The sequence below is a fragment of the Capra hircus genome, chromosome 25, assembly GCF_001704415.2.
Source record: "Capra hircus breed San Clemente chromosome 25, ASM170441v1, whole genome shotgun sequence".
NCBI classification, from domain to species: Eukaryota; Metazoa; Chordata; class Mammalia; order Artiodactyla; family Bovidae; genus Capra; species Capra hircus.
The window spans coordinates 22,318,011-22,452,010 of record NC_030832.1 but is presented as its reverse complement, the minus strand read 5'-3'; the positions used below and the strand labels follow the sequence as shown (position 1 = coordinate 22,452,010).

Genomic DNA, 134,000 nt, shown 5'->3' with positions numbered 1-134,000 from the left:
CACAAGACCAGGACAGGCAGTAGGGGACCGCGGAAAGCTTGCACTGGATGCTCAGAGCATTCAAAAAAAATTTTTTTTCAAAGAAAAAAGATAGTTACTAGCCTTTGCAAAACAAGAGATTGAATGACTCTGGATTTCCCAGTTTACTATAACAATCTGAAGATCTGGCCATTCCACACAGCCGCAGGACAGCCACTGGCTAGAGCAGGGTGCTGGCCGCCCACCCCCCTCCTCCACCACAGAGGCCACCTCCAGCCTCCTTCTCTTGACCTTGGCCCTGGGTGGGGGCAGCCTCTGGCTCAGAGCAGTTCAGAAAGCATGGTGAGAATCAACATGCTCCAGGCTCCATTCTAAATTCTTCCACATCTCTGCTCACTTGGTCTTTCCAACAAGCCTCCTGGACTGATAGTATTATATCCATTTTACTGATGAGAAGACAGAGGTAGAGATGGGTGACTGGCTTGCCCAGGTCACCAGCTGTGAGTGGCAGAACCGGGGTTTGAACCCAGAGTGTTTCCTTCCAGAGCCTGTGGAGGTGGCTTAGAAACAACCTCAGTGGACAGAGGCGGCCTGGATGCACAGACACTCAGCAACTGGACTGACATCAGCATGAACAGGGGGCCTGCCTAGAGGGAAAGATGGACAGAGGAACAGCTGGAATCGGAGAAGGGGGACTGGAGGATAGACAGCCGGGAAATGGACAGCCTGAGCCTGTCACCACAGACTCAACACCAGAAAGGCAGAACAGGCTCCATCAACCCGAGGTCCAGTCCTGACTTCGTAGGGGCATGTCTGGGGGGTCACGGGCACGTTCTCCGGTTACAGTGCTACAAAGCACACAGATGAGCAAGAGAGCCAGACGGCACTGTGGTGGGTCAGAGAGCTATGGCCCAGCCACAGCTCAGCTCCAACTGGGGGAACACAGGCCAAATGGGGCCAGACCTTCTAATCGTTCTGGAAAAATAAGGTGTCCAGAATTGTAGCCTCATGGTTACTTATCTGTGAGGGCTGATTGCCGCCCACTGGTCCCTGGAACCTCGCTTCCTACATTTTCTCTCATTGTCCAGCTTCTTTGGCTCTCGTTTGATACTGTAAAGAATAGAAGATGGGGTTTCCCTGGTGGTTCAGTGGCTGAGACTCTGCGCTCTCAAAGATAGGGACAGTGTAAAGGGACAAAGTAGGTGATTCAATAGTTAATTCTACGAGGGGAGTGTAAGTAGAAAAAATATGAGAGACCCCTATAAGTTAATGATCGCTCAAGAGGGCAGGTTTGTTCAACCACAAAACCAAGCTGACTTGCTTAGCAACAAAACCACGCAGCAGGATCATGAGACATGTCCCCCCCGCCGCCCCCCGAAAAAAAATGGTGGCATGAAACCCACATACTGCCCAGTAAGCTCAGTAAGTCTATGACCCCTGGATCTAACCTCTCTGCACACTTGAAAAACAACATTTTGACCACGTGTACGCTTGCTTAGTCACTCATTTGTGTCTGACTCTTTGTGACCCTATGGACTATATAACCCACCAGGCTCCTCTGTCCATGGGATTCTCCATGCAAGAATACTGGAATGGGTTGCTATTTCCTTCTCCAGGGGATCGTCTTGACCCAGGGATTGAACCAGCATCTCCTGAGTCTTCTGCACTGGTAGGAGGACTCTTTACCACTGAACTACCCACAATAATTTGTAGAACTAGCTTGACCAGCTCGGGCTGACCAACTCAAACCTGAAGGAGGAGTTGATGATGGAAGCAAGACAAACAAGCTCTTCTGCCACCTCCCACTTTCCGTTTGATTATGAAACTCTAGCCTCAATTCTCAGGGAGCAGCATTTCTCAGTCGCCCACTTGTAACCTTCACAAGCATCCTATTCTAATAAATCACTGCTTATCTATCACTTTGCCTCTCTGTCAATTCTTTTCAACACTGAGACATAAAGAACTATGGTACCGGAGTTCTTAGGAGCCCCTCCTCTGAAACGACACCAAACTATTTCACCAACGCAGGGGGCCCTGGTTTGATCGCTGGTCTGGGAACTGGATTCCACATGCCGCCACTAAAGATCCCACATGCCCCGACTAAGACCTTGCACAGCCAAATAAATATTTTTTAAAAAAGAATAGGAGAGAAGGTGGTGCAACCACTTTGGGGAAACTTTTGGAAGTTTCTTATGAAGTTAGCATATTCCTACCCTCTTACCTAGTTGCTTTGTCGTGTCCAACTCTATGCGACCCCATGGACTGCAGCCCGCCAGGCTCCTCTGTCCATGGGATTCTTCAGGCAAGAATACTGGAGTGGATTGCCATTTCCTTCTCCAATCTCTACCCTTCTCTAGTTCGTTCCACCACTTTTATCACTGAGTAATTTGCTTGAGGGAAGCCATGATATATTTTTAAATTGCCCTGGCACTGAGCCATACTGAGCCCAGTATCCCCAAACTGACACCTTAATTGGTCCCAGGTGGAAAGGGGAAACTAGTGCTCTTACATCGGTCTTTCCTTCCTGCAGGCCTAATGCAGGTCCCATGTGAAGTGGTTTTCCATCTCTGAGGACTAATCTCTGCTAACAGTGGCCTGCACGTCACACTGAGTCTCCTGAGCTGGACAGTCTCTCTCCAGAGAACTGACGGGTGGGGTGGGATGGGGATGGCTGACTGAAAGTAGTGAAAGTGTCGGTTGCTCAGGCTTGTCTGATTCTTTGTGACCCCATGGACTGTAGCCCACCAGGCTCCTCTGTCCTCGGAATTCTCCAGGCCAGAATACTGGAGTAGGTTGTCATTCTCTTCTCCAGGGGATCCTCCCAAAACCAGGTCTCCTGCATTGCAGGCAGATTTTTTTCTTTTAAAAACCATCTGAGCCACCAGGGAAGCCTATGACCCAGCAATTCCACTCTTAGTTGTTTATCAGGAGAAATGAAAGCATAAGTTCCACAAAGACTTTACACAAATGTTCAGAGCAGCCTTGCTCACAATAGCCTCAAAGGGGAAAAACAGCTCGGTGTCGATCAACAGAAAAATGGACAAATTGTGATGCTTTCTTACTGTAAGCAGAGAGGGTAGGTAGGGATTCACTGGAGAGAGAGAACCGGGCATGGCTTTCCTGACAGAAAAGAACCCTTTTTGGTCTAAGCCATTTTGTGATCTAAGCTTGGCCATAATGCTCACCCTTGAATAGGTCTCAGTAATTGATGATTTTATGGGAACAAAGGGAGATGGTGAAGGACAGGGAAGCCTGGCATCCACAGGACCCCAGAGTTGGACAAGACTTAGGGACCAAAAACAACAACAAAGGAACAAAGAAATGAACAGGGAAATGGCAACCAAACAATGGTGCAGTGATAAGGCAGGGTCCTGTTCCTCCTCCAGGGATACACGTAATAAGATAACTTTGAATTCTGCAGACACTAAGGCCCCCACCCAGGGAGGGTGGAAGGATGTTGTTGACCCTCCTGACTTCATCAATTAACAAAGCTTGGACCCTGTCACCCTTTGCCCCAATTCTATGCTGAATTCTCCTCTGCTTAAGCCCCTTCATGAATATACATGTGGCCATAGCTTAAAATTTTCCCCAATTTTGCTGTTCTGGGAAACACTGCTTTGGGAAAGATCCTTATGTTCTCCCCACTTGCTGCAAGTAATAATAAATCCTTCCTTCTCCCTATCTTTGGTTTGGTTGCTGGCTCGACACCCACCAAGAGGCAAGCTCAGTTTTCAGGTAACAATACTCTGTGGAGAAACACATTTGTTTTTAGTAGGACAAACTAATGACATAAAGCCATGTATGAATCGCAGAAATATGCCAGGCACAAACGCACCTTATGATTCCATTTATGTGAAGTTCAAGAACAGGAAAGATGAATCTATGGTGATAAAGTCAAGAGATTCAAGCACTTTCTGGGGAGAAGAAAATTTCTGTATCTTAAGAGGTAACTATATGAGTATATACCACTGTTCAAATCCATTGAACCGAATAAGATTTGTGCATTTCATTGTATGCAAATTACACCTTAAAAAAAAAAACAGGGTAGAAGGTGCAAATGGTGCATTTGGCAAATCAGCTCTTGCTTCTCTGATGGTGGAGGCTGTGGTCTTTACTCAGATCTTACCTCCCAGGGTTTAGCTCCAGTCCTCTGTCTCCATGTAAGACGATGGATCCCATGTCATCAAAGTGCCTGACTTTGCAAGAGAAATCCCAAAGTCTCCATTTTTATATGGACTCTCCTGTTTTATAAGGTTGAGTGAGTAGTTTGGAATTAACAGAAACAGATACAACTGCTGTTCAGTCATCCTCTGTATCTGTAGTTTCTGTATCCTAGGATTCAACTGCATGCAGACCAAAAATATTCAGGGGCAAAAAATCTGAAAAGTTCCCAAAACCAAAATTTGAACTTGTCACATGTTGGCAACTATTTATAAACCATTTACATCATATTAAGCAGTAGAAGAGATATCAATAACCTCAGATATGCAGATGACACCGTCCTTATGACAGAAAGCGAAGAAGAAATAAAGAGCCTCTTGATGAAAGTGACAGAGGAGAGTGAAAAAGTTGGCTTAAAGCTCAACATTCAGAAAACGAAGATCATGGCATCTGGTCCCATCACTTCATGGCAAATAGATGGGGAAACAGTGGAAACAGTGTCAGACTTTATTTTGAGGGGCTCCAAAATCACTGCAGATGGTGACTGCAACCATGAAATTAAAAGACGCTTACTCCTTGGAAGGAAAGTTATGACCAACTTAGACAGAATATTGGAAAGCAGAGACATTACTTTGCCAACAAAGGTCCGTCTAGTCAAGGCTATGGTTTTTCCTGTGGTCATGTATGGATGTGAGAGTTGGACTGTGAAGAAAGCTGAGCTCTGAAGAATCGATGCTTTTGAACTGTGGTGTTGGAGAAGACTCTGTGAGTCCCTTGGACTGCAAGGAGATCCAACCAGTCCATCCTAAAGGAGATCAGTCCTGGGTGTTCATTGGAAGGACTGATGCTGAGCCTGAAACTCCAATACTTTGGCCACCTCATACGAAGAGTTGACTCATTAGAAAAGGCCCTGATGCTGGGAGGGACCTGGGGCAGGAGGAGAAGGGGACGACAGAGGGTGAGACAGTTGGATGGCATCACCGACTCAATGGACATGGATTTGGGTGGACTCCGGGAGTTGGTGATGGACAGGGAGGCCTGGTATGCTGCGATTCATGGGGTCGCAGAGTCGGACACGACTGAGCAACTGAACTGAACTGAACTGAAGCAGTAGAAGTAATGTAAAGATCATTTAAAGTGTGCAGGAGGAAGTGGTACATGTCATTTATACAAAAGCACTATGCCTTTTTTATAAGGAGCATGAGTGTCCTCCAGTTTTGGTGGCCATGGGTCCTGGAACAAACCGCCTGTAGACACAGAGGGGCCACTGTGGGTATCTGGTGATGCATGTATGATGTTCAGCTGGTAACCCTGTGTGATACTGTGGTTCATACTAAGAAACATATATTTGGTCTTCACCTCTGTTTCTGGCTTCCCTGGCGGCTCAGATGGTAAGGAATCTGCCTGCAATGCAGGAGAGGAAGATCCCCTGGAGAAGGGAATAGCTGCCCACTCCAATATTCCTACCTGGAGAACCCCGTGGACAGAGGAGCCTGGCGAGCTACAGTCCATGGGCTCACGAAGAGTCAGACATGACTGAAGCAACTTAGCATGCTCTGAGGTGTTTTTTGCTTTGTTAATGAGATGATTTGGGGGCCTCAGATTGGTTGCCAGGGGAACTGACCAGGTGTTCAGAAGGTTGGACTGAAAGTTCCTTTCAGTCCAACCCTCTGACCACCCCCTGGGAGTCGGGGGTAGGAAGGGAAGGGCTGAGGCTTGATTCAGTTGCCAACAGCCAATGTCTTAGTCAGTAGCTCAGTCGTGTCCGACTCTTTGTGACCCCGTGCACTGCAGCAGGCCAGGCTTCCCTGTCCTTCACCATCTCCCGGAGCTTGCTCAAACTCCTGTCCGTTGAGTCAATGATGCCATCCGACCATCTCACCCTCTGTCATCCCCTGATGCTACTTCCAGGTAGACAGAGTCTGGTGCAGGTGTCAGGGCATTGCGTGGTGGCCAGGAGAGGGGTCTGGGGAGAGGGACCCACAGGTTGATATTGGCTCCACAATCTTACCCAGTTTCCCCAAGTCACATCCCCTGCTAGTCTGGAGTCCAGGCTGAGCTCCGCGTGAGGTCATAATTCCTTCCCGTATTTTTTACAGTCTTTTAGAAACATACCTCACCTACTCACACACTATACTCCAGTATTGCTGTTTATACTAACAACTGAAAAGATCAAACCTTCAAAACACTGAAATAGGTAAGCTTGACCAATAGGCAAGGGTAGCGCAGTGAGCCAGCCCAGTGGGGGATAAAACGAGATACATTTTTGAACTTAGAAACTGTGAGACCAGGCTGCAAACGATATTCACAACACCCTCTTGGCAGAAGATGAAATGAGATGCCACGGAGAAACACTGGCCAATAGAAGGTGCTCAGTCCATGCTGCCTCCTTCCCTCTTCCCAGACATAAACCCCAGTCACCTGTCTTGCGTCTAGTCGCCACTGAGAATCTCAAACCTTCTATATATAAAGAGAAATCTTTATGATGGCTTCAACCAGTAAACACTGCATTCTCTCTCTCTCTGGTTTTGTTTGTTCATTTCTCCCAGAATCACGTTTCCTATAAATCTGGGACGTGGGTGGCCTTTCACCCACAGTGGCTTCAGGACAGTGTGCAGGTTAAGAGCCCAGAGATGGGGTCAAGCAGACCCCAACCTCCTTCTGGTTCCTCTGCTGCCAGCTGTGTGTTCTCATGTAAATGACTCAAGCACTCTGAACCCAGATTTTCTCATCTGAAAAAGGGGATGTCATAATAGAAATACAGAGCCATTTTACCAGGAAGACTCAAACAACTAAACCATATCACATTCTTTATAATTGTTGTTCAGTTGCTAAGTTGTGTCCAGCTTTTGGTGACCCCATGGACTACACATGCCAGGCTTCCCTGTCCTTGACTGTCTCCCTGAGTTTGCTCAAACTCATGTCCATTGGGTTGATTCTTCAGAGTACTAAGATGTTGTTTTTCTTTTCTCTCTCATTATTTCATGAATGTCTAGTGGAGTTTCTGGAAAACTACAAGACCTGAGATGTTACAACAGACCAAATGCAGAAGCAGATGTCAGCATCCAGCTGTCTTCTATTCAACCAGACTTCAAGAGATTTGCAAATGTGTAAAAGAATTCCAGTCTTTCATAAAAGTCTTTCATAAAAGTATTACTTATTTAACATATAATGGATTTCTTACTGTTCTTTAAAATTAATGTATTTCATTGTTTCTTCATTTAAGCATCCAATTCAGTAAAATATCTCTATCTATTAATAGAACCCACATAAATGAAGTGAAAGAATCCTGAGGCCAAAAAGTTTGAGAATCGCTGTGCTGTGACAAACTTAATAGGAACCTGTGGCTCTGGGAAGAGTCTTGGAAATGGTCTAAACCCAAATCCATACAGTTCATTAAAAGGTATGTTCTGATCAAAGTGAACCCTACCTGGGAAGGCTGTTCTTGGCCATAGAGTCTTTGAGAGAAAGTTGTTTGTAAGTCAGGAGACCTTGCAGGTCAGCATATAGCGTGGATCGTTAATGAATCAACAAGGATTCTCCTTAATCACTAAACACTTTAACAGCAGGTCATCTGTGACAGCGAGGTTGAAGTTTGGAGTGTGACTTCGACACACTTGGAGATTATTGGAGTGGAACAGGATCCCGTGAAAGCCAGCTTGACCAACACTGCCCCCAGCATGAGTCTGGGTTGCAAGAGTTGGTTGTAGTGACAGCCCAAGGTCATTGGCATCCTTCCAGCCTGGGGCCAGTCATAAGGCTTGTACTCAGCCCCTGGGCTCTGCTTCCCGTGTTTGGTTAAGTCCTGGTTCTGCTAAATTAGTGGATCACTGTCACCTCTCTACTTCACCGCACTGGTCCTGGGTGTTCTCCATTAGTCAAATATTTAGTTAGGGTTGTCGTAAGGGTTAAGGGTAGATAGCATCCTCAACTCAATGAACATGACTCTGAGCAAACTTCAGGAGATAGTGGAGGACAGAGGAGCCTGGAGTGCTGTAGTCCACCGGGTCGTGAAGAGTCAGACATGACTTAGCAACTGAAGAACAACAAGGACTGAGTGAAAGAATTATCTGAGGTGGACACTAGCCAGTGAATTTGCCCTTCCCACTTCCTGCAAGACATGTGCGTCAGGGTGTGGCCACTGGCTTGAGAGGGCATGTCATCTAGGCGATCTCTCACTCTCTCTTGCTTAAGACAGATCTCTGCCCGGAGCTGTGACTCCTTCCTGCCTTTCCTCCAGTCAGGACGGTGACAATCGGATAGTCTTGGAGGCCCCTGTGGAGGCCAGGAGCTGGGATCCCTGGCGGAGCACAGAAGTTGCCAAAGTGGAGACTCTCTGTGGCCTGAGAAATGCGACTGAAAGGGCTTCATTTCTTAAACCATGTCATCACGGGGACTCTGCTTATAAACAGCACAGGCTTCTGTCCTAAAACATAAAAGCAAAGCATTTGGATGAATGGCATCATCAACTCAACGGACATGAGTCTGAGCAAACTCCAAGAGATAGTGAAGGACAGGGAAGCCTGGCGTGATTGATCAGCAACAAAGCGTTTGGAAGATTTTGTGCCTGTGATAATCACTAGGAGTTGCAATCAGGATCCTGGGGGCCTGCTCTGGAAGGACATGCCTTTTCTCGTCCCTCATCGCTGGAAACACGCACAGAACACATTCTTAATCTCTGACGGTGCAGCAGAGACATTTCAATTTGCTTTTATTTTTAGTTGTTAAACTTATTTTATTGACATATAGTTGATTTATAATGTTAATTTCTGCTGTACAGCAAAGTTATTCAGTTATACACGTATATATATTCTTTTTAATCTCCTTTTCCACAATAGATTATCCTAGAATATCGAAGAGTTCCCTGTGCTATACAGTAGGACCTTGCTGCTTATCCATTCTATATAAGAGTAAACAGAGATCATGGCATCTGATCCCATCATTTCATGGCAAATAGATGGGGGAAAAGTGGAGATAGTGGCAGATTTTATTTTCTTGGGCTCCAAAATCACTGCAGACAGTGACTGCAGCCAGGAAATCAAAAGATGTCTGCTCCTTGGAAAAGCTATGACAATAGTAGACAGTGTATTAAAAGGCAGAGACATCACTTTGCTGACACAGGTCTGTCTAGTCAAAGCTGTGGTTTTTCCAGTAGTCATGTATGGCTGTGAAAGTTGGACCATAAAGAAGGTTGTACTCTGCTTAGCAACTGGACAACAACGAATAATGATTTGCGTCTGTTCATCCCAAATTCCCAGTCCTCCCCTCCCTCCCCTCCCTCCCCTTCCTCCCCTCCCTCCCCTCCCTCCCCTTCCTCCCCTCCCTCCCTCCTTTCCCTCCCCTCCCTCCCCTCCCTCCCTCCTTTCCCTCCCCTCCCTCCCCTCCCTCCCCTCCCTTGGCAATCACAGTTCTCTTCTCTATCTGACTTTGCTTTCAAACTTGACTCAGTGTATGATCTGAGCAAGTCCCTCTCCAAAGCTTCTTCATCATCTGCTAAACAAGAAGAAATAGTACTGCCTCCCACCCAGGGGAGTTGGTGAGGCTTCAACAATATAATCCATGTGAACTGCTGACGCTTCTTCTGCAAGGGCTGAATAAATGTGCGGTCTCATTTTAGTGACTCTGCTTTCAGTTTTTCTGGCAGAGGTGTCTCACAAATTTCCACCTGTTGCGATTGTTCTGAACCTTGATCTGGCTGCTGCATCTAGCAGGCGTTTTGTCAGCCAGTGAAAGCCTTCCTTAGCGATCAATGCAAAGAAACAGGAAGACAATAGACTGGGAAAGACTAGAGATCTCTCCAAGAAAATAAGAGACACCAAGGGACTATTTCACACAAGAATGGGCACAATAAAAGACAGAAATGGTATGGACCTAACAGAAGCAGAAGGTATTAAGATGAGGTGGCAAGAATACACAGAAGAACTATACAAAAAAGATCTTCATGACCCAGATAACCACAGTGGTGTGATCACTCACCTAGAGCCAGGCATCCTGGACTGTGAAGTCAAGGGGGCCTTAGGGAGCATCACTACGAACAAAGCTAGTGGAGGTGATGGGATTCCAGTTGAGCTATTTCAAATCCTAAAAGATGATGCTGTGAAAGTGCTGCACTCAATATGCCAGCAAATTTGGAAAACTTAGCCATGGCCACAGGACTGGAAAAGGTCAGTTTTCATTCCAATCTCAAAAAGGCAATGCCAAAGAATGCTCAAACTACCGCACAATTACACTCATCTCACACACTAGCAAAGTAACGCTCAAAATCATTCAAGCCAGGCTTCAGCAGTATGTGAACTGAGAACTTCCAGATGTTCATGTTGGATTTAGAAAAGGCAGAGGAACCAGAGATCAAATTGCCAACATTCATTGGATCATAGGAAAAGCAAGAGAATTTCAGAAAAACTTCTACTTGCCAAAGCTTTTGACTGTGTGGATCACAACAAACTGTGATAAATTCTTAGTGAAGTGAAAGTCATTCAGTCATGTCTGACTCTTTTCGACACCATGGAGTCCATGGAATTCTCTAAGCCAGAATATTGGAGTGGGTAGCCTTTCCCTTCTCCAGGGCATCTTCCCAACCCAGGAATCAAACCCAGGTCTCCCACATTACAGGCAGATTCTTTACCAGTTGAATCACAAGGGAAGCCCAAGAATACTAGAGTAGACTATCCCTTCTCTAGGGGATTTTCCCAACCCAGGAATCGAACCGGGATCTTCTGCATTGCAGGTGGATTCTTTACCAACTGAGCTATCGGGGGAAATTCTTAAAGAGATAGGAATACCAGACCACCTTACCTGCCTCCTGAGAAACAGGTGTGCAGGTCAAGAAGCAACTGTTAGAACCGGACATGGAACGACAGACTGTTTCAAAATTAGGAAAGGAGTGTGTCAAGCCTGTATTTTGTCACTCTGCTTATTTAATTTATATGCAGAGTACATCATGTAAAATGCTGGGCTGGATGAAGCACAAGCCAGAATCAAGACTGCCAGTAGAAATATAAATAGCCTCAGATATGCAGATGACACCACCCCTATGGCAGAAAGCAAAGAGGAATTGAAGAGCCTCTTGATGAAAATTAAAGAGGAGAGTGAAAAAAGGTGGCTTAAAATTCAACGTTCAAAAAACTAAGATCATGGCATCCAGTCCCATTACTTCATGGCAAATAGAAGGGGAAACAATGGAAACAGTGACAGACTTTATTTTCTTGGGCTCCAAAATCACTGCAGATGGTGACTGCAGCCATGAAATTAAAAGATACTTGCTCCTTAGAAGAAAAGCTATGACAGACCTAGACAGCATATTAAAAAGCAGAGACATGCTTTTCTGACAAAGGTCCGGCTAGTCAAAGCTATGGTTTTTCCAGCACTCTCCGACATAAATCACAGCAGGATCCTCTATGATCCACCTCCCAGAATTCTGGAAATAGAAGCAAAAATAAACAAATGGGATCTAATTAAAATTAAAAGCTTCTGCACAACAAAGGAAAATATAAGCAAGGTGAAAAGACAGCCTTCTGAATGGGAGAAAATAATAGCAAATGAAGCAACTGACAAACAACTAATCTCAAAAATATACAAGCAACTTATGCAGCTCAATTCCAGAAAAATAAAGGACCCAATCAAAAAATGGGCCAAAGAACTAAATAGACATTTCTCCAAAGAAGACATACGGATAGCTAACAAACACATGAAAAGATGCTCAACATCACTCATTATTAGAGAAATGCAAATCAAAACCACAATGAGGTACCACTTCACACCAGTCAGAATGGCTGCGATCCAAAAATCTGCAAGCAATAAATGCTGGAGAGGGTGTGGAGAAAAGGGAACCCTCCTACACTGTTGGTGGGAATGCAAACTAGTACAGCCACTTTGGAGAACAGTGTGGAGATTCCTTAAAAAATTGCAAATAGAACTACCTTATGACCCAGCAATCCCACTGCTGGGCATACACACCGAGGAAACCAGAATTGAAAGAGACACATGTAGTCCAATGTTCATCGCAGCACTGTTTATAATAGCCAGGACATGGAAACAACCTAGATGTCCATCAGCAGGTGAATGGATAAGAAAGCTGTGGTACAGATACACAATGGAGTATTACTCAGCCGTTAAAAAGAATTCATTTGAATCAGTTCTGATGAGACGGATGAAACTGGAGCTGATTATACAGAGTGAAGTAAGCCAGAAAGAAAAACACCAATACAGTATACTAACACATATATATGGAATTTAGAAAGATGGCAATGATGACCTTGTATGCAAGACAGCAAAAAAGACACAGAGGTGTATAACGGACTTTTGGACTCAGAGGGAGAGGGAGAGGGTGGGATGATTTGGGAGAATGGCATTAAAACATGTATACTATCATGTAAGAATCGAATCGCCAGTCTATGTCCAATGCAGGATACAGCATGCTTGGGGCTGGTGCACGGGGATGGGTGACCCAGAGGGATGTTATGGGGAGAGAGGTGGGAGGGGGGTTCATGTTTGGGAATGCATGTACACCCGTGGTGGATTCATATCAATGTATGGCAAAACCAATACAGTACTGTAAAGTAAAATAAAGTAAAAATAAAAAAAATAAAAAGCTACGGTTTTTCCAGTAGTCATGTATGGATGTGAGAGCTGGACAGTAAAAAAGGCTGAGCACCAAAGAAATGATGCCTTCAACTGTGGCATCACAGGAGAAGACTGTTGAGAGGCCTCTGGACAGCAGGAGATCAAACCAGTCAATCCTAAAGAAAATTAACCCTGAATATTCATTGGAACCATTCAACTTCAGCTTCTTCAGCACCACTGGTTGGGGCATAGGCTTGGATTACTGTGATATTGAATGGTTTGCCTTGGAAACGAATAGAGATCATTCTGTGGTTTTTGAGATTGCATCCAAGCACTGCATTTCGGACTCTTTTGTTGACTGTGATGGCTACTCCATTTCTTCTAAGGGATTCCTGTCTGCAGTAGTAGATATAATGGTCATCTGAGTTAAATTCACCCATTCCAGTCCATTTTAGTTCGCTGATTCCTAGAATGTCGACATTCACTCTTGCCATCTCCTGTTTGACCACTTCCAATTTGCCTTGATTCATGGACCTGACATTCCAGGTTCCTATGCAGTATTGCTCTTTACAGCATCAGACCTTGCTTCTATCACCAGTCATATCCGCAACTGGGTGTTGTTTTTGCTTTGGCTCCATCCCTTCCATTCTTTCTGGAGTTATTTCTCCACTGATCTCCAGTAGCATATTGGGCACCTACCGACCTGGGGAGTTCCTCTTTCAGTATCCTATCATTTTGCCTTTTCATACTGTTCATGGGGTTCTCAAGGCAAGAATACTGAAGTGGTTTGCCATTCCCTTCTCCAGTGGACCACATTCTGTCAGACCTCTCCACCATGACCCACCCGTCTTGGGTGGCCCCACAGGGCATGGCTTAGTTTCATTGAGTTAGACAAGGCTGTGGTCTGTGTGATCAGATTGACTAGTTTTCTGTTGATATCACAGCAATAGTTATTACAGGAGCAAAAGTTTATGAACTCAACACATGGATCAAGCAAACCAAAAGGCTAGAGTTTGGAGCAGAGAAACTTTATTGCAGGGTCAACCAAGAACAAGTGGCTCAAGTTTCAAAAAATCTGAACTCCTCAGTCATTTGGGCAAAAAGTTTTCATAGACAAAATTTGGGCGAGGGTTGGAGGTGTGTGACTTTGTTCTGATTGGTCAGTGGTGAGGTAACAGGGTGGTGCTCCAGGGATCTTGTGTTCAGTGGAAATTTACCATCCTCCACCTGGGTGGGAGCCTTAGTTCAAAGACATGGTTTTGTATGTTCCTCAAGGAGGAACCAAGATCCTGCTTTAACACTGGGCTATTGTCTCATGACAGCTCCTCCTTTGTTTCTGCATTCCCTCCCTTTCCTGATTAGCAACTGTTTGAACCTGCCCTCAGGAACTTAGGGATGGTCAAGGAGGCTGAATAAAGCCTATTTCCTATAAACAAGAAAGGGGGACATAAAAAGGATTTCTATCCAGGAACTTTACAGGGGCCTACTCAGTTTCACCCGCCAAATATGGCCCCCTCCTTGTTGTTATAAATAAAGTTTTATTGGAACACAGTCATGCCATTTATTTGCATTTTCTTTCTGACTGCTTTTGTGCTACAGTGGTAGATTTGAGTACTTGTGACAGAGACCATATGGGCTGCGAAGCCTTAAATATTTACCATCTGGCTCTTACAGGAAACTTTTGCTGTCCCTTAACCTACAGCACCACTCAGTGAGTTAGCATCCCATCCCCAGAGTTTGGGGCACCAAGAGGAAAGATTTTCATCCCTACTTTTCCCTTTCAGAAGACAATACAGCCAACTGGTTAGGGAAATGTCAGTGGAAAGAATGCAGTCTGGTAACTCTCTGGTAACAAAGGTATGTCATTCTCAGAAACCTTCCAAGGGAATTCCCTGACAGGCCAGTGGTTAGGACTCTACCTTTCCACCATTCTGGGGCTTCCCAGGTGGTGCTAGTGGTAAAGAATCACCTGCTAAAGCAGGAGACATAAGCAGGTTCAATCCCAGGGTAAGGAAGATCCCCTGAAGGAGGGCATGGCAACCCACTCCAGTATTCTTGCCTGGAGAATTCCATGGACAGAGGAGTCTGATGGGCTACAGTCCATGGGGTTGCAAAGAGCAGGACACGACGGAGGCGACTTAGCATGCAGACACATTTCCATTGCAGAGGACACTGGTTCTATCCCTGGTTGGGGAATGATCCTTTAATCCCTCAAGCTACGTGGTGCGGCAAAAACAAAACAAAAAAGCCCTCCAGTCTGACCATCGATATGGTTACTTTGGAGACTCCCCTGGTCGCCCAGTGGTTAAAACTCTGAGCTCCCAATGCAGGGGTCTTGGGTTCAACCCCTGGTCAGGGAAATAAGATCCTGAATGCCAAATGGTGTGTCCTCTTTCCCCAGAAAAGTTATTTTGAGACTTTTAATAAAATATATAATCTTTCTATATCTTTGTCAAAGCCATTGAGAGAAGAAACGAACAGGATAGGATTGTGAACAAAGCAATCTCTCAATTCTTCTCTCTAGTACATGTTTTCATGCTTAAAATCTCAAAATAGTATGCTGCGGAGAAGCAGCTAGATGAAAGAGAGTACGTATGGGATGATTCCATTTACATAAGATTCTAGAAAATGTAACTGGACCTGCTGTGGCAGCAGGTGGACATTTGACTGGGTGAGGGGATGGCAGGACAGATGGATATTACAAAGGGGCACAAGCTAACTTTCGGAGGTGATGCGTCTGTTTATTAGCTGGATTATAGGTCCTTATACAGGAAGGTCCTACTGTATAGCACAGGAAACTGTATTCAATACCCTGTGATAAACCATAATGGAAAAGAATATGAAAAAGTGTATGTATATATATGTAACTGAATCACTTTGCTGTAGATCTGAAAGTAACACAGCATTTTGTGTGTGTGTGTGTGTGCACGCACGCGCACGCACTCGCTCAGTCGCTAGTCGTGTATGACTCTCTGGGACCCCCTGGACTGTAGCCCACCAGGTTCCTCTGTCCATGGGATTCTGCAGGCAAGAATACTGGAGTGGGGTGCCATTTCCTTTTCCAGGGGATCCCAGGGATCGAACCCAAGTCTCCTGCGTTGGCAGGCGGATTCTTTACTGCTGAGCCACTTGGGGAAGCCCAAATCACCTATAGTGTTGTTTAGCCTCTCAGTCGTGTCCAACTCTTTGCGACCCCATGGACTGCAGAACACCAGGCTTCCCTGCCCTTCACCATCTCCTGGAGCTTGCTCATACTCAACTATACTTCAATTAAAAAAAAACAACATCAATACAGTATGCTAATGCATATATATGGACTTCAGAAAGATGGTAACGATAACCCTGTATGCGAGACAGCAAAACAGACACAGATGTATAGAACAGTCTTTGGACTCTGTGGGAGAGGGAGAGGGTGGGATGATTTGGGAGAATGGCATTGAAACATGTATAATATCACATAAGAAATGAATCGCCAGTCTATGTTCGATGCAGGATACAGAATGCTTGGGGCTGGTGCACTGGGATGACCTAGAGGGATGGTATGGGGAGGAAGGTGGGAGGGGGTTTCAGGATTGGGAACACATGTACACCCGTGGCAGATTCATGCTGATGTATGGCAAAATGAACACAACATTGTAAAGTAATTAGCCTCCAATTAAAATAAATACATTTAAATTAAAAAAAATAAAAATAAAATAAAATAAAAAACCAACAAACTCATATGGGGAAAAAAAAGTCTTAAAACAAAGAGTCTTTTTATAAATGGGTTCTTATGGGGAACCACAGACCATCTCAACATGAAAGGGAAGCAGAGAGACTCTCCTTTCAGTTCTCCTCCCCCACCAGCCCAGCTCTCCTGCCACCTCCCTGTGGTCCTGGCAGTGTCTTCTTTCCTCCACGGCCGCTGTTCTGCAGAAGCTCTGTAACATTATTCCCCCCTTTCCAGCCTAGGAATCACAGTTCCCCACAGGGACTCTATGACAGGTGTTTTACTAACCCTTGTTGGTGCCACTGATCATACTTACATCTCAATAAACTGTCCCTTTATGAAACTATCTTTGGTTAAATTCTTTGGACTGTGATATCTAATTCATGCTGGAACCCTGACTCACAAAGCTTTCAACTGTCTGTAGGGCAAATTCCCTATGACACTCTCTACTGGGACTTCGGGGTTTCCCTGGTGGCTCAGTGGTAAAGAATCAGCCTGCCAGGGCAGGAGATGTGGGTTTGATCCCTGAATAAGGAAGATCCCTGGGAAAAGAAAATGGCAACCCACTCCAGTATTCTGGCATGGAAAATTCTATGGACAGAGAAGCCTGGAGGGCTACACTCCATGGAGTTGCAGAGAGTAGGACATAACTGAGCACAAACAAACAAACAAGGCCCCACTTTAAATCCAGGGTGATCTCATTTCAAAATATATGTGCAAAGATCATTTTCCAAATAAGGACACCTTTGCAGGTTCTGGGGGTTTCCACTCGGGCATACCTTGGGCCAGTATTAAACCTGCTGCAATCTGATAAAATAAATAAATAAAAACAGTTTTTTGCATTTCTTTTCTTTCTGCAGGCAATGGGGAGTGGTATCGTTAAACGCTCTCTTGGGTGTGAGCAACAGAAACTCAACTCAAACTAGCTGAAGAAAAAACATTGGCTCACACAATGAAATGTACCAAGCTTCCGGTCTGGCAGGACCCAATGTCTCAGATCATGCCATCAGGCCTTTATTTCACTGGCTGTGATTTCTGGTTTTGTCTTTGCTCTCGAGCAGCGTTCTTCTTCACCATGGTCCTAAAAGGCTCCAGGTGCCATCCATTCAGGTTCAAGTCCAGTAGGAGACGGGGACTCCCGAGCAAATCTGACAACAGTACCAACAGTCTCTGGCCTGAATCTTATTGGTTCATATGCCAATATCTGAACAAATCCCCTGGGCCACGGAGCGCGAGGGTTTTGTCCCTGTTGTCCTTGGCGTTCACTTGCTAAGTCACTAAGTCGTGTCCAACTCTTTGCTACCCCATGAACTGCGGCACATCAGGCTTCCCTGTCCTTCACTGTCTCCCAGGGTGTGCTCAAACTCATGTCCATCGAGTCAGTGACGCCATTCAACCATCTCATCCTCTGTCCCCTTCTCCTCTTGCCCTCAATCTTTCCCAGCATCAGGGTCTTTTCAAATGAGTCAGCTCTTTGCATTAGGTGGCAAAAGTATTGGAGCTTCAGCTTCCACATCAGTCCTTCCAAGGAATATTCAGGGTTAATTTCCTTTAGGATTGACTGGTTTGATCCCCTTGCTCTCAAGAGTCTTCTCAAGCATCACAGTTGAATGCATCAATTCTTCAGAGTTCAGCCTTCGTTACGGTCCAACTCTCACATCCAAACGTGACTACAGGAAAAATCACAACTTTGATTATATTGACATAGTCACTTTGTTGGCAAAGTGATGTCTCTGTTGTCCTTGAGTGGTTCCCAAAGAAAATAAACATTGGTATTTCCAGACGGCGGAGGGTGTGCTGGACAGAAAGTCAGTGCAAATCCACTCCCCTTGCTCATTGATTCATTATGAAAATTGAGTGAAAAGTGCTTGGCTGGGGCATAGTTTACGATGGGGTTCTCTCATAAACACGTGGCTATACCCTTCCCATCTCAGAAACCAAATGCCCCAGATCCCTTCCATGAGAGGGCAGGTGGCCCGAGAATCGCGACAGTCCTTTGTCCTCTTTCTGTAACTCCTTTCCATCACATAATCTCCTGAGGAAACATATCCTCCTGTGAACCATTCCAGACTCTTTCTAAAGTTAACCAGTGTAGAGACAGAATGCATGCATGACCCATTGAATTTATTTTCTCTCAAATAAAAATGAGATTATACTAATAGGATCTTCTGCAACTGTACTTTTTTTTCCCCTCTTAGCCATGTTCGAGATGCCTTTCTGTAGTGGTTTATCCATATCTTTTGCATTATCTTAGTAGCTGAATATTCCAGCTTCTGGATAAATTACAGTTTATTTAACCAGTCACTTCTTGGAGCAAACACTGCTGATTCTGCCCAATACCCAGTTTCCTCTTTTTCACTAATCACAGAATGCTCATGCTGCAGATGAGGACATGACATTCCAAATAAAGAGTACAAGTCACAGCCTCCAGATTGGTGTGCTCAAGCTCTGACTCGTGGGAAGTGAGCGTGGTTGAGGCACTGATGTGAGGGTCCTGCCTTTAAAGAAAAGGGGTGTGTCCTCTGCACACCGCTGTACCTGTTCTCACTGTGGGAAGGAGCTGTCTCAGGCCATGCAGATGAGAGAAACACTGAGCAGATGGAGAAACTCGGGCAAGCAGCCCCGACACCTGACAGCCAGCGACGGAGCAGCCAGCCACTCGGTTCTGTGGTTGAAGCCGCTGCTCTTTGGGTTCTCTCTAGTCCAGCCAGTGAGCCGATACTCCTAACATGAGGTCCTCTAACCAAAAGCAGGGGTATCACCTGGCCACACCCCAGACCTAGGGACCTTGATGTCTTTTAACAAAATCTCCGGGGGAGTCTGCACACATTATTGTTTTAGAAGGACTGATCTGATACCCTTAATGAAGGGTGGTCCCACCGTCTGCAGTTTTTATTACAAGCAAGGCTGCTGTGATGATTGTGGTCAACGTCTTCTCTTAGCCTGGAATCCCTCTAGGTCAGATCCTAGGCATGGGATTGCTGGTCCATGGAAGACTGATCTTTACAAGAGTTTCTGAGGGTTTTTCGTTTGGCTGGTTTTGATTCCTTTTTTTTTTTTTTTTTTTTAAGATTTTAAGAGTGTTCTGGTGGGAAGGCCTGCTAATCCCAGAAAACCTTAATGTCGCAAAGCTTCTTCTAGAAAAAAGGGAAATCACCATACGCCCCCTGGTGGCTATTTTCTTTATTTACAGACGAGTGGCTAAAAGACCTTGCAACCTCAAACAAACAAAGGGTTAGGAAACCCACAGCAAACGAGGATTGTGCTCTCGAGAGGTCTGGCTGTGTGGCTTCAAGGCTACTCTTCACTAGAACTGCTGTAATGGTCATGCAAGCAAAGGGCTGTTTGCAAGAGTATTGACATTCTAATGCAGGACTTAGCAAAAGGAGTCCTAAAAAATGGCTAGATAATTGAGGCACAACAAACCACGCTTATAAAAAATATCCAATGGATGAAGTTTTTCTTTTTTTGGCCATGCGACATGTGGGATCTTAGTTGCCCAACCAGGGATTGGACCCACACCCCCTTACACTGGAACCACAGAGTCATAACCACTGGACCACCAGGAAAGTCTCAGGACCAGGTGCTTTTTTTCTTTTTTTAAAATTGAGGTACAGTTGATGTACAATGTTATATAAATTTCAGTTGTACAACATAGTGATTCACAATTTTAAAGGTTACACTTCATTTGTAGTTAGAGAATTTAGCTCTGTTTCCTGAGCTGTGTAATACATCCTTGTAGCTTATTTATTTTGCACATCAGTAGTCTGTATCTCTTAATCCTCTACCCTTGTCTTGCCCCTTCCTTCTCCCCACTGGTAACCACTGGTTTTTTCTCTAGATCTGTGAGTCTGTTTCTTTTTTATTGTGTTCACTAGCTTTATTTCTTATATTCCACTCATAAGAGATATCATACAGTATTTACCTTTTCCTATCTGACTGACTTCACTAAGCACAGTAGCCCTCAAGTTCATCCATGTTGTTACAAATGGCAACACTCTATTCTTTTTATGGCTGAGTAGTAATCTACTGCAGGCTTCCCTGGTGGCTCAGCTGGTAAAGAAGCCATCTGCAAGTGGGAGACCTGGGTTTGATCCCCGGGTTGGGAAAATTCCCTGGAGGAGGGCATGGCCACCCACTCCAGTTTTCTTGCCTGGAAAATCCCGTTGGCAGAGAAGCCTGGTCGGACACAGCTGAGAGCCTCAGCACAGCACAGGATACCGTATTCTGTTGCGTATACACCACATCTTTATCCGTTCTCTCAGTTTTTTGGTGGACACTTAGATTGCTTTCATATCTTAGCTAGCATAAGGGATGAAATAAAATTTGCATTTTAAGGCAAGGCAAGAAAAAAATAAACAAATTTTTCTCTCTGTGATTGTGATTATTTGCATTTCTCTCATTACTGGCGACCTTGTGAGCACATCTTTTCATGTGCTTGCTGGCCATCTGCATGTCTTCTTTGCAAAAATGTCTATTCATGTCTTCTGCCCATGTTTAAGACTAGGTTGCTTTCTCATGCTGAGTGGCATGAGATGTTTATATATTTCGGGTGTTAACCCCTTGTCAGTCATATCGTTTGCAGATATTTTCTCCCATTTACTAGGCTGTCTTTTCATTTTGTTGATTATTTCTTTTGCTGTGCAAAAGCCAAGTCCTATTTGTTTATTTTTGCTTTATTTCCTTTGTCTTAGGAGAGACAGATCCAAACAATATGTTGCTATCGTTTATGTTAAAGACAGTGGATGAGTTCTGACATGTGCGCATGCACGTATGAAACCAGTGACACAGGGTGAAATCCACCACCGCCAGTGGTTGCTGGCACCCACCCCATCTCCAGACAATGCTGATACGGTTTTTGTCACTACTGCCTAATTTACATGTTCTAGAATTTTATATACACAGAATTAGGTTGCGTGCACTCTTTTGCATGTTTTCACTCAGCATCATATTTTGAGATTCATCCATGTTATTGGATTTAACTATGATTATGATAGCTTCATTGCTTTGATTTTTAATTTAAACATTTTAAATGGAAGTATAGTTGATTTACAATGTTTTGTTAATTTCTGCTATACAGCAAAATGACTCAGTTATGCATATATATATACATATACATATTCTTTTCATGATAATTTCATTGTATGGATGTATCACAATTTGTTTATCTGTTCATCTGTTGGTGGATATTTAGCTTATTTCCAGTTTGGGGTAACTGTGAATAAAGTGGTATGAGCAACAGCATAAGTCTTTGAATTGATACACTTCTTCCCTTCTCTTGAGTAAAAGCTTAGGTGGGAAATGTCTGGGTCACACTGTCAGTATATTATTCCATTTTAAAAAGGAAGGAGGGGATTTCATAGTGGTCCAGTGGTTAGGACTCTGAGCTTCCTCTGCAGGGGACACAGTTTCAATCCTCAATCAGGGAATCCTGCATGCCATGTAGCATGATTAAATATGAATAGATAAATAAATAAAAGGAAGGAAATTTTGACACATGGAGCAACATGGATGAATGTTGAAAATATTATGCTACTTGAGATTTACATTAAGCTAGACATGGAGGGCCACATATTGGATGATAAAGATCATTTATATGAAATGGCCAAAACAGGCAAATTTATAGTGGCAGAAAGGTTAGTGGTTTTGATTTCCCAGGCCTGGCAGATGGAGAGGAGATGGAGGGTGACTGCCAATGATGAAATGTTTTAAACCTGACTGTACAATTGTGACTATACTAGAAACCATTGGATTTTATGGCATGTGAATTATCTCTCAATAAAGTTGTTATAAAAAAAAAAAGAAGCAAATGCTCTTAGAGTGAAAGTAGATCAATTAAGACAAAAATACAACCGATTTTTTCTAGAAGTTGCAACCCACTGGAGGCATACACTTAAACCAGTTTTAGCTTGTCTGGCGGCTGCTCCTAACTGTTCTACGTCTAATAGCTCAACTGCTTTCTGTCATGAGAACACAGTCTCACTCTGGAATTTAAGATTCTATGTTAGGGCTCTCTAGAAAAACAGAAACAATAGGACATTTAAGCAATTGGCTTATGGAATTATAGAGGTCAGCAAATCCAAAATCTATAGCATAGTCTAGCTGGCCGGACACTCGGGAAGAATCAACAATGAATTTCAAGTCCAAAGGCCTACTGCTGTCAGAATGCATTCTTATTTATTTATTTAATTATTTTTTGGCTGTGCCACAGGGCATGTGGGATCTTAGTTCCCTGATCAGGGATCAAACCTGTGCCTTCTGCAGTGGAAGGGCAATGTCTTAACCACTGGACCACCAAGGAAGTCCCTTTAATTTTCTTTCTATTTTTTAAAAGTCTATATATTTAAAAATACTCTCACAGAAATATCCAGAATAATATTTGACCATGGCCCAGCTGAGCTGGCACATAGAATTAACCATCCCAGATTCCACCCCGTCTAGTCTGAAACTCCAATCTCAGTCTGCAGTTGAAAGTTTCTGCTCCCCTCCCTCCCTTCTGATTTTCAGAACCCTGTTCCTTGGCTCTTCCAAGAAGGTGCTCTCTCCCCTGTGCACCACCCTGGTATGGGTGGGTCTTTCTTGGAGCCTGCAGGGCACCTCGTCCCCTGTACAGCCCCCTCAAGCTCTCTCCCCACTGCCAGGCACACCCACGGCCCAGCCAACTGCCCACCTGGGGAAAGCTAGGTGGCCCAGCTCCTGTATTTGGACTCCCTCAACTCCTCTGAAATGCCATCCTTTGGAGGTCATGAGCAGAAGCCCAGCTGCCCTGGCACCATCTGGCTCAGCCTCCAGTCTCTTGAAATTCTCTTTTCCTGCTTGCTGCAGGGGCAGGGTCAGATGGCTGAGGGCCAGGTCACTGAAGAATGAGTCACCCTTCTTTTCTTTAAAAAAATTTTTGAAAATGTGTATTTATTGCACCAGATAATAGTTGCAGCCTGTGAGATCTTTAGTTGCAACGTGTGAACTCTTAGTTATGGCTTGCAGGATCTAGTTCCCTGACTGGGGATTGAACCTGGGCCTCTTGCATTTAAAGCTTGGAGTCTTAGCCACTGGACCACCAGGGAAGTTCCCACCACCCCACCACCCTCCACCTCCCCCATCCCCCGCGGGTTTAATGGTTTAAAGCTCCCTTCCTTAGCCTGTCTGCCCCAGGATGGATCTCCCATTGCTTAGCCTGTCCTTCCCAGGCTGGAGCCCCTCTTCCTTAGCCTGTCCCCTCCCCCAGGATGGAGCCCCCCTTCCTTAGCCTGTCCCCTCCCCCAGGATCTCAGCCTGTCAGGGTTGTGCAAGTGCCCTCAGAAGTGAGTGCCTCCTTCCATCTCACACCCCAGGTACCTGAGTCTCCTCTCCATCACCCTGGTCCCACCTCTCCAGGGACACTGCATCCCCACTCCCCAAAGGGTGACTCTATCTCCCCATCCCTGAACATGGACTCATTCAGTTTCCTCAGGATGTCTTGCAGGGAAGGGCTGCTCCCAATGCTGTGACTGGAGGAGAAGGGTGTCCCCAGTTCCATGTGAGGTGCCTGAGGAGCTGGCAGGGCTGGGGGGTGGAGAGCATCCAGTCATCACCCACAGGGACCCAAAGGCTGGCAAGAAGCCAGCTGGTGGACAGTGAGCTTGTGAAGGAGGTAACAGGTGAGGTCAATGCCAACAGGTAAGGTCAAGGCCAACAGGGCAGGTCCAGCAGGGCCTCAAAGACCACGGGAAGGAGCTTGTACTTTTGCCAAGCACAGCGGGAACTACGAAGGGTTGGAGGCTGGGGAGTGACTGGCTCTGATCTCACCCTGCAGTCGGATGGGAGATGACAATGCATGCGTTCTGGAAGGAGGTAACGCGCAGGGACTCCTTGGAGATATTGAGAGATGCTATGAAGGGAATAAAACAGGGCACGTGCTAGACCTGGGCTTCTCATCCTCTGCTGCTGGCTAATCCATTCCTGTGGCGGGGGGGTGGGGTGGGGGGGTGAAGGGGGTGGTGCAGGCTGGGGGCATCTTGTATGTTTCAAGGACAAGGAGCAGCGTCTCTGGTCTCTAACTGTTGGATGCCAGGAGCAGGCTCTCCCCTCGCTCCCTTGTTGTAAGAGCCATAAAGGTCTCCAGACATCCTGATCATCCCCTGGGTTGGGGCCAACATCAGCTCCAGTTGAGAACCACTGTTCTGGACAGGAGAACGGCCGGGAGCGGGAGGGGACTATTCAAGAGACGGATGGGACGGCGTTCCGTGCACAGGCATCTTTGCTTGGAGTGGGATCAGGAGTAGCCAGCTGAACACCTGGGGCAAGACTGATTCAGAGGAAGAGGTGATTCCCCAGGGTGGGAGAGAGCAAGGGGGTCTGCGGAGGGCTGAGGAGAGCAGGTGAGGACAGGGGCTGACCGTGTTAGGCGCGCCAGCTTGCAGGCCATGGTAAGCGGTCTGGGTTTTCTCCTAAGCGCTGCAGAAAGTCACCAGAGGATCATAAACATGCTGGTAATGTGACGGAGCTGAAGCCCCAGAGTTCAGGGGCACAGAGGGACTTTCTGGGGTGATGGACATGGCTTCTCTCTTGGCGGGATGAGGGCTACATGAGGGCATGCACTCATGAAACCACTGAGTGGTACGCTTTAGAACTGGGCTCCTGTATTGTATGAAAATTATGTCAGTTTAAAATATATATATATATTTGGCTGCACCAGGACTTCCTTGTGGCACTCGGGATCGCCAGTCTTTGCTGCAGCATGCACAGTACCTTTCACTTTTGGCATGCGGGGTCTAGTTCCCTGGCCAGGAATCTCGAACTCAGGCCCCCTGCACTGGGAGCACGGAGTCCTTGCCACTGGACCACCAGGGCAAAGCTCACCCTAGCTATTGTGAGGCGGGTGGACAGAGCGGGTGGAAAGCGGGAGACGTCCTGGCTGAGGTCACGGCGCTGAGGGTGGAGAGATGGTCTGATTAAAGATCTCTTTTGAAGGCCAAGCAGGATTTTGGATATTGGGGGTCAGGGACTGAACTAGCAGATGGTCTGATGAGGACTTCAGTCTGGAGTGGTGTAATTTCAAAGGCCATAAAAGACCAATAAACAGTTATTTATCTACTCTCTCTCTCTTTTTTTTTTTGCCTCACCTCCAGGCATGTAGGATCTTAAGTTTCCCACCAGGGATGGAATCCGCGCCCCCTGCAGTGGAGTTCAGAGTATTAACCACTCAACAGCCAAGGATGTCCAAGTTGTTACTCCCAAGGGCACAGGTGTGCCAGTGGGAAGAGCTTTCCCTTGGCCATGTTGCCTCGTCCTTAGGCACTCAGGATGTCCCATTTTCGCCCATGACCTGAACTGCTATGTATATACCTAAGATTGTCTTTATTTTTTTAATAAGGGGGGGTGCCATCATATTTCTGGGACTTCCGTGGTGGCTCAAATGGTAAAGAATCTGCCTGCAATGCGGGAGACCTGGGTTTGATCCCTGGGTCAGGAAGATTCCCTGGAGAAGGGACTGGCTACTCACTCCAGTATTCTGGCCTGGAGAATTCCGTAGACAGAGGAGCTACTGTTTGTGGGGTCGCAAAGGGTCAGACAGGACTGAGAGACTAACGTTTTCACTTTAATCATATTTATTATTTTTTAAATTATTAAATTTTTTAGAAACTTGGCTGCATTGTGTCTTCGCCGTTGCGGAGCACAGGCTCCAGCGTGGGCAAGCTCAGCGGTTCTGTCACTCAGGCTTAGTTGCCCCACGGCATGTGGGATCTTTATTCCCTGACTAGGGATTGAATAACTTGTCTCCTGCATTAGAAGGCAGATTCGTAACCACCAGACCACCAGGGAAGTCCCTAAGGTTGTCTTTAAATGTGAGTCATTTAAAAAGTAAATCTTGCTTTTCAGGGACTGCAAATCTGGAGAGATCCTGGCTGGAAGAAGGACTTGAATCTCACTGTGCTCCCGGCCTTTTGACCCTCCCTGAAAGCCCCTCAGTAAAAATGGACTGATCCAAAAAAAAAAAAAAAGTAAAACCCGAATGTGTTTATTTACAAGGCAACCTTAGCAAACCAGGGTTACTTGTTATAGGGGGATGATAATAACTGCCCAATAAAACCAGACAATGTTATTGAACGAAAAATTCAAAATAATGAAATACTTGGAAACTAAATTCCTGAAGAATGGGACATTTTTCTAATTTATTTTTAATTGAAGGATAATTGCTTTACAGTATTGTGTTGGTCTCTACCAAATAGCAACATGAATCAGCCACAGGGTTAGCCCTGCCCCCTCCAAGAATGGAACTTCTGATGCTTATGTAATAAGGGCCTATAGTCATTGCTAGGCCTTAACTGTATTCCTTAAAAATCTCTTTGTAATCACGTATCTGTGTTTCTATAGGAAAAATATTAAAACAGAAACAAAACTAAAATAGTGACTCTAGGAAGTGCAAACCAGGGCTTTAAGTCTCTGGTGCACATTTGGGAGGGGCCCCTTAGATCCCTTGGAGAGCAACCCACTCCAGTATTCTTGCCTGGAGAATCCCATGGACAGGGGAGCCTGGCGGGTTATGGTCAAAAAGAGTCGGACATTACTGAAATGACTGAGCGCGTGGTATGCATCTTAGCCCTGGGGGCACCCTGGGGCCTTTGCTGGGCGCTGGGACCCGCCTGGGATCCTGACCCAGCACACCCAGCACAGCCAGGAAATCCCAGGAAGTCCCAGGATGGCTATAGAGTTAACATTATTATTTTTTAACTTTTTGTTGTCAATTTATTATTTACCCCTTTGCCAAAATCCAACGAGGCAGGCATCCATAAAGATTTTGGGGAGCTCTCCGGAGGCCTAGTGGTTAGGAGTCCAGGCTGTCACTACGGTGGCCCAGGTTCAGACCCTGACTGGGGAACAGAGATCCTGCAAGCTGCACAGTGAGGCCAGAAAAGAAAAGGTACAGTTTTTAAAAAGATCCTTTACAGCCGAAGGATCAGCTTTACCTCTATCACTTTTCTGAAGGACAGAAATCAGGAACTCTGGGGCATTCGTCCAAAGCAGTGTTAAAAAATATCTGCTCCGTCGAGAGAATGATTTGACGATCACTCCTTTAGTAAGAGCTTAATTTACATTTCAGATGGAAATTTTTCTTGGGATAGTTGTAGATTCACATACAGTTATAAAATAAATACCACAGAAGGGAATTCCCTGGTGGTCCAGGTCCAGTGGTTAGGACTCTGCACTTCTACTGCCGAGGGCCAGGGTTCCATCAAGGGTTCAAAACATGTCTGTAGTGGGGCTGGAGCGTGGGGACTTCCTTCTAGCTCCCAGGTGATACTAGCAGGCAGCCACCGTGGAGCAAGCGCTGTCCCCATCTTCCTTCCTGCTGGTCTCCTGTGTTGTCCCCTGGCTCACACTGAGGCCCTCCCGGCCTGCAGATCTGATCTTGCCCCAGGTCTGGCTGTTGCTTTACTGCCCTCAGGGCTCTCCTCAAATTCCACCTCAAGGACATGGGTTTTATTCCAGCTGCCTAGGCTGTCTGTGGTCATGGCAGCACTTTTCAGTGGAGAATGGGAACGCTGGGTCAAGGGCTCAGGGCGGGACCCAGTGGATGAGGCTGGGAGTTATCCGTGACCGCCTGTACACACCGCAGACGTCCCCGAGGAGCAATTTCTAAAGTGTGGGTATTCCAAGAAATAAAAAAGCAAAAACATTTTTTAAAAAAGGGATTTCCCTGGCTGTCCAGTGGTTATGAGGCTGCTTCCACTTAAGGGGAGCGTGTGTTCAATTCCGGCTACTAAGATCCTGCCTGCTGTGTGGCACAGCCAAAAATAAAATAAAATAAAATAAACAGGACTTTCCCTGGTGGTCCACTGGATAAGAATCAGCCTGCCAATGCAGGGGCCTGGGAGATTCCACATGCTGCAGGCAACTAAGCCTACACGTTGACCGCATGCTCTAGAGTCCACGCCCTCAACAAAAGGTGCAGCAGTAAGTCCCCCTCGGTGCAGCTACAGAAAGCCCCTGCACAGCCACAAAGACCCAGTGCAGCCAAAAATAAGTAACATAAAATTTAAAGAGAAATAGGGACTTCCCTGATGGTCAAGTGGCTAATACTCCGAGCTCCCAAAGCAGGGGGCCCCAGTTCAAACCCTGGTCAGAGAACTAGATCCCACATGCCTCAACTGAAAGTTCATATGTGGCATCTAAAGATCCTGTGAGCGGCAACTAAGGCCCAGTGCAGCCAAATAAATTTAATAATATAAACAAACATTTATAAAGTGTGGGTCCTCCGTGATGCTGCCTTTAACTCCTCTGCAAAGACTTCACACCTCCCCCTGAACTTTGACAGGTTGTCTCACCCAGAACTCAATCTATTTTTTGGTTTTTGGATAGCTTATTTACGGCCAGTGGCACTGATTTTTCATAGTCATGACATCACCATCTTTTGTCAAAAAACTGACATAAGGAGTTGATTTTTTTAACTATGAAATCTATGAAAATTCAGGCGGTTCGTGATATGGTGAAATTGAGAAGGAAGACCTGGTGGGGCTCCTGGGTACAAAAGTCTTTCTGTATCCCCTATTTCTTGTTTGCAGGAAATAGGCTTCATTCAGCCTCCACAACCTTCCCTGGGTTCCACACGGTTGATAATCAGGGAAGGTACAGGATGCAGAGGTAATGGAGTAGTCAAGAGACAATACTGCAGCCTTAGGGACAGGGTCCTGGTTCCCTCTCAAAGGATACATAGATGACTTTTGAGCTGTTTGGCAGCTCAGGTGGGAAAAGTTAACAGTATGCTTCCCCCAAACAGGTAGACAGACCCCAGATTGGCTGGAATCAGAAAGCTGATGGTGCTGACTCCCAACTGTCCCATCACCAACCTCAGAAGAATGTTCACGAGCTGATCACACCCTCTCTGAATCTTCTATAATAAACTCCTTACTACCTGCTCTGGGTTGGGACACACAGTCTTGAGGGTTTTCAGCCCTCTCTGTCCCCCTTTGCCTGGCAAAGCAATCAAGTTATCCTTTTCTGTTGCACCCAAAATAAATACAGTTTGGTACAGGACAGAGTCTGGATTTTGGCTGCCAGTCCAGGCAAGCTGACCCCAGCGGATTACTGTCTTTGAGGGGAAGGCAGCGTTGGGCAGGCCCTCAGGGAGCAGCTCAGGATGTCTAGAGCCCAGGACATGTCCTGGGGAGGAGGAGCTGTGTAGCTCCTGGGATCTATATTTGGAAACACATGGGTAGATGTGTTAAAATATTTAGATCAACTCTAAGAGGCTGTTCGTGACTCAAGGTCACTGAGTCAGGGCAATGTCACGGTCAGACTAACCATCTAGACTAAGGCACGGGCAGTTGAGAGAGATTAAGGAAGGTTTAGGAGGAACACAGTCGTTCAGGGACTAGAATTGTTTAAGGACCAGGCAAACACCAAACCACTTCTTAATTTTTTAAATCAAACACTTTATTTCCACATAACAAGCGCAAAAAACTCCCAAACACTTTAACAATACAATTAACGCAGTTATGAAGTCAATTATATACTACTCAAAGCCCCAAAAGGTCAATCAGCTTAACGTTCCAAACATTTCCAGACGTGGTTTTTCAAAGCTACCTTTGGTTTTTGGAAAAACCAGTATGGAAGTCAATATACATTGAATGCATTGAACAACATTTGCTTATATTAAGGTGTCCAACAACATTAGCTTACACCTGGCAAGTTGGAGCATGATCTGAAGTCATACGCTGAAATACATACACAGGTTCTGCCCCCGCAGCTCCTGCGGTGAGGAGCGAGGGCCGTGAAGGGGGAAGAAAAAGGCCAGTCCAGGCTGTGGCATTTCTCATTTTGTAACAGAGGTATGAGAGTTAACACTAAGAACAATGTCAAGTCATTAAGCTTCATGTTCCAAATGGTCTCTTGCTGAGGCTTGAGATGGGCACAAATGGTGGGGAAGATGAAGTCACAGGAGAGTTTGAGCAACAAGATCCCAAAGATGCTCAGAGAGGGTAGGAAGGAGCAAGCAACAGTTTCCCATTGTTCTCACATTATTTCAGGGTGAAAGTGTGAATAAGTTCGGATAAAATGTTCAAATATTTGCTTAGATTTTTTTTTTAACTCGGTTGCTCTATGAGAACCCTCATACATAGCAACTTTGAAACTTTCGTTATAAAAAAGAGCGTACAAATAAATTCACAAAAAAGAGACAGTTAATGCTGAGCAGCCAAAAAGTCATGGTTTATTATATCTGAAGAAAGTTCATAATTCAAACACAACCAGACTGTACATTTTACAATCACATTCTATTTGTAAACAGTTAAAAGCCACTGACTTCTTTTGCATCTTAGGACACAAACAGTTAGAATCAAGGCAATGAAATGATGGCAAATTCTGTACTGTTAAAATTTTTACCCTTGTTTAGTCTCTCTTCTTTGACTAAGCAAGCATTATAATACCATTTGTGGGCAAAAAAAGGGGGGGTGGGGAGAAAGAAATTTTAAAAATGGTGTATAACTCGTTAGTTTGCAACAACATTTAAAATTTTCTTTATACAACGAACAATTCTGTAAGCCCAATATCTTGGTTACAGTATGCATAGTTACTGATTTCGGCTTTAAGGTACAACAGTTAAACATTAACACAGTCACGAGAGAGCGGAAACAGAGAGCCACTTGATGGGATTACAAAAAATTATTACCTATTGATTATTAGCAAACCATCATCACTCACTAATAAAAAGACAGCATCTGAAAGCAGAATCTCAAACTCCAGCTTTAAGCATTTTTTTGTTTTTTTTTTTTTTTTCTTTTTTTTTTGGCAGAGAAAATTCTTAAACAGAGCAATATGTAGTATCAGTGCTAAAAGTTGGGGTTTTTCTTTTTTCCTATAAGAAACTACAAGGAGTTTTTTTTTTTTTATTTTTTTGTTTTTTTAAACTGGGGAACTGGTTTTCCTGAGAACCATGCTCTTTGATTTAGGACAGAATAGAAAAACAAAAGAACATGGCCAAATGCTGCTCCTTTTTCCCAGAGATAGAAAGCATCTTTTAAATCATCCTCCATTTTTTTTTTTGTCTTTTAATTTTTTTTTAAATGATGGAAGAGTAAACATTTTTTTTTTTCTCAAAAAACAAACAAAAAAATCTGTAAACAAGAAGGCTCAACGTGGGAACCTTCAAAACAAAATGGAAAGCCTATTCAAAGTGCAGGGCCCGTCCTGGGTGGCAGGTGGGCTGCAAGTCACAGCTGTGGCCACAGTTTTTCAAACTGCAGAGTGAAATTCTTTAGTTTTATAACATGAAAAAACTGGTGCAATACTTTCATTTATAGTCCTAAGTCAGTATCATAACTTGATCTTTTAAACTCCACGATACCACAATAAGGTAGGCAAACATCAAGGCATAGTAGAGAGCGCACACCTTAAGAACATCCTTGAGTAAACATTTACACTGGAACAGCTGCCCTCCCCATATTGCCGAGTAGACGGAGAGAACACCCTTCAGTGCAAAGTTAAAAGCTCATACATTATCAGCCCAAAAAACTTGTTTGCAAAAAGAAGAGAAAAAGAATGAATGGGGGGAGGGGTAGGAACGGGGGGAAAAAAGAGAACTCAAAGGCTAAACATGATGAGTATACACAAGTGAGCTCATTCTATACGGTTTAGCATGTATGGCGCTATTTGGGAGTGTAAATAGATAGATACCTTTTCACATTATAATATTGGCCTGCATGATTCAAGTATTCAAACTGATATGTTTCAGGGAAAACAAAGTGGAGAATGTGCAGAGAATAGCTGTTCCCACAGGTGGCCCCTGGCTGCAGGCGGCGAGCCCAGCTTGGTGCTCCTTTCGCTCGCGGCTTGAGGTCGCAGTTCGCGAGTCTAGTCTACACTGCTACAGGGACTCTCCACCCCCACCCAGGTGGTCAGCAGAAAGAAAAGCACTAATGGGGGATGGGCTGCTAATTCCCCGGGGGTCGCTGCTGCCGGGAGGACCCCACAGGCTTGTGGAATAATGTGGGGGCCCCCAGAGGGAAGTGCCATGAAGGTCTCCACAGTTAGTTCCCGACAGCCCAGCACCATTCCAGTGATTGAGATCGGTCCGGCTGGAGAATGAGTGGGAACAGTCGAGGGAGCCCAGCCGGCTCTGGCTGGACCCGAGAGACTGCCAGCTGGGAGAAGGGGTCAGAGACTGACTTTGTGCAAAGAAACGACTGATCTCCTCTTCACTGGCAAACTCAGCAAGAATAGTAGTGTTCCCCAGTACACACCTGGAGGAGAGAGACACAAGCAGGCCTGGTGAAGACGGGGGCCAGCTGAGGGGTCTGAGCCAAAGTCAGGGGGGCATATTGTTGCCGCGGAGGGGGAAAAGAAGAGGGCAGGGCATGCAAGGACGCCCAGGGCCCTCCCGCCAGCCCGCGCGCGCCCCGGAGGCCACACGTGGTGGGGCACAGCGCCTAGGGCTCTCCAGACCCAGACGTGCTGCCCAGCTCTGCTGAGGCGTCAGATCACGTCCTGTCTCCTAACGGGAAATTTAAGGGACTTTCTAGGGCCACTTTGATCTGGGGTGATGTGCTCCCTTCTGAACGTTGCCCTTGGAGCCAAAACACAGGAGGCTGCAGTTGTTCTGAGATGCTCACTGCGGGGCCGCATGTGCCGGTCCAGGGGTGGTGCGCGGGGTCACCGGAGGTGCTTCCAGCCACCCGAGGGGACCCTAACAAGAGGATTCCGAACCTGCACCCCCAGGGGTGTTTTCCAGGCGCCTGCAAAGAATGGGCAACTTACATGTGCAGAGACTTTTGTGCCTTCACTACCTCTTCTTTTGAACTGTAACGGACCAAAGCGTTTCCATGTGGGAGGTTCAGGTGGAATGTTATCAGTGGGCCATGCTGCATGCACAGAGTACGCAGAGTTGAGCCATCAATCTAGGAAACAAGCCGGGGAGCTGCCAGTTAGACGCGCTGCTGCGAGGCCCGTCCAGGGAGGTGGTCCCGGGCTGGGACTCTGGTTCTCTCTCTTGCCCAAGGTCCTTCGCTCCTGGTGCCACTCTGCACTGGGACTCACTGCTGTCATGGGGCACAGCGCCTCCCTCCCCACCTCCACTGGTCCCAGAGCCATACCTCTGTGGCCTCTAGACTCCTGGATATTCCCCAGATCCCCAATTCCTTAGTTAGCCATTGCCCCTGCTGTGGCTTCAGGTCTTCTCTCTTCCCTGCCCTGAGGACAGGATTCATCAAGGCACTGCTCCCTGGGGAGGAGGGGGGTGGGCTCTTAACACCCAGCCTCCAGAGGAGGGGGTCGTCCAGGGACTAAGAAAATGTTCTCATCTAAACAGGCAGACATGGTTTCTCAAAATGCGGTATAAGGACCACCTGCATTAAACTCATCTGAACGCCCTTACAGAAATGGAGACCCCTGGTCCTAGCCCAGGTCTGCTACCTGAGGGTCTGCGGGGTGAGATCTAGGACTCTGGTTTTGATCGGCTCCCGTGCATTTCATAGCATAAGAACCACAGGATCAGACCACCAGCCTGCTTGAGGTATCCGAAGACCATTCTCTGTCAGGCCTTAACTTCTATTTAGTCCACTGAGCAGGCCTGGGCAGTCCTCATCTCAGACTTACACCAGCATGAAAGCCTTTGCTTCCATGTGACCTGGAACCAGGACACCACCAACCAGGATACCTGATGTTCTTACCTGAGGTGTAAGGTTTTTTAGAACAAGCCAATTTGTTATTCTCCCTGAGCTGCTCTCACCCCAGCTGGAACCTAAACAAGGAAGAAAAAGGACAAGTCAGCCTTCCAAGACTGTGGCCTGAATGACTGTGCAGGACAACACAGCCCAGTTACACTGGAGGGATTCAGAAGGATCACTTGAGCTCAGGGGATCCGTTTCCTTCTTTCTTACTCACCTGTGGTTCTACCTGGGGTATCTTCCCCACAGGCCAGGATGCCACCTCACTCCAGCTCTGACCAGCAGCTAATTCCTGGGGCACATGGCTTGGCCTCTGGGGGTGAGGGGCTCAGAGGGCTGCCAGCTCATTACAGTGGGCGAGTGAACCACAGGCCAGATGCCTTTGGGCTCTTCCCATTTATAAAGCTAAACCCATTCCCTATTTGGGGAACAGCCTAACTTCATGATATCTCAGGTACTGGATGACTTTGCATGCACGTCCCACAGGGTGCTAAGTTAGAGGGGATTTAAGAGCCTGCAATTGTCCAGACATTCCTTGTTTAGCCTGGGCTACCACAGGGGCTCTGCATCTGGCTTTCCTGTCCGGCCCCAAGGCATCGTCTCCCTCTCCCAGCAGCCGAGCTTCAAGACATGATCCAGTCACTCCTGTCTAAAACTGTTCAACAGAGCCTCAGAAACCCTTTAGAAAATGGCTAAATGTCACAGCTCAAGGCACTCAGCACTCCCTGAACACCGCCCCCCAACCCTTGCCAAGCTCCGACTTCACAGGAAACCCTGTGTTTTCCCAGCTCTCTGTGCCTTGGCCTATCCCGCCCCCTCTGCTGACGTGGCTGACTCACACAGGCTTCCTGATCCCACCCGACTCCCATCGACCCTCCTGAGGGTCAAGGGTCCTCAGCCACGTTTATGATGCCCCCTCATCATGCACTGCCAGGCGGTGAGCTGGCACCCAGAAGATGCCTGTGGCCTGAAAGAATCGCTCACACATCACACCAAGCTAACTTGGATTTAGTAACTTGGAACAGACTCAAGTGTTCTTTTCATATAATTAAAACCTTCCCTCTAAGGAAACATTTTAAGTTTTATTTCAACCAATCACTGCTCTAAAGATCAGAAATTGTTATTAATGAGGTTTCACTACAATTTTCAGTCTGGAGTTGAGAAAACTTTGTGCACTTGGGGACAAGAGAGCAGATGAGCCCTGAGTTGTGTTTGTGGCTGTGTGTGCAGTGTATGCTGGGGGAGGAGGCGGGGACGGGATCCAGTACAAGTCCCACGTTAGTCGTTTACAGAAGGAGCAGGAGGGTGGGACCCATTTGTCCCAGGTTTCCTGGGACAGTCCGGTTTAGGCCTGCATGGTTAATTAACGGCACCCCCTTTCACTCTGAAATGTCCCTGTTTAATCAACGAATTTTCTGATGATCCTAAGTACAGGCCAAGCTTTCACCCCAAAACAGGGCCCAGTCTTAAAGGCCCAGATGGGCTGTCCTCACTGACCCCAGGTTTATCAGACGATACTTCATGTGATACGGTGTCACCACAAGTCTGCCACGTGTAGGAAGCTACTACACCGAATGAGATAAGCTCTTGAGCAGCTTCTGAAAGGAGGGGTCCCATTCTATTAACTTCATTGCTGACTGGTGTGTGTTTTTGGGGAAACCTAAATAACGTGGGCAAAATTTAAAGTAAAATGTAACACTCTCAAAAGCACGGCAGAAGACAGTAATGAACTAGGAATCTTATGCTGTGTTACATTCTAATCCTACTTTATAGAGGATAATGCAATAGTCTTCTTCTCAGGTCTCTAGACTGGTGGTACTGGCTGGTGTTCAGTGAATGAACCACAAGAAACCACCTTCTTGCATGTCGTCTTACCTGGGGTATACCTGGCGTCAGAATTTCCCCATCCTCCACCTACTCGAAGGGGAGAATTATCCCACGAAGACAAGGGTGGCTTCTGACCAGTCAGTCCCGGAGGTGGGCGGGACGGAGCAGTGATGTTTTTAGGTGGCAGAGGGACCTTCCACAGCTCATGAGCCAGAGAGGTGTTTGTAACTGAACCAGGGGACCATGTCAATTTGGAATCACTATTTCTGGCTACTCGAAGGAGAAAAACAAAGAGGGGGAGAAGGGAGATAAATGCTTTCAGAAAAGAGAAAATTTAAGCAATGGCAGTACCTACTCCCCCACCAAAAGCAGATCAGACAAAAATAAACTTTAAAAAGGAACTCGCTCCCTTGCCTCAAAATAGACTGTCTCATTAATAGTTTTAAGATCTGTGAGACCCTTAGTCCAGCTAACACAACAACACACCGAACATTGCTTTAACTGCTCCAAAGAGCGAGGGGGAACTCCACACCTTAACAATCCTAAGGAGTCCCTCAGGACCGATACTCAGACCACTGGATTTTAGCGTTTTGTTGCTCACTCATGAAAAAAGTAGACCTGACTTAGGGAGTCCTCACAGCAGACATTCGTGGGGGCCATGCTGTGCGGAGTGCTGGTCTGCCGGGCGTACTTCTCCTTCCGATCCTCACATACTCTCTACTGAGGTTCAGAGAGGGTAAGCAATTTGCCTATGGGTCCAGCGCACAGCCAGGGATACAGGAAACTCAGTAAAATGAATGCTAAAAAAGCAGAGGAGCAGAAGCCAACAGAGAAATTTTTTAACTTCTGTCACCGTCAACTATGATCTTTTTCTACTTTTACCATCAACTTTTTCTACCTGATCATAAGGAGCTTGTCTTTAAGCCAACAGATCTCAAAGTATGATGGGAAGACTGCTCACAACCCAGTTTACTAATGGCTTGTGACAGTATGAGAAATTCAGAGCGAGCGTTTGTAAACTTCGAGAGCACTCTGACACTACCCCCAAGGCTGTAATCATTTTTCTAGCAATTTCAAGTTCAGGTTTACTGTATTTTACAAAAGTGATCAGTCTGCAAAGAAGTGGGCATTAGAAAAAATAAAAGGTCCTTCACTACAGACAGTTGAGAACTACTGCTTTGAACTAAATTACATTTAATCTCAGACGAGAGTGGCTATTCAGTGAAACCTGATTGTTTTAATAAATGATGACTAGGTACGACAAATTTTAAAAGGGGGCAAGTAGTGTTAAAAGTATCATCCCAAGCTTAGAAATACACTCTCCTAGCTCCCTGAAAAGATGACTCTGGATTAAAATAAGAGGTGAACACAAGAGCCCGGCCCCGGGCTCCAACGGGGAGAGCCCAGGCGCGGGGACAAGGCCCACCTGAAGTGCTTTGTGCTGTACTGCTGAGGGGAACGTTGTAGTTGGAGGCACGAATGGATGACCAGGCACTAGTTGAAGGCAGCGTGGTGTTCAAGGATGAGGATGACCCTACAAGAGGGAAGAGCCCACGAGTCATTCATTCGAGCAGAAGACCAGGCGTTCTGAGACGCAAAAGCCTTCAGAGAACCTGCAACTTAAGAGCATGCCACAGGACAGACACAGGCGTGCTCAGGGCCCGGGCGCGGTGCCCACGATGGCAGTTTCCTTCTTGCCTCCACCTTGGCTCAGAAGAGGTCCCTCTCCCACCCATCTCCTCGTACGTGTCTGTGAGACTACACCCCAACAATGCGACTGGCAAGAGGCAACACCAGCCTTGCTTCTCAGTACCAGGCTCCATCTGAGTCCCTGGCCTGTCTTTGAGCTCGTGCCTGCTTGCTGGGCAGCTCAGGCGCCCTGGCACCGGCTCCACCAGTGGGCCAGGCCTTTGTTCCTCCCCACTGTGCCCCACGCTCTCCAGAACCTAGCCTCTCTTCCTGCAAATCCCCTTGATGGCTACTCTGGTTTAGCTCCAGACCCGACCATTCTGTGAATCTCTGCGACAGTTCCTGCTGCTGGATCCTTGCATTAACTACAGGCCACGAGCGCTCACTGCCCACGTTCTCCTGTGAAACCACAGTCCAGGTGGTTCCACACACCACTGTCGGCTAATTCAGCCATTTTAGACTGACGAGGATTCTTATCTCACCACCGTGACGTGGCAAACATCTGTCAACAAACTATGTATTTAATAGAAAGCGCTGACTGTTTGACATTTTCTTTATTACAAACTGTGTAACGGGACAGTGGTGAGGATGTATGTTACAGACAAAGACCTAGCCTCCTTCACTGTGCTCACCTTTCCTCCATTGCGTGTATGCGTGGCATTCCTGTACATGGTGAGAAACCCCGTAGTAACGAGGAGGAGGGTTTTATGTGATAATCCATTGCAAAGCGCATCTGGATGCATGGACCCTTAAACTGCTCTTATTTTCACTCTGAGAGACCAAGAAAGCCAAATGCTTCTCCAGAGGAAAGTTCTTTAATATAACATCTTTCACAACAAAGAACCATTTCTTAATAGCCACAATATGGCCACTTGTTATAAAATAGTTATATATTAATATAGTTATTAGAAAGCAAATGTCTGTTGGTTCTTTAAGTTAATATAGATGTTCACCCTGTCAAGTGATAATAAATCCTCATCAGTTAAAAAGTGGTTAAGAGTTACCTATCGTCAAGAATTCTGTTATCACTGTCAGAAGCCCCCTGGATGTCAGGGGCTGTGTTGTGCTGGAGTGACTCTTGCTCCTCAGAGTTTCACGTCTACCTTGAGCCCTGAACCATTCAGAAACCCTAAGTTGTGCCCGTCTACATACCACTGTTCCTGTCCCTGAGGTGGTCAACTTCCCGCACAGTATTAATTGAAAGATTGTTTATGACACTGCCAGGAGTGACGTAAGGGTCAGTTTCAGGGTCAATGTTTGGATAACCTTTCCATGGTTCACCAGGGCGAAATTCTGGAAATAAAAACTTAAAATTAGTTCAGGCTTAATCGTCATCTAAAAATCCACTATAACTATCCCAAGGTTTTATTCCTAAAGTCCATGCAATTCTCAAATATTTCCCAATATTCTCAAATTATTTCCCAACACCCTAACAGGCTGATTTAATATCACAACTAATATAAGCTGTTATTAATGAGTAACTTGCAAATTTTTGCATGAAGTAATTTCTCAGGGTTTATATATTTTTTAAAGTGTATTTTAAAGTGCTTTATTACAATCACAAGGCCATAGCAACTTGGATTGGACAAAGCAGGCTGTAAGTGCATTTCTGGTGATTCCTCAATAGATGGAAATGCTGTCGTGCCAGTCCCCAGGCAGCTGGAGAAGAACAGTGAGCACAGGTTCCCATCATGCTTCGTGCGGGACTGATTAACCCCACCTTCGCAGTGGGCAGGCACCGGTAGCAGGCCAGGCCACCAGCAGCCCAAACCCGACGCTCAGCTTCTCACTCGCCATTTCTCTGCTCGCCCCCACCCTCTGTGCAGGTCAGTCTGATCAAACAGAACTGGGGCCAAATCATTTTCATGTCCAGAGGTACTGAAATCTTAATGGAAACAAACTCTCACAAAAGAAGATGCCAGCATTTTACCTGGTGGCCAATTAACACTGCTAGAGCCGTTAGGCGATTTGGCACGTGGCCAGCCATCTCCTATTGAACCTGGAGGACTGGCTGGTGAAGTACTGCTGTTCATAAAGTCATAGGGAACAAATGGAGACTCTTCCAGCCTGAAACCACTTGAAATAGCACCTAAAAAGAGAAAATGGAAGGGAAGTGTGAGCAAAATATACCATCACACCTATTTCTTGTAGTTTGTCAAATACAGTAAGAAAACTTTTTATTAGATCTGTGGGTTCCAAACTGTGTTCTGTAGATTAGGTGAAGATGTCAGGAGGGAAAAAGCCTCGCGCCTTCTTCAAGACTTCAGTCACCTCTCTCCGATGGGGTCCTGGCCCTAGTGACGGTATACGCATTGACAGAAGAGCTGAAGGACAGAGGATGGAAGGAGAGAATGCATGGTGAGGAGGGCCAAGGCCAGCATGGCAAGAGTTCCAGGGAAAAAATTCTAGCCAGTGGGGCGAGGCCTGCACAAAGACTAGAGGAGAGAAACTGTTTGCCACTTCTCAGAAATTGAAAGATCATTTGGTCCGAAAAATAGTAAACGGGAGAGTAAACAACATGAAGGAGTTGGGCCCTGATCTCGAAGGGCAGGGACGACCAGGGACATTTTGTCGTAAATGCTTGGAATTCAAAGATCCTGAGGGGGGGTGTTGCGTATTCTAGCTGCCCGGCCCCACCGCTGCAGACTGACCGATGTCGTCTGTTCCCTCAAGCCTTCAGAATCGGCAACACCCTCAGACAGGGCTTTCTAGGACTTGGCAATGAGTTCATTTTATCGAAGGGTTTTAGGAAGGGAAGTCATACGAATACAGTTCCATTTATTTTGAAGTCACATTTGCTGTAGTGTGGAAAAGAGAAGGCAGGCTAGCTCAGAAGCAGGGAGACCATTAGGAGACACAACAGATGCATAAGCTGAAAAGCAGAAATGGGCACTATTCAGAGATGGACTGGATGGGGAGACTGGAGGAAGGAAGAGATCGAGAATAGCTCTTAGGCTCAAACACCCACCAACTGATGAGTACGTAAACAAAACGTGGTACATGTGATCCAATTCAACTATAAAAAGGGATGAACTACAGCACGCTGCAACATGGATGAACCTTGAAAACGTTACGCTAAGCCAGAAGTGCCGGCCTCAAGAGACCAGATATTACATGCTTCCACTTACACGGAATGTCCGATACAGACAAAGCTACAGCAAACACTTATGGCTAATGGAGGTGGGAGGAATGACACCAAAGGGGTTCCTCTGGGGAAATGTTCAACAACTGATTGTGTGATGGGTACACAACTCTGAGAACGTACTAAAAGCCACATAAGTGTACACTTCAAAAGGAGACTTGTCCATGGAAATTATCTCAATCAACTTTTTTAAAAAGAGACTGCCTCTTAAGTTTCTAGATTCAGTTTCTGGAAAGGGGAGGAGCAAGGGTGAAGAAAGTGAAACCTATCAGATCCCTCTGGGGTTCTCCTGCGTACAAAAGCTTTTCCACGTCTCCCATTTCTTGTTTGTAGAAAAAAGATTTTGGCCTCCTAGACCTTCCCTGAGTTCCAAACAGCTGAATCAATTAGGGCAGGGAAGGAACGCAGAAACAAAGGAAAGGCAGTCAAGAAACAACAGCATGGCTCTGGGCCAGGTCCTGCATCCTCCTCCCAGGATATGCGTTAACAACCCTCAGCCGGGTGGAGGACGTTGACTGCAGGCTGAGCACCAGCTCGGGACCCAAGAGGATGGGACCAGAAGGCTAGTGGCTGAGATTCCTGAACCACCACCCACCAGAGGAAGGTAACACCCCCGCCCTTCAATTTTGCCTATAAAAAGCCTCTTCCCCTGAAAACCATGGCGAATTGGGCTTTCTGAGAACCAGCTAACATTCTCCTCACTTGGCCTTGCAGTGCACTATTCCAAACTCTGACATTTCCATTTGTTTGGCCTCACTGTGCGTCAGACACACAAAACTGGATTAGCAACAAAACCAAAGTGTCTTGTCCACTGTAGATTTTGAAACAGATGTGAGGAAAGTTTTGGTTCATGGACTTAAGGCTGCTCCAGCTATGAGCTTCTGGTAAAATACAGGACCTCATGCCACTCACTGGTGGGCACTAACCCATCCCTGACTTGAATCAGTTATCCCACCAATTTCACTGCCCTCTCTTCTCTGGCTTCCTCATCTAGCTATTACTTTTATCTGAGTGAACTATGTATCTTAGCTGAATTAAAGCCACTTGGAAATAAAGTAGGATATACAAAGTAGTAGTTCTAAGTAACACAGTAAGTAAGCATGATTATCAAATTTCAAGTGACTAATTCTTATGCAAGAACCAGCAATGATAAAAGCACTCCCTGTCCTCTGCTTTTTAAAAAGAAACAATTTCTACTTATTAAAACTTCATTTTGTTAAAAAGTAAAATAGATGTGAGTTAAGTGTTAGCCATGGTCCAATTACATTCTATCAGTCACTACATGGGAGAACATCAGAAAAATGAAACATAAAAGTTATGTGGGAGATTTTAGTTTAAGCAAATAGAGCTGGATTTACGCTGAGAAACGGCCCTGTCTTAGAGGGAGGGCACTCATCACATAACAATGATGGCCACGGGAATAACGAGGAAGGGTGAGACCCACTGGTCACTTATGTGTCTCACCCTAGTTAGTGCTTACGTGCTTCAGAGATACTGCCTTACTCATCCTCAAAACACCACAAGGGGTTCTGTTATTACTCCCATTGGGCAGATGAGGGATTGAAGTTCAGAAAGGTTAAGTTACTTGCCACTAGCTAATACGCAGCAGTTACGTATTGATTCTAGGACCAGCATTTCTTCTGACATTTTTACCGTTGTCTCAGCTGCCACTTTTAAGGGAAATTCCAGACGTAGTACACCACTGAGAGGCAAGTCAGCTTAGAATTCGGGGCTGCTTGATTCATGTTCCAATGTTCCTTCCATTACATGGCAATTTCACCTTCAATTTCGGGTAATCATCAGTCCAGTGTGTACAAAGCTGCAAACTGACCTTTAAGCCAAGGTTAGTCCAAGTTTTAAGAGAAAATCCAATGAACAGGAAAGGAATCGATGTCACAAAATATCCTTTTAATACTAAGCAGGGGAACATAGATCTGATGTTACTTAAGTTAGAAAACAAGTCTCTCCTAGCTCTTCCTTATCTAAAATCACTAAACCCTGTCAGTTTTGCTTCCTACATAACTCTTTTTTTCTGTGATCGCAAAGACTTCGGAATCATTTTGTTTTGGGTTCCCTGTATATAGCATACAGTCAGGTTTTACTTTAGGATTCAATATGAATTTAATAAATTAGTTTGACCCACTTACATTAATCAAATCGATATATATTTGGTTTTAGTTCTTTCGTATAACTTTATATGATGCCTTTTACTTCTTTATAAGCAACAGCCCTCAACTCTAAAATAAACGTATTCCTGCTCCTGAACATGGTACTTTTCCCTGGGTGACAAGGGGCAAGGGGTTATATAAACTGGTGAAGAAAACAGAATCATAGGACCATAAAGTATTACAAATACCCCAGAGCCCAGTCCAACCCTCACTGCTCCACAACTCCGGGGTTAAATGTCCTTGTCTCCACTCTACTCGCCTGGTGTTTTGACTGTGGAAAGTGCACACAAAAGGCTTAGCACAGCAGGGCTAGGCTGCACATGGCAAAGAGCTCCAAGACGAGCCCTTGATGGTTGCTGGGCTCTTGTAGCTCAGAGGAGCCTGCCAGATAAGAGATCCTTTGCATAACCATGGCCATGCCAGCGTTTATGATAACAACGGGACTTGTGGTGAACATCTGTTCTGTGCATGGGGCCTGGGTCATGCTCCTTTTGTCTCAACACACAGGGAACCCAAAACAAAATGATTCGGAAATCTTGGCAATCACAGAAAAAAAGAGTTATGTATGCAGGGTCTGCAGAGTCCTGGAGACTGACACGCAGGTGTGTTCACGACTATACAACTGACTCCCGATAAAAACTGAGGACACTAAGGCTTGAGTGAGCTCTGCTTGGCAATACTTTGTACACGTTCTCACACACTGTTGCTGGGAGAATCAAGTCCAAGAGACTGCCCCGAGAGGGGACGACAACAGAAAGCTTCTCTTAGTTTCTCCTGGACTCTCTTCTATGCACCTTTTCCCTTTGCTGATTTTAGGCTGTGTTCTTTTGCTGTAACAAACCATAACCATGAGTATTACAGCTTTTCTGAGTTCTGTGAGTTCTTTAGGGAAACTAGTGTACCTGGGGATCTCTGACACAGACAGTTCTCTTGACTTTGCCCTTTCTTCTCAGCTCCACAACTATCTTACCAGCCCGCTAAGCTTCACTAGATGGAGATAAAAATAGAACCCGTGTAAGACTTGTGATGCAAGTTATCACAGCCAGCCAAACCTTTCCCACAGGCCTCTCCTGTCTCCAGCCCATCTCTGACGTGAGCCTGAATACTGCGATCAGATCACTCCTCCTTAAAAAGTGATCTCTACACTCCTCTGCTACTATTAGAAAAACAGCCCCCATTTTCTAGGCATAGAACTACAAATGCAGTAGGGCCAACCAGGTTTTATAAACAAGTGAAGCAAGCTGCCTTTTGAAAAAAAAAAAAAAAAATCCCATGGTCCTTCCTCAAGTAAAAACACAATTTCAGGGAAATATTCCTCTGGTTAGGGAGTATAGAAAAATATTTCTCCACCAGTGGGAGGGAAGATCCAAGTGGGAGGGGAGTGGGAGGAACGAGCGAGTGAGCACAGCACAGCAGCCACGCAGCTCGGGACGGAGACGGCGCTGGAGCTCGGTGCTGGCAGAGCTTTCCATTCCGCGGAGATGCCAGAAATCTGAACACGAAGCTCTGGGAATGTTTAAACGGATGCTGGTCCCAAGAAAATTATTTTCAAAATAGTGAGGGTCTAACAGCACGTAACACACAGACCCGCCATTTGGGGATCACTCCCAAAATACATGAAGTTAGATCCCGATTTTATTTTTATAAGGGGAAAAAAACCAAACTGCACCAAAATATTAACAACAGAAATAAAATGATTAACATTTCCCTTTGTAAAGAAAACAGAAAACAAAGCAAACAAAAAGAATGTGCCTGAGAAGAAGACTCCAAATCTCCACCAGGATGAAGAGATATAGCAAGAGAAGGAAAAGAACCACGGAGCAAACAGGAGTTCAGGGAGAAAATGACAGTATCATCATCAACCAGAGTGACTACGACACGGAAAAGCGCCTTCACTCGACAGACTCAAGAGCTTAAAAGACAAAAGCACAACCTTTTGAAACCTGAAATTTAGAGGGAATTTAGCCAGCACTTTTAATAACTATAAATGGAGTATAACCTTCAAAAACTGTGAATCACTATACTCGACACTTGTAACTTACGTAATACTGTATAATCCACTCTATATTAAGAAAGAATAGGAACTTACACCGAAGCAAAGGAAAAGCATCAACTTCCTCTTTATTCTGAAGAGAATGTTGCTAGAACATGTTCATCGGACTGCTGTGTATACAGGTATAAAAGTATTTACTGTCTACGCTATTTACTAAAAAACTTAAAAATTCACTGCTCACATTCCAGGTTTATGCAGAATTAAACAATAAAATGCATGGTAAAAAAAATGATAAAAAGCAGGTAAAAGTTTAAAGAAACAGAAGAGAAGACAGGAGCTTTATGCTATCTCCTTGCATCCTCAATAGTTTACGCTGTTTCCTTTCCACTTCACAGATGCAAACACTATGCAAGAACTACGATCAAATCCCAAGTCTGACTTCAAAACCTACGCTTCGTGACGACACGCCATTTACACAACGCACGTTATATCCCGGTATGCCCTGGGTAAGCATAACGAGCACTTGAGAATATGATACATATTATAACAGCAGTGCAAGGAAGGAAATATTTCATTTTTACAAAGAAACTGAGGCTCAGACATGGAAAAATTTATTTTAACGAGAAGACAGACAATCGTAAGGTAGAAACACTTCTCTGGGTCTCTGCATCCTGTCTCTCCACCCATTCTCCTCCAGGTTTCTTTATTCCTGGTGGCTCCAAGATTCTGTCTGTATTCCCTTCTATGCTCCATCAGTCTGGGCAACCTCGTCCATGTCCATGACATCAACATTCTGATGAATACCAAATCTTACCCCAGCCCAGATTTTTCTTCTGAATACTAGGCCTCTAGTAGGCTTGTCCATGTTGAGCTATTTCCAAAATATTAACATCACACTCTAAATTCAAGCCACTATCTGTCCCAGCAGGCCTGTTTCACTTCCTTCATTTCCTCTACCAATAAACGCATTATCGTCCACTCGTCCTTTCACCTAGGAAAGGTTCCCTGAGCGCTGCAGTGCGCTCAGTGGGACTAAGTAAGCAAAGCACAGACTCACTCCTCCCTGTGACGGAGACAGGCCTAGATGGATACTAACATAAGACAGATATGCATAGGAGGTGCTATTCCAGCACAAAGCCTGGAGGAGGCTTCTTGAGAATGACCTTTGAGCCCAGGGTGAGGTATAAGATTGGACTGAGGAAGAAGATGAACACAGGAGGCGCATTACAGATACTCGTGTATTTGCAGAATGAGCAAAGTTAGTTACCCAGTCCCTCTGTCCTTAATTCTAATGCTCCCCTCAAGGCACTCCCTCTTCTCATGTCTGTTTCCCTCCGTCTCACTCTGGCTCCTTTAAGCCCTGGCACCTTCAGGCGGCCACGCGTTTCAGCTTTAGAGCGATTTTCAGGCACAGCAGCGTTCCCTGACTGCCCCATGCCTACTACTGCGGCCGTACCCTGCTCCCCCTCTCGCTTGGGCTGTCAGCCCCCACACATGCCCGCGTGGCAGAACTCACCAGGCTATCCTGTCTCTGAACTTTTCTCACGCTACCCTCTCCGTGTTTCTCCAGTCCTTTGGCAAATGCTCGAAGACTCGGTTCAGAGGAGCCCCTGCTTAAGGCCTTTGTAGACCTGCCACACCCATGGTTTGTTACTCCTTCCTCACTTTTCCAATGGAGTTACAATCTTATACTGTTTATCCTTTTATATGTATTAATTCTCAGAGCACCTGTCACAGCGAACTCAAGTTGTTTATACGTTTATTTTTGCTACCAAACAATGAGCTCCTTCAGGGCAAGTACTTTTCACCTGCACACTCAACTCTATGCACCATATGTACACCCGTATCTATTTATTCCAAGTGGCTGAGCACAGCTCTTGGAAAGCAGAAAATATTTCATTAACATTTACTAAATAAATGGATAAGAAACTATCAGAAATCAAGTTTTGTTTTCTTTTAATGATGCAAGTCTTTAATCCCTTACATCAGACTGAACTGAATAAATGGTAAGTAGAACATTAAAACAGTAAAAAAGCAAAAAATTAAATGACCATCTAAAGAGGGAATAAGTAAAAAAATAAATGTGTACTCTGACCTCTATTTTTCACAATAGCACAATAAAGGTCTTTTATTTTAACTAAGATTCAATAAATAAAGCACTTTTTAATAATGAGGAAAGGTTCTTAAGAGAATTTAGTTATGAAAATATATATTTAAAAATAAGGCCTAAGTTTAGTATTTGACAGGTTTTAGAAAGTCAGAATATAAGAATGTATCTTATACCATGTTTGCTGGAGTTTTGATCCAAAGATGTGTTCACAGAAATGCTGTCCACTGTAGTCCACTTCCTCAGTCTTGACTGTGGCTCTTTAATACTGTTCATATCCATATTTACATTCAAGTTTGAGTTCAAGCCTAAAAATAGATGACAATTTTTAAAAACCACTTTATAAAAATATAGCGCATTCTCCTTCTGGTACCACAACTTTCATTTTCTAGAAAAACATACGCAGTTAATCTAATGTTTTCAATCCTGTCTAACGTTCCTTAATAAATATCCTGCAAACGTGGCACCGCCAAATGATTATAGACAAAGGCAAGGCAGGCAGGACAGATACTCTGGGCTCCTGGCCAAGGTCACGCAGAAACGTCGTCAGAAGAAAGAGCCTGGCTAGGGTACCAGAGAAGTAATATACAGAAATTCTAAAGAGCTAGCTAACACTCAATAATATAAAATTTTAAACCTAAAGAAATTCTGAAGAGCTAGGTAATACTCCATAATATACATTTTTAAACCACAAAACTGTCAGTACTATACTTGCAGTAACTGTGGAAAACTAAATTCTAAGGCAGCCAAGTATTTGTTTAGCTACTGAAATATATCTCTTTAGAAATTTCCCAACAGTACCACGCATGAAGAATTACAAATGATCATGTTCATTTGCTAACTTTTGCTTATAAACAACAATTTTCAACTGCCTTACCCACCAAAGGATACTGTTATTTAAAAGTAAAACTGTCCTGCTGTAAGGGCAGAACTGTACCTAAGGGCAAGACGCTTATATCGCAAGGCGCAACTTGATTTGCTTGTGACACATATCGGCCTTAGATATTCTCTTGGAACAAAGATGGAAATTTCTATCTTAGTCACTGACCATTAAGCCAGTGTTTTTTAAAGTGTGATCCTGGGGACCATTATCTACAGAATATTTGAGATGCTTGTTAAAATGAAAACTTTCCAATTCCCTGCTTCTACTGCAGAGGGCATAGGTTTGATCCCTAGTTTGGGAACTAAGTCATGCAGTGAGTCAAAAAAAAAAAAAAAAAGAATTGATGACAGATGTTTTCTTTAGCTGAAATATGCACAGGGTAAGAAATTAAAAGCATATAAACGGGCACACAATGAAAAGTAAGTCAAGATGAGTTCTAAAAAGTATGTGAGGTTCTATTACTTCTCTGCTTAAATCTTTCCAGTGCTGAAATCCACACTAACATTCCATATGCCATCAAAAAAAAAAAAAAGGAAATAAATTTAAAAAAAGAAAGAAAACTTTTCAGCAAGAGCCAGAATCTTTGTTTAATACATCCAAATGGTTCTTTGTTTAAAGTTTCAAAATAAATGGTTTTTAGATACTGGGTATGGTGGAGAGTCCATGTGATACTAGGTCAAACTTAAAACTTTAATAATATAAATTCGCTAATATCACCCCTATTTGGAAAAAGTAATTAAATTTACTGCCCTCTGGACTCACCATTTAGACTCAGTAGGCGGAAAGCTTTTCAGGTGAAGGTTTAGACAGTAAATCTCTTAGACTCAGTGGGTCACATAGTCTGAGTGTCTTTATGCAACTCTGTTGTAGCACAAAAGCAGCTAAGAAATACATTAACAAAAGGGCATGGCTGTGTTCCAATAAAATTTTATTTACAAAATCAGGCAGCTAGACAAATTTGACCGATGGACTGTAGTTTGCCAGTGCCTGAGTTAGACAACCACACCGGCGCTTGCCCGGGTTAAAGCAGGCTTCCTAATCAGGGGAAAGTCTCTTGCTCTGAGGCCGGCCAGGATAGAAAGTGCCAGAAACTTATCTCCTCAGTGGCCCAATCTATATGCTCAGTATGTAATCACACAGTGAGAGTCACTTCCTTTCACTAGTGAGACCAAAACCTCTCAATGTACACCTGAGTATTCTTTTATCACCATACTGCTGTCTCTGGGAGGACATGGCCTCTATGGTATTCGCCAAACAGACAAAGGAATGTAAAAAGATTGCTGCTGCTGCTGCTGCTAAGTCACTTCAGTGGTGTCCGACTCTGTGCAACGCCATAGATGGCAGCCCACCAGGGATTGCCACGTAAGAACACTGGAGTGGGTTGCCATTTCCTTCTCCAATGCATGAAAGTGAAAAGTGAAAGTGAAGTCGGTCAGTCATGTCTGACTCAGCGACCCCATGGACGGCAGCCTACCAGGCTCCTCCGTCCACGGGATTTTCCAGGCAAGAGTACTGGAGTGGGGTGCCATTAGTTCCATCGATGTCCTAGCTGAGTCCATAATGACACCAGGGAGAGCTGAGTTATGTATCAGGGCCAGCCAACATGAAATGGGAGCAGGGATAACAGCAGGCCCAACCTCTGCCCACAGCCCAGAACATGCTAGTTAACTGAACATCTTCAACAAAGTTGGGCTAGTAACCAAAGAAGCTGGTTTACAAAAGAGAAAGAAAAAGGAAAACAAACAGGGTGCGAACGATCAAAGGTCAAAAGATATTCAAAGGCACAAGAAGAAAAGGGACCTAAGGAAGAAGACAAACAAACCTGCAATTCCCAGAGGGAACAAAAAACCTGGAGACATAAGAAGAAGAGAGGGGTTGGGGGAAGCAAATGTAAATGCAATGAAAGCAATTTCTTCTCTCATCCCTATTTTTTACATTTATGCCAGTAATTTACTGTAAACGTTTACCCAATAGTTAAAATTTCAGATGTGACTGTTCCAAGTTATTTCTACAAAGCAGCAAAGCTCAAAATTTCTCTGGTGTGCTGTAATAATTTCAGTCCTCTCCTCCCCTTCATACCCTATAATGAAGATATCTGAGTCTTAAAAAAAGAAATATATGTAATGTTAACTCATTTCAAACGAGCATCTGACTCTCTCTGACCCCATGGACCGCAGCCCACCAGGCTCCTCTGTCCGTGGGATTTCCCAGGCAAGAGTACCGAAGTGGGCTGCCATTTCCTTCTCCAGGGGATCTTCCTGACCCAGGGATCGAACCACGTCTCTTGCATCTCCTGCGCTGGCAGGTGGATTCTTACCACTGCACCACCGGGGCATGGGCTTCGTGGAATGTGTAATTTTCTTGAACAGAGAGAGACGTTCCTGAAGTAAGGAGAGAGGCTAATGCTAGAAGAAGTGTGGCCACTCAGAGATGGAGCAGCTAAAGAACCACGTGGCGCTCACGAGAGAAAAACTGGACAGGTCAGAAAGCAAGAGCTCAACTTGTGATCACCAAGCACCAGCCCAATGCTTTGGCCAAGGAGAAACCCACCTATAGGGAAGTTGCTGAAAGCATTTATTGGTGACGGCCCTTTTTGCAGCTCAGGTGTAGGGTGGGGCATGACATTTTCAAGGAAAGACTTCATGGCTGGCTGATGGAGTGACTGCTGCTGAGACGGCGGAGTTTGCTGCTTCACCAACAGGTTTGGATCAAGCTGACGAGATTGTTGCATCATCTGCTGCTGCACACTAAGAGGTCGACCCTTAAAAAGACACAATGATTGGGGAAAATTGGGGAGAGAAGTCTTTACGGATACCTTAGAGCCCCCCTTCATTTTTGAATTCAGTTCCTTCTCATCAGGAAGGTGAAGAATCACTGTCCACCAGTTAATAAGACTTCCAGGCAGACAGACGACTTAATAGCATTTTCCATTATATTTTAATAAAGGCATTTCAACTGCCTTGTCACAATGGGAATTGATCTAAGTTGAGTGTGAGCAAAGCAAGGGGAAGGACCACATCTACCTGCTGGTCTTGCTGCTGCCGGTTCCCAGAAGGCACGCTTCTCTGACTCTGCGCCCTTTGCTGCTGCGCTAACAATCGCTGGAAGGAAAAGTGCAAACAGGTCGTCAGCATCACATCATCACAGACAAGCGTGCCGCAGAGTGACTGTGGCAGAGGGACCTACAAAGGCACGGCTCCATCGAGTTGATGCCAACACGCCCTGCCTCATCCAGTATCATCTCTTGTTTGGACTCTCTGGCCTCCAGCCATTCTGGTGAATTCAGTCCTTTGCTCAATCCAAACTTCCACTTCATCAGGTAAGCGTTTCCCAATCATCCTACTCTCACGGCCACTCCAGACTTGGCTGGGCTTGCTCACACCACATCCTGCCCTTCCAGTTTACCATCTGCCTTCACTTAAGAGACTAGAAGCTCCCTGAGGGCCACGACTATGCCCACTCTGTCTACTGAAAAACACTTTCTGCGCAGACTCTAGTGTGGAGTTCACAGTAGACAATGAACGTTCGCTGAGTAAGGCTGTGATTCTATCCCACTTACCTGTAACTGGGAGATCTGAGAAAGCTGGTTTAGTTGGGATAGCTGGTTCAGCATGGCTACCTGCTGAGGGCCAAAGAGCGGATTCAGGCCACCGTTGTTTGGTGCATACTTCAGCAATGAAACTGGAACCTGAGGATCACAATGGTGAGTTAACTATGTTGATAAAAGAGACTCAAGCTCACAATACACAAAACACAGTAGAGAGTCTAGTGGAGAAGCTTATTCACCTGAGGGGAGAGTAATGGAGGAGGCACTTGAGCACGGAGACTAGGCTGAGATGAACTGAGAGGTTGTGCTGGAGGCTGCTGCATGCCCCGGGGTTGTGCTGCTGTGTTTCCAACACCGAACATACTGGGATTGCCATTCTACGAAAACAAACCGCCACCACCAAATAACACTGGGATCCTTTAGGGACTAACATCCCATTACCACACACTGTAATTCTGATTTAAACACAGCAACTACACGTAAGAGAGCTCTTATTACTTATACAAATCAACAGAGAGCCTGAAATACACGTGTGGACTTACCTGTCTAACAGAATTCAAGTTTTGCATACCCAGCCCTGCTATGGAGCCCAGGGCCTGGTTAGGTAGTGCACTATTTGAAGGGGGAAGCTTCATGCTTTGACTGGACATAAACTGCATGTTTTGGGATTCATCTGCTACAATGCCATCCTGATTGGACAGACAGAAAGACGTGCAACACCAGCCAAGCAAACAAGTGGAAGGGAGAAATCATTGCAGCAACAGGAGAGAAGTCACATGACATTCCAGCATCAACAGGAAACAGGTAGAGAACAGAAGAGATCAGATTAGTGTTAATTCTAGAGCACACAAAAAGAACCAAACATATTTTACAGGGTTAAGAGGAAAATATGAGTACGATCCCTGTAATCAACTGCGACATAAAAGGACAGCGAACTACAAGCCCAGTAATATTTGGAACTGGGTCAGAGCACTTCATATTATATTAAATGTTCTAAACTATTAATGAGAAATTATGCTATGAAGTGTATTGCTTTCTTGGCCACAGGGGTAAAACAAGACAGAAAACAGACAGACAACTTACCTTATCAAAATAAGGACTGCGCTCCATGGAAGACTCTTTGGAAATCTGAGGCCGAGAACCAGGGCCTTTCCCGACCGTTCGATTGTAATCACCAATATTTAGGCTATGTTTCTCTATCTCCATTCGTTTGTCTTGTAACATTCCTAACAAATGCAGGAAATTATGTCATCAAGTAGGCAGAGAATTAACCTATTTAGTTTCAGATAAATTTACAATAGAAAGAGAAATACTTCCAAACCAAAATGACTTCCGCCTTGACATGTGAAAAATGCGTAGCATTTAATAAACCTTACATTCCTCACAAGTTAGGTTTAGCAGACACTATTATTTTATTGAACCAAATAACTTGACAACAGACTAGTAAAGAGAAAGGTAAGATATCGCTGGTCATCTCAAATCTGCTTCGTTTTATAACAACAACACAGTTTCCAGTAACAAACAACAGGAACAGCACCGTGACTAACCATCACCCAGCAGATGCTTACAATGTGCCAGGCACTGCTGTGAACATGCATTCTCATTTAATGCTGATAACTCTACTATCATCACCCCATTCAGCAGATGGGAAAGATCTTCCTCTCCCTAAGGGCTTGCTCTGCTCTCCTCACTGACTTTTCTGCAATAAATATGACCTCCTCTCATGGTATCCCTGTGTCTAGCAACAATCTGTGCTTGAAACAGCCAGCTCCCAGGCTACCACCCTAAACAAAGCTCTAACTTCACATCCTTACCATATTATGCCTGTCCGGAGTCCTCTCTCCAAGCTGAGCCCACTTCTTTGTTTCTTTGATGTTGGGATATACTCAGTGTGTTCAAGGTCTCAGTCTTTCAACTCTCTTCAAGCTGGCCTCCCTTAGGCTTATTCACCATCAAGGTGACCCTCAAATACCAATGTCTACTCTGACCTGACGCCTGTGCTCAGTGGCACATCTTCAACTGCCTGCTGGGCACCGTCACTTGAATGCCCCTTCGTCACTTCTAACCGGAAAAACCAAGCACGATATTGCCCTTCGATCTCATGGGGCTCAGAGGCAGTGTCTTTGCTCTCTAGTCACACAAACTTGAGACCCTGGTTTTCAACTTGTTAAAACTGCAGTCCATTCATTCCCTTGTTCCTTAGGCTCCATCCTCAGATCTCACCCACAATTTCTTTGCAACTGCTGTCCTCCTTTGAGAGAGCTGCTGCTGTTGCCACCATGACACACTCACCTTTACCACCCTCATTTTAGGCGACTGGAAAGGAATAATTTTTAACAAAAGGAAGTAGAGTTGCTCAGTCATGTCTGACTCTTGTGACTCCATGAATTATAGCCCACCAGGTTCCTCTGTCCATGGGATTCTCGAGGCAAAAGAATACTGGAGTGGGTTGCCATTCCCTTCTCCAGGCGATCTTCTCGACCCAGGGACTGAACCCGGGGCTGCTGCATTGCAAGCAAATTCTTTACTGTCTGAGCCACCAAAAGGAAAGTATTCTTCAATAAGCATTTGCAACAAATTCTTTCCTGTTCCCTTTCCCTCTGTTAATTCACTGAAACATCCAAGATAGCCATTTTCAACTCTTTTCCTCACTTCTGACATCTAACCTAGGCAACTTTTCTCTCAAATCTCTAAGTTGTTCTTTCCTAAAAATCCACATTATTTTTGCCTACCTAATAAAATCTTTTTTTAAAAAGGTAGTGTGATACATCCTCTCCCCAAACCATTCCTCCATTCGGCATCACTTCAGAAACCATCTGAGCTCCAAATGTGGCAGCTTTCCCTTGACCAATCGTATAAGGCGGCCCTTAGCTCTTGGCTAAGTTACCAGCGACACTCCTCCTAACCTCCAGGGTCAAATCCATACCAGGACAATCACTTGTTCCATTTCTCCTGGTATCTTTCCTTAAATGCCATTTTTTTGCCCCTGGACTTTGTCTTTGGTCTATCACTCTAAGCCTCTAGTCAACCCCTCCTTTTTTTTAACTTTTTAAATTTTTTGGCCACACCACGCAGCTTGCAGGACCTTAGTTCCCCAACCAGAGAACCTAGGCCCATGGCCGTGAAAGCACAGAGTCCTAACCGCTGGACCGGCAGGGAATTCCCTCCACAACCTATTTTTGAAGCTGTACTACCATTAATGTCTAATTAATTATACTTATTATCTCCAGCCCTACCTTTTATAAGCTCCACACCCAGATTTTTTTTTTACTAGTTACTGGATATCACCACATGATTTTCATAGCAACTTTGAACTCAGCAATTTTGTCTATCCAACCTATTATGTATTTCCTATGTCAAATAATGGCAGTTACTGGTTTCTTGTCTCTCAGCTCCAAATTCACCCTTGTTGACTGCTCTCTGAAACTGTATCTGGGCTCTACATTTTCTTCCTTTGCCAACTGGCACTGAGGTTTTATCAGCAAGGGGCACTGGAGAGACGCTGCAGGCAGAAGTTTTGCCTACTTGCTCTTGGAGGCTTTGGCAGTGCTTCCAGCTTCTCCTGTGCCCTACCCTCGCAGTTCAGGGTGGTGAGCCTCACCTGAGGCCAGCTTCTCCCACCATTCCCAAATACCTCCAAGCAGCTCTGTAGTAGTGTCTATGGTGACACAGCCCTCCATGAGAAGCTTGTCCCAGTGCCCTAGAAGGGTAACTGCCAGCAAGTCCCAACAACACAGCATCCCAGCAACTTCTCTTGCCATTCAGTGAGTCATGCGGGAGGCAGGGCCTTGTCCTCATAGGAACAGACACGTATTCTGGATATGGATTTTTTCCCCCCCCTTACCATCCATGGTCTCACAGAGGCCTTATCCATCACTCCTCATAGCACTGTCTGGTCAAGAACTCATTTCATAGCAAAGAAAAGAGTAATAATGAGCTTAACTGGTCTTACCACAGATATCCAAAAGTAGCTAGCCAAACTGAAAGGTAGAAGTGGTTACTGAAGACTCAGGTACAAAGCAAACTGAGAGACAACACCCTAAAAGGACGCAGCAAGAACCCAAAGGTGAAAGCAGAAGTGGCTTCTCTCACCATTCACCTAATCAGCAACAATTCTGCGTGTTACCTACTGCTCATCTATCTGTTAGCTGTACAGGCCATTTTCTTCTTTCTCTTCGCTTTTTGCATTTTTAAGCTGCTGAAAGTTGACTTTTACAATTTAGTCTCTAGGTTACTTCTTGTATCAGCTATTCATATATTCTTAGGAGGTCCTGTTATCTCTTCCTAGCCAATCTCTCATCAATCTAACAGTAATTCTTTACATCTGTATTAAACTTCGCCTGTTCAAATTACTATATGGTCCCTCTCCTCCATCTGAACTTAGACTAAACCAGTAACACTACCACCTACAAAACTGTCCAGACAAGAAGGCTGGGAATTATCTTTTACCATACCCTTGTGCTCATCCTCTCTAACAAACTGGTTCAAACAAATTATCAACTTTTACTGATTCTGATCCCTATATCTCCACTGAATTAAGATTCTCCCCACCAACTGTCTTAGCTTAGAGCTATGAAAATTCTCACCAGCTACAGCAACAAAATCTCTAACTGGTTTGCTATGCTTAGTAACTTTTAGTCTTCCTTCGCTGCCAATGTTTTCTGTCCCAAGATTTTCAATCTACAGCCATGATTATTTTTCTAAAACATAAATCCAAATCATTCCATTCTCCTGCTTACAATTCTTTAATCTCTTATTTTCAGAATAAAGCTCACACACCCAAGTGCCATATGATTTAGCCCTCACCTCGTTTTCTAGCAAATCCACCTAGGAACAGCTTTTACTAACAGCACATTCCCACCACCACAGTCAGTTTCTATCTATTCTTCAGCTACAGGGAACTACTTGCCATTTCTCCAATATGGCTTCAGATGCTTCTGTCACTGTATCTGGGCCTTTGTAAAAAGTGTTCCCTAAATTAAGAAAGACTGTCTCACCCAACCTGGATAACTTATTCTTGACAGGACTAAATCTGCAGTAACCAAAGACCAGCAGTACCATTAGCTTAGATTTGCACAGTGATTTACACTTGAAAAGGCACACCAAATCGCATAATCCCCACATTCTAATGTACACCAAAGTGAACAGAACACTGAAGCAGAAACCCAGAGCTCCCTCTCCTGGTTGAGGTCAATGCTCTTTCAGTTGGATTATGTCACAGGTGAGTCTCCCTATCAATGATGAATACGAAACTCAAGCTGATTTAATTTTTCTCACCTCCAGAAAGGTCCATCTTATTGCTCTGTACATTTTCTTCTGGCGAGTCTCTCTGAAAAAAAAAAAAGCAGCTTGTCAGCTGACCTTAACTTGCAAACGAAAATAAAAGTGAAGCATTTTACTTTATTTATTTGTGAAATTTAAGTGGATCATAAAACCTCATTTTTCACTGCCTCACATGATAGAAAATAATATAAGAAAATATGTGATCAGTGTTTTTAGCTGGAACTATAAAAATAAATAATTCATGGAAAATTTTATTCTAACCTCAGCATATTCATAGCGACTCAGAGAACAATTAAAGAAAACCAAAAAATGAAATTAGGGTAAGTTTATGAACCACCATTAAAAGGGGAGGAGGTTGCTAAGAAAACATACTTACCGAAAAACTGATATTTGAAAACTGTTTAACAAATGGATTTATCCATGCTTCTTCTTGTTTGTTTCCACCTTTCATCATTCCCTTTGTAAAATAAAAGAGCAGAAAGATGCCATGGCCATCTCTATTTATCTGGGTATAGTGATGGATTAATTAAACTTCAAGACAACTCCCAACTCTCATTTTTAGCCAATAATTTCTCCTCCAACCAACTCTTCTCACAGAGTTGTTAATAATTAAAAATCAACTTATTTGATTTTCAACTTCCTTTGCTCCAGTCCTCTGGTATAGCTGTAATGCACAGAGAAATCTCTAAGGGCAAGCAGTCAGAAGGAAAAGACAGAAGCAAAGGGCCTTGATGACCCACAGAAAGTAAACAGGTCCTCTGGATAATGGAGAACTGTTCATCAGACAGTTTCCAATACACAAGTGGACTGTGTTCTAAAAAATTAATTATAATTTGGATTTGTAGAATTCTCATACCAAAGCAAAGTAAAAATAGTCACTAGGCTCTCAGGTTAGTCCAAAGAAACCAATTAAAACCATAATTTAATTATGCTATGTGCACTGTACTGAAAAAACACCATATGTTTCTATACGAAAGAGTATTTTAAAATTCCAATTTCTGTTGCCAAGAACACAATATCCCCAGCAGCAACTAAAGCTGGGATTCTTCCTACTTGGTGTTGGCTTTCCGTGGCTGGTTGGGGTATAAGGTACGGAAACCACTTGGAAACATGAGCTGAGAGAACAAATGGCCCACGATTAGCAGCCTGGTAGACAGGGAGGCTGGAAGCCACAGAGACCAAGGCCGCCCATAAATGATCACAGAACCATTCTCAGTTTGCTGCCATAATTTCCCTAGCCCGTTGCTACTACCTGTTCCTTCTGACTGTGGAACAGAACACAGCTTTGTAATTTCCCCTTGAAAGCAGGTCTCTGAAGCAAGCATCTAACCCTTTCCAAGGTTTCTGAAGTTGACTTTGATTCCTTTTCCTCTTTTACCCCCACCCCATACTTAACTGGTTGCTAAAATCTGTCTCTTTAATCCCAAATGTCTCTCAAATCAGTCCCTTCTACTAAATATTTATTTCTGCTTCCCAATTCAGGCCGTCCTTTCTAACCTGAATGAATGCAGAAGTTTCCTAAATGAGATCATTAACTTTGGTCTTTCTTCCAATTTTAAAAACCAAACTGATGCTGCCTTTTATTCAGTTTGATTGGCTCCATACATTATGCTAAATAAAGTTCAAATTATCTGGCATGCTACTGAAAACACTTTAGTATCTGCCCCTAATCTAACTGTGGAGTAGACTGTCACCTCTTCCCCCCAACAGTCTGTATTTCAGGCTACCACTTTTCCTAACACATCCCACTCCCAGGCATCTTCGAAACTCAAGCTAACACTCCTTAGAGCGCTCCTCACACCCCCATACGAAACCCTGAGCTCCCTGAAGTATGCGCTTATCCTAGTGTCTTTGAACCCCCAGCACTAAGCACAGTACCTGGCACACAGCAGAGGCTAAATAAATATTTGCAGTTGCTTTCTAAAAGATTTTTACTAGTAGAAACAAAGGAGAAAGAGTAAAAAGGCTACACACCCTTTCCCTTCTCCTTTTTTTGCCACTCAGACCCTGTAAGGAAAGACAAAGTCACAAAACAGCATGGTCCAGTGGGAAGAACACAGGGTTTGGAACTGGAAGACCTAAACTTAAACCCTTGCTCTGTCACTAGTTATGCAACTTGGGGCAGGCCACCACCTTTTCCAGTTTCAAACTCCTTATCAGTATTCTATCTCAGAAGGTTATGAGGATCAAATGATTTATGTAAAATATGGGAAAATGATTCATACACTATATGGTGAGGCAACAGGCAATTGCAGCCCAATGAAGAAAAGTCTTCAAAATGAAAATGACAGGTCCTAGACTTAGAGCCCCAGGCTCAAAAGGGAGGGACCCTGGCCATGGGCTACTGGTATCTGACTTCTGAGGTCCCTCAAAAAGAATTCATTCTCAAACAGGTTGGAAAGGATGTATCAGAATCACCTGGGGGGACTAAGCACATATTTTGAAAATGAGCCCCAGGAAAATCTGACACTAGTCTTCTCAAACTTGGCTCTGCATGAGAAACACTTGGCGAGCTTGTTGAGAACAAGAAACTTGGCTCAATTTCCAAAACAACAGTAGGCCTAGGGTATAGGAAATTACACTTTTAACAAAGGCCTTACAATTCTGATGCAGAGCCAGGTCTGGAATAAGGTTTGTCTACATATAAAAGCAAAACCAAGCGCTCTACTCATTCCTAGATATTTCAGTCCCAGGACCTTACTGAGTAGAGAAGGGACGAAGATGGGGGATGATTAAGGAGCACGGAAACTCTGGGTAACGCGGAGGCTCGGGGCTCCAGGCGAGGCGGTGGAATGGGAGATGGACTGGCAGTGGGACAGGAGGCGTCAGCATGTAGGTCTGCCCTTCTCTTCATCCTCCCCACTGCAGGCACCATCCTGGGGTGAGGGGTTGTCCCAGGCAGCACTGGTGGAGGGGGAGGAGGCGAGAGACGCCAAGCTGCAGCCGTGGGGAGAAAGGACCTTCCTGTGGTCCTAGGTCTCTCTAGGTGGCCGCCCACACAGGAAGCTCTATCTAAGCTGGGGACTGCCTGGACTATACTGACTGCCATAAGTGGGCAGGCAAGCACGTAATCTTCTGTGGGGAAACTACCTTTGGAATTTAAAGTTTCAAGGGCTTTGCCCTTGAAATGTTTACCTTCGAAGACATTTTCTTTGTATATGGTGGCCAATTTAAAGATGAATTAAGCTCTTGAGATGAATTACTATTCCACATTCCAATCTCTACATCTTCTTCCTCTTCCCAGCCAGTGGGGCGATTTCCAGGCAAGGGCATATCATCACCACACCAGCCGTCTTGCATAGATTTTGGCCCTGATTGTGGATTTGTGACAAAAAGAAACATGCTACAGTCAAACAATTCTTTCCGGAGGATGAGCACTCATTAACGGGGCAGAGCGGGGAACAACCTAGAGACCCTCTTTCATTTCCCTTCCCAGGTTTGCATGGCAAAAATGTATGTTAAATACTGAGCTAAAAGCTAAACAAGAATTTATTTTTAGTAACATTTTCAATAAAACACTTCTCATGCTTTTACAAATCAGAGGGTTCCTAAACATGGGACGTTGGTGGCATTCATGTTCGTATTTGCTTAGGGACACGAGGATGAATGGAATTTTTAAAAATTCATCTTAATACATATTTTTAAAGAGAATGGCCCAAAAGTACAGCATGCAGGTCAGAAGCAAAAAGTATCTCATCTCTATACTTGGTCTTTGGAATCCCTACAAGAATAGTAACAATGTCTGTCTGAATATTAAGGGTCCTTCCTGAACTCTGCTCATTATCTGTACAGTATTTAGGGACCTGTCTGGTACCTGAGCCAGACCACTTGGATATGTGTCCCCAAGACTATTATACTCAGTCTCTTGTGTTGGATAGCAGGAAAGTTGCTTGACAATTACAATAATATGTGGATACATTATCAATGTCATAAACGTTATCCAATTACTTAATTACAGTCAATGAGATCACCACTGCTATCCAACGGAAACCAGGAATTATCAGTAACTTACCAGATTTGCTTAATGTTTGTGGACCAACAGAGCTGGAGCCCCACGTGGATGTGCTGGATGCCGCAGCAATGGGTTCGCCCCAGCTAGGCCCACTGTCTACGGGTTTACCCCAGGCTGAAGTACCATTATCCACAGTTGTGGCTGGAGTTGAAGTCTCCCCCCAGGGCTCACCCCAGCCTTTAGAAAGTGCGGGAAAAGAAGTCATCAGCAGGTTGAAGGGGTAATAAGGAATACTTAGGGAACAAAAGAAGACCTTCACATTAGTGTATTAAATAATGATGCTGTGATGGGCAAAAAGGATGGCCTCTGTTTTAGGTAAAGAAGACAAATAATTTTCCATTATTATAATCTAACTATAATTTTTTTTCACCTCTTCTTTCAGAATTGCCCTCAAGGTGCACAGCAGATTCTTTCGAATAATCTTAATTATGGTAAGTCATCCTCCTTTGAGGATGAATTTAATTCCTAGAAAAGCCAAGTCATTCTGAGTCAAACCTAGTCAAGCAGGTGATCAAGCTGGTTAACAGAATGTGTATAAAACTTTTATTATAACTACCACCTTTCAACATCACTGTTCTGGAAAATGTAGTTTAATATAAGACTAATGATAGGTAGGCATCCTACTTGTATACGCTGGACAACGCTTCTTAAAATTTATTAGGCTGTCCAAAGCCAACCATAATCAACTATGGCTAAGCTAAGCCATAAATACATTGTTTTAAAAGAACCACAACAGCCTTCCCCTTAGATACATACACACTTCTTCTTAGAATTAAATCTAAATTAATAATACTCAGAAAAAAGAATTAGGCGCTGAAATGTTAGTTCATGAAAACACTTCTGTCTCTACATCCAACAGGATTATTATTCAACGAAACCTCCATTAAAAAGACAGCACATCTCAATGACAACTAGTGAAAAATGTCACTGTCACACACATGCACGCTGTATTCAACATGCCTACTTAAATAAATCCCTTCTGTGGCCAATTATAGTATCTAGATTTTTAGAGGACTGTACTTTTAGGTACTTGTTTTACTTCTGGGGATAGTCAAATAATAAAACCAAAATGTTAACGGCTCAAGTCAGAAAAAGTGAGATGAGGAAAGTGTACAGTATTCCCACTTGACGTCCCTTTTCCAATCCTGCCGTCTGTAACTTTCTGGATAGAGAATGGAGTACGTGGGATTCACAGCCAATACTACCAAAGGCAGAGCCGTTTCCTGACAGTAACACCTTCCCCATGATCTTCTTCCCTACAAACTTCTCCTGGATTAGAGTTAAAAAAAAAAAATTGGTTTGTGTGCACATCCAAAATCGGTACATTGAAACAAGGCTCCTGCGACTGTGAAGCACTATGAGAAACAATCAAGACTGCAGAAAACGGGAACTTACCGGAGCCACCGCTTGCCTCTTTGTTTGAGATGGTACCTGCAGACGGTAGCAACTGGTGTACCTGTGCTTGCTGGTCTGAGCGGCTGCTGCCATTTGGGACGTTTTTGTTCCACATGTTCACATTTTTGTAGTTATATTTGCTGGGATCTCCCCAAGCTGAAGTCCCATCGTCAATCTCCATTTTGCGACGTATGGATTCTGGGGATGGCTCCTCCCAGCCCGTGGGTTCTTCCTCTTTCGCTGGGGCTGGCATAGGTCCTCCCAGCCAGCCTGTACCAGGAGGTTTGCCTGTCGCCGGCGGGATGCCCCAAGATCCGACAATGTCTTGTTGCTTGTTCCAGTCTGGAGAACTGACCGGCTTTGATGAATCTCCCCAACCTAGAGACTGATTAGACTTTGGAGGGTCTCCCCATCCCTGGGAAGGATTCGGTTTAGAAGATTCGTCCCAGCCTGATGAATTATTTGGATTAATGTTATTTCCCCATGTAAAAGAACTGGTTTTACCGAGTTCATTCCAACCAGAAACAGACCTATCACTGTCACTACCTCCTGAGCTAGACTTCTTGTTAGCCTCTCCCCAATGGTTACTCCTTGAAGTTTCTCCCCAGTTATCACTGGCAGAGACGGACCACCCTTGGTTTGACTTTTGTCCATCACCCCATCCCTGTTTGTTCTTTTGCGAATCATTCCATGCGGACTTCTCTTCTTTGCAGTTCCCCCACTGATTGCTCTTGACCATTCCTGTAGCAGCAGAGTCATCTTCCCATCCCCCCTGGCAGCTTGAGCCTTTGGAATCTCCCCACCTCAGAGCAGGTTTGGGATCTCCCCACCCCGATACAGATGAGGTATCATTACTACTAGGGCTAGTCTTATCTACACATGCCCCTGAGTTAAAAGTCTGTGTTGCAGAGCTTCCCCAGGCCTCTGTCCCATTGTCAGTCTTTCTCTCCCCTCTAGGTGATGTTTCAGTATCCCAGGCAGTATTCTGCTTAATAGGAGTCTGTCCCCAGCCAGAGTTGGACAGGACACGGGGGTCTAAGTCAGTTCTGTTCACAATGCTTTGGAGTAACGTGTGCTGGTCCACTTTTCTTCTCTCTCTGCTCTGATTTTCCCCAGTCACCTTCTCCTCGAGGCGTCCAGTGCTTTCTGTACTACCTTCACTCTCCACTGTACCTCCCGTTTTGGCCCACACGCTGTTTTGCTCATTCGTCTGAGATGCGGCAGAACCCTGATCCTCTTCCTCAGTAGACTTCCATCCGTTTGTAAACTTCTTACCGTTGCCATCCGCACTGTCACTGGAATGCTGATTGCTAGGCAGTTTGTTCCATTCCACGCTGGGTATATTAGTGCCAGTGTTCTGTGCAGGAGCTCCCCATCCTCTTCGACTTCCTCCAGAATTTGCACCATTTCCCCAGGATGCACTCTGGGAATTCACTGCTCCGGACTCCCACACGCCGCCTCCTTTATTTGTGTTAACTTGAAAGTTAGTGCCCACAGGCCCGTTTATGCCAGGCTGCATTAGAGTTGCATTCACAGTGTCACCATTAGCTTGGCCATTAGGGCTTGAACATTTGTCTCCAGAGTAATTAGAACCATAGGCACCCCATGTAGTACCGTAAGAGCCTCCACTTTTTGACTCTCCATTGCTAAGGTGAGAAAGGGAAGTGCCGTTTACAACCGAGGGAGCCTGTATCTGAGGATGATTCATTGTGCTCACACGCCAGGCCCCTGTATTACTAGGCAGTTCATTATTCTGTACTGAACCGGAGTTTGGTAAACTAGAGGTCATAAAGTTAGTAGTGTTATTTGGTCCAGTCATTTCAGTGGTAATATTTTGAGGTTGACCACTGAATGAAACCTTCTGTGTACCACTTACTTCAGATTCACAAGTTTCCTGAAGGCTTCCCCAGGTACCATGGGTGGAAGCACCACCCACTTTAGAGTTAATACTCTGATTGTTAGGCATCTGGCCTAAGGGACTGCACTGAATATTGATGCCAGAACTGCCACTCCCTACAGGCCCTTTTAGGGCAAGTCCGTTGTTCTCCAATACTGGCCAGGCACCATGGTTGCTAGCTGAATTCAAAGTGCTTGGATTTAACCCTCCATTTGATGGAGAACTTACAGTGCCCCAAGCATTCATTCTGCTGTTGCTACTTTCCGATTTGCTTTCAGGAGCATCCACAGAGGCCGGACATGTGCTTATTATGGCTCCATGGGAAAAGCCCCACGGCCCAGTGCTATTTCCGTGGCCCACATTATTGCTGCTGCTACCAACCACAAACTTGTTCTGGGATCCAAGTCCAGCGCTATTCCGAAGGCCATCATTTTCACCACCTGTGCTCCCTGAAGCCATGATAGTGATGGGTCGCTCTGATTCAGAACTGGAGGCAGAATCAGCATCCATACATTCTGAAACCAACTCCGGATCACTGCCAGGGGCTGAGGGCCATGCTTCTTTTTCAGGGGAGTCGTTCACAACAGCATTCTTACAGTTTGTACTAGAGTCACTTGTAGACGACACAGGTCCCCGCTCTGAATTTTCATAATGGGATCCTGAAGTATTGTGGTTTATATCTAGAATAAAGAAGAAACACAAAAAAATATCAAGTGTTTGGAAAAATGATGAATATATTATAAATGTGTATGGCTCCTCAACAAAATATAACGCTTGGCAATATAATTACAAGGGCACTGGTTATATCCCAGCCACCAACTTTCCATATTCAATAATTAATTCCACATAGGCAGGAAATTTGTTGCTTGGTTCATTATGTTATTCCAAGAGCATAGAATAGTACCTGGAACATAATAGCTCCTCAATATATATGTGAATGAATGAATGAACATATCAGCAAATAAAGAATTTGGAGTCAGGAAGAACAAGGTAGAAATGATTTATTAGGACGATGGAGCAACCTAGGCTTGGAGGCCCAACCTCAGAAAGAAAGGGGCTGGGATGCAAATGGGAAATGACAAGTGGACAGGCCAAACTTGGTGAAATGTACTAGAAATATATTAGGAATCCTTTTTCATCCACATGTTTTTAGAATAGCTATTTCACACAACTGTTTTGGGTATTATAACAAGTTTGTAAGAATTATAAAGCCTTTTCCATTATATTTACATTTCATTAGTGTTCAAATTCAATCTGAAAAATACAGCACACAAGTAGAAATATTGCCTTCATAAAAATGTGCTTAGAGTCATGTTTATTAGAAGACAACAAAAAACAGTTGATATACTAAAGATCAAAGTTATGATTAAAAATTCAACTGCTGACATTGAAGACATTAATGACTAGTCATATAATCCTATAAACTTAAGACTTATTGGTATGTATTATCATCTAGTTATTTTATTGCTTATAATATTTTCCCAAATGCATCACTCTCATTCAGTTTAAAAATCTGGTTAAGTTAGGAATCTTCAGAGATAAGATGTGGGCATTTAGACTGTCCTCAGGGGGTTGTTCATATTGTAGTTCTTTACTACAGTAGTTATCAGCATCATATTTAGTGTTTATAAGTAATACATATGCTTAAGTCATGTCCCAGATATAATGAACCAAACACTAGGTGCTATAAGCCCAGAAAGTAAAATATCACTCATTGTGAGGGTATAGTGAAATGAAAGTCACTCAGTTGTGTCCGACTCTTTGCAACCCCATGGACTGTAACCTTGCCAGGTTCCTTTGTCCATGGACTTCTCCAGGCCAAAATACTGGAGTGGGTAGTCGTTCCCTTCTCCAGGGGATCTTTCCAACCCACGGGACGAATTCAGGCCTTTTGCATTGCCAGAAAAGCCCATGAGGGTATTGCTGATATGGAAAATCAGATTCAACATGCATCATTATTTCTCAAAGCATAATTGCTAAGCAGCAAAAGGTGAAGAGCTAGAACAAGTAGCAGAAAACGGGGGGGGGGGGGGGCACTAAACAGAGACCAAAAACGTATACATAACTCATTAAATATATATATCTTCTTAGAAATTCTCTAAGTGCTTCTGACTTCCACTCTCTAACTAAAAATTACTTGGCAGTTCGAAGCTTCCAAGGAAAGCCTTTCATCTTTCAGTGCCCACGAGGAGGATTTTTCTCAGGAAATAAAGGACACAAAAACATCAGTCTCACTAACAAACAGTGCTTGCACTGCTGGCAATATCATTCAGCATGCTGGAGCACAAGCTTTATGTGGAATACTGTCACTGAATCCTTGAAACAGCCCTAGAGTAGGCATTACCTTCCCTTTACAGATGAAGAAATGGAGGCTCAAGGGCTGTAGAAAATAAGGTGAGAAAATCAGAATTCATCCTAAAGTAAAAAAGCAGGGTGGCTCAGAACATAGCTGGGACTCTAGAGATACCCAGACTGAAGTCTGTGTAGCAGCTGTATGACCAAACTAGCAAGATGGGAATATACACAGTACATACGGACTTCTTTACCTGGTTGTTAGTTAACCTAGTTTCATACGTAAAGTATGCAGCTCACTGCTGGCTTCAAATAAGTGCTCTATGAAGGGCAGTTTGGTGCAGTGATGCAGAGTAAAACTCTCGAAGCCAGCCTGCTTGGGTTTAAAAGTCGCTCTGTTATCTACCAGCTGTGTGACTACAGGTAAGACCCTCAAATCTTCCTGTGCCTTGGACTCTTCATCTATAAAGTGGGAATAGTAATAGTAGTTACCTCACAGAGTTGCAAGGATTAAATGATTGCTAACTAAAATTGCTTCGAACTGTATCTGATTCAGATACAAATGAGGGCCATTAGTTTTTCACTAATTAATGTGTATCAATGATTATCATCATTTTCAGTCCTATCTGCAAAGTTATTCATTCTACCATACCTCTCTCATAAACAGCAAAGTTAGAAACCATACACCAACGTGCTTACTTTAAATCTCTACTTAGATATCTCAAAAAGGTTGTTAACTCCTAGATTATACCTCCACAGGCGCCTCCTCTCCAAGGAAAAAGCAAGCCTGCTTCTTTTCCAGTTTTCTTCATCTTGGTAAGTTTTCTAAAACCTAAGATTTACCCTTGATTCTTTCCTGTGAATAGCAAATCCAGAACATCAGCAAGTCCCAAACCTTCCACTTTTCTCCAAATCTAAAACAGTCAAGCCATGGTCTGTAGCAAAAGTACTTCTGATCTATTACTTGCGTGCGTGTGTCTTGCCACTTCCCAACAGGAATAAGAAAACAAGACTGAGAAAGACAGACAAAACTACCCAAGTTGAAAACAAAGGAGTGGACCTGGGATTTAACAGTGAAACATAATCAGCATTCCCCTAACAACAGGGAAAAGACAGGAATCTGTTATCAGCACAACTACTCAACTTTGTGCTAGAAGCACAAACTGATGAAATATGACCCCCCAAACGAGGTCAAGATAGTAGAAAAGGAACAAAAAGGGTTAACATGTAAAAAGCCAGTTTTCCTATGCACCAAGAATAACCAACAAGAAAATGGGACAGAAAAGGATCCAAATTATAGGAACCACAAAAAGTATTAAGGAAGCTTTGAAATAAAGTTAACAAAAATATTCGATTAAATTTTATTCTAGGTCATAGCAGATAACCTGATTAAATATAAACTTGCTCCTCAACAGGAAGATATAACAACATTCCTTCTGAGTTTAATTATAAAAATTTACTAACAAGTCAGTAATTTGATTAAAGAGATATAAAAATTCACATAAGACATATAAATAAAATCCATAAAAGTGGATTAATCCACTTTTATCATGCACTAGTTAAACAGCACTGTCCTATCAGAGTATGTAAGAACAGAAAAATTAATCCAGAAATGGACCCTCTAAGGTTATATGCCAAATGTTAGCATTTTAAATCACCCAAAGAAAAGGAATATTCAATACTTTTAAAGATTTCCTAAATGAGATGATCTATCAAAAGTAAATCCAAATGATTCAAGTGTTAAAGATGAAACCATGAATTTGTGATGAGAATTTCGTATACATAAAAGCAAAGAAACCATTAAAAAAAAAAAAAACTTGGCTATTTACAAGAAAGGTAAGGTTTTTTTTCTTTTTTTCTTTAATGTCTGAATACATCAAAAGCAAAATGCCCCAGAAAACAGCAGAATACACTTTGCAAACCAATCTTTAATGGTAGTGAAACTTTCTCACAATCTGGCTGGCCATGACCTAGTTTTGGAGATTATGGTCCATACCTGCCTTTTGCTGTGTATGCCCATGTATTTTAGGAAAATAAGAGATGCCATCAGTAATTATTAGCTAAAACTCTATTTTTAATCTGGAACATACTTGATACTTTCCTAAAAACATAAATTAAGAGGCTACCTCAAAAAACTGCCTTTACCAACGATAGGTCACAAAGACCACTTTTTGTTATGAAAAACACTTCAGCTTAGACAGAAAAATCTGTGTGTGGGGGGCGGGGGAGGGCGGGGCGGGGCAGGGGGAGTGGGGTGAGAAGTGCAGGACTCCTCAGCGATCACAACTAAAACATTTCACAGTTGGAGACTACTTCAGAATTGAAAGAAGTCAAATAATGCACTTCCCTTAACACACAAGGAAGCCAGAATCCACCATTACAAATGATCTGGAAGATAAACATACAGCAACATTAGTAAGTAGAAGATGACAGTCATGCTTTCCCAGGAAACTGAGGAACAGGGAGACTGTAAACCCCTGCGCTGGTGGGAAGAAAGTGGACAGTTCAGTTTCACAGTGTAACGCAAAACACAAAATTTAAACCAAGATTTGGAAGGCTGCATTTAACTGAGAAAAAAACATGTGAAATCTAAAATCAGCACCCCACTCTCAAACAAAATTACGATAGGAAGACTGAGGGCAGCTGTGGTACTATACCCCGAAAAGAGTATTAAAAAATAAAAGGATGTGCAGAACCTAGAAAATGGTATAGACGCTTACTTGCACAACAGAAACAGAGACACAGATGGAGGGAACAAACGTATGGACACAATGGGGTGGGGGGTGGTGGGGAGGTCTGGGATTGGCATATGTATATTACTATGTATAAAATAGACACCCAATGAGAACTGACTGTTTAGTGCAGGGAACTCTACTCAGTGCTCTGTGGTGACCTAAACGGGAAGGAAATCCAAGGAAGAGGGCATATGTATACTCGTGGCTGACTCACTCTGCTGTACGGCAGAAACGAACACAACGTTGCAAACCAACTATATTCCAATTTTTTTAAAAGGAGGTGGGCTGGGAGGGAATTCCAGGCAGTCCAGTGGTTAGGACTCTGCTTTCTCATTACCAAGGGTCCGAGTTCAATCCCTGGATGGGGAACTGAGATTCCGTAAGCCAGGAGGCATGGCCAAAAGGAAAAAAAATAAAAGAAGAATATAGCAGTGTATCACACAGCACCTATTCACAAAGAAGATACATGGGGTAGAGCAAAGACTGGTGAAAATTCAGGGGACTGCATAATTCATTCATGAAGAATTTAGATCCAGGAAAATTCATACATTTTTCTAAGTTAAATATGTATCATGTAACAAACGAAATAGCCAAATATATGCTTTCTGCCTTAAAGACTTCCAATCTCACCAGAAAGCAAGGCCTTACAGCATTTCCAGGAAGTATGAGATGTTATCATTTGGAATATGAGAGAACTTCAGAGGCACAATTTCAAATAGCACTTGAGCGAGAAAGTGAAAAATGTTTTCCTTAGTTATTCTAATGTCTAGTCCAGGGGCTGGCAAAGGTTTTCTATGAAGGTCCAATTAACAAATATTTTAGGTTCTGCCAGCCAAATAGTCTCTGTGGTGACTACTCTACCACAGTAGCTGGAAAGCAGCCACAGATAACATGTAAACGAATAGGTGTAGCAGCCATCCAGAAAAACAGGCTGAGAGCCTAGGTTAAAGATGGTTGTAGACAGAAGCAGTACCACAACCAGAAGCAATACATGGATTCTGACTGGCTTCTGGTCTGAGAGATGGAGTCTGACAGAGCTACAGAAGAGATGCTGCGTGTCTGAACTGAGTCAGTGGCGGCGGCAGCACAGAGGAGGGAGCAGAGCCAAGAGCTGTTCTGGACTTCAAGCCAGCTGGGCATGGCAAACCAGCAGCCTGTGAGACGCGAAGAAGAGGGAGCATGAAGCATGAGCTTAAGATTTCTAGACGGGTGAGTGGATGAATGGGGGTGCCAACCTTTCAAGCAATGGGATCCAGAATGAAAAACCAGTATGCGGCAAGGTAATTGAGTTCAATTTCGGACATGTTGAGTTTGAAGGGCCCAACAGTAGCTGAAGACACCCAGAAGACATGAAACCTAAAACTGGGGAGAGAGATGAAACAAAGCCATAGGAGGGAATAAAGTCTGAAAACTGGTCAAAGAAAAATCAAAGAATGAAAGGGCTTTAAAAAGGAGAGCGTGGTCAATGGTCAAAAAAAAAAAATGTAGATATCTGTTAAGATAAAAATGGGTAAGTCTGTTTTTTTTAGAAGTTTTTTGGTAAGTCTGCTTTTTAAACCACAATTAAAAATAAAAAAGTCTGGATTTGGCATTCAGATCAGTGACCTTAGCAAGAACTATTTTAATCAAGTGAGCAGAAGCCAGATGACAGAGGACTGAAGCAATGTATTAGAGAGTCTAAGTATAGATTATTTTTTTAAGAACTCTAAAAGAAAGTAAAGAGAAAGTCTACAATAATCCCAAGAGAATGGGAGACTAAAGGAATTTCTTTTAAAGATTATAAAGACTTAAATATGTTTACAGACCATGGGACACGCTTAGAGCAAGAAGTCACAGGACAGCAAGGATGTACATTTACTGCACTAAAAAGACAGTTGAGCACAGGTCGGTGGACAGTATTCTAACCTTTAAACATTTCTGGTAACTAACAGTTTTTTCATTAGAACAGCCCCAATTTTTAGTAATTTATACTTTATATTTATACTTCACACTTAAGTTTCTTTAAAAAAAAAAAGAAAGAAACAGGAAAATCTATAGCATTAATACAAAAACATTCACACACCGCTCACCTTAGGAAATATACTACTAACAGAAAACTCCTGTGTACTTTCTCTTGATTATATCTCATTTCTCCCACAGTAGGTAACTGAGTAATAACCACACAAAATGCTATATTTGAATTCATTCATATGCAAGGCATAATGCTATTTTGCAAGCTTTTTATTTTATATAAATGGTGTGTATGTGTGCTAAGCTGCATCTCACTATAAACCAAAACACATTCTTGGTACCATCTGCAAAATCCTGAATACAAACTACATATCACAGGATACTGCTGAAAATATCCCTCTTTTGCTTAAGGGTGATTGTGGTGTCCTCGTTGTATAGAAGACTACTCTATTCTTTAAAAAATTATCTGGAGGAGTAATAAAGGTGAAGCGCAGTGAACAGTAAGGCACATGGGTGCATGTGTATGTACATATAATCTACTATCAACAGCTGGATTTGAGGCGAGGGTATATGGGTGTTTGCCCATCTACTTAAGTTTTCTCAATGTGTCATGTCAGCTGATGGTAAAATGTGACCTGGAACACTCTGGCTCACAAGAACAACACTGCCGCCAGCCCTGGTAAAGCACATTAGTCCCCCCAAACTCAAGGGTTATTTGGGGAGTAGGAGGGTCTTACACCTTAAGGCTTTAAGAAATCAACTGCGAGAGAGTGGCTACTGCAACCGTCACTACGTGCGTGCGGCACAGCCACAAGCTAGCAACTCCACCTGCAGAGCTGTGCGGTTCAAAGAAACTTAAATGCATACATTTACCACAGTTCCCATGACTGCTTTTCATCCTTCACTCTACTTACCTGCTAGCCTATGAAGGATTTAGTTGTGTGACCTCTAATTTAGACTAGGCAGTAGCCCTCCTCTTCAGTGCAGTGAATAAGTGAGAAATGCATTCTGTGAAGCCAAGGCAAGTGAAACCAGCACTCCTCATCTTTACTATGAAAACTTTTAAGAAAATTTCTGTGTGCTACTGTATGTATCAATTTAAATATCAAATCTACTCCATCACCTCTCTCTGGTCAGAAAACTAAAAAAGTCAAATACAGACAGACAAAGACAGTCAAGGATGTGTTCCCACATTTCTGAACTACATATAGTTTCACAACACGCCAATTATCAGATTTCTGGGCTATCGTTCATGTTATTTATACTGTCCCGTACACTGCTCTTCATTGATCACTAGGCTATTTTCTAATCTGTAAAATGAAAATTAAACATGTTAAAACAAGTGTGTGGGTCATAAGCACCCCATGAGGGTTAGTCAGTCACTATATTATTACTGTCACTATTATTTATTATTAGCCCTTCAGGAGCCAGGACTGATCTAAGAAGTCCTCTCTAATAAACAGATACCCAAGGCTCCATTATGTTTCTATTATCATTCCTAGCAGCACCTACAAAAATATTTTAACATAAACATGAAACTACGCTGGTAAAAGGGGACTCACAAATGTTTAAAAAAAGACAAAAGCACAAGTCTGGTTCTCTTGAAGAATGCTTTGCTTGCATCTTCTGCATTCTCTGTTTTGGGATTTAATTCTAAATTTTAGTCAGACTGCTGTACCCGTCTTGTTTCCATCTTAGCCTCCACATTAACACTGTCCACCTTTGTGAACCTGTTTTAGAAACAGGCGGGATATCTTTCCTCCTCAGCCCTTTGTTTTTTGAAGACTTCTTCCTATGTCCACATCTTAGGCTTCTTTTCACCTGAATGTATACACGTGACACTTTTGGGTTTCTTGACCCATACTGATCTTTGAGAAAATTCTTGTATTCCCATTGTTTCCATTTCAAAAACAGCTTCGCTCTTTCATGTCCCCAATTGAAAAAGCATATTCAACATGTATTTCCTAAAGTTACTATCCCACTTTCCTGTTAAATATGCCACCATTGCTTAGCTTGCAGTAGGTACTCAAGAATTTGCTGCATATATAACCTCTCCGAAGTCTTAACTACAATGATGTTGATGACTCAATACAACTGCTTCCAAGCTGACTTCCTAGAGGAACTTCAAACTGAATTATTAATTGCTTGGCATTAGATGTAACATGTCTCAACCAGACTCTTCCTCCTGAAAAGCACAGGTCCTTCTAGAAAAGTCTCAGGGAAAATAATTCATTCAGTGCCCAAATATCTGACCCTAAACTAGCTGCTTTAACATGTCACATAGCATAATCGTCAAGGCAACCTTACGGACTGGGCATTACACTTCACAGATTAGCAAAGATGGTCTGATAAGTCATTTGGCCAAGCTTACTCAGTGATAAGTGTGTAGGGGTAAGTATTAACTCAGGCTGATGATTTAAGTTTGCACCCTTTCCAATAACTTGCTTCTCTAATTACCTATGCCAGAAAATCACATGTGTGCCCTCTGCTTCCTCACCTATTATACCCAGTAGGCTGCCAAAGCACGGCATGGTTGCTACGTGCACAGCTTTGGAGTCAGACAGATCTCAGTGTGAGTGCAGGCTCTGCTACTTATTAGCTGTGAAATACTGGATGATAAAGTACAGAGCAGTTCCTGGTATGGAAGAGAGCACAGAGGCAGAAAGTGAGTAACTCTGCCTGGGACAGTTAGGAAAGGCTTCTCAGATGAGACTTGGACACACGGAGCAATTTAGTGACCTGCCAAGGTCACACGCTGGTATACTGTGGAGCCAGGACTTTAAAAACCAGGTCCATTTGGCTCCAGAGACTCGGGCTGGTTACTGGTCTGCTACTGCTTTCATGTGTGGGAATCTTGACTATCCTCAATTCTCTACATGGCTTGGGATAAAAGCATCAAAATAGTTCAATAAATGAATGGACAAACCAATCATCAGAATACAGGGAAATAATCTGGACTCTGAGAAAACTAATCACATGCTAAACTTATTTTCTGCCTCACAATCATTAATGAGCTAAGAAAAGCCACTCTGGGATAATAACCAAATGCACGTGCTCTGAACAGAACTCTCATGGGTGGTGGTCTTTTTTTACAGCACGTGGTAACCAATCTCAAGTCATTTTTGTCTTGGTGCCTCAGTTTCCTCTACTGAAAAGCAGAGATAAGAACAGCTGATACCTCACAGGGTTGTTGAGGATTAAATGCAGTTAATATGCACAACTGGTTAGCATATAACTTCAGCTCTATAAGCTGTTTACTAAAATGAGTTAAGATCTGAAGGGAGAGTGATAGTTAACTTACAGGAAACATTTTAAGATTCCCCATTCACAAGTTCCTGCATAGAATTCTTACTTTACAACCCAGATACTGATGAATACAAATACATCACCAAATAGGCATGAATTTATAAACCTGCTACACTGCTAACGATGATAGTTGGAGTCTCGTAAGAAATGCCTTCTCTCACCTGACTGGTTTTTGCTGATCTGCACCTCTCCGTTATTTTGTGGCTGTTGATTTGTTAAAGCACTGCTTTCTGACTGGCTGCTTAACACTTTAACAGCAGATCCCAGGTTTGCTGCTATGACGGGAAAATGCTGACCCCTCTTTAGAAGCTGCTTATGTTCCTGGTGGCGAAATCGAGGTGGTACTTCCCGGGGATACCGAGGCAAGGCCTGTGGTGGCGGCTGCGGCTGCTGTGGCTGCTGCGGTTGCTGCTGCTGCGGTTGCGGCTGCTGCTGCTGCTGCTGCTGATTGCTGGCTGTGGCTCGCTTGGCATTATTATTAGTGCTGGTTGCTGTGGAAGTGCCGTTATTAGAGTTGGCAGGCTGAGGCTGGCTTACACTGGGCTTTATCTGTTCTGGCACTAATCCCAACAAAAGAAAAGGGGTGGAAAAGATTAGCCAGTAAAGTGTACCTCCATTGCAAGCCATCCAAGCAAAAAGGCCCCAAGGAAAACAATCCTAAAGGAATAGACTCTTTATGTGTGCAGGGGTATCCTCATTCCCAGGCTCAGATTTCTTGGGAAGGATCACTGCCAAGAATCAGATTTTTACTTCAGCTACCTACCTATCTGATAAAGGAATGGACAGCTATCAGCATTCCCTGTCCTGGATGACAGCTCAGCTCACCACCTCTTTCCCTTGTTATCTCTGATTAGAGAACAAGCACTGATCATACAACTCTGCAACTCACAGTAACTAAAAGAACAAAGTTGACAAAGTTTTGGTAATCCCTAAAGAATCTTCAAGTCCCAGGTGACTGTTCTGAATCTGCCTCATTCTTAATGCATTTGACCCCTAGTTTTCATCTTTGAAAGACAACACAAGAGTAAGGGCAGAAAATACTCCTGCTAGACAAGGTTAACATTGTTTTTTGTTATTAAAATGTAAAATCTGAATCAAATAAGAAAAATTCAAAAGAGGGACAAAATACAAAGATCATACAATGAGATCTGTGAGACTAACCTAAACTAGAGTAATAATTTGAATATGCTGGCTTAAGCAAATCGGAGAAACACAATCTGCCTATGGTACAAACAGTTGGAAACTACAGTGAATTTCTGGACTCCTAAAAGAGATTAAATAAGTTAACTGGTGGAAACACTCTAAACCAGGGAAACCATACCCAATCTCTAAAACTACAGAGAGGCAGCATGGTCTATGAACTTTTGGTGCCAGACAGACCCAGGTTTCAATCCCAGTGATGCCTTTAAAAAGCTCTATGTCCCCAGACAAGCTGTATAAACCTGAGCCTGTGGTCTCCTCTGTGAAACAGGGTAACACCTATTCCTCACAGAGTTATCCTACGGTTGAGTATGTTAATAATGTTTACAGAGCACCAAGCATAAGGCTAGGCAGCATACTCTGGTTTACTGTGCTTTGCTTTATCACACTTCGAAGATACTGCATGTTTGTATGAAAAGCGTGTGGCAACCCTGCATCGAGCAAGTCTATTGGCGGCATTTTTTTCCCAACAGCATCTGCTCACTTTGTCAGTCTGTTTCACCTTTTGGTCATTCTCACAGTATTTCCAACTTTTTCATTATATTTATTATGGTGAACTACGATCAGTGATCTTTGATGTTACTGCTGCAAAAAGCTTGGGACCCGCAATGGCTCAGCTAATGATTAGCATTTTTAAAGCAATAAATTATTTTAAAATTAAGGTATGTACACTTTTTAAAGACATAATACTATTAAATATCTTAGACTACAGGACAGAGTAAGCATAGCTTTTATATGCACTGGGAAACCAAAAAATTCGTGACTTGCTTTATGGCAATATTTACTTTATCGCAGTGGCCTGGAACCAAATCTTCAACAAAATGCTTATACATAGTGTCTACTTTTAAATGATTGGCACAATATCACTTTATTCTTTTGTAGCAATTTAATCAGCTTTGCAGATGCCACTGTCAAATAAACAGTGATTCATCTCCACGTGATTGGTGAGGACACTGAGAAAACTCTTCAAGAGTTAAGAGCACCAGGCCTGAGACTAAAACAGCCCTGCCACTCATGAGCTAGGTTATTTCTGCATCTTCTTCCTTGTCTATATGATACAGACAGTGTTGGTCTAATACCCAGCATAATGTAAACACTCAGTATAACAGAAGCCATTACTGCAGCCCCCAAAAAGAAATATTCACCAAATACCTACAATGTATATGATTCTGTGATAAAGTACTGGTTACCTAGATTGTTTCCAAGTCACTCAACTTCCTCTTACAAGCGCTCAGATCTACAGCTGCCTCTCATTCAATGGTCTAGCCTTATTATTGTCTTCTTTCTCTGAACAGCTGGAGGATTTCGTTTATATTACTGATACTAATATATGATCTTGACCTCTTATTTTTTAAAAATCTGACTTTGACTTTTCTAAAGTAATACAAAAAAATTGTAGTTCAGGAAGAATTCCTTAGATTACAAATATTCCAACTGTTGCTTCAAAGTCCTTCTATTCTTGACGACTGGAAAGCCTCTTATTAACAATTTGGGCCCAGTGTATTATAGGTCTAATTACTTTATGTATGAAAATTTTGCCTCCTAGACAAGTTAATACTCTTAGAATGTAACAATAATGTATATTCCTTTGTCGTGAGGAAAATAAGAAAGTGCTACTGCTACTGCTGCTGCTAAGTTGCCTCAGTCGTGTCTGACTCCTAGCGACCCCATGGACTGCAGCCTACCAGGCTCCTCTGTCCATGGGATTTCCCAGGCAAGAGTACTGGAGTGGGGTGCTGTTGCCTTCTCCAAACTAGACTATTCTAAAATATATCTGAAACCAAAAGGATCAAATATATGTTAACTATGATATTATAAGGCAGATAAAAACTCTTAACTCCAGTTTTACATGCCTAATATTGAGCTCAGTATGGTATCTGGCAATTGAATGTAACCTTAAAGTTCTATAGTTACCTACTGCTAAAAAGTAAGTTTGTCCACCACTTTATTCCTAAAGGGAAAAGACTGTGACAACAATTTAATACCCAAACAAGATGTTATATATGTCAGATAGCAACAGGAAAGTGTTCTTTAATACATTCAAGAAAGGAGGAAGATAACTTACATAAAGACACGTACAAGAACCCTAATGCTACTGTAGGAGCGAGTAGGAATTCAGAAGCAGTATTACACTGGTCACCCAGCAACCCCACACTTACCTCAACACTTCAAAGAACTCCTGTATTTTTCATCAATAAAGTGCCATAGAGAAAAAGAGGCTGAAATATTGATAGATACTAGTCTCTCGGGCCAGAAAACTTCAGTGACGCCAGCAAAAAACACTGAGACGTAACTACTGATTATAAAACTAAATAATCTGAAGTCAAGTCTCAGATGGAAACATGGGATGTCGTAGTAAGGAATAAAGGGGCTAACTAACAGTGCATGCGGGTGTGCCAGGGTGCGGGTGGGGCTGCGGGGCAACAGAAATAAACATGCGCAATTTTGGCTACTGTCTACCTGTAAAGCTTAGATTAATTATGTCAGTAAATATCTAAACCACTAGAAGAGGGGAAAATGACAAAACCATTCAATAGACACAGAAAATGCAATAAAGAGAATTATTTTAAAATTGTGCTTAACATGAAATACAAAATGAAATGCCAAGCATAAGCTTCAGAATATCTGCAATCACAATAAAAATATGAATGGTTAGATTAACTAGTTACTAAAGACCATAAAAAGGGTTACAAAAAGAAAAAACAAACTTAAGGAATACACTTTGCAAAAATCACTCCTGAAACAAAACAATTCAGGAGAACTGGTGGGAAAAAGTACAGAGACAGATACACTAACAAGAGATGCTAACAAAATTTAGATGAAAGCACACGTTTAAAATTCAAAGAGAAAGCATTATAAAGATTTTGCATACTGATAAAGAAACCAACTAAAAAGAAACAACCAGCTAAGAACCTTTATATACCAAATCTTAATATCAAAACACGAAAACCAAGTAGAGACAGAAAAGAAAAACTGAAAAAAAAAAAAAAAAAAAAAGGCAAAACCTTTTTGACAATTACTCATGAAATAGTCAGGAAATGCATACACAAACCATTCAGCACTGAAGAAAATACCAACGAATTACAAAAAGCAGGAGTAATACAGAGGATATTCCTGGACTACAATGTAATCACACTAGAAAAACTAGCAACTAAAATTGCCTTATTCAAATAAATCTTGAGTTGAAGAGGAAATAAATACCAGGACTCTAGAGCTATAAAAAAAAAAAATTATGAAAATACACACAATAAATTTTAAGACATGACTAAACCAGGGAATGAGAATGTGAAGAAACCAACTCAAGTTAAAAATCCAACAAAAAGAAGAGGTAAGACATCAGTAAAGATAAAAACAGAAACCAATGGCTTTAAACATGAATCGATTAGCAAATAAAGATTTAAATATATGAGACAAATATTTTTAAAAGACTATAAACAATATATGCTATAATTTTATATTTTGATCTGAAATATTTTACACTGTTGATTCAATAATTTTTTTGAAATGCAAAACAGTGAACCAATAAATCCAAGGCATGATTCTAAGAGAGAAGTAAACAACCAGTTAACCTAATTTTTTAAAAATGTAAAAAATGAGATGATTTCTAAAATTAAGATATTTCTTTAGGCTCAACTTGTAGATAATTAGAAAAACTGGAGGAGGTAATTATTTACCACAAGATTCCAGAAGAGGCAGAAAAGATAGTCTAATTAGCACAAAAGAAATGAAGAAATTATTAAATCATCCATCAGGATCAGCTAGTTTGATCAAAACTACCATGCACACTTCACTTTCTAAAAAGCTAGCACACTGTTACAGAACATATCTCTAAATCAAATGCTATTCAAATTGTTGTAGGGCACAGCATAAGACCGAATACCAACATTAACACTACTACTAATACATCAGACAAAAGTTTAGTAATCCCAAACAATGGGGGAAATAAAAGAAGAAATATAAATAGTACTGGGGGAAAAACACATAACTTCATATATAGAGAGTCTGTAAAGACAAGATACTATGTGTAATATATACCAATAAAATAGAAAACCCAGCTAATGGCTTGGCAAACCTTTTCTGTAGAGGGCCAGACAGTAAACATTTTAGGCTTTCCAGGCCATACAGTCTCTGTTACAACTACTCAACTCGCTGCTGTAGCACAAAAAACAGCTACAGACAGCACGTAAATGAATGGATATGATTGCGTGCCAACAAAACTTCACATAAAGAAGCAGGCAGTGGGCCAGATTTGGCCTGCAGGATATAGTTTTCCAGTCTCTGCTCTACAAAATATAGTTTCCCAAAATGAGCTCACAGAGGAGTAGAAGATCCTATGGTATAGTAAGGGTAGAGGACATTAAAAGATCCTGCAAGATTTACCTCTCTAAAAAGCACTTGGTCCAGATGACTTCACAGGGAGTGTGTGTGTGTGTAAATAAAGTCCTCAAGAAACATGTATCTATCCTGCATAAACTGTTACAGAACAAAGAAGTACAGGTTCAAAAGATTGGCTGGGTTGGCTCTGAAACTTGGTAGCTACATGACCATGGGCAAGGTATCTATTCCCTCTGCACCTTTTCTTCATCTGTAAAATAAAGTTAAATATTAATACCAATACCTATAGGGTTTTGTGAGGCTTTAACACAATAATGGATGTAAAGAATTATTAATAAAAACTGTATCTGGCACATGATTAGTATTCAATAAATAGTAGTGATTACTATTACCATTTAGGTTAAAAAGGTAGATGAACCCCAAGTTTCTGGCTTGAAATTTGAGTAGAGAGTGATACCATTTACAAAGATATGAAATAGAGAAAAAATTAAATCTGGGAAGTATGTGTGAGAGAACGCGTTCAATTAGTTTTTGTTGTTGTTGTTAGGTTTATTACTATAGGACAGCCATTCTTAAACTTTTTGGTTCAAGACCCCTTTACAATTTTAAAAATATGGAACACCAAAAATCTTTCATTTATGTGGGTTACACCTACAGATATATACCATGCTAGAAAATTAAAGAAAATTTTAAAATATTTATTAAATCGTTAGGAAAATCCTTTATATATTAAAAGTTCTTTTTTTAAAAAAATAACTATTTCCCAAGAAAAGAAAAAAAAAAAAAGCATGCATTGTTTTATATTTTTGCAAATCTCTTTAACATCTGGCTTAACAGAAGGCAGGTGGATTCTCACAACCACTTCTGCATCCAATTGGTTCTGATTTGCACATTGTGTACCCTCTAGAAAACTTCACTATACACTCATGAGAGAATAAGTGAACTAGACAAATAAAGTCTTGCTATTATAATGGAAACAGTTTTAATCTTGTGGGTCTCAAGAGAGCTTCAGGGAGCCTCTCATGTGGCCTCAGGTAAACTATGAAAACCATTGCTATAGGAATGCTAAGTGATTGGGAGCAAGATGGTTCTAGAATTCAGTAAAAGTTTGAACTTTTTAAAAATATGGGTTTAGCATTCAACATACAGGTAGAAAAGGAAGCTATGAAGCTGCAAAATAAGAAATGGCAAGACTTAGAAAGAATAGGTTAGACTCATCAATTCAATCATGCAAAAACCCAACTAGTCTCCTTGACTTAAGTGTTGATCCCACCCTACCCTCTTTTCCCAAACCTCTGCCCTATATTATCCATATTTTTAAAGTGCTCTCAGAATTAATGCAAAGTCTTTAACACAGCCCCTGTTTACCACTTGTCCAGATTCATAACCCTGCTATATCCACATACATCTCCTCTTCTGCATCAAATGTCTACGGTTTTCCAAAAGGTATCATGCGCTTTTACGGCATTCCTTTCTTCAAAGTATTTCTGTCCACCACCTTTCCAAGGAAACAACCAATCACCCCCCGACTTCTCCCTCTCCCAGACTCAACTAACATTAGAAGTCTATTATGACAACGCCCCTCCCCCACTCCCACAAAACTCTGGGGCATCTCTTACACTGCAGTGTGCTCTTTAAGTGCAGGTTTCTTATCTTTTCTTCCTTTCTCCACTGGTGTTCCCAGAACCAAACATAGCGAATGGTCAAGAACTACTGGTTGAACAACAACTTATGAACCGTCAGCATATACAAGATGACTGAATCCAGAAAAACAATGCAGAATGATACTAAGGATGAAACACCGCAACACCAACGTTCAAGAGGTGGGATAATCGGGAACCAATGAAGAAGGACAAAGAATGATCAAGAGAAGCAGAAAGAGTAAGGACCGTGACAGTCACTGCCTAAGTACGCTGCTGAGTAACTCACTGGTCACAAACGAGCATCCAGAAAACCGGACAAGTTTAGTCAATATGCTTGTGAATGTGGAAAGGACACTCTAATTAGCCCTAACATTATATTATCCATAATATCAGAAAAGTATTCTGAAGAAATTTCATTCAGCTAGCATACAACATGTTCACTGCCATTTTCCACTTTTACTTCTTTTTGGGCCATACCATGACCCAATTTGTCTTTTGTAGTTTAAAGGAGATGAGCAAAATTTGAATTGGCCCAGAAATAAGCAAGCATTTTAATTTTTGAAAATGGAAAAATTACTCAAGAAAGAATTTAAATCCACATCTTCCTACACTGTATTCCAAATTAAGACTCTGTGAAACAATATCACAATTAAATTATTAACTTTTGCTTTTTTCTGCTTTTTTCCTAATTTTCTGGCATTTCTTAATGTAAAAACATTGTTTCATTCTGTAAACCTTAAACTGTTGCTAAAAAAAAAAAATCTATTAATTGGAAAAAAAGAAAAACCCACAGCATTAGTCTTACATTCAAATAAAAAACCAATAAATAAACAATTAAATATCCAAAGTTCTAAATATACCAAGCTCTAAATTTGTAAAAACAAGTTGTTATGTTCTCTTATTCCTTAATGATTGAAATGATCTTATATGAATATTTGCTTCTTTAAAATAACATTTAAAAAATTTGCTAACATTTTAATACATTTCAGAAAAAAATTAAAATGAACTTTTCTTCAGCTATCTACAAATTTAAAGAACAGTTTAAATATAAACCAGCCATCAATCATCTTGTATTACTACTGAACTCCCCAAAACATCAATTAATACATCTTAATGCCTCAAGATCTTCCTTTATTATCCTTTTGAAGTTTACAAATCAGCTTTGCATAATAGTTTTCCTATTGGCTACACTCCAAATTTTCTAAAAGTACAAGCATAAATAATAACCATGGTATACAAACTGCCATTTTAAGACATGGTTTCACTTTAACAGAAAAAAGTATTAAATGGATGTCTGGAAAATAAAAAACCACATACAGATTTGCACTTGAATTATTTAAAGGACTAAAATAGTTAAAATTACTAAGCATCTATAAAATATAGAGTGCTTGGGCAAACTTACATTAACCTAGAATTACTATTTCCAATCTCAGTATGTATCATTATATGGGAAAAATGAATGTCAACCTCTTTGAAGGCAAGATGGCATTTACCAATGAAAGCTGGTCAGTTAGAAAGCAAAATTGTTCAAGTATTTTAAAAAAGTTTGTGTCATCTATAGATTAATTAACACTCCTTAAAACCTTTATTACAGGGAATTATTTTATGCTCTTAAGAGTCACAAAATAAAATAACTTTGGGAAGAAAAGTTAACGTGTAACAAACTAGTGTATTTAAACTTTACTGTTTATCAGGCAATACCATGTACAGTATTTATCTTTCTCCCTTATTATTAATGTTTCTAATATGTAACTATAATCTCTTTAAGCCTAAATTCTCAAATTAATTATTCTAGTTGTTGTACTAAAATAATAAAGTAGCTTCCAATAACATTCACTTTAAAGAATCTGCCTCACATTCAAAGGAAGTGAAAACAAGTATGGGCAATAAAATAAAAAATCAATTATTTCAGCTTTCCTGATGAAAACAGCAACATTATCCATTTGCAGTCAAGAGTTTCACAAAGCACAAACCTGATAAAAACTTCACAGCGGATTAGAAAATTCTGTATATCAAGAAATTCCAAAGATAGGTGTTTCCAACTTTTGTTGCTTCCCCACTCTGCAGCGTTCAGAAGAAAATGGAGGAAAGGCATAATGTCACTTTACTGCCACAGAAATAATGCTTGCCAACTCTCCCTACATATGTGGCCCAATAACTTGAATTCCATCTTCTTATATTTTAAGTGTGAGGGGGGAAGGGAAAGCAGCAGCTAGCTGAAAATGTGAAGAGCAATTCTATTCAAGTATAATGAGCTTATAAATCAAATTTATTAAAAACACAGCCAAACACTGTACTACTATAAAAATCATTTCTGCTATCATTAATAAGCATACTGGATGATTTAACAATACTGATTATACTCCCCCTGTATAATATATGTTCTTTGTCCTTTACTAACCTGTCAGTTTTAGAACGCTGAAAGGCACAGAGGGGGAACTCTGGCTTTTCAGTTGATACACAAAGATGCACTGCTAAAATCTTCATTGTGGATAAATGGCTGCAGTTTTAAGTGCCAGGTGGCTCAGACGGTAAAGCATCTGTCTACAATGCGGGAGACCCGGGTTCGATCCCTGGGTTGGAAGATCCCTTGGAGAAGGAAATGGCAACCCACTCCAGTAATATTGCCTGGAAAACCCCATGGACAGAGGAGCCTGGCAGGCTACAATCCATGCGGTCACAGAGTCGGACACGACTGAGCGACTTCACGTTCACGTTCAGCCAATCTGCAAAACAGCTAAATGCCTGTCAATCCATTAACTTCTGCTAATCCTTAACAAGTTGAACTGGATGGCCATTTGAGAACTTGAAAAATAAGACTTAAAAACTAACATTAAACATAATAAACTGTATTTATGTTTTATACAGGTACAAGCAAATCTTAATTTATTGTTCTTTTTTTGCCACGTGGGATCTTAGTTCCCCGACCAGGGGTCGAACCCTTGTTCCCTACATCGGGAGTGTGGAGCCTTAACTGCTGGACCACAAGAGAGGTCCCAAATCTCAGCATTTGTTTAAAGGTTCCTCAGAAAAAATACCAAACAGCAAGATATAAACAATCACTTCAAAATTAGATCCCAAATTTAAAACAAACATGAAATTGAACTCACTGAGGTGTTTTTTTCTTTTTTTGGCCATGCCAAGGGGCGTGTGGTGTCTTAGCTCCTCAAACAGGGCTCAAACCCATGCCCCCAAAGTGCAAATTGAGTCCTAACCACCGGATCACCAGGGAATGCCTGAATTCCCTTAGTCTTCATTCATTTCAACATCCCAGAGAAATCAGAAATTTTCCTGGTCTTAGCTCTGCTGCTTCAAAGAGCTCTTATCTTCCTACCCCAAATCTCCCATCTTAAATTACCAACACAAAGAGAAACAGAACTGATTTGTCCTTCTGCAATCCTCTAGGTTTTGATGACTGAATAAATTATTCTGCCAAGCGTCATTAATGAATTTCTGGATGAAATCACCCTATTAACAAATTCTGTTCTTCAGCAAAACACCAAAGGAAGGTACAGCTGTTCTAAACCACAGATCTTTAAGAGCTAGAGAATACCCACACAACATTCACAATATGGTAGTCCCAAGATCTGTGATTAATCTCTCCATCAAATCTTGCCCGAATGTGTGAGATGCAGAGAAGTGGGAAGATAAAAGATTTATTTTTCAGGCAGAGGCTCATGCTTAAAAAAAGAAAAAAAATTGCCTACAGCATTTTTTACAAAGGGAACTCTACTCAATATTCAATAATAACCTAAATGAGAGAAGAATATGAAAGAACGGATATAAATATACATGCAACTGATTCACTTTGCTGTACACCTAAAACTAACACAACATTGTAAATCAACCATACTCCAATACAAAATAAAAATTTAAAAAAGATTTACTGCCCTCGAGTCTCTTCTTCATAACTAACAATTCTAGAAGTGACCCCCAAATTTAATTAAAAGTGCTATGGGGAATGGGGAAATGTGTTTAAAGACAAAAACCACACAAACCAAACCAAACCAAACCAAAACCAGGTTCTTCAAGCCTCAGAGATTCACTAAATCAGAACCTGCATTAAAAAAAATGTACCACCTGGTTCTCATATCTGAGTAAACTTGGAAAACCGTTCTACTAGACACTGTAGCAACATTTACAGAACTTTTGACTTCCGTTTGTGCCTCCAAAGGGGAAAAAAAAGGGTAATACCTAAAAACTCAATTAGAAGTCAGTAACAGGAACAACAGAAGTCCCAAACATACTGAAAAAAAAAAAAAAAAGTTCACAAAATTTGTATAGCAGTGGAACTGTCATAATCACTGAAGATACAAACTATTTAAGAAATACAGGATGAAGAAACGATTTTTTAATTAGAAAAAACACTCGCACATATATAAAAATGAAGTTCAGAAAAATTAAGCAGTTAATACTATACAATGTTGTTGTTTTTAAACATACATAAGCCCCTGAGGGCTTATGATGTTTAGATATTTCTCCCTGGAATCTCATCCTCAGAACAACCTAAAACATATGATACAGTCCATAATTTTAGAATTTTTTTCATCAAATACATCAAATGGAATGTTAATGAGCTTATACAGAGAGCTCACGTAAATAGAAAACAGAAGCTCTTAGCTCAAAAAGTAAATGGGTAGAGAAGAATGAATAATTTTTTAGAGCAAAAAAGTACAAATAATAACATATAACACTCCATTTTACCAATAAACAAATTGATTTATATTTAAATCAAAGCAATAAAATGTCAATTTTAGCCTGACAAACTTATAAAGATCATAGTATCCCACCCTCATATTCCTTGCACTATTGCAGAAACACTACTGTGATTCACCCATGTTGGGCTGGGTTCTCCTTTAATGAGAGGAAAAAGCAAGTCATCGTCTGGGTGAGGAGGAACTCTGAAACGACTGGGGAAACTACTAGTATGATGTTTCAAGGGACTCAAAGGTTGCTAAGATACTGCAAAACCATAGCTGTGAAGTTAAAACTTACCAAGTATCAGCTGGAACCATGCAATTTAATATCCCTTCATCCTCACATGATTCTACGCATTTGAATTATTACCTCAATTTTACCAGTAAGGCAACTAAGGCTCAGAAGAAGGCTGCCCATGATTAAACATCTAGTAAACGGTGGAGCTAAAATTTAAAACCAAATCTGACCTCCAAACAAGTGTTCCTTGCGGTATCCATTTTCATCTTAAAAGCTACAGATCAAAAATTTCTAACCAGTGTTTATATTAATAATAAGTTATCTATTACATACTCAGCATAAACTACCCTCCAGGTCCTGTGATTTATGTTCTATATATCATTTCATTCCCACATTAAGTAGCTTAGGTAATCTCCTTTTAACAGAGTCAAACCCAAGTTTAGAGGTTACAGTACTTGGCTCAAGGTCACAGAGATAAGAACTACAAAGGCAGGATTCAAATCAAAGTTTATCTGACTCAGAAGAATGGACTTTTAACCACTATGCTTGGTCTATGCAAAAATCCCAGGTTTGCCTTATTAGACTACCTTATTTGCCTTATTAGACTACCTTATTTGCTTCCTGCAAAATGCTCCCTTCAAGGATTGTTTCATCAGGTGCACACTCACTAAGGCTACTGGCACTGAGAGCGAGCTCTTAGTGTGCATTCAGAAGCTCAGCTACTATTCTTATTAAAGGTGCTCTGTCGCTAAGTCGTGTCCAGCTCTTTGCAACCCCACAGACTGTAGCCAGCAAGGCTCCTCTGATGGGATTTCCCAGAATACTGGAGTGGGTTGCCACTTCCTCCTCCAGGGAATGTTCCCTATCCAGGGATCGGACCTGCGTCTCCTGCACTGGCAAGTGGATTCTTTACCACTGAACTACCATATACAGTGAAATTATCATACACAATGTGTTTCTTCCTAGTCTGGAGTTTCCCCTTATAAACTTAGTATAAACTGATTAAGCTACTCTTGCTAATCCATCCCAATTTCTACTCCAAAATTTAAACAAGATTTCTAATTCGTTTTCTTTGAAACTGAAGATCTAATTGTTGCCCAGGCATAATATCTCAGGGCTCAGGATACAAACCCAGGATGCTCCCACCAGCCACCAACAACTATAGGCTCAACAGTCTCTGAACCTCATTTGTAACAATAGTTTACTTTGTTAACTACATTAATCTCCACTTTTCTCTTTTTCATTTCATCTCCTTTGTCCTGCTCCAGTCTCATCAGACATCCAAATACACAAAATCACTTCTACTTATTTTAATAATTTATTAATTATAAGCAAACACATCTACATTTGCTAGAAATAAAATGGTTCTTTCCTAAAAAAAAAAAAAAAAAAGTGTGTGTGGGGGGAGGTTCTTAGCATTCTTTATAACCTCTTGAGTACATAAATTAAGATTTACATGTATAAATCTATATAAATCATTTTTCTTCCTTAATAGGAGAAAAGGAAAAATTGTGACTGATATACCCCCAAATTAATTGTTTTTATTGACTCCCATGAAGTAAAAGGCCATTTTCCCCACCTCCTGTTAGCGCACAGCTAACAAACCTTATCTGTTATACCGCTCAAACACATTTTCATAGAAACACATTCACCATTAGTAAATTCTTAATCAGTAAGAACCTCTGCTTCCTCAAAGAGGTCAGCACCCATTTGCCTTCAAAATTTCTCATAAAGCCAAAGTACTATCATGGCACATCTGGAATTAGAACTTGGTCTTCCAAATATTACCTAATGCCTGCCTGGAGTACAAAAGTCATATCTGTACTATGCACACTGTGGAGAAACACACGGAACTGAGCCCCGATTCTAAAAGGAGACCTCACAACCTGTGGGGCAGAAACAGGTGACCCGGACGCTGCGGGGGCAGCCCTTCAGAGTCTGGCTGGTCAGACTCTCTGGGGCCGTCATCTGGGGCCGAGAGCAGCCTCTTCTGTCTATAAAAGCTCCACAAGCGTCCTTTTCTACACGTGCCATTATGTGAACAAGGTCAGGCAACGCGCTTCGAGTCACAAACTCTTTGGGCCTCAGTTTTCTCCTCTGAAAATCTATGCAGTACAGTGACCTTTTATCAAGCCACCAAAGTTCCTGAATTTCATCATCGTAGGAAGCTTTGCGATTAAGAAACTTAGGACTTTACGGGGAAAATGGAGTGCTAAGCTGAGATCACAGGTAAATACATTTACCTTTACTAGAGTAAAACATGGGTCGCAAAGAGTTGGACACGACTGAGCGAATGAACTGAACGGAACTGAAAGCAAAACAAGGATGAGAAGAATGGTAACACAGTGGGAACAGGGACTTGGGAGTTTGTCTTATTCATGCACAGCAGTGACCACAACAGTGCGTGAAGCAGGGTGGGCCCACAATAAACATTTCACAGACGCTGACAATTCTTGAAAAGCCAACTACCTCACAGAGCACAAAGCTGTCAAAACCTTTCTAATCAAAAAAAATATGCTGGTGATAACAGTTTTTATTTCCTTCTTTGTGCTCAAATGGGAAATATGTATATACATATACTTTCGTATACTATTAAAAGACCTCTCTGTAATATTTTTAAAAGACGCATTGCTTTAGCTCATTTGTTGCATATTATTAAAGCATGGGCAATGGTGTAGCTCTCCTGTTTTGTCTTCCATGTAAGCAACCACAGGGAAGTTTTCAAAGAAAACAAAGCCACAGACACCAGTAGGGTTAGTAGTCCAATCCTTACTCAGATGTTAATCAGCTGCATAACTAACAGGCAAGTTACTTAAACTTCCTTAGTCTCGATCTTATCTGCAAATAGTGATGATGCTATCCACTCTCCTAAGGCTACTGAAATTATTACATGCAGGCTTATACTACACTAGTACACACTGAGGAAACCCTCTTTCCATATTAGTTTTTAAATATCCAGTGCGTGAAGTCTCATGGTTCCCAGCCTGCTGCTCTGGTCCCTTCCCTGGGTCCCACATATTTCCCAAAATTCAATAGCTAAGAGCTGGTTTTACTTTTAGCAACCTCAAGCTTTTAGGCCTGCTGCAGTACAGTGCTCTGAATCACTGCCCATTCACTATTAGTGATTAAATACTTGGACTCTCACCTTGATAAAATGAAGTAAATGTAAAGCACAGTGCATGCTCCACAGTAAGTGCTCAGAGTTAACTATCTTGATGTCTCCTATATGAGGTGACATGCAGCTGATTTAACAGCTCTTGAGCATTTCGATCACACCCTAGATCAATGGATTTAAGTAATGAAACTGTGTTTGACAGAAAAACAGAAAAGACTAGAACTGAATACAAATAATGGTTTCTAATTGTGGCAGAAACAAAAATGTTTTACATGTTGATTCACTTCTCATCAGTTTTAAATTAATCCAGAAAGAGAACAGCAGTAATAAACTATGCTTCCCTATGTGGTCATCAGAAAACAAAAAATCTGTACCAACTTTTCTCTGTTTCTGCTTCCATCTGAAAGCTCCCCTATCTCCTTTAGGAGCACTAGGGATTACCATTCTCTGTAATTAGCTTGCTTATGAAACCACCTGAAGAAAGCCCTGGCATGATAATAAACAGACAGACAGAAAAATAACTATCAGCTGACAAAAATTAACAGTGCTTATTCTTTTGTAAGGAATGTACAATCCTTCGTATGCTTCCAAAACAAGCCAGTGTCAGAGCTGGAAAGCTTTTTTTTTAAATGACTTTTATTCTTCAGAGAGTTCCCAATCACTTCTTCCTTGCCTTTACAGTGTATAGGGCCACAAGATATTCATCCATTCCTATATCGCACCATAATTTTTTCAGCCCTTCATTTCCCTGCTGTTTCAAAGAGATACTCAAATACATACTTTAAAAAGGAACTTCAAATATTCAAATATTCCAATACTTATGCTCCTCATAGTTTTTCAAAGTTCAAGTCACAAGAATAAAATTTTAAAAATTTCATTATGTCACTCATAAGAGTCCACACTTCTATGAGATGAACCATGAGTTCACTGCACCAAGAAATAAACACCATATTGTTTTCATATAACAAAGCTGGTCAAGAACTGAATTCGTGACACCTTACAAAAATCCAGCTTTTACACAGTTTCACCACTGAATGATAGCAACACTGGTAGGTGTTGTTTAATTGGGAATGGCAGTAGCCTTAGAAAAAGAAATAGCTCATTAAGGCAGACTTCTAAAGGAAGTGCCGGGCCTAATCAGTTATGCTCAGTCTGAGCATTAAAATCTTGACTCTAACAACAAACAAGGAGGCTCTAGAGCTATGTGGTCCAATAAAATTTTAAATTCAGTTCCCCAGCAGCATTAGCCACATTTCAAGTACTTAAAAGCCACATGTAACTAAACCTGGGCTTTATACAGACTCTATAATACAAAAAGACAAAAATGATGCTGACAGTATAAACTATAATCTTGAATTAAGGTGAATTCTCCTGAGGTTTAAATGTTGGCAATCAATTAAAAATTTAAAGGATATCAATAAAAACAACTGTGTGGAGACCACAGGAGATCAGGGCAAAATGACAGCTAAACAAATTATTTTGCACTGGGTCGTAGAACAGAAAAGTTAATAGAAGAAATGGTAAAATCGAAATACAGTCTGGAGTTCAGTAATGCCAATCAACGTATGTCAGTTTCTTAGTTTTGACAAAAGTACCACAGAAATGTAAGATGCTAATAATGGGGAACTGGGTGAGGTCTATATGGGAACTCTCTGTACTATTTTTCAACTTTTCAGTAAATCATAAATTATTCCAAAATTAAGCTTAGCAAAAATCAACTGTATGAGCCAAACCCATATTACAAGACTTCAATTTGTAATCTAATCACTGCAAACCCCAAACCATAAACACCATACAGATATTATACACACCACGAAAATGGATACACTTTCATGAATCAGAGTAAGTGTGACCAAGTATGAAAGGAGCTGCCATCCAAAGAAGGATAAAGTGAGTAAAACAGCTGGCAAAACAACAAAGTATTTTGAAGTGACCTTCATACACTCAGCCTAACATTTTCAGAATTGTGGAAAAAAATTCTTTTTAAAAAGATTCAAATATGTTCATGTTTCATGTGTGGTAGTACATGTAAAAGAAATGACTTCTGTTTGGAACAGCAGCCACTCAAAGATCATGCTTAAAGAAACAAAAATATCCCTGGACCAGTCAAAAACCTAAGGTTAGAATATAACTTTGTGCCCCGAGTTTAATACATGTCACAACATCTTAAGAAATCAGAAAGGGAAGGATCAATGGCAGTTGGAAGGATCTATCAGAAAATACGTTCTGAGAGGTTTAGAAAAGCTGAAAGGCATCCTTGGCTAAGAAATGGGATCAAAAAGAAACAGAAACAGGAATGAACAGAAAAAGATAAGAAGGATCTGAAAAACATGAAGGAGTGATGGGAAACAAGCTGGTTAGATTGTGGGAGGTTGGATTAAAGAGGGCCTTGTAAGTCAATCAGGAGTTTGGTTTTGAAGCAAAGTAACAAACACAACTCAACATTCCTATCCAAGGGAGTGGTGCAAGAAAAGTGTTTTAAGAAAACTAATTTGGTCATGTTCCTACTAAAAAAAAAAAAAAAATTTTTTTTTTTCTTGTGGCCACACTGTGAGGCTTGTGAGATCTTGGTTCCCTGACCAAGGATGGAACCCGTGGCCCCTGCAGTGGAAGCACAGAGTCCTATCCACCGGGCTGCCAGGGAATTCCCCATGTTAATTAATTAATTTGGCAATGCTACTCCCTGCATCATCCCACATCCCTGGAGCTTTCTTAGGCATCAGGTTCAAGGCCACAATATCACCTTGGGGTTCTCTTCCGCTCTCACCAGCTGCCAATGCTATCAGTTCTATCTCACACATCTGTCATCCATCCCCTACCTCTACTGTCAAGACCTCAGTTCAAATCCCCATTACTATCTCTATGCCTTCTCTTCCCTCTTTGGTGACACTAGACACAACTGACAAATATTCCTAAAGCATAGCGTATGACCATGACCTTTACATGTAAATATCAAGCACCAAGGCCTCCCGTTCCCCCCACCTCCGTGCCTATATTCTGCCGTCTCACTTAACATTCCCACACTCATTCTCTGAATGTTCCCTCTTCTTGCTCACCTGCCTCCTCTGCCCAGTGTCTTCTGTTGGCACCATTTTTCAAATCCCTGCCCATATTTCAACCAAACTTTCCATGTAAGTGACTGATAGATTTACAAGAAGAATGAAAAAACAAATGATGATGTCACCCTCTTCTTAAGCTCTTCCTCCAGGAGCTCCTTTAGTACATTCAGCATATAAGGCCCTCTTTGGCCCCTACCAACCTCCTTCAGAAAAATCTTTTAACCTTGCCCACTTATCACTGGGTACTTAATGCTCTTGGAATACCACTAGTACACATTAACATCACATTATTTCTTGTCTCTGTGTCTTCAATCACGCTGATCCCTCTGCCATTTCATTATTTTCCTTGACTGGCTATCTCATCTTTTAAGACTCACAACCTCAAAAAAGGTCTTCCTTAACTGTTCCTGTTCCCTCTCAAACAACTGCATCTGAAAATGTGACCTTAACCAACACCTTACCTCTAACAGAAACAGGCAGTTCTGACTGCAGATATCAGTCAAATGCAGAGATTATACTTTTGGTATAGCTTAAGTAAAAATTCACAATCTTAAGTCCAGCATCAGACAGCCGTACACCTTTCACTAACTTCTGGGAGGGTGAAGAAATTCTGATTCAGGATCTGAGAGGAATCAGGTTCCTGTTTCCTCACCACCCTGAAGTCTTTCGCTTGGCAAGTACTGGGGGCTGTTCAATCTGACCATAAGGCTAGCCATCTAATATTCTCAGTGATAACACAGAATGGACGTCACTGTCTGCCTACAGCAAGGAGTCGGAGACAAGAGTACACACAGAACAAGGAATAAAGTCCTAGAGGGAGCTCCAGACAAGACAACTTTCAGACGGAAGACTAAAGGAAAGGTACGTATGTTCAACACTCAAATCCAGGGAGTATGTTAGGAAGTGGTGATTAAGGAGATAGCTGTAAGGTAGGTCTTGAGACAGGGTATTTTTAAAGTGGTAATATATACTACAATAAACCATAAATCCCCAAAGGTGACTCCAAGGTGATGTCACTGCAGAAGTCTGCCCCCACCCCTCTGTTCCTTTCACGCTCTTCTCTCTCCCATCCTGGAGAGGAATAAAAATGCATATCAACAACCTTGCTTTAATGAAAAAAATAATAAAAAATAGCTTTAAACAACGTACCTTTGATTTTTTGTTCAGTGGCCTAAAATAAAAACAAACAAACAAAAAACAATGTAAATATGAAACTGAAAGAAATGGATTGTTATGATAAAATGTTCATACATTACTATTACATAAGACATATACACTCATTAAATAAGGAATCCATCATTTTGATGAACGGCATAGGAAAAGATATGCAAAGAAAGCATACTTTTCCCATAGATGTGCCCCATTGTCCCTGACACAATGTTTATTAATTTTAAAAAATTCTTGAAATGTTTTAGGCACCAAGTGGAGAAGACACCATTCTATGACAGTATATAATAAAAAATGGAACTGCACTTCTCTCATCATTCAGTTTTAAAATTATTTTTATATAACTGTCACCTTTACCTTTAATGGATCTACTGAATTCTGCATATGTTTAAAAGGCTTCAAATTTTCTTATTTCAAATGATAAAAGATAAATCATGTTTTCTGGAAGAAAAGCTGCATATAACTTCTTTGGCCAAACCAGTAACGAATTTAGGCTGCTGCAGTTAAACATAGCTAACTTTTAGGTATTTGGGGGTGGGAAAATTTTGAAACGTATTTGTCTCTTCTGACGCATCTGACAATTCAATTCAAATGACTGTGTTCTGAGGCTAAACGCTACGAGCCCTGCTTCCCATGTCTGCCCTTACTTGCAGTGTGCCTGATACAAGGAGAGGGGCTTGAGCACCGCAGGACTGCCTGAAGGTGCCTGGCTCAAACTTGAAGGGCCTCGATAAGAACTGATTACAAAGGCCACAAGCCAAAATCGACTTTTTGATTATGTCCAACTGCGTGGGAATCCTAAAAAAAAAAAAAAAAAAAAGATACAAGGATAGGCAGATAGGCAGGGAGGTGAGGGAAGACTGAATAATTAGTTACTGAATAATCAGGAATTGTTTCTAAACGAAGATAATAAGCCTTTTTATTAAACTGTCATAGGACAGGATAAATCATTTTGCTTAATCATAGTAAACTGTTGCCAAAACACCATTTTAAAAATTATATCATTATGGAACTACATGGTGAAACACTGTATGGCAATTACTATAATACTGAAGCCAGACCAGACATGAACCTTTGCCAGAAAGGCAGAGAGTAAATCCAAGCACTTAAATGCTTTACCAAGTTTAGAGCACTAGTAACAAGTAAAATAATGGAGGCCCATCTTTACTTTATATGGATTTAAAATTTAAAAGAAAAAAAAATTGATGGAAGGACAATGGCAAAAGACCAGTCAACTAGCTTGAACACTTAATTTATTTCTGGGAGAAATTGTTTTTAAAATCTGGCAGTAGAAAAATAGAACTCAATACCTGAATCCTTTCAAGTATTATAAATATCATGCCAAACAATAAGATAACATAATTTTCTGAAACAAAATCTACACAGAAATTATTCTGCACTGAAAACAGACTTCGTATGCTGTTTTGTGGGGACTTCTGTCTTTTTGTTTAACTCTCCTGGTTTCTTCCACGGTTTATTTCCAAAGGAAACTAGGCTACAGTACATAGAAACCATGACCATATTACTAAATCTCAAGACATAAAGGATTGCTCTTCTAGGCCTTACAATGTGAAGGCTATCTACTATGCCAGCTCCTTTGGGGAAAAAATCCTCCACGTGGCTTGCAAACAGTGGTTAACCTCATTCAAGTATTGTGTCATCTACAGACAACAGCACCAAGGAGACCCTCAAAGGAGTCTGCCCATCGGAACACCAACTAATACAGTGAAAGAATGTTAGTTACCAGAACCCAAGAGCTCCTGATGAGGAGCAAATGGAATGATTCAAACAGGTTTTTGTGCTGAGTTGGTCCGGAGACCCTGTATATTACACAAACTGTTAAAGAGAGAATTTTCCAAGTGGGGGTCAGTGATTTTAAGAGTGTTTGTCTGCAGTGCTCAAAATGAGGTGACTATCCCCAGGTGGTTACTGACCACTGAGATAGAGTTAGTGTGAGCATTTTTTAAAAAGGTAAATTATCCTGTTGATAATATTTTATACTGATTACAAGTTAAAATAGCAATATTTTGGATATATTGGGTTACATAATATATATTAAAATTAACTTCAACAATCTGTTTTTATTTTGAAATGACCTTGTCATTTAAACTGTCTAGGTCTAAGTTTCCTAATCCCTCAAATGGATGAGGAGGGGGAAAAAAAAAAAATCTGTACTGCTTACCTTTCCAGGGCTCCCATGAGGCTCAAGTGAAACATAAATCTTTTCTGGATAAATAATACTATTCAAACGTGAGGTATCATTGTGGATCTTGTACAACAGAACTAAATGATTCAGCAAACTGAGAAGCGAAAGTATTTCTATTTTGAATATTGTTTCCTTAAAAAACAAACAAAAAAACCTGAGCTGCGATCCCGCAATTAGCACCACTGTCTCAGGGAAGACAGTGGCAGACACGCCAGGGCCGTGCCAGCTGTTTTGTTTCCGTCAGGCTCTGCACCACTTGCCCCAGCTCCTCGACCCTTAAGTGCGCCTCAGTGGTTAAGAACTCAGGGTCTGAAGCCCAGCTGCCTTGTTTCCACTCCTGGCTTCACATGAACAGGGTGACCCTGGTCAAAATTAGTTAACTTCTCTACAGCTTGGTTTCCTCATCTATAAGACAGGAACAAAAACACCTACCTTGGACTTGTTAGTCTAAAAGGACTGAACTCATATGAAGAGCTCACGTGGGGCAGCGCCAAGCACACAGAAAGCATTCAATAAATAGGACCGAGTGTGGCTGCCGTCGGGCCCTACTCGCCCATGCTCTGGCTCCGTGCTCTCACATTTGGAAGGGATCTGACTCAAACTCACTCCCAGCTCCCAGGTCTTGCTTTTTTCCCTCTCTTTCAAATCACCTAAAATAGATTCCCAGTCTCAGAACAAAATGACCTTTGGGAGACATGACTAGTATATACTAAAATTTCCAAAGAGGAGGAATGAAACTGGAAGTTTTCTACACTTTATGTCTCATTTAAACTCAAAAGGAGTATATTAAATCCACAAAGCCTTTTATAAAAATCCCTTCAAGCTTTTAACACAGTAGCAGAAACACTCATGAACACTGACTTTTCCACATTCTCAAGCAAAACATCCCGATTTGTTTTGGTGCTTCTCTCCTCCAACCCTCAACCATGATATGCTTTCTAGGAACTATAATTACATGTTTAAAGTGAAGCTGATACTAAATTATCCCTCTATAATTAACCTGTTTCTCATCCTCCTTTTTCCTTCTCACTCCATTTCCCTCAAGATTCCTGCTAGCAATTTCTTCTAAAACCAGAAACGAGAGAAATTCATCCTAGCTCCCTACTGCTACCGCTGTTGCCCTTAAGCACAGACACTACATTTCTGTGTTGCAGCAAATTATTTTCTGGGCCTAGAATCAGAAGATAAGCAAACAGCCATAACTCTTTGATGTGAAATAGAAGGCCTAAAAAAAATCATCTGGTCATTGATTTCTGTTATTAACTCGAGACGTACTGGGACTGAAATATAAAAAAAAACCATGCAATTGTGTATAAACAAATTTTATAGAGGAATTTAAAATACTTTAATTGATACTTAACTAACAGACAAAATTAGAAAAACTATCATAGCATAAACAGTATAGTGAGCTTTGTCTGATTGTTTATGTAAGGAATTACGTTATCTAGCTTTTCATTTAAAATAGAAACTAACTCGAGGTGTGAATTTGAAATTCTTTTAAATTTAAATCGCCACAGTGGCAATTAGGAACTGTTAAATCTGTTTTCTGTATTCATGGGATAGATTTATTAAATACTATATAAAAACTATCATATTATTTCCAGCTTTAAAGTTCACCTTTGGTTGGTAAAAAATAAAAGTACAAGATAATGTTCTGTACCAAAAGGATAAAGCCGTGGCACCAAGTTTTGGAGAACCACCAGCTGGGGGAAATAGAAGATTTCAATTCTATTCCTATTCCATCACTGATTGTGATACTTAACTCATTTTAATGCTTGTGGTTCCTTACACGTAAACTCACTGAATTAAAACAGATAGTATCTGAAATCTTTTTCAGAGACAAAAATACATAGTCTTTTAAAAAGTGTACACAGATTACGTAAAACAGACAGATTGTTTTTACCATAGTGAATTCATGTTTTCAACATTTATATAAATGGGCTCATCTCCCTGACTTATGGAGATGTCTGTCATCTACCTGGATACACCTGCTGGCTCCTACTACAGCCAAAGACAAGCTTAAGGAAACGCAGAATTCCTGTGACTCACGATCTTTCATATGGGCTGTAAGTGTGCCAACTTGGGAGATTTTTCCTTTTGTTTTGTTTTTAAAGAGCTATTTGGTAACAGCCTACAGAAACACCAGCTGTCCTCATTTCACCAATGGGTTGTATTCAAATTCAGTTGTAAGCCAGTTATGTGGAATTCAGAGAACAGTCTTATTTACAGTGCCAGTTTAGTCTACTAAGCTTAACACTTATTAGCAGTATTAAATATTCTTTATATTATGTTCAATCCCCAGGTACTACTGTGCATACAGAATACATAGCAATACCCTATCAAAGCTGAAGATCTGATGAAAGGGGAAAAAACCCTCCTCACATCTCTAAGCCTCTGATGGTGGTTTCAGTGGGACACAGCTGGGGTGAGCCATGAACCATACTGCAAGGCAGAGATGCGGCAGTGAAGAGCATGAAGAACTGTCGCTTCAGATTTTGTGGGTCACAAAAATCATCATTCGTGTGTTGAAGACACTGACTTTGTGATCCAGATTTGGGGATGAAGAACGTAGAGGTAAGCTTCAACGACTAGAGTCATTATTTAAATATGCGGCAACTTTAAAATTATACTCACATTACATATTTTAAAAATACAGTATCTAAAATCTCAAAAGTTCTCATTACAGGAAAAAAAATACGATTAGCTAGACTTCTTATGGTGATCATTGCAGAATGGACACAAATACTGAACCATTATGCTGTATGCATGAAACTACTGAAATAGTTACCAAGTGGTGCTAGTGGTAAAGAACCCACCTGCCAATGCAGGGGACCTGAGAGACTCGGGCTCGACCCCTGGCTCAGAAAGGTCCCCTAGAGGAGGAAAGGGCAACCTACTCCCAGCATTCAGGCCTGGAGAATTCCATGGACAGGAGAATTTGGTGGGATACAGTCCATGGGGTCACAAGAGTCGAACATGACTGAAGTGACTTAGCACACACTAAAATGCTGTATGTCAACTAGTCCTTGATTTCAAAAAAAACAGAATATTTAAAGAAGTCATTTGAGTAACTCCTCCCTTTCTGAGAATTTCCTCGGTAATCACAGTAAACTCCAAATTAACCTGTTTCATTATACAATAAGGCCTCTTCTCTTGTCATTTCACATACGTCCTAAACTTACCAGCTAAATATTGAACTCTAGAAGCAGGGATCAATATGGCCTAATGCCATCACTCAGATGCTTGACAAACTAATGATTCTACACAAAGTGCACCCTAGCATCTTTCTCAATAAATCTCAACTTTCTTAAGACTCTCTTTTTGTTAAGTAACTGGCCTTCAAACAAGAGTATGATAAGCCTTCCTCCCAACTTTAGACTTAGAGATACAACTTTTTTCATAACAAATCCTAAGCAAAGACTGATCAATTGCAAAAACTGTCCTATACCAACAGGTCTCTGACAGAGGCCTAAGGCATCACCAATGCCAAAACTCTGTATACGAGAAACCATCCCAAACCTTACCTAGCAACTACCAATGCATCTTTATCCCTCAATCCTGGGTAACCAAAGGCCAATAATAAGGGTTATTAAATCAACTCATCTCATCACTTACTCATCCTCAGTGCTCTGTACTCTGTCCTTCTCCAGTTTACTGGCTTCACCATAACCCAAACTCTGTAGTCCACAACTGAATTATATTTCTTTTCCCCCTTCTGTGTATCCCCCAACCTGGTTAAACTTCTCCTAAGATTCCCTGGTGGCTCAGACGGTAAAGCATCTGCCTACCATATGGGAAAGCAGGTTCAATCCATGGGTTGGGAAGATCCTCTGGAGAAGAAAATGGCAACCCACTCCAGTACTCTTGCCTGGAAAATCCCACGGACAGATGAGCGTGGTAGGCTGCAGTCCATGGGGTTGCAAAGAGTCAGACATGACTGAGCAACTTCATTTTCACTTTCAAGATGTATTTAGCCACTCAATCTAGAACCTAAGGGTCAATCTAAATTACTCCTCCTTCATATCCTTTAAACAAATTTTATGGATGCTTTTAATAGTCCCTTCACTATTATCACAGTCTCTAACTTCTACCCAACCCAATTCTACATTCGGTCAAGGTTCTAAATACAGTTCTAAAATTGAAAATTTTATGTCACTCTACTAAAACGTCTTGGTCACCCAATGGTCAAAATGAAAGAAGTGCCAACAGCTATGACCAGCCTCTCCAGTCTCGTCCCCTGACATTTCTACACTTGGCTTCATTTCTACACTTGGCTCCTTTCCTACCACCCCTTTCAATCAAAACCCACCCTTTAACCCATACAAGCTATGGACACTTAATTCTCAGTTACTGCAGGAACCATTTTCCATTCTGCTCCTCATTCACTTGGTTCATTTCTATTCTAAGAAAATTCCCCTGTCTCTCTACCCCATTTCAGGCTGAGTTAAACTCTTCTCTCTGTGCTTCAGTAGCTCCCTACCTGCCATAGTTTGGTACCTGAGTTTTTCCCTACTAAATAATGGGGAGATAATTCTGTTACTATAGTCTAAATCCAGTTGCTACTACAAAAAGGGTATATATTTAAAAATTAAAGTCATAACTTTTCACTAGAATATAGAAATGGAATAGGATCTTCATTGGGTCTTTAAGAACATTTTTAAGGTCCTTGAAACAATACAGTAGGAGATGAGTGCCCAGCTCAGTTAACTATCATCAGCCTCCACTATTAATCTGTAAAAATCGTTACAGCCATCTTTTATTTTTCTGCCATTTGTGTTGCTTTGATTATAGTTTTTATCTTTTTATTTTATTTTTTTTGATTATAGTTTTTAATTAATGTACTGGCTAAAGATTTTTTGCAGCAATTATGTCTTAGGATTATTTTTAAATATCCTTTGATTACAGAAGGATACCATGAGAAACTTTTTTTTTTTAGGTAATGAAACATGTTTCTTGATTATGACAGTGGTGATGATATGACTCTAAGCATGCTTCACAACACATAGAACTGTACACCAAGAAGTGAAAATTTTACTGTATGTAAAATCAATATATTATAATAAAAATAAATTTTAAAGGAAAGAAAATACATATATACCCTAACAAAACCTGCAAATTAAAAAAAAAATGAGCCTAGGTACTAAATAAACAGGGAAAAGAAAACTGACATTATCTCCTATTATATTTATTACTACTTCCATTATTATTTCCTATTATGTATATGTATTACATTATCTTATTTAATTCAACTCTCATTTTACAAAACATAAGGAAAGTAAGGCCCAGAGAGGCTAAATAAAGTTGAAGGCCACAACCTTCTGTTTGCTATGTGGAAGAGCCAGACTTCAACTCCTCTCTAGAAAGCTACAAATTCCATGCTCTTCTCACTATAAAATGATGTTAAGTATTATGAAAACCTAGGAACACCTAATTCAAAAATAAAGACCTATGAAAGGACTTACCTTAGAAAAAACTTATTGGCAAAATCAAATAACTATGCATTATATTATACATACATTACTATTTATGCATATTCAAAGACATTAAATATTAAAATGAAACAACACTGAAGTTAAAACATTAAATCAAATGCTTTAAGTAATCCAATAAGAGTAATTTCTTTTTAAATCTATGTTTGCTTAATATAAGTAATTAGTTTATACATATACTACCTTCTTTTGAGCAGCTTCCTTCTTTTTCTTGTCGTCTTTTTTCTTTTTCTTTTCTTCCATCAACTGTTCTTCTTCTTGCACTAAATCCCTGAACCACACAGTTGCAATTAACTTTCCCAAAATGAATGAATAACAGTAATGTTGCATATAGATTCATTTTCACTCTTATTAGAAGATATGGCAAAGTATTCATTTACCATTCATTAATATAAAACACAACTTTAAAACTCAATCTAAGTATACAGCCACTGAACAGTACTTTTCTTTAGTAAGTCACAAGTAGTAGAGCTTTAATGTTATAGTAAGGAAGATAACTTAAAGTTAGCAAATTTTACATTGGCAAACAACAACTCCCTCCAATTCTAGAATGTAAACAACATCTCATGAGCAGAGTTATCTTGTTTCAGTAGCTAATGGCAATGCCTGGAACCACCCCTCCACCCAACCCTCTCCAGACCAGTATCTGGCATAGTTTCAGCTTTCCTTGCTCTAAAAAGCTTTATACTTATTTTTCCCCCAAACTTAAAACTTTTTATTTTGTACTGGGGTAGAGCCAATTAACAATGTTGTGGTAGTTTCAGGTGAACAGTGAGGGAACTCAGCCATACATATACACTTATCCATTCTCCCCCAAACTCCCCTCCACCATCCAGGCTGCCACATAACATTGAGCAGAGTTCCATGTGCTATACAGTAGGTCCCTGTTCATTATCTATTTTGCATACAGAAATGTGTGCATGACCTTCCCAAACGTCTAACTATCCCTTCCCCTCTGGCAACCATAAGTTCTAAGTCTGTGAGTCTCTGTTTTCATACCTATTTTTAGAACACAACTTATTCATAAAAAGATGACTTGTATTTTAGCATTATACTAACTTCATACCCTATGAACACTCAAAACTATTCTATCAACACTTGGGAAATAATGCACTAATATAATTTTTTTTCAGTTCTTAAAATCAGAAATGTTCAAATTTGGAAATAGAACTTTTGGCTCAGGTTTTCAAGATGAATGGGCAAATGTGTTTGTCTCCTCCTTTCTCCTCTCATTCACCAAAATGATAGGGGAAAAGGTACTAAATCTATTCACAGCTGATGAATAAACAAGCGCAAAGGAAGCTACACTCTAAGAATAAACACAGAGAAGTCTTAAATGGCTTTATGTCCCATCCTCTGGTGCAGCTCCAGAGAGTCTCCAAGATTAGAGCTGGCTGAGCACAAACAGGCAAGGAGTAAAGGCTGCATAAGGAATAGAAAGGTCCCAACCGTTCAACAACTCCCATCCAGTCTGCATTCCTGGATGGCTACACGGCCGCAGGTAGCAAATGCATTCAAATTCAGCCTATAACCAAAAAAAAAAAACCAACACTGAAGTAAAGTCAACACCCTTCATACATACAGGGCTCCCCATCAACACTCCTCCAGCCCTTTCAATGTAGAGGGCTACTGGGTAATGAATTCTACACAAAATTGGAGGAAACATACTCGTTACCTACATTAATTACTCTAGTGTCTAGAACCTAAATCTTCATTCATAATATCAACAGACAACCAAAAATCACAAGACACCTAAAGAAAATCAACACACAAAGGAAAAGTACCTAATTCTGCCCTTGAGGAAGATTTTCAGAGGGGTCATTATCAATACCAGGCAGAGATGGTTCAAGGAACAGGAACTAGACACTTGGAAAACTGTAAAATAATTCATTAAGGCTGGAATGCATATGGCAGTGGGGATGCAACAGAAGATAAAATGAGAAAACAGAGACAAATATGTAAGAAACTAGAAGGGGCGCTACAGGTACACTCACACAGAGATTACCCAAAACTTAAGCTGGCTCTGTAGACAGAAGAAATTGAGAGGAGCTGTAGGGAGACGGTGAAAAACAAAGAGTGACATTATGTAAAACTGATGATAATTTAGTAAAGCTAAGTTTACAACTGCTAAAATCAGAAGCTGGAAGAAGAGGATGATAACTGTTGCTGTCTTTCATTTCATTTTGTTCAAAGTAAGCACTGTCTAGTGGCTGATCAAGCCAAGTGTAACCATGATTCACTCTCTAGCATTCTGTGTCAGGGAGGCAATAAAAATGAGCAAGCTTGCACATTATAATCCTAGAAGTCAAGGCCTGAGATAGCTACAGCATAAGAGAAAAACAAGCATTTTAGTAAACAAAGGCAAATAAATTACATCACTGTCATCTTACTCAACCAAAGCTGTTTACTAGCTCTACAGACTTAAAACTCTTTCAGCACTAAGAAGAAACTGGGGATGAATTACCATGTGCATCAGTTTCATCACCTTTTCATCAGGTTTCAATGAAGAATGCTTTATTAACACATTTGAGTAAGTACTCAAATGGCTGGTTAGGAACCCTTCTCACTTGTTCTCAGTGGTATCTCGAAGACTGTATTCATTCAACTTTTAAGATATTTAGGGTCGCTTCCCTGGTGGCTCAGAGGTTAAAGTGTCTGCCTGCAATGGGGAGACCCGGGTTCCATCCCTGGGTTGGGAAGATCCCCTGGAGAAGGAAATGGCAGCCCATTCCAGTATTCTTGCCTGGAGAATCCCATGGATGGAGGAGCTTGGTAGGCTATAGTCCACGGGGTCGCGAAGAGTCGGACACGACTGAGTGACTTCACTTCACTTCACATGCAGAAACATCAGGAATCGTTAGCATTTGCTCTTTGTGTTTGCCTGTGAATTGCAGACAAGCCCTTGTTCTGTAATTTTACTCTATAGGATGTTTCGTTACTATTTACCTGGAATTTTTTTCATCCTTTTCAAACTTCATTTTGAAGACCTTTTGATGACATTAGCAAGTGTTTTGCAGACCAAAAAGACCTCTTTAGTACTTAAAAGATGAACCATTTTTCCTCATGAAAATATTACAGTATCGGTAGACACCAGAAGCATTATGAGAAACAAAAGTTCTCTTCAAAATCGTCATTACAACCAACTAAGCCTACTTTTCCTACATCTCCTTCAGAAAGCCAACTGGAAAAAATATACACACACACACGCCCACAACCACCTGTGCCCAAAAAGTGACTTCCAGAATTTAAATGCTAACAGAAATTCATTCAAAATATGAGTTTATCGTTCGCCTTATTTATCAAAAGGAGTAAGAGTTGATGGATTTGACAGGTCTACATCGCCCATCATATTTGATATGTGCTCCACAAAGAGAACAGTCCAGTCAGCAAAATCATTCTCCCCTTAAAAGTTAGCAGCAGGACATCTCAAAATGCAAGTTCTGGGTCTAGAAATGAGAACAAACCTGAGTGATTAGAACGTTACAGGGACTATGCTGGGCATTTTATGGATATTTTCCCATTTGCCACTTTTTTTAAATGTTAGGGACAGATTCCCCTTCCATAGATGAAGGGTCTGTAGCTCAGAAAGGTTAAGGAACTTGTCCAAGGTCATGCAACTAGAATGGACTGGGGTCAGGACTCCAGTTAGGCTCTCAAAGCCATGGTCTTCCCTTTTCCCTACACCCTGCTGCTGCTGCTGCTAAGTCACTTCAGTCGTGTCCAACTCTGTGTGACCCCATAGACAGCAGCCCACTAGGCTCCTCTGTCCCTGGGATTCTCCAGGCAAGAATACTGGAGTCGGTTGCCATTTCCTTGTCCAATGCATGAAAAGTGAAAAGCGAAAGGGAAGTCGCTCAGTCGTGCCCGACTCTTAGCGACTCCATGGACTGCAGCCTACCAGGCTCTTCTGTCCATGGGATTTTCCAGGCAAGAGTACTGGAGTGGGATCCCATTGCCTTCTCCGCCCCTACACCCTAATACTTCTCAAAGTCAAGTACCAGTACTCTTTTCAGAAGCAACAGAGTTTCCTTTAAATGGGTTAAGTGGGACAACATCTCACTTTTTTCTTCAGACTGTGTGCATACACAATTCTTTTATTTCCTTCCACCTTTTGTAAGAACACTTCAAAAAGAATGTATTGGGTTGGCCAAAAAGTTCCTTCAGATTTTAAATAAAAGACACATTTTTCATTTCACCAAGAATTTTACTGACCAGTGTATTTACTATTTTATTCCACTACCTTCTGCCATTTTTCAAGGCAACTTCATAATCCCATCTTCCCAAAACTTTTCTTCTTTTTGAGCAAAGAACTGTTCCAGGTGCCTTTTACAGTCTTCCAGGGAAGTGAAATTTTTTTCATAAAGAGAATTTTTTAAAGACCAAAATAAAAGGAACTTGAAGGTGCAGTGTCTGGTGAATATGGCAGATGAGTCAGAACTTTCCAGACAAGTTGCACATGGTTATCAAAGAAACACGTGGTCTTGTGTTACCCTAATGGAAGATTCTGAGTTTTCGGTTGACTAATTCTGCACACTTTTTGTCAAAAGCTCCTTTCAGTTAGTCTAACTGGGAGCAGTTAGGCTTCCCTGGTGGCTCAGAGATAAAAAATCTGCCTGCCAATGCAGGAGATGTAGGTTCGATCACTGGGTTGGAAAGATTCCCTGAAGGAAAGGACAACCTGCTCCAGTATTCTTGCCTGGAAAATCCCATGGACACGACAGAGGACCCTGGCGGGCAACCTTCCACAAAATTGCAAGAGAGACATGACTTAATGACTAAAACAACAACTGGGAGCAGCACTTGTTGGAATTAATTGCTTGGTTTTCCGAAAGGAGCTCATAATAGAGGACTCCTTTCCAATCCCACCATAAGCAAATCGCCTTCTCTGGATAAGACCAGCCTTTGGTGTGGCTGGGGGTGGTTCATTTTGCTTACCCAATGAGCTCTTCTATTCCACATTATTGTACAGTATCCACTTTTCATCGCCCACCACAATTTCTTTTAAAAACAGGACATTTTCATTACGTCTAAGTAGAGAATTGCACGCAGAAATACGGTCAAGGTTTTTTTTCACTTAACTTGTGTAGAATCCAAACATCAAAGTGATTAACACAGTCAAGGGGGTGTGACTGATTTTCAATGCTTGATTTGGATATTTTGAGTATATTGGTTATCTCCCACATGGTATAGCATTGATTGTTCTCAATGTCTTGATTTGATTACTATCAACTTCAACCAGTACTGGAGTGCGGAGCATCATTCAGTGACAAATTTCCAGCATGAGAAACTTTACAAACCACTCTTGATACATTAGATCAATCACAGCACCTTCTCCATGCACCGCACAAATCTTTTTTGCATTTCAGTTTTTTACCTTTCTTGAAATAATAAACTATAATATGCTAAAAGCATTGCATTTCCTTCCATCTTCAATATTAAAATGGCTACACAAAACTCACCAATGGTGATGTCTTTTTTCTTTTTTAAATGCACAGTGATAGGACAGCTGTCACAACAGACTCTTACAAAACTGTTTCCAATGAAGTTAAAGACAATTAAGAGCTATTAGATCCACTGTATAGGAAACTGAATGAACTTTTTGGCCAACCCCATCCTACAGGAAACTCAAAGTACTGGAGTTCCAAACACTATGCAAGTATATAATCAGGAATAAGAACAGCAAAAGATTCAATGACAAAGACCGAACAGCCACTGGTTTTAACAAGAGGGGACCAAGCACTGGTGCTATTTAAGACAGCAATTTTAGTATTTGTGAAAGTTTGTGGGAGGGCAATGTGGAAAACAACTAGTGAAGAGCTAAAAGGTCCATGTTTGAGGAGTTCAAGTTTTTTTTCTTTTTTTAGACAGAGAAACATGAAGGTAGCTAAAAAGCTTTCAGAAGTGAGCAATAATGCTTGGCCTTAAAAAAAAACACTCATGAAAAATTCAAGGTGCCTGACAGTACAAGAGAGGCTGTGTATTCATATTCGCCTGTATGTGTATAAAATGACTCTAAAAGAACACCTAAGGAACCAACGGTAACTGGGGGGAGGGGGCAGAAGAAACTCGGCATATGGGGGAAGGGAGACCTCAACATATAAACCTTTTCATTCAATATTTTAAGTTTCTCAGCCATGTGAGTAAGTATTCAAAAACTTAAATATTAAAAGTTTTCCAGTAAGAATATTAAATTTCAATATTTAAACAGTAAAAGTCTGTTCTCTGTTTCTGGTTTGCTGGGAGATCCAGTCATGAGTGCATGGTATATTCTGTTAAAATTCTTTTCTGTCTCTACTGAAATGGTTATAGAATTTCTGACTTTTGATCACTGATACGATTAACTCTGTAGATGGATCTTCTAGCATTGAACCAAGCTTTGCGTTTCCTAGTATAAAGCCAACTCAATACGTTTTTTTCCAAAATAAATTGCTGGGTTTTCTTTCTAATAAAAGGCAAAAAAAACCTATACTAATTCTACTGGTAAAAATGATCAGGGATAATAACATCCAGTGCTGGCAATAATGAGAAATTAAGAGGTTCTCTCTTACATTAATGCAGAAATTACTATAACCTTTTGCAGAATATTGTGGTAACAGTTTTAACAATTAAAGTTACACATAATCTGAGATTTCCCCAGTGGTCCTTCCAGCGGTTAAGAATTCGAGCTTTTACTGCAGGAGTCACGGTTCAATCCCCAGTTGAGGGGAAGTATGATCCTCCATGCCATGGGGTGCAGCCAATAAATAAATAAAGTTACACATAATCTAACCAGGCATCCCATGCTTCAGAATGTATCTTACAGTAATAAGCCACTAGTACACAAGGCCATATGCATATGAGTGGAAAACTGAAATGTCCATCAGTAAAGAGATGGCTCTATAATAGCATAGCATATTGCACTGAAAATAAGTTGTCCTGTTTGTTGATTTGAAGGAATGTCCCTAACATTGTTAAATGAAAAAAAGCAATTTGTAAAACTGTGAAGAGTGTTAGCTCATATTTTTTAAAAGTTGTCTGTTTTGTACACCCTCCTGAACTAGGAACATTAGAGGAACCTCACAACTGAACCTATTTATAAGAATTGTTCAGTTTTTTAAAAAGAAAACCTCTATTTAAAATATTATGGTAAACATGCCCTATTTTTGTAAATTAGTACCAAAAATGAATGCTTTTAAAACCATCATGTCTAGGATTTGCTTTCACTACTCTCTAGGCTGCACTCCATCCTCCCAAAAATAGGAAAAGAGAAAAAATGAAACAAGATAGACAACAAGCCTCCACTCAAATGAGAAAGGCAGCAAGAGACAGATAAAAGGAGATGAGCCTGTGAACCAAGAATCTTGGGAAGACAAAGGGCAAGACAAATGTCTTTAATGGGAACAAGTCTGGGATCCAGAAGGCCCTTCCTGGACCTGATTTTTGATTGTCAGCTTTCCCTTCATTCCCAACATGAATATCATTCAAAGCAATCACTTCCAAAGGATATTCCTGTAAACTGCTGTTGGACATGAACTAATAAGGACCTCTGATGAACAACTTGGAAGGATCTGTTAACAGTAAATTTTTAAACATCACTGATCAATTTCAATCGAAGCCTCTACAAAAGAAAATGTACAAAAATAGATACTGCAAAATAATTGATGAAAAATCAATCAACAGGGGAAAGTTAAACCATAATGTACTCAGATCATGAAACATTACACATTAATTATTTTTGTTTTTTTTTTAAAGGAGGGGAGTTACAGATTTCCATGGTGTGCAGGAAAGAGTTATTATTAGCACAGCAGGTTAAGACTACTATCCTGAGAAAGGACTGCAAGACTGGCTCCTGACTGGGGTCAAGGTACTTGGATTTCAGGGAGGTTCCCACCAATCCAGATCAACATACGAGCAAGAGTTTTGCTAAAAGCCTACTTTGTTTTTGGCGGTTGGGAATTTTGGTACATATTAGGCAGAAGGTACCTACAACTGTTGTTCAATATTGTTGCTCGATCATCAGTCGTGTCTGACTCTTTGCAACCCCATGAACTTTTTTTTAGGGGCTGGCTGCAGATGGTACCTACACAATCAGCTCCTTAAAAAAAAAAAAAAAAAAAAAAAAAAAAACAACCCTATGCACTGAATTTCTAATGAGCTTTCCTGGTAGACACTTAACAAATGTTGTCATATTTTGATGCTAGAGAAATTAAGCACACTCTGTGGTGACATCACAGGGACAAAAATCTTGGAAGCTTGCTCCTAGTTTCCTCTGGATTTTGACCCTTGTGCCTTTTCCCTTTACAGATTTTGTTGTGCATACTTTCATTCTTATGATTCGCAGCCATGAGAATGACTATATGCTGAGTCCCACGAGCCTTCCTAGTGAATTGTTAAAACTGAAGATGACATTGGGGATCCCCCAACAAACATGGCTTTACAGAAAGATCTCTAAGACACACCACTGAGTTGGAAAAAAAAGGTCAAGGTCCAGTTTAGTGTATATCATTTGTTAGAAAATCAAAAAGAAAATCCCATTTTAAAAAGTGCATACCCACAGCATAGCAAAGAAGCAGACCCTCAAGGTACCTGGATGATCTGACTCTCTGCATCCAAAATTATTTAATAACAACCCACACAATGGTTACTCAATAAATCAGTAAGGATGTGCTTGGGGATTTCTGTAAGTCAAGCAGTCTGCTGCGTACTAGGAGAACTCAAGTAAAATTCATCATTTTAAAACTATAATTTTGTAGGAACAACAACTGAACACGCCTGAAATATGGAAACAAGAAATCATCTGGTAGAGGCTATAAGCAAGTTTAGAAAAACAAGACATGCATATGAATTGTTACAGCTAAGGAAAGCTTCAGGGAGAATTAAGAAGTTGATCTGGGTCTTAAAGAAAAGTCAGGATTTCTGCAGAGCCAGAGGGGGGCTGTTTCAGGCAAGGGAGCACAAACGGGCATGGACGCAGCAAAGCACGGAGACCTATTAGCATGGCAATATCCAGAGCCAGGACTGACTGGGTGGAAAAAGGGAGGAACAGCACTGGGTAGAAGCAGGAACAAACCTGCAACTGAATGACAAGACTGTTGCAGTAATCCAAGAAGAAGTGCAATGTCCTGAACCACGAGGGCGGCAAGTGGAAATGAAAAGCGAAGAAATCCAAGGCAATCGTAAGAAATTGAAACTGCTGACAATATCAATACGACTGACAAAAGAGAGATAGGCTAATGGCAACTCCAGACTGTAGAAAGCAAAAATTTCTCAACAGAAGTTCTGCTATTAGAAATGATAACACAGAAGTGATAAAAAGTGAAAATCACTCAGTCGGGTCCGACTCTGCGACCCCATGGATATACAGTCCATGGAATTCTCCAGGTCAGAATACTGAAGTGGGTAGCCTTTCCCCTTTTCAGGGGATCTCCCCAACCCAGGGCTCAAACTCAGGTCTCCCACATTGCATTACCAGCTGAGTCATAAGGGAAATAGAGAAAATAGAGGGCAACCTTCCATAGCGCCCAACTAGCCTATCAGTCACAAATCACTGTAAGGCAAGTCATCTTCACACAGAAGCCAATTGTATGTTCACCAATTAGTTATGAAAATAATTTCACATCTTCTGTCAAAAAATGTTGTTCACCTACTTTTTCCCTTACTCTGTTTTCTCCCAGCCTTTCCCTATCTGCTCATCAGCCTTTGCTTTTTCCCTCCTTCTGTCCTCCTACATCTAAATTAATCACCAAAGCCAGCCTAGTACCACACAACAGGAAGTTGCTGGTAACCTACAAAGCTGTAATTTCACCAGATAGTAGAGACAGAAACTCAATGTTGCAAAGAGATTAAGAGTGATCAGATTTTTAAAAATTCAGCCTTGATATGAAAAATACAAGACAAAAATGAAATATTTTTGGTTTTTAAAATAAGGAAAGTGTTAGTCGCCCAGTCGTGTTCGACTCTTGTGATCCCACTGACTGCAGCCCACCGGGCTCCTCTGTCCATGAAATTCTCCAGGCAATAATACTGGAGTGGACAGCCACTCCCTTCTCTAGGGGGATCTTCCTAACCCAGGGAACAAACCCAGGTCTCCTACGTTACAGGCAGATTTTTCACCATCTGAGCCACCAGGGAAGCCCAACATAAGGAAGGCTAGTGCTTATTTGGAAATAGAAAAGGGGTTAGGGAGCAAAAGTATCAGAGAAGGTAACAATCAACAAGGCAACTCGAGAGCAGCTTGTTTACAGTCACAGGTAGCTCACACCTGCCAATGCTCAAGTCATTAAATAATATTGGTACATCCACAAAATGGAACAGTATGCTGCTATAAAGCAGGTAAGAAGGTCTCCATGTTGTGACATGAAAGGCTCTGAAAGGTATACAGTTGACTGGGAAAAAAAGGGCTCAGTATATTACCTTCCATGTTGAAAGTGGGGAAGAGATACATTTCCCCATGTGCTTGTATTTGCATAAAGGAATTCTAGAAGCACACACACAGAGAAACTAATAAAAATACATATTTGTGACAGAAATATGTGGAGAAAAAGAGGACAAAAGTCAGGGGGGCAGCGAGACTGTATATGTCTATATTGCATTTGATTTTGAACTATAAAGCACAGTTCAAAGTCAACATATCTTCCTTTTAAGAATGAAGACTAAAATAGGATATGATGAGGTAGCCACGAATATCCAGATGATACATAGTTTGGAACTCCTAAAAAAATAGGAAGCTGAGCTTGAAAGGGGGTTTCTATTGGCCTCATAGTCTGAGCAATAAAATAATACTAGGAAAGGATTACAAGGATTACGGCACAAGACAATGGTAAAGCCCAATCCAAAATCTGGTTTGCTGAACAACTCTTCTAAATCCACTCCTCTTTTGAGACTTAATTACTAGTTCCTTCATAATTCCTTCCAACTCATACAAAACTCACTCTTGACCTCTAATTAAACAATGCTCTTTTCCTAATTATTTCAGATGTTAATCTCACTCTTCCAAATAGAACTAATTACTGCTCTGGGAACAAAAACCAGTTCTGCTCGCACTGTACTCCCCCAGCACCAGGTACTCCAATTAAATACCAATTCCTGCTTTTACTAACACTATAAACCCACCCACCACCACACATGCACTCTTCCCACTCTTTCTTCTACCCACATTCTACTTCTTTAAGGACCAGTTTAAATCCAATCTATTCAAGCAAGCATTTCCTGGGCAGCTCAGCATGTGGTTAAGAGCTCTGGCTCTGAACCTAAAAGAGAAGCGGGTTTAAATGTCAACTCCACTACCGACCTGTATAAGCAACTTATTTAATATTTCTCTAAAGCCTCCATCTTTATAAGAGGTTTGAAATGCTACCTCCCTCCCTCAGAGGTGTCTTGTGAAGATTAAGTAACGCAGAGGAAGTGCTTAAGAGATGCACGTCAGCGTACAGTAAACATTGGCCCCAAGAGACTGGGTACAAAACACTGCACCAAGTTAATGTTAGTATACAAGGAAGCTGGTGACCAAAGAAAAGAGAGTAGCAAACAGAAATGGCACACCTCCCAGAATGGTTAACTTCAAGAAGATAAGCGGTAACACGTGTTGGCAAGACATGGAGAAAAGGGGAACCCCTGACACTGTTGGTGGGAATGTAAATTGGTGCAGCTACTATGGAAAACAGTATGGAGGCTCCTCAAAGAATTAAAAAGACAACTACTAATGATCCAGCAATCTCACTTCTGGCTACATATGCAAGAGAAATGAAAACAGGATATCAAAAAGATACCTGCATTCCTATGATTACTGCAGCATTACTCACAATAACCAAGACAGAGAAACCACCTAAGTCCATCAATGAATGACGATGCCTTATATATATACAAAGGAACATTATTCAGCCTTGAGCAAGAATTCTGCCATTTGCAGCAACTTGGATATGAAGCCTAAGGGCATCATGCTAAGTAAAATTAGTTACAGAAAGATAAACACTCTGTGACTATCACTTACATGTGGACGCTAAAAAACCAAACTTGTGGTTACTAGCGACCAGGGGATAGGAAAATTGAGATCTTGTTAAACAGGACTTCCAACTAAAGGGAATAATAAATTTGCAACTAAGGGGAATAAGTTCTGGAAATCTAATGCACAGAATAGTGATTACTGCCAATGATACTGTGTTTTATGTTTCAAAGATGCCAAGAGACTGGGTTTTAGATGTTCTCATCACAAAAAAGAAACAATAATTACGTGACCTGAGAGAGGTATCAGCTAATACTTCTGTGATCATCCTGCTGGAACACAGCAGACCCCTGAACAAGGCAGGGATTACAGGCACAGACCCTATGCAGTCGAAAAGCTGCATGTAACTTTACAGTTGGCCCTTCAAACCCACAGTTCCACATCAACAGATTCAACCAACCGCAGATCATACAGTAGTACGTATTTGGTGAAGAAAAAAAATTCACAGATAAGCGGGACCATACAGTTCAAACTCACATTCTCGAAGGTCAACATGTATATAAATATTTCAAACCAGCAAGCTGTACATATTAAACTTGCACAAAGTCAGATGTCAATTATACCTCAATGACACACACACACAGAGGTATGTACTGAGAAAAGAAAATGGAACTGACTTTGTTAATCATACCTCAATAAAACTGGAAAAGTATAACTTCCCTGGTGGTCCCAAAGTTAAGAATCCGCCTGCTAATGCAGGGGACACAGGTTAAAGCCCTGGTGTGCGACGATCCCACGTGCCTTGAAGCAAATAAGCCCATGGGCTACAACTACTGAGCCTGTGCTCCAGAGCCCATGTTCTGCAAACAGAGAAGCTGACACAGCGCAATTAGACAGCAGCCTCCTCACTGCAACTAGAGAAAGCCTGAGCATAGCAACCAAGGCCTGCGCAATCAAAACTAATTGAATGTTTTTAAAAACTGGAAAAAAATTAAAAAGGAAAAGTGGAACTGGATATAGAGAAACAATTATTAATGCACCATTCAGAATGAGGCAGATGCCAAAGCAAACAGTTCAAGACTCCAGATTTCAGACCAGACCACACCAGGTACCAAAAGACCTAAGATGTCACAGGAAAACTACAGATCGATAACCCTTGTGACCACAAACTCAAAAATCCTCAACAGAAGACTAATAAATCGAATCTAGCAACACATAATGGGAACTATATGCTACGCCCAAGTGAGATTTATCCCAGGGATGCAAAGCTGGTTTAACATACGAAAATCAATGTAATATAACACTGACAGAACAAAGGATAAGACAACATGGTCTCAACAGATACAGAAAAAGCATCGACAAAATCCAACACCCTTTCCAGACAAGACAAAAATGTTCACACCAGGAATAGAATGGAACTTCATTAATCTGACAAAGCCCACAGTTCACACTGTTCTTAATGGTTAAGACTGAATGCTTTTTCTCTACGATGAGATAAGACAAGGATGTTCACTTTTACCATTCCTAGTCAACATTTTCCTGTAGGTTCTAGTCAGGAAAATGAGGCAAGAAAAGTAAGTGGGGGAGGAGGCTCAAGAGGAAGGGTGTATATATATATGTATATATATGAAATTATGACTAATTTGAGTTGCTGTATGGCAGAGACCACCACAACATTGTAAAACAATTATCCTCCAATAAAAAAAAGAAAAGAAAAAGAAATAAAAGGCATAAAGATTAGAAATTATATAAATGAGCTCAACAGAGCTGCAGGATATAGAATCAACATACAAAAATCAATTGCATGACATGCTACAGCACGTCTGAACCTTGAGAATATTGTGCTAAGTGAAGTCAGTCAGTCACAAAAGGACAAACACTATGATTCCATGCACATGAGTTACCTAGAACAGTCAAATTCATTGAGACAAAAAGTAGAATGGTGGATCCCAAGGGTGGAGGGGAGGACAGAACAGGGTGTTATTGCTTAATAGGTACAGAGTCTGTTCTGCAAAGATGAAGTTATGGAGGTGAATGGTAGTGGAGCAACATTATGAATATGCTTAATTTCACTGAAACGTACACTCAAAAATGTTTAAGAAATAATAGCAAATGAAACAACTTACAAAGGATTAATCTCCAAAATATGCAAGCAGCTCATTAGCTCAATACTAGAAAAACAACCCAATCAAAAAGGGAGAAAACCTCAACAGACATCTTTCCCAAGACATACAGATGGCTAACAAACACACGAAAAAAATGCTCGATATTGCTCATTACTAGAGAAATGCTAATCAAAACTACAATGAGGTATCACCTCACACCTGTCAGAACGGCCAACATCAAAAAGTCTACAAACAATAAATGCTGGAGAGGGTGTAGAGAAAATGGAACCCTTTCACACAGTTGGTAGAAAGGTAAATTGATACAGCAACTATGAAGAACAGTACGGAGATTCTTTAAAAAAAAAACTAGGATTAAAACTACCCTATGACTCACCAATCCCACTACTGGACATTTACCCTATGTGTGTGTTTGTTGCTCAGTCGTGTCTGACTCTTTGCGACACCATGAACTGCAGCCTGCCGGGCTCCTCTGTCCATGGAAGTTGCCGGGCAAGAATACTGCAGTGAGTCACCATTTCCTTTTCCACCATATACCCTGAGAAAACTGCAATTGAAAAAGACACATGTACCTCAATGTTCACTGCAGCACTATTTACAACAGCTAGGACATGGAAGCAACCTAGATGTCCATCGACAGGTGAATGGATAAAGCAGCTATAGAACATATATGCAACGGAACACTACTTAGCCATAAAAAGGAAGGCATTTGTGTCAGTTCTAATGAGGTGGACGAACCTAAAGCCTATTTAAAAAGAGTGAAGTCAGAAAGAGAAAGACATATCATATATTAATGAATAGATATGGAAATCTAGAAAGATGATACTGATGAAGCTATTTGCAGGGTGGCAATGGAGATACAGACATAGAGAACAGGCTTGTGGATACGGTGGGGGAAGGAGAGAGTGGGATAATCTGAGAGTGGCATGGAAACATATCTATTCCTATATGTGAACCAGATAGCCAGCAGGAATTTGCTATCCCATAGGGAGCTCGAAGCAATGCTCTGTGACAACCTAAAGGGGTGGGATGGGGTGGGCAGGTTCAAGAGGGAGGGGGCATATGTACACCTATGGCTGTGGCTCACGATGATGTATGGCAGAAAGTAACACAATATTATAAAGCATTTATCCTCCAATTAGAGATAAGCAATTTTTTTTTTAAAAGTTTAAGACAGCAAATTGGCCGTACCAAAATTTTAAATTTCTGTGCTTCAGAGGACATCAAGAATGTGAAAAGGCAACCCACAGAATGGGAGAAAATATTTGTAAATCATACATCCAACAAAGGACTTGCATCTAGAACATATAAAGAACTCTTGACAACTCAACAATAAAATATAAGCAAATTTAATGGGCACAGGATTTGAATAGACATTTCTCCAAATCAAATACACAAATGGTCAGTAAGTATATGAAAAGATGTGCAGCGTTATCAGTCATTACAGAAATGCAAATCAAAATTACAATGAGATACCACTCACAGTGGTGAGGACATGCAGAAAATGAAATACCCTGCTGGGAGAAATGGAAAATGGGTGCAGCTGCTTTGGAAAAGCTTGGTGGTTCCTCAGAAAGTTAAAACAGAGAATTACCATATGCCTCAAAATTCTACCCCAAGGTGCATACCCAAGAGAACTGAAAACATACCTCCACACAAACACTTGTAAATGAATGGTCACAGCATCATTATTCATAATAGCCAAAAAGTGAAATGGATTATTTTTTGCCCATAAAAAGAATGGAGTACTGATACATGCCACAACATGTATGAACTGTAAAAACATGCTTAGTGAAACAAGCAAGACAAAGGGTCACATATTATGATTCCATTTACACAAAATCTCCAGAATAGGCAAAACCATACAGACAAGTATAGACTAGTGGTTTGCCAGAGGCTGGAGGCGGGGTGAAGGGGGAGCGATCAATAGTAAGTATGGGTCATTTTTTGAGGGGGTGGGGGGAGGGGGGTATAAAAATGCTCTGGAATTAGGGAGCTGTGATGATTGCACAATTCTGCAAATAAACTAAACCAATGAATCATACACTTTAAAAGGGTGAACTTTATGCTATGTGAAAGTGTTAGAAAAAAATTTTTTTGAGGGAGAAATTGAAGGAGACATTCAGAGAAGGAGGAACTGAGGACAGAGCAGGAGGTAGAAGGGATAAACCTAAACAGATAAGCTTAGCACAGACAAGAGTATGGGCTTCAATTCCAGAGTCACTAGGGAGGCAGTGGAGGTTTCTAAGAAACAGTGACAGGCTGAGAACTGCAGCTTGAGCATGATTAACTTGCAGCAACGTAAAGAAGGCACATTTTACATCCCCTTCTAGCTTTTCACAGTGCGATTCTCACTTATGTGCCGCACATCGTTTAGGGACTCACAAGTACAATCTTAAGTGAAACATATTTCTCTGACATCCTTGTACTGTCAATTAACAGCAACAAACAGAGATTTGCTCAGTTGTGTCCGACTCTTTGTGACCCCACAGATTGTAGCCCAACAGGGTCCTCTGTTCACGGGATTCTCCAGACAAGAATACTGGAGTAGGTTGCCATTCGCTTCTCCAGGGGATCGTCCCGACCCAGGGATCAAACCTGGGTCTCCCTCAGGGAAGCCCCTAACACAGTGAAGTAATGCTTAAAATACATTTAAAACTAGTGCATACTTCACACCCCACAGCACTATGTCCTAGTGTTTTCTGGGGATACTCCAAAAGAGTAAGAGAAAAGAGACCAAAGTCAACAAAACACAGATGTCAAAATTGTAAAAAATATTCAGTATCACTGCAGCAAGACGTTCAATCAATGCTGGCTGACTCAAAATTACTAGTAAGAATAACAAAACAAGTGACTTGGTTTCATCGTGTTTGTTATTATCCAAAACCTAATCAATTGATGTTTGCAGAGAATATCTTGTAAGGTTCAAAGTATAAAATTCCTTAACCAAGCTTCAATCTGTTTTGAACATTCCGTTTGAAACGGGAAGTCAGCTGAGTCACGGTCACACAACACACTAAAATTCAAAATGCTTTTTCCCTGTTAAAAGAGTAGAAACGCTAGGATTTCTGCTTCATAACCAGCTCACACAGAATATGCAATTCCTTTTAAAAATAAGACCACCTTGATAGGACATTTAAACTGTATAGTTGGGCCTCCAAAGCCCAAGTTCCAAATTCAGATTCAATCAACCAAGGATCAAAAAAAATTCCAGAAAGTTCTAAAAAGCAAAACCTGAATTGCTATATACAGGCAAATGTTCACATAGCATTTACACTGTATTTACAACTATTTACATAGTATTTACATTGAATAAAGTATTATAAGTATCTAAAAGATGATTTAAATATAAGGGAGAAAGTGTGTAAGTTATATGCAAACACCATGCTATTTTATATGAGGAATCTGAGCATCTTTGGATTTTGGAATGGGCTGGGCTGGGGGATTTGGAACCAACTCTCTGAGGGTCAACTCTTATTTTCACATTGTTGCTGTTTGAGGTTTTGTTTTTTGGTTTTTTTAAAAGAGAAACTATGCCTTAGTCAAATGTTACTTTCTCTTTTTTAAATCTTAAAAATATCTTTATTCACATTATTCAGCTCCTCTATCATCCTCCCTATGATACAATATTTCTTAATATTTGGGGAGCCATAAGCCTTTGAAGTACTCTAAGGATTTTTTTTTAAAGCATACATTCAGTTTTTTGAACTATTTCATACCATCCGTGGTCCCTGCAGAATTCAAGATGAGAGAGTGTTCCAGTGGCACAATACCACTGTAATTTCAACGGGGGCGTTCTTTTGAAGAAAGCCTATCACAAGCCCAGCCCGATGTTTCATTTTCTTACTAGGGTTATCAGTCTATTACAGGTGAAAAGCCAAAAACACATAACTTTTATGTCTAACAATAAAAGAGTTATCTTCAGAATAACCTTTCAAAAAGCTGCAATCATTACAGTTGGCCAATTTAAAAAAGGTGTGATGACTCACCTAGAGCCAGACATCCTGGAATGTGAAGTCAAGTGGGCCTTAGAGAGCATCACTGCGAACAAAGCTAGTGGAGGTGATGAAATTCCAGTTGAGCTATTTCAAATCCTAAAAGATGATGCTGTGAAAGTGCTGCACTCAATATGCCAGCAAATTTGGAAAACTCAGCAGTGGCCACAGGACTGGAAAAGGTCAGTTTTCATTCCAATCCCAAACAAAGGCAGTGCCAAAGAATGCTCAAACTACCACACAACTGCACTCATCTCACATACTAGTAAAGTAATGCTCAAAATTAAACTTCCAGATGTTCAAGCTGGTTTTAGAAAATGCAGAGGAACCAGAGATCTAATTGCCAACATCCACTGGATCATGGAAAAAGCAAGAGAGTTCCAGAAAAACATCTATTTCTGCTTTATTGACTATGCCAAAGCCTTTGACTGTGGGGATCACAAGAAACTGTGGAAAATTCTGAGACAGATGGGAATACCAGACCACCTGACCTGCCTCTTGAGAAACCTATATGCAGGTCAGGAAGCAACAGTTAGAACTGGACATGGAACAACAGACTGGTTCCAAATAGGAAAAGGAGTACGTCAAGGCTGTATACCGTCACCCTGCTTATTTAACTTCTATGCAGAGTACATCATGAGAAACGCTGGACTGGAAGAAGCACAAGCTGGAATCAAGATTGCTGGGAGAAATATCAATAACCTCAGATATGCCAGTGACACCACCCTTATAGCAGAAAGCGAGGAGGAACTAAAAAGCCTCTTGATGAAAGTGAAAGAGAGTGAAAAAGTTGGCTTAAAGCTCAACATTCAGAAAACGAAGATCATGGCATCTGGTCCCATAATTTCACAGCAAATAGATGGGGAAACAATGTCAGGCTTTATTTTGGGGGGCTCCAAAATCACTGCAGATGGTGATTGCAGCCATGAAATTAAAAGTCGCTTGCTCCTTGGAAGGAAAGTTATGCCCAACCTAGATAGCATATTCAAAAGCAGAGACATTACTTTGCTGACTAAGGTCCATCTAGTCGAGGCTATGGTTTTTCCAGTGGTCATGTATGGATGTGAGAATTGGATCATAAAGAAAGCTGAGCACTGAAGAATTGATGCTTTTGAACTGTGGTGTTGGAGAAGACTCTTGAGAGTCCCTTGGACTGCAAGGAGATCCAACCAGTCCATTCTGAAGATCAGTCCTGGGATTTTTGGAAGGAATGATGCTAAAGTTGAAACCTCTAGTACTTTGGCCACCTCATGCGAAGAGTTGACTCATTGGAAAAGACTCTGATGCTGGGAGGGATTGGGGGCAGGAGAAGGGGATGACAGAGGATGAGATGGCTGCATGGCATCACTGACTCGATGGACCCAAGTCTGAGTGAACTCAGGGAGTGAAGACGGGAAGGCCTGGCGTGCTGAGATTCATGGGGTTGCAAAGAGTCGGACACAACTGAGCAACCGAACTGAATTGAACTTAACTGAGTTATTGTAACCTCAACTATTTAAAATTATACCTCAGCTTCAACTAATTGTTTGGCACATCCTGAAATGCAAAAAACAAAACGCTGAGTTAGTGTAAAGGTAAAAGTACTGGGTAAAAAAATTTCCTTCTGAGTAGTGGGGGAGGGCGTCTGATGTGATGTACTGGCAACAAACACGTCATCTATGTGACACCGCTGCCAGAAAGGGTTAACCTGAACCTAATCACACAGAAACCACAGGACAAATCCAAACTCAATCCGCAAAACAACTAGTCTGGACTATCCCAAAATGTCAATGTCATGAACAGGAAGAAAGGGATAAGGAACTGCTCCTGATGGAAGGAAATTAAGACAACCAAATGCATCCCTGGATTAAGGAACTGAGAAAAAAGACGAAAAGACATTATTAGCACAACTGGGAAAATCTGAATATGAACCAAATAGCACTGTAACAAAGCCAAGCTTCTCCAACTATGATCTGTTTGATTGCTGTTACACAGAATGCCCGTTCTTTCTTTAGGGGTGACAGGGCATGAAAAAACAAATGTGGCAAAATATTAGTAACTGGAAAACCTAGGTGGAGATACAAGCATTCACTGCACTCTTCTTGCTACTTTAATTAAGATTTGGATGATTTTTAAATTTTTTAAATGGGAGGACATTTTCTTGATTTTGAGTGAGAGACATCATAAGTTAACCTAAGCAGAACATATACAGCCATATTTAAGTCTTCCCAATTGTGGGCAATACTTTTGAGATTGTCATGAAACGGAGCTGTAAAGGACAGTAATTTATACTCACAGATTGATTTCAGACACCAAAAGTCATAAGAGGTTACAGAATGGTACTCAGATTTTTTAATGTTTATATTTAAAATTTCCATAGAGGGTTTTTACACACTTTAAAATTAAGCTTACCTTTTATGATTCATTTATTCTACCAACTGATGTACCACATAGCTTCCGAATAACGCTCGAAAGAAACCTATGAGTATGAAATTGTTGGCCCACAAAGCACATCACAGGAAAGCAACACAAAAATTGAACAAAATCAGAAGCTTCTTCCCCCCAAATAAAGTTGGGTGAATTCCAAGAGCACCCTATCTAGGAAGTTCACACCTGCTTTCTCTAGTCTTTTCCTAGTTAGCACGTCCCAGGAAAAGGTGTCTCAGATAAAAACACTCCAGGTTAGATGCTACATTATATAGTATGCAGTATCTTTAACAACTTCTCTCATGTGATAGCATTTAATGGTTGGTTTTAGGGGGGAAAAAATATCCGCATAACGTAAAGCATGTAACTTCATCTTCAGACAACACACACTACATTAAATTAGTAAGATGGTCACAAAATAGTCTATTGAGGTACTTATTCTGTTTTCAGAAAGAAAGAAGAAACCAAAGTTATCTTTTTTCCTATTGTGCAGTATAAAACACTGCCTAGCCTGAAGTACCCTAAGAGTCAAAAGGTCTGTTTGAATCCCGGATTTGTCACTTTAGAGACCATAACCTTGGCCACTGTTTTCTCACTTGTAAAATGAAGGATCCAAATATTGGCTGGTGTTATGGTCTAGATCTAAATACGCAATGATTTTATCATTTTGGCTTCCTATATATATATATATATATATATATATATATATAATTTACAAAATTTAATTTATACATGTACTTTATATATATTATATAATTTACTGTATATATACACACATATATACTTTTTTAAGTTAGATACATTGAATTAGAAGGTTTTTTTTTTTAAACCATAAACTGTAATTTATCATCTTTTTTCCCCAAACCTCAATGTCTGTTCTCACTCACATTAATTTTGTTCAGAGGCTGGGTCAATCTCCCCTTCGCCCAAGACAGAGATCCCTGTATATTTAGTGGATTTTAATTTAAAAAAACATGTAGCCGCATCAGGTCTTCGTTGTGGTGCACAGGTTCTAAAGCTCGAAGGCTCAACAGTGGCTGCCCATGGGTTTAGCTGTCCCAAAGCACGCAGGCTCTTAGTTCCCCAACCAGGGATCAATCCCACGTCTCCTGGACCTGATGGCAGATTCCTAACCACTGGATGGCCAGGCAAGCCCCAAGACTCCTGCAGCTCCAAGACTCCTCTCACAACTAACCCCAGTAAGTAGGTGCCAAACACCAGACTCAACATCTTGAGTAATCACACTCCTGCTTTTCTACTACCGCTTTAATTTGGGTGGTCCTCACCTCTTGCCCAGAAAACTAGTTATCATTTTTCTATCCTATCACCACCCTATCTTAAAGCTTCGTAGTAGCTTCCCACAGTGTAAGATTTATGCAAAATATCCTCCACTGGATATTCAACAAACTCTACCCCTGCCCCCACTCTTACACGCCAATGCAACTAACTACTTACTGCTATTTCACAATCCCCTATACTTTCTGGATGTCGCACCTTTATTTCTGCTGTTGTTCCTACACTGCCTTTTCCTCTGCCTTTTAAAATGGATTCCATTCTTTTAAAATTTAGTTTCAGTGGTGATCTCTCGTATCTAGACATTACAGCTCTGCTTTTGAATGCCAGGATACTGACAAAAAGTGACAACTTTAATGGCCGACAGTAAATTAAGAAGGAGAGTTGACCTCATGCGGGCAACCAAACTTATCAACTGTGCCAATTTTATTTAACCGGCTCTGGCTACCTGGCACACTGTCTTCAGGGTTTGCAGCTTAGCAGAGGAAAAGGAGAATGGCAATAAAACTTCCGTCATTCATTCAGAGACTGGAGGAGTTTCTAAACAGGGGGTCTACACAGTGGGAATCTGAAGTCCCATGGTATTACGAAAGATATTTAATGCTTACAGATTTACTGTTAAAAATCCAAATGTTTGGTTGTATTCAGGAAACGTGAAGATCTAGAACAGTGGGGGTGATTCCACCCCTGAGGGGACCTCTGGTGGTATCTTAAGACATTTTCTGACCGTCACACCTGAGTGAGTACTTCTAGCCGATGCTGCCACACAGCCCATAGTACACAGGGCAGACTTCACAGCAACAAATTATCTGGTCAAAATGTCAACAGTAGATCTACTGGTTAAGACTCCGAGCTTCCGGGGCAGGGGGCACGGGTCTGATCCCTGGTCAGGGGACTAAGATCCCACGTGCCTCATGGCACAGCCAAAAAAGAGGTCAACAGTGCCCAGGATGAGAAATTCTTATCTAGGAGTGCTGCCTGTATATGTGGGTTCTGCCTCTCCAAAGATACTTCCACGTTTTTTGGAAGTGAAGAACCATGCCTTTTGTGAGGCAAATACAGTCCAAAGCGTAACATCTCCTGCAGTTGCCAGTGGTGTGGGCTCCTGGAAGTTACTTAACCTCTTTGTGCATCAAAGTCTTCACCTGTAAAACAGAGACTGGGATCCTGAAAGCACCTACCTCAGAGAATTCCAGGATCAGATGAGTTGATGTAAGATCTTCATAGTGTGCCAGGCAGACAGAAAACACCCACTAAACCCAGCTACTGCCATTTTTCTCTTCCCTAGTGCTTAGGCTTGCATTTGGAACATCTAAGATGGGCAAGAAATGTTTACTCACTGAATCTAGGATAATGCCTTCCTGGGGAGGCACAAATTGGTAAAGACAAATATACTCTCCTTATTTGGAAAAAAGGAAGCACAGAGCTAAGGATGGAGTTGGAAGGAAGCATTTGCCCACCTAATCTTCTCTCAGAAAACTTTTAACCTTTAGGAAATGTTCCCCTCGCCCAGGGACCTTGGTATACACTGGCCTGTAACACCCTTCATATTTGTTTTTCCTTTTCATTCTTTCTAACCAACTGAAGATCTGTGAATTTATGAATGGAATGGCATCGTCTTTTGACCCTGGCATCATTTACCCGGAGTTAGTTATTCAGGTGCCCATTACAGCCTTCCTCCTATAATGCACATGGAGTCTGTGGCCAGGGACAACACTTGACTCCTTTTTATAAAACCCAAGGGGCCTCACAGACCTTGGCAACTGGCAGGCCCAAACCTCTCCCTTCACAGATTAGGAAGAGAGAGGCTAAGTGATTTGCTTAGAGTCAAGGTCATATTAAGTGACAAAGCTGGGATTCAAACTCTGATACATAGCTGATACAGACTCCAAGTTCTATCCAACTGTTAATAGCATATAGAAATTATACCTGTTGTAGAGACAATTTTTAATTACGTCCCAGAAAACCTCCACAGAAATTGTACTGATAGTTACCTGACAAAGCAAAGATAGAAATAGACTGACACCCCAAGCTCCTTTCTGAAAGTGTATCTTAAAAACTCAACCTGTTTATTTAATCATTTCATATCTTAACGTTAATAGCTTCTAACAAGACTTAAATATCCAGTTATTTAGTCAGCAACGTCAGGCTTAATTTCCTTTAAATGACTGTGTAATTATTTTGAACAACAGAATATCTCTTATTTGCTAAACCAATGACGACCATCCTTCACTGACTGAACAGATTCTTTAATGACCAGTTTAACAAATTAATATCTATATAACCCCAAAGACCAGCAATTTGAAATGATTCTATATGCTGAAAAAACATCCAGATGATTTGAATTGTGAATGTTAAGACCTCAATACAAACACAAAACTTACAATTACCAAGCACAAACTACATTAAGACCTGAGATAGACAATTTTTATTTTATTTCGTTCAAGTAAAAGCTGCTCACTGATTAATCTAGAAGTTTCTCTCAGTGTCCCAATATGATGCAAAAGAAAATGGCGAAAAAGAAAGGAAAAGACTGTAAGACCAGAAAATGAATGTGAAAAAGAGTTAAATGCCTTGATGCTTAAGCAATTACAGCTCAATCAATAAAACTCAACATTTTCATAGGGGCATCGTTTAAAAAACAACAACAAAAAAAAACCCTTTGTGGTGATGATTTAAGTTACCAGTGCAAAAGCACTCAGGTCCAAGGGGAGTGAGAACCACTTACTGGGAACAGATTTTTAATTATTTTACCACCTGATAAAAGGAGCACACACCGAACGTAGATATAAATGTATTTTCAACAGAAAACAAAACGCAGTCTATGCTCGGTAAAGTTCAAGGGCAAAACTGTTTTCACTGCAACAGAATCCGCCTGACTACAATGTGTTGGGGGTTGGCGGGGGGGGGGGGGGGGGGGCGAAGACATAGTATCTTTTTATAAAGGCAACAATTTGAGTTACAAAGTAATAACGGGGAAGCCAAAACAGTTTGACAGCCCGCCATAAGAGCCGCCTCAATCATGAGTCACACAATGCCTGCAACCATTTACAATAGTAATTAATGCACAAGTCCCCTAATTAAATTCTAAAAGGGTGAGAATGCTTTAACTAAGTTTACAAGAATTGCTTTTCGCTGTTTTTTGCCACCCCCTCCCCCCGCCCAAGAAAGGAACACACGCGTAATTACGCATCTCCCCGCAATTCCTCCATCCAGTATTCCCTCCAGCCTCTTCTCCGGGTCTGTTCCCTGCGTGCGATAGAAAATGACACGGGAGAACTTCTAAACCCAGCAAGGGCGAGCCAGGGTGGAAATGCACGATTAATGAAAGGGGATGAGAGGCGGAAAGCGCGCCCATCTTACCTGCTAAGATTCCTTTCTACGTCTTTGGTAGCTTTAGCTTCCAATTCTCTGAAACGGAAAAGAAAAAGGGGGAGAGAGAGAGAGAGAGATGCGCGTGAAAACGGAGCTGCTGCTGCAGAGGCTCGCGCCGGAGCCGGATGGGGCGGGGGAAAGGGAGCCCGGGGGGGGCTCACAAAGCTGCGGGGCTGCAGCCCCGACTGCGGTCAGGCGGCGCGGGCTAGCCGCAGCCCCCGGCCCGGCCCCAGCGGCGCAGCGCGGCCCCTCCGGGCCTCCCGTTCGGCCTCCGCAGCGGCGCAGCCGGCGCCCCCTTCGCCGAGGCCCGAGGTCTCGGGGACGCCCGGCGCCGCCGCCGCCCGCGATCGCGGGCCCTGCGGCAGCGCCCGAGGCTCCTCCCGCCCGGAGGGAGGCCCCCGCCCCGCTCACCTCATGTGTGTAAAGTGCACGAGCAAGTGGGGCGCGGCGAGTGAGGCTCGCGAGCCTCAAGCCCTCCGTAGCGCCGCGGGGAGAGGCCCGAGCCGCTGCACCAGCGCCATTTTCTACACCGACCCGCTACCGCCGCCGCCGCCGCCGCCGCCGCCACCGCCGCCGCCGCCGCCGCAGGCCCCAGACCGGAAGTGAATGCCCCACTCGGCAACCCCTTCCGGGAGTGTCGCAGCCACCGGCCTCAAGATGGAGGCCCTAGCAACTAGACCAGCAAACTGGGCAGACCCTTGGCAACCGCCCTGGAGCTTGTCACAGCCTCGGAGCTGCCCCGCACAGCGGCTTGCGGGCCCACCGAATCCTGAGCATACCCTTTCTCGGTGCAGTCGGCTCTGATTCTGACATGAGTTCCCTCCCCTTCTCCTCCTTCTTTGCTGCGACACAAGTTTCCTTCCCTGCTGCCCGGCCCCTCCCCGACAGAAACACACCAAAAAAAAAAAAAAAAGAATCGCCTAAACCGCAAATTCTATCCCTGCCGCAGCATGATGAGCCCGCGCGGCTTTTGAAATCCGCCACTTGCGATTACTTTTGACCTTGGGCCAATTGTTTAACCTCTCTGCTTCTCTGTTTCCTCCTCAGGTAAAGAATGCATACCTGAGGATGACTGTGACGTTTAAAAGCGACTTTTATCCTTCGAGTTAGGCTGACCATTTGACTCAGCAATTCCTCTTCCATGAATTTCTGTTCAAAAACTAATCCTGGGTACCTACAAATATGTCACCATCGTGATATTAAGTCCTGCGTTGATGGTAGTGAAAAATTGTGAAGGCGAAAATGTCCAACATTACGAGGTGGCTTTAAAGACTGAACTACTTCATGTGTTAGGATACTGTTAAAAATGATGGTAAGGAAGAGTAACAGCAGGAGGGGAAAATGGTTACAGTAGAATAAGTGAAAAAGCAAGTTCCTCAGTAGCTCACATGGTGAAAACATGTAGATAAAGATATATACATATAGATAAAATAAAAAATATATATACCTACTTGTAGATACAAGATACATACAGGTAGATACAGGAATACCTGTATATACAGGTATGTAGGAATATAGATACCTGATACATACATTCGCGTGCATATGTGTGTATTCTTTCAATCCTCTCGCAATGTTTTTTTTTCCCCCTCCCCTAATCTAAAGGTGACTCCAACTCTGTGCTCGAAAGCCATTCCTTCTCAGAAACCTCACTATAGGTGTCATCCCATTTTCCTCTTTCAACTGACTTTGATCCTTTCATTGTCTTTAAAACATGCCTAAATGTCTTCCATTAAAAAAACAAAAAACAAAAAACAAAAAACAAAGCTCCCTTGACTTTCCAGTTCTTGTCCTCTCTCAGGGAGATGTGTAACGTGTGCTAAATAGCTTCAGTCCTGTCTCTGTGACCCCATGGACTGTAGCCTGCCAGGTTCCTCTGTCCATGGGATTCTCCAGGCAAGAATACTGGAGCAGATTACCATTTCCTTCTCCAGGGGATCTTCCCAACCCAGGGATGGAACCATGCCTCTTTTCTACCCTGCATTGACACGGGGATTCTTTACCACTAGTGGCACCTGGAAGCCCCTGATGTGTAAATAAGTTAATGAATAAGGGAATGAATGAATGCACAGAAAGTCCTAAAGTGTATGCACCAACATGTTAACTGACGATATGAAGTTTTAAATTTTCTTGTCAATATATCTTTTTACCATTTTATACAATGCTTGTAAAAAATTTTTTTTAATCTCTTACAGAATGTAAAATGTTGTTTAGATGCTAAGTCATATCTGACTGTTGTGCGACCCCTTGGATTGTAGCCCTCTAGACTCCTCTGTCCGTGGTATTTCCCAGGCAAGAATACCGGAGTGGGTTGCCATTTCCTCTTCCAAGGGATCTTCTCTATTCAGGGATTGAACCCAAATCTCCCAAGTCACCTGCATTGCAAGTGGATTCTTTACCATTGAGCCACTGGGGAATCTCAATGTAAAATGTAGGGGGCACCGAATAAATCTTGTGACTCCTTTTCTTGCCATCATCCTTAAGTTTGATTCATCCATGTGAATATTTCGTTTGGCTTTCTTTTATTGTTCTTTCTACTGAAAGTATTAAAAATTATATTACAGTATATTTTAGGAATTAAAAAATTAGAACATGTATATATAGAACAGTATGCTTTCATACCAAGTTTATGATAATTTTCCATAAGAGCAGAAGGCAATGAAAACAGCTATTCGGATTAGCTGATTTTTTTTTTTTAATTAGACTTTCTTAGGTTTGAATCGGAGAAGACGATGGCACCCCACTCCAGTACTCTTGCCTGGAAAATCCCATGGATGGAGGAGCCTGGTGGGCTGCAGTCCATGGGGTTGCTAAGAGTCAGACATGACTGAGCTACTTCACTTTCACTTTTTATTTTCATGCATTGGAGAAGGAAATGGCAACCTACTCCAGTGTTCTTGCCTGGAGAACCCCAGGGATGGGGGAGCCTGGTGGGCTGCCATCTCTGGGGTCGCACAGAGCCAGACACGACTGAAGCGACTTAGCAGCAGCAGGTTTGAATAGGATTTCTCTGATAGCTCAGTTGGTAAAGAATCCTCCTGCCATGTAGGAGACCTGGGTTCGATTCCCCAGGTTGGGAAGATTCCCTGGAGAAGGATCAGTATTCTGATCTGGAGAATTCCATGGACTGTAGAGTCCATGGAGCCGAAAAGAGTCAGACATGACTGAGATGATTTTCACTTTCAGGTTTGAATAAATCATTGATTCTCAGCTGGGGCAATCTGCTCTCCAACCCTCACACAAAGATTTAGCAATTTCTGGTTTCTGAGTATCACAACTAGATACTACTTGTATCCATGTGGGTAGAGGCCAGGGTTTTGGTGAAACATTCAACACTGCACAGGAGATTCAAACCCCTGCCCCTAACAGGCGAAGAAGGCAATGGCATCCCGCTCCAGTACTCTTGCCTGGAAAATCCCATGGACAGAGGAGCCTGGTAGGCTGCAGTCCTTGGGGTCGCTAAGAGTCAGACACGACTGAGCGACTTCACTTTCACTTTTCACTTTCATGCATTGGAGAAGGAAATGGCAACCCACTCCAGTGTTCTTGCCTGGAGAATCCCAGGGATGGTGGAGCCTGGTAGGCTGCCGTCTATGGGGTCGGACAGAGTCAGACACGACTGAAGCGACTTAGCAGCAGCAGCAGCAGCAGCAGCAGCAGCTGCCCCTAACAGGAGAGTATCTGAACCAAAATACCAATAGCACCCAAGTTTGAGAAACCCTGGAACTAATTCCCAGCTTCAGGGAAGCTGAGAAGATGCAATTTCTTGAAGATCTTTTCAGAGTGGTTTGACAACCCTCCAGGGCTCTATTATGAAGTCCTGATAACTACTTTTTGCTTATCTCTTAAACTTGGCTCATAGAGGTAGGTCAAAGAAGGCTACAGCAAACAAGCACTGATTCCTTAGCAGAAACCTACTGTGACTTCCTTGGTGGTCCAGTGGTTAGGGCTCTGTGTTTCCAGTGCAGAGGGCGAGAGTTGAGTCCTTGGTTGGGGAAATTCCCGTGCAGTCAAAAAGAGAAAAAGAAACTACTAAGGGATCTTCCTTAATATTCTTTCCCTTTATTAATAATTATTCTGTCTATTGAATGTCCTATCACCATACAAACATATTCTATTAAGTTCCACAGAAGAAAAAAATGCACACGAAACAAGCTCCATGGATACCTCATTCCTCTCCAACTTTTTTTGTTTGTTGTATTCTCTCTTATGAGCAAAACTGCTTCAAAAGGTGTTCTACACCAACTTATTCCAGTTGCTCACCTCCTTTCCCAGCCCAGTCTAACCTGTCATCCCCACCCCAAATCACTCTTATCAACATCAGAAATAACCTTGATTGTCACTAAGTTGTGTCTGACTCTTTGTGACCCCATGCACCAGGCTTCCCTGTCCTTCACCATCTCCTGAAGTTTGCTCAGACTCATATCTACTGAGTTGTTGATGCCATCCAACCAGCTCATCCTCTGTCGCCCCCTTCTCCTCCTGCCCTCATTCTTGCCTAACATCAGGGTCTTTTCGCATCAGGTGGCGTATTGGAGCTTCAGTTTCAGCATCAGTCTTTCCAGTGAATATTCAGGGTTGGTTTCCTTTAGGATTGACTGGTTTCATCTCCTTGCTGTCCAAGGGACTCTCAAGAGTCTTCTCCAGCATCGCAGTTCGAAAACATCAATTATTCAGCACTCAGCTTTCTTTATGGTTCAACTCTTACATCCATAAGGGAGTACTGGAAAAACTGTAGCCTTCACTATACCGACCTTTGTCAGCAAAGTGATGTCTCTGCTTTTTAGTACACTGTCTAGGTTGTATTAATAGCTTTTCTCCCAAGGAGCAAGCGTCTTTTAATTTCGTGGCTGCAGTCACCATCAGCAATGGTTTTGGTGCTCAAGAAAATAAAATCTACCACTGTTTTCCACTTTTTCCCCATCTATTTGCCATGAAGTGATGGGACCGGATGCCATGATCTTAGCTTTTTGAATGCTGAATTTTAAGCCAGCTTTTCCTTGTGGCATATGCAATCTAGTTCCTTGACCAGGGATCGAACCCAGGCCCCCTGCATTGCAGGCTCAGAGTCCTAGCCCCTGGACTGACAGGGAAGTCCAAAATGACCTTGAAGCTCCCCAACTCAACGGTAACATTTCTATTCTGATCTTAATTTACTTCTTAGCTGTATTTGTCACAACTGATCAGTCCCACTGTCTTAAGAGAGCTTCTTTTCCTGATTGTCTTGGCAGGACATTCTCCTGGGTTTCTTTTTACCTCTCTAGCCATTCATTTTTGAGGTATCCTTTGTCATCATCTTCATTTCTTCAACAAAAAAATGTTGATCTCCAAAGCTCCCCCCACCCCTATCTCTCCTGGGATGGGTAATTTGATCCTTTCTCTTGTTTTAAAATACTATTTAAATGCAGATAACTTTCAAATTCATATTTGTAGCCCATATCTCACATGCATACCCCAGAAGCTAAAATGCCAGTCTGTTTACGCAACAAGTATTTGTCAAGCTCTGTATGTTCTAGGTGCTGTGCCAGGGGACAACTCTGAACACTATAAGAGCAACTACTCCCATGTGTAAAGTCTAATGAGGCAGACTATTTTTTTTTTAAGCAAACTCAGAAGCTCCGGGAGTTGATGATGGACAGAGAAGTCTGGTGTGCTGCAGTCCATGGGTCGCAAAGAGTCGGACACAACTGAGTGACTGAACTGAACTGAAGTGTATAATTACAAACTACAACAAGTGCGCAGAAGGAAATGTATGTTGTGCTGAGAGAGAAACAAAGGAACGTTACATAGAGTGTGTAGTCAAAGAAGGTTTCTTGGAAAATGTCAGGCTTCACCTGAGAACGGAGAGATAAGGGGCAGAATGTGTTCCTGTTGCCGTGCTCAATCACGGATGACTCACGTAACACAACTCATTGAAGTAAGCCAATGCCATTTCCTACAATGTAGCGTGTTCTCTAGATTAAGTGAATATTGTTACATGCCTCATGAGTGACGTTTACAGTTTGACAATTTGCATATAACATTAAATATGCCTTTCCTACCATAATGTTTTTCTATTTTTGGAAAAATTAAAACTACATCAGGAAATTCTTGCTTCTTCTTAGTGAGCATAGTAAGAGACAGTGGCTGTTTGAAATTAAATGTAAATGTCTTTTCTCCATTTGTCTTTCTTCCTTGGGATTTTTGTTCCTTTAGTTTCTGAGGTTACCAGAGCATAAATGTCCTTCAACACTCTTTTTCTTATCTAAGAAGGGTAATTGGCTAGCCTAATCCTTGGAATATTATGTACTTGAAAGTCTTTTGTTTTTCTCCCAAGTCTCTACCAGATATCATCATGAAATGTATATGTACTTTTTAGATGAAGCTCACTCAAAAGATTTTTAAATTTAGAAAAATGTCCATAATAATGTATAAATGGTTATTGAAGACATGAACAGAAATGAGATTTCCTGGAGAGAGTGTATTTGTTTTATTTAACCAAAATGTATTTGGTACTTAATATGTGGCAATTGATAGGCCAGTTATGCAGCATTTGAAGTGCTTTAAAAAAATTAATCATTATTGTTGTCCTCACACAGCCCAATAAGGTAGGTATGTTATCCCCATTTTACAGATGAGGATAATTAACTTGTACAAAGCCACCTAAATAATAGGTGGTAAAATCAAGCAATTTGTTTTCAGAGCCTAGATCACTAAACACTACTTTGTAAATCTGTTTTCCTCAACTGAATCAACCTTTGTAGCTCCCTTTGATAAGAAATATTTTGTAACACCACCCCTACCATCCCTAAATGATCATCATAGACAGTAGAAGTTACTTAACATATAATTTTAAAATCACATAAAATGACATCTGAAATAAAGAGTCAAAGAAGTGTAAATAAAATAAAACAAAATATAATAAAAAGTCTTTCACTATGTAAATATTGGGCAATTGTCTACACTGGAAGATTCAGTAAAGTTGGCGGATCCTGGCACCTATGTGTTGAATCACTCGTACCAGTGCAGGCTGACACAGCAGTGTTGAAATAACTACTCATACACCAAGAAGTGTAGTGATGCTGGAGATGCCATTTCTCTGGAAGGGAGAACAACTCTCAGTCAAAGTTCTCAACAACTAGGAAACAAGTCTCTTTCAATTTAGGGGAACATTGCACTACTGGAATTTTAAGGGTATATTAACACTGGGGAAAACAAAGAGTTAGGTCCTTGCATAACTACAAATGTGCCTTTTACTCATGAGAATGGATGGGGGGTGGGGAGTTGGGGGGAATCCTACGTTTTGTGTGACTATCCCAGGCGGCTCAGTGGTAAAGAATCCCTCTGCCAATGGAGGAGATGTGGGTTTGATCCCTGGGTCAGGAAGATCCCCTGGAGGAGGAAATGGCAACCCACTCCAGTATTCTTGACTGGGAAATCCCATGGACAGAGGAGCCTGGTGGGCCACAGTCCATGGGGTCGCA

At 41.8% G+C, this 134,000-nt stretch overlaps 1 protein-coding gene and 1 long non-coding RNA gene across 5 annotated transcripts; one reads left to right on the top strand and one right to left on the bottom strand.

Moving 5' to 3' along the window:
• TNRC6A (trinucleotide repeat containing 6A) lies at window positions 29,803-127,138 on the bottom strand. Of its 4 annotated transcripts, none has more exons than XM_018040459.1 (25): window positions 126,949-127,137; window positions 126,526-126,573; window positions 101,609-101,696; window positions 93,713-93,734; window positions 74,438-74,836; window positions 62,097-64,673; window positions 60,702-60,878; window positions 59,825-60,000; window positions 58,664-58,696; window positions 57,066-57,146; window positions 56,684-56,735; window positions 52,490-52,632; window positions 51,949-52,095; window positions 51,646-51,783; window positions 51,419-51,547; window positions 50,883-50,960; window positions 50,410-50,620; window positions 47,153-47,284; window positions 39,497-39,655; window positions 38,719-38,859; window positions 37,304-37,411; window positions 35,926-36,147; window positions 34,054-34,124; window positions 33,143-33,282; window positions 29,803-32,628 (listed from the first exon to the last, which is right to left on the bottom strand). In XM_018040459.1, the coding sequence occupies exons 1-25, from the start codon at window positions 126,951-126,953 to the stop codon at window positions 32,253-32,255; spliced, it is 5,853 nt and encodes a 1,950-aa protein (XP_017895948.1). In that variant the 5' UTR covers window positions 126,954-127,137; the 3' UTR covers window positions 29,803-32,252. The 4 variants fall into 4 exon arrangements, 3 of the variants coding, with proteins under 3 accessions (XP_017895948.1, XP_017895949.1, XP_017895950.1); XR_001917255.1 differs by lacking the exon at window positions 51,949-52,095 and adding an exon at window positions 33,478-33,605 and having other exon boundaries at window positions 32,285-32,628; window positions 126,949-127,138; XM_018040460.1 differs by lacking the exon at window positions 51,949-52,095.
• On the top strand, window positions 39,663-64,365 carry LOC102173436. The gene is made up of 4 exons (XR_001297285.2): window positions 39,663-41,312; window positions 45,265-45,375; window positions 61,084-61,132; window positions 64,272-64,365. It is a non-coding gene; the product is annotated as an uncharacterized LOC102173436 (long non-coding RNA).

What these genes read in the sequence shown, in the direction of transcription:
- TNRC6A (XM_018040459.1), bottom strand. An exon ending in GATCAGCAAAAACCAGTCAG is followed by an intron (nt 64,674 to 74,437) that starts GTGAGAGAAGGC and finishes TCTTTATTCTAG; the next exon opens with ATATAAACCACAATACTTCA. An exon ending in TGACGCCAGGTATACCCCAG is followed by an intron (nt 34,125 to 35,925) that starts GTAAGACGACAT and finishes TTCCTTGTTTAG; the next exon opens with GTTCCAGCTGGGGTGAGAGC.